The 121,896-nt window shown below is 46.5% G+C and overlaps 7 protein-coding genes across 11 annotated transcripts; 3 read left to right on the top strand and 4 right to left on the bottom strand.

Annotated features, from left to right (window-relative positions):
* The first annotated feature begins 302 nt into the window (after positions 1-302).
* On the top strand, positions 303-8,942 carry CPLX3 (complexin 3). The gene is made up of 3 exons (XM_003759191.2): positions 303-737; positions 6,380-6,467; positions 8,291-8,942. The coding sequence occupies exons 1-3, from the start codon at positions 574-576 to the stop codon at positions 8,513-8,515; spliced, it is 477 nt and encodes a 158-aa protein (XP_003759239.1). The 5' UTR covers positions 303-573; the 3' UTR covers positions 8,516-8,942.
* A 14,646-nt stretch (positions 8,943-23,588) lies between these two features.
* Positions 23,589-25,617, top strand: LOC116421953 (growth arrest-specific protein 1-like). Its single transcript, XM_031956608.1, has 2 exons — positions 23,589-24,455; positions 24,650-25,617. Exon 1 carries the CDS (start codon positions 23,601-23,603, stop codon positions 24,453-24,455), a length of 855 nt encoding a protein of 284 aa, XP_031812468.1. The 5' UTR covers positions 23,589-23,600; the 3' UTR covers positions 24,650-25,617.
* Positions 25,618-26,830: 1,213 nt separating this feature from the next.
* On the bottom strand, positions 26,831-39,274 carry ULK3 (unc-51 like kinase 3). 3 transcript variants are annotated; one of them, XM_031956605.1, is made up of 17 exons: positions 38,783-38,827; positions 37,388-37,682; positions 37,050-37,190; positions 36,329-36,449; positions 35,901-36,005; positions 33,493-33,636; positions 31,579-31,661; positions 31,187-31,342; positions 31,001-31,106; positions 30,619-30,659; positions 30,257-30,359; positions 29,485-29,549; positions 29,307-29,385; positions 29,184-29,224; positions 28,924-28,971; positions 28,667-28,733; positions 26,831-28,500 (listed from the first exon to the last, which is right to left on the bottom strand). In XM_031956605.1, exons 4-17 carry the CDS (start codon positions 36,420-36,422, stop codon positions 28,484-28,486), a joined length of 1,149 nt encoding a protein of 382 aa, XP_031812465.1. In that variant the 5' UTR covers positions 36,423-36,449; positions 37,050-37,190; positions 37,388-37,682; positions 38,783-38,827; the 3' UTR covers positions 26,831-28,483. The 3 variants fall into 3 exon arrangements, with proteins under 3 accessions (XP_031812465.1, XP_031812463.1, XP_031812464.1); XM_031956603.1 differs by lacking the exon at positions 37,388-37,682 and having other exon boundaries at positions 38,783-39,274; XM_031956604.1 differs by lacking the exons at positions 26,831-28,500; positions 28,667-28,733; positions 28,924-28,971; positions 29,184-29,224; positions 37,388-37,682 and having other exon boundaries at positions 29,321-29,406; positions 38,783-38,884.
* Positions 39,275-39,347: 73 nt separating this feature from the next.
* Positions 39,348-61,598, bottom strand: SCAMP2 (secretory carrier membrane protein 2). 2 transcript variants are annotated; one of them, XM_031956606.1, is made up of 9 exons: positions 61,291-61,598; positions 50,289-50,369; positions 49,628-49,717; positions 47,464-47,581; positions 46,460-46,588; positions 43,844-44,003; positions 43,573-43,674; positions 41,214-41,337; positions 39,348-40,854 (listed from the first exon to the last, which is right to left on the bottom strand). In XM_031956606.1, the coding sequence occupies exons 1-9, from the start codon at positions 61,345-61,347 to the stop codon at positions 40,720-40,722; spliced, it is 996 nt and encodes a 331-aa protein (XP_031812466.1). In that variant the 5' UTR covers positions 61,348-61,598; the 3' UTR covers positions 39,348-40,719. The 2 variants fall into 2 exon arrangements, with proteins under 2 accessions (XP_031812466.1, XP_031812467.1); XM_031956607.1 differs by lacking the exon at positions 39,348-40,854 and adding an exon at positions 42,231-42,300 and having other exon boundaries at positions 41,251-41,337.
* Positions 61,599-70,923: 9,325 nt separating this feature from the next.
* On the top strand, positions 70,924-81,996 carry MPI (mannose phosphate isomerase). Its single transcript, XM_003754988.4, has 8 exons — positions 70,924-71,024; positions 76,420-76,547; positions 77,957-78,154; positions 78,931-79,072; positions 79,484-79,666; positions 80,462-80,635; positions 81,216-81,424; positions 81,622-81,996. Exons 1-8 carry the CDS (start codon positions 71,009-71,011, stop codon positions 81,835-81,837), a joined length of 1,266 nt encoding a protein of 421 aa, XP_003755036.1. The 5' UTR covers positions 70,924-71,008; the 3' UTR covers positions 81,838-81,996.
* A 1,385-nt stretch (positions 81,997-83,381) lies between these two features.
* FAM219B (family with sequence similarity 219 member B) lies at positions 83,382-93,148 on the bottom strand. Of its 2 annotated transcripts, none has more exons than XM_031956615.1 (6): positions 92,941-93,148; positions 92,292-92,391; positions 91,392-91,479; positions 88,944-89,021; positions 88,499-88,547; positions 83,382-86,079 (listed from the first exon to the last, which is right to left on the bottom strand). In XM_031956615.1, exons 1-6 carry the CDS (start codon positions 93,040-93,042, stop codon positions 85,915-85,917), a joined length of 582 nt encoding a protein of 193 aa, XP_031812475.1. In that variant the 5' UTR covers positions 93,043-93,148; the 3' UTR covers positions 83,382-85,914. The 2 variants fall into 2 exon arrangements, with proteins under 2 accessions (XP_031812475.1, XP_031812474.1); XM_031956614.1 differs by having other exon boundaries at positions 83,382-86,082; positions 92,941-93,147.
* A 7,194-nt stretch (positions 93,149-100,342) lies between these two features.
* Positions 100,343-114,732, bottom strand: LOC100928744 (cytochrome c oxidase subunit 5A, mitochondrial). The gene is made up of 5 exons (XM_031956616.1): positions 114,392-114,732; positions 105,126-105,242; positions 103,800-103,921; positions 102,923-103,046; positions 100,343-100,508 (listed from the first exon to the last, which is right to left on the bottom strand). Exons 1-4 carry the CDS (start codon positions 114,498-114,500, stop codon positions 102,933-102,935), a joined length of 462 nt encoding a protein of 153 aa, XP_031812476.1. The 5' UTR covers positions 114,501-114,732; the 3' UTR covers positions 100,343-100,508; positions 102,923-102,932.
* Between the last annotated feature and the right edge of the window lie 7,164 nt (positions 114,733-121,896).

Raw genomic sequence — 121,896 nt, 5'->3', positions numbered from 1 at the left:
CTGAAAAATGAGCAAACAGCAAAGACAAATCAAAAAAGAATTTGCCCGAGCTTACATAGGTATCTGACCCCTGTCACATGACTCCGAATCTAAGATTCTTTCCACAGGTCAGAGACTCGTCTTCCACACATCTCTAGCCCATCGGATACCCCACAGGCAGCCCTTAATCCACTGTCATTTAACTCCCTTGATGAAGCTTGGGGAGGGGGGGAGTGTCGGGGGAACAGAACATGTGGTCTGGTCGCGTCAGTCCAGTGAACGCCCCCTCATCCCTCTTTAAAGAACTGGAGAAAGCTGAGAGAGAGGTTTGAGGACCGGAGGGAGGGGCTGACTCAGACACTGCTGGCCAAACTCGCTGGCAGCCCATGCCTAACTCCAGTTTAGGGGCTCGAGCCTAGCCCGGGGTGGGAGCTGTCCACAGGGGACCGAGTGCTGAAACTCTCCAGAGCCTGATAAGCAAGAACAGGAGAAAGGGTTGGAAGGGCTGGAGGGTTGAACGGAGCTCCCCTTTCTCCGGAGTCCTCTCTCCTCAGAGATCCCCTGCCGTCACCCACTCCTGGTTAGGGGAGAGACATGGCGTTCATGGTGAAAACCATGGTGGGAGGCCAGCTGAAGAACCTCGCTGGGGGCCTGGGGGGCGGCGAGGAGAAGGGTGAAGGGGACAAATCGGCGGCCGAAGCTCAAGGCATGACCCGGGAGGAGTATGAGGAATATCAGAAGCAACTGGTAGAGGAGAAGTGAGTAGGGGAATCTCCCTCTGGGTTTTGATCCCTCCTGTGTATCCATAGCATTTTCCCCTCCTTAGGGACTCCTGGCTTGTCTACTCTCAGGGCAACCCCCCACCCCCACCCCAACCACCAATGGAAGATTCTATTCCCCTTTCCCATTCTCTGGGACAGAATCAGATTTCAGAGAGATGATTGGGGAGTTCCTCCAAGATAAATCACCCCCAAGACTCCAGGAGCCAGTTCCAGCCTATCCCCAACCTCAGTCCCTCTTGGAAGAGCTAGAGAATCTGGGTTATTGAGAGTTAGTGAGTGAGGAAGAAAAAGTCTGGAGCCAGAGAAAGATGTGAGGGGAGGGGGGATCAGGAGGTCCCTAATGTATTTCTGATGAAACACATAATCCCTTAATCCGATTCCTACCCTCAGTGGGTTGGGTATCTCAATAGGCTCTCTGGGAACTGAGGGCTCAGGGGTGAGCATCAGGGACAAGGGAGTCAGAAAGAAACAGACTGATTTACACAGACATAGAAATAGAGATAGAGACACAGTGCCATTCAGCAGGAATGGAAAGACTAAACCAAACAGGCATGAAAAAGACCAGAACAGAAACAGGACTGAGTCATGCAGACACTCTTGTACCCAACTGTACTCTAGGGGAGCCATATGGAGACCCATAGCAAAAAGTTGATATAGGATTCTACTGAAGTGGGGAGTGAGAAGCAAAAAGCTTCTGGAAGCAACATCTTTCTTGCCTCTCCACTCCATCTCTCTCCCTCTCCCTTTCCCTCTCCTTTCCCCCTCTCCCTTTCTCTTTCTCTCCCTCTCCTTCTCCCTCTCTTTTTCCTTCTCCCTCCTCTCCTTCTCTCTCTCTCTCTCTCTCTCTCTCTCTCCACACACACACCTCTTCCCCTAAAGGGGGGTAATGATGACCACAAAGAAGCTGAGAAAGACATCCAAGGAAAAAAGATTTGCAATAGCAGAATGATGTCCTGTAAGCCTGCTCTTCTCATTAATTCTGCCCTGCTCCAGAAAACAAGCCTGTCCCCTTCTGTAGTAAATCAGCTTCCTGGCCACCTTCCCATAGGACCACAAGATTTAGTATTGGAAGGATCTCAAGAGACCCCTCTGGTCCAATTCTTCCGCTTAAAATTTGTGGAAACTGAGGTTTAGAGTCAGGAAGTGAATTTTTTGAGTTCAGAGAGGGAGGAAACTACTACTTACCAAGATACAACCCAGCTTTTCCGACTCCAAATTCTGTAATTTTCCTCTTATATCCATCTGCCATCGCAATGGAATTCAACAAACATTTATTAAGCACCTGTTATGTGAGGTCTGGTGTGCTACCCAGTGGGAATACTTTCACGTTTCTATAGATCTATGATGTAATCTGTGTGGGCACATACTGCACTGGTGCAGATCCGGAACTATTCAAGCCTTCTCATCCTGTGCTGTTCTTATTCATGTCCTTCCAAACACCCTCCACAGAGGATCTCCTCACTATGCTGGAGCCTTTCTCTAAATCCCTTCATGTTTTGTGGATGCTGGTGTATCATTCAGACGCCCATCTGTTGTCCCTCACTTTTTATACATGAGTGGCCACCCTCCTTCTCTGATCACATGCATCCTTGTCCATATCTTTTAGGCTACTTATAGAATCATAGAATTATAGACTGAAAGCTGGAAGGGATGTGTTCGTGTAATTTCAACATGCTCATTTTACAGAGGAGAAAGTAAACACCCAAAGAAATGAAATAACTTGCCAAGGATCACACAGATAGAAAGTTGTACAGTCAGGATTTGAATCTAAGTCTTCTGATTTTAAAGACAAGTGGTTTTTTTGTTTTGGTTTGGTTTTTTGTCCACTCTGCACGTAAGTAATCATTGGCAATATGCTAGAATGTACTTATGCCCATCATGTTTCTTCTCATTGTCCTTTGGTTCCCCTGCAATTTTGATTCTTCAGGGATCATGATGTTCCACTATCAATAATTATATGGCATGACAAGCAGAACATTGACTGGTGTTTTAAAAAAAATAGATGAGTTTTGTTGGGAGAAAGCAGCTTGGAATTATTGAAAGTACTATGTAATTTCCAAAATTCATTTTGAAATCAGTTCATCTTTCGTCTGCTGTCCTTCTCCCAGATAGATCAATAGATAGATAGACAGGCAAATAATAGACAAACATACTAACCCAATGTCACAAGTGCATGTCATTATCTGGGCAATATGTATTCTTCATCCATTTCATTTTTCCTGTGTGGATTGTTAGGTTGATCTTTTTTTTGAATGGCTGTGGATCTCCTTAAAGAGGTTGTCTTCAGAGGTTCAATGCATTAGCACAGTGTCATCCATGAGCATAAGCATCTGGAGATCTCATCATCTACAGGGAATTCCTTTTCCGTCCAATCTGCACAGAGCATCACATGACAGTGGCAAACACTTTTGACAAATACTCATCTCTCTAACATAGTCTTCACCTATATTAAAAATCAGGAAAACTCTCCAAATAAAGTTATTTCTATGGCTGCATCTATCAAGGACTATTACATAGCCTTAATATATATATATATATATACGTGGGAAACACATCATTAAGGAGAACCTTTAAAATTACATCTTATTTTGTCAAGTCAAATGCTTTTCTTGATAATCAAAAAGATAAATACAGTGGGTTCTAGTATTCTTTGTTTGGTCAATTGGGTGACTGAAAATGCATTCTGCCTTAGAAAATATTCTGAAAATCTGAAACTTCTCTTATCACACAATATAGCTGATATTTTCAACAATATCAATTTTCTTGATATGTGTAGATCTTTCTCATAAAGAATTCATAAGAATGAGAAAGAAGGCAGTCACCTTTTAGAGGAATAAGATTGACACAAGTGATTTTCTACATTCTTTTTGAATCTTCTCTTGTTGAAAACAGCTTTAAAAACTTCCTAAGGGTCTTCAAAAGTGTGTCTCCTCCAGCAAAGATTTCTTTTGGGTATATTTATTCAGGACTGACTGCTCTTCCCAACTGCCACTTCGACTTTGACTTCCTCACTTAGCACATACGACTTGGGGAGGTCAAATATGATCGTTCCACTATCATTAATGATGAGGATCGATTAGTGGAGAAACAGCAGATCTATTGTACTTTACACATGTTTGCTGTTTAGCTTCATCTATAAATACTCAGGATGATCCAGTGTAGTTGAGTCTCACACTGAATTTTCTGCACATTTGTTTTCTTCTCTATTATTTTTTGCTGTTCTGTGAAGATATATTATCCACTCTTACCCTTCTCCTTTTTTGTGATGTTTTACAAATGAGTTTGTAGTCCAAGCTTTGGTTGCCCTTTATTCCTATGTTTCTCTACTTGAAAGAGGACATATATTTTCTGGCTGGTGGAGTTTCTAGTTTCTTTTGTTCCTTCACACGACTGAAGTTACATTGGTTAAACTTTTCTAGGAAATAATACCTCTATTTTGAACTTATTTCCCAATTTTCAGTCAACTGCTTATTTAACTAGGTCTACTTGGAGCTATTATAATTATATATAGCATCTTCTTACTTTTAGCTTTTCTTCTGATTTGGGGTTGATGTTGACCTTTTCTGGTTCAGCTGAGATATGGCACATAGAGAATTGATTCTGAAATCACGCTTACATCAAAAGCCAATCCTTTTCACTCTGTTAAGAGAGAATTGTTTCATTTTGTGATGTTCTTTGGTTCCTGTTATACTCAAAACCTTTCAAGAAGCTCCTTGAAGAAATAATGTTCCAGGTGCAAGGTTTCTGAATAATCTACACCTATAGGTCTTTGAGCTCTTCCATTTCTTAATCTCAAAACATTTTTCAACATATTTTTATCATCCTTTCCTTTTTCCCCTTTTCCCATTGAAATGATGAAGTATCAAGTTATATGTTTAGTTTGAAGAATCTCATTAATTTCTCTCCTTTTTCATTATCATGAACAGATCTTGGTGTGTGAACTACAATCATCCTCATGGTGGTATTTGTTCTCATGTTCATTGTGTGCAGTGCAAAGAAAGATGGCTCAAATGGGGCTTCTTTCTGCTTTTTGGTGTCCAATGCAAACAACCTCAACCACCCTTTCCTTTGCCAGTCTTAGGAGAACCTCTGAGAGATTGTTCCATTTAAACTATAGCTTCTTCATCTTTACAAGGGCATGTTTCAGTTTCTACAACAGCACATCAACTTGTGGCTTTTTGAAGCAATAACTTGCATTAGGATAAGACTTCTTAATCTTCCTGTCATGGACCCCCTTTGCAATCTAATGAAGCCTTTTTTCATAATATTTTTAAATACATGCAACAAAATAAATAGGGTTACAAAAGAAACCAATTATATTGTGATAGTCATCATTTTTTAAAATTCACAGATCTTAAGAGTTTCTACATTTAAAGTATCAGCAATTAAAATTTATAGACAGTAGAAAAATTATAATTTTTATTCATAATAGTATTTTATTTTTCCAAAAACATACAAAGATAGTTTTCAAAATTCATCTTTACAAAACCTTATTCTGAATTTTTCTCCTTTTCTCTTCCCCAAGACATCAAGCAATCTGATATAGGTTAAACACGTGTAATTCTTCTAAACATATTTCCATATTTCTCATGCTATGCAAGAAGAATAATCTCAAAAGGGGAAAAAACATAAGAAAGAAAAAAAAAACAAACAACAATAATAAAAGGTCAAAATACTATGCTTTGATTCACATTGAGTCTCCACAGTTCTTTCTCTGGCACTTTCCATCTCAAATCTATTGGAATTGCCTTGAATCACCTCATTGTTGAAAAAAAGCAAGTCCATCACAGCTGATCATCACCAACTTGTTGGTCCTATATACAATGTTCTCTTGATTCTGCTCACTTCACTTAGCATTAGTTCATGTAAATCTTTCCTGGTGAAAAATTATAATTCTTTATTTTTTTAGTCTTTTTCCATTGGTGAGGTCACAAAGAGTCAGGCATGACTGAAAAGGACTGAATAACAACATAGTTACCAAGAATGTTCCTAAGATAAAAGACTCAGTGTTTTTGCCATGTTCATTTTCAAAAAAAGTTTCCTTTTGGTGTGAACTGTCAGAACTAACATAGGTTTATAAGACCCAAGGTCACCTCCTGGTTCCAACAAGGCATCAGAGGAAGATTTCTATTCTTACTTAACTTCCTGCCCTCAAGGAGCTTAAAATCTAGTAAGCAGTTCTTAATCTTTTTGGTGTCATGAAGCCCTTTAGCAGCCTGATGAAATCCATGGACTCCTTCTCTATGTTTTTAAAGACATAAAATAACATATATAAGAATACAAAGGAAACAATAATATTGAAATATAGTTATCATTTTTTAAATGTGCACTTGAACATGTTTAACCTATATTGGATTATTTGCTGTCTAGTAGAGGGGGAAGGAAGGAGGGAAGGCGAAAATGTGGAATACAAGGTTTTGCAAGGGTGAATATATTTTGAAAAATAAAAGCTATTTTAAAAAATGCTCACATACCCTAGATTAAGAACCCCATGTAGTAGAGGAAGAGGTTCAAAGCCCTTCATAGAAACCCTGGGCTCCTTCTCCTCTGATACTGCCCTTCACACAAGACTGACCTCTCAGCCCCATGTAGTCTGACTCCTGGTCTCTGATCTACAGGATGGAACGAGACGCACAGTTCACACAAAGGAAGGCAGAAAGGGCTACCCTTCGCAGCCACTTCAGAGACAAGTATCGACTGCCCAAGGTGAGCTGTCCACTTCCCACTCCACCCCTCCCCCACTAGTCTCCTTGTTTTTTAGCTTGGATGCTGAACCTTCCTTTCTGTATAGGTTCTGGGGCAATGGTGCAGGTGGGCTGGAAGGCCTTCTGGAATAGTGTCCCCTCAGAATCACTCTCCACACCAAATTTGCAGAGATGGAGTTGAAAACATTGAATTCTCTTAGGGCTATGAAGGACCTTTCTTCTCCTTCCTGTCTCTTTCTTAGCATTGCACACATCAGGTCATTAACATTTATTGAATGAATAAAGGATTACAGAGAAGATAAAATCTCTGATGGACAAGGATTGTTCTCCTTCTTAGCCTTTTTAATTATCCACCCCATCCCATCTCTCCCCAAAACTAGCCAACCTCCAGGACCTAATATTTGGGAGCTCAATTCCCTTCTGCCCTTCCCAAAATCTTACAGAATATTAGTGCTGAAAGAACCTTAAGTATCATCCAATCTAACCCCATCATTTTATTAAATGAAGAAATAAAAAGTAAAGAAATAAAAGAAATAAATAAGAAAAGCTTATCCAGGGAAAATGTTGTGTCTAAAGTCACATGGCTTAAAGTAGCAAGTCAGAGGCTCCAACCTAGGCATCTTTTCTCAAATCCAATCTTCTTTTCATCGAACCACTTCTAGAGACATACCCCATTGCCGTTTCCTGTATCAGAATATCCTAATATCTTTTAGCCTTCTATCCTCAGCATAATGAAGAAATAAAATGTTTTGAGATCATAGTGAACATTATGTGTTCTAATGGTCATGTTAACATACTAGGAAGCCGAGGGCTCAATATATATTTTCTTCCTCTCTTTTTCCAAATTTTATTTCTTTATTTTGGTGAGACAATTGGGCTACACAGCTAGCCCAAGGTCACACTGCTAGTGAGTGTCAATATTGAGGCTAAACTTGAACTCAGGTCCTCCTGACTCCAGGATTGGTGCTCTCCACCAGATCACTAGTTGCTCTTCAGTCCCTGAATCTGCATCTTCTCCATCCCGATCCTTGTAGTAAGAACAAGAATAGAAGCATCCAGTACTAAGCAAGCATGTCATCATGACATACCCATTGACAAAGGAAACCTGAAGCTCAATTAGCAAAACACTAACTTAGCAGCCATACATCCAGCTCTGCAGTGACTCCATTGAAAAGATTAGCTGACCCAGTCCCCGCCCTCAAGGAATTATGGATAATTTGGGAAATAAGATTCAAATATGGGGAATTAGGGAGCAGTCTGAATTTACAAGGCAGGATCTAGTCAAATACAAGGTACAGCTTATTATACCACAGGCAGCTATTGTGCAGGCAGTTAGGTAGTGAAATGGAGGGCCAGATGACTGTACCTGAAGTCAGAAAGCCCTAAATTTAAATCCTTCCTCAGATACTTACTAGTTGTGAGATCCTGGGTAAGTCATTTAATTTCTTATATACTTCAGTTTCCTGATCTGTAAAATTATAAAATCATCTCCCTCCCAGGATTATTGTGAAGATCATATGGGCTATGTGTAAACTGCTCCACAGACTTTAAAGCTTTTAAATGTGGTTATTATTCTTAAGCAGTCAGAAGTGGGAGAAGTCCCTGTGGGCTTAAGCAGCGAACTAAGTCTTGGAGAGTGGGATTTGAGTGCAGCTTTGAATAAGGGTAGGGTTTCTCTCTGTTTTTCAAGAAGCAGTATGAGGAAGGAGATCATGCTCAAGTGCACAGCAAGTCCACGGGAATATCCCTCTATCCAGAGTTCTATTGTCTGGATTTGAGTTGCTGCCCCCTCCATCAGTCCTTTGTCCCTTCTGTTCCCAACAGAACGAGACAGATGACAACCAGATCCAGATGGCTGGGGGTGACGTGGAGCTGCCCAAGGAGCTGGCCAAGATGATTGAAGAGGACAATGAGGAGGAAGAAGAGAAGGCTTCAGTTATTGGACAGTTGACCAACATCCCCAACCTGGACCTCGGCTCCATCAAGGACAAGGCACAGGCTACTTTGGGAGAATTAAAGCAATCAGCTGAAAAGTGCCACATCATGTGACCCCCTCATCCTGTCCTCAGCCCCCCAAGGCTGTCAGTCTGCCCAGCCCTGCCTCGGTGTGGTCTGTAGGGATGGGGTGGCTAGGACAGGGATGGCTGGAGGTTGGGAGACCCAGCTGGCAGGGAGGGTATCTGTAGAACAGTATCACTCCCCTAGGGCCCAGGCAGGCCTCCCCTCCTGGAGACCCACATTCTGTCTCTGAGTCCCTATTTCTCCAGGGTCCTCCTCCATCCTAGCTAGTCTGCCTTCTGGTCTCCACCGACCCCCACCCCCGATATCCTTAACTCTGGTCCCTTATCTAGAGGATGGTTATAATGGGGCTACTCTGGTAGCAAAGCCCCTCTTCCCCAGTCAAGTGTGGGGCTGACATTTAAGGACAAGGGAGAGCAGGAAGTTTTCCTAACCCATCCTTCCAATACACACACATACACACACACACACACCCCCTCCCCCCTGCAAATCCATACATATACCTAAAATACACAATCATAAACACAAAACCAAATGCACACACACACACACACACACACACACACACTAATACACATTAGCCAAGACATAGATTTCCATCTTCACACACAGATCTTAGTACCCAGAGGCCATTGTACATACCGGTATTACAAATGTTGACTTGTAGACTCTACCTTGGGACATGGGAGCAGAAAGAATGGTAGGAGAGAGGGAGGGGGGAGGGACTGACATGCAGGACTCCTGGCTTCTTTCCCTGTTATTGCTGCATATTTTTGATTCCATCGCTCCCTCCCCATTCTGTGCCTTGAAAGTAGGAAGGATTCTACCCACTTTTCAAAGTCCAAGTCAAGTCCCACTTCCTTCAGAAACGATCTGACTGCCCTAATCTGTATTGCTCCTTGTCTGAACAAGCCTCCCAAACATTCAAGGCACAAACCATTTGGTGTGCCTTCCCCCACCCCCAATTCCACATCCAAGTGAGTCAATGCCTTGAGGGTATCAATCCCAGAAGTCTCTCACTCTATTAGGAAGTTTGGTCTTCTAGAGTCTCACATTTTGATGGCTTTACCTTTGGAAAATCCTATACTGACACTTTTTTTTTTTTTTTTTTTTTTTTGCCTTGTACTCTGTTTTCCTAACTGAAGTTTGATTTTACTGGGGGATTGAAGGGATGGTAGGGTGAGCCCACGGCAGTCCCATAAGAGTGTTAGGACAGTGTCTACCTGGCCAGTTCACTTGATGTCCTCAGCCTTCTCTCAGTCACATGTGCATTTGCACATTGCCAAACGCTCTCCATTCTTACCAGGATCATTCCTTGTGGAGCTCTCAAACCAAACCCACACTTAGGACTTAATTCACCTTGCCTTTGCCCAACCCATTGGGTGAGATTGAGGAGTGTTTCCCCCTTTTCTCATTTTCCAGGTGAGGCTCTGGAGGAAGGGAAGAAAGGATTCTCCTCTCCAACCCAGCTTTGGGACCAGCCCTCAGCCCAGATGACCCTAGAAAACCTAAGTTTCTCGAGTCCCCAGTCAGAGTTTCAAAATCAAGTTTTTGTGTGGTTTCTTGAGTACAGGGAGCAAGGTCATGTTAGTCATATCTAACTGAGATAAGCTGGGCTCTGTTCTTTCTGGCCAAAGTCCCCGATCCTAATGTCTTCCCTTTTTCCATTAGAAAGCCATTTTGATTTTATAACTCAAAACTCAGCTGTCTTAGTTTAATGAAGAATAAAATCTCAGTCCACATCATGTGACTCTTTTCTTGTATTCTAACAGACGTCCCCACACCACCCACCTTGTCCAATCACGCTCCTCTCCTCAGTAGAATCAGTCCCAAAGTTCTGCCTTCACAAGCACTTTCCCAGACACACGTGAAAGTGATGGAGAAGTCTTCAAAGCCATATTTAAATAAAAACAAATAAAAGTGGTTTTGTAAAATAAAACAATTACAGGTACCAGGAGATATCTTAGAAATGTGAGTCTCCCACCAGAGGTTTCTCTCCTGATTCTGAGACATCCTTGAAGAGCATATCTGTTCAAATGAAATAATATCTCCACAGTACAACAGAAAGGTGAGTTAATGTTGTCATCCTCGTCCAGTTTATCACATATCCAGGCCTAAACCCATATTTAGCCCCCTTGCACAGAGAGGCTCCAGGGTCACACGGGGACAAGTGATCTCCTCCCCCGTGCACTCAATGTCGGACTTCAGGACAGAAGGCTTAGTTGTGGGGGAGCCAGGGATGCAGAGCTGAGCTCAATTCTGCCTTGGGCGCCAAAGGCCCTGACGTCTGCAGCTGCTCCCTGAGGTGGGAGTTCAGCCTTCGGATCCCTGCCTGTGAGGGGCTTCCACATGATGAAACGTGACAGATTTGTGTCTTTCACTTCAGTGGTTTTCTGTTTTCTTTTAATTAGAAATACAGGAATATAAGAAATACACACAAGCATACACAGATACTCGGATTTTTAAATCATAATATCTGTGTATATTTATGGGGGGCGGAAATGAAAGAGAGTTAAAGGAGAATTGTGGTGATACTTGGGTATATTATATACACATACACCCTATCAGCCATACAACTAATCCCAATGGGCTTCCTGGAGGAGGAAGCATTTTAGTAATTAATTTGGAATGGGAGCCTGCCCTGGTAAGAACAAGGGGATTTTATAGGGGCATAAAGAAGAATGGTTGAGGAGGCTATGGGAGAATAATAGTAGCTAGCATTTACATGGTGTTTTAAGGTTTGTGTAGCACTTTACATATTTATTCCTTTTAAAAAGAGAAAGAGTAAGGTAGATATAGGCTCTAGCAGTCTTTGGAAGGGGTCAGAGGAACCCCTTTGGAAGGGGTCACTCTCCTTCCCCTCTTCCCCAAACCTATCTCCATCAGCAAAAAGACATGCAGCCCCTCCTCCTTTCCATCTGCCTCACCAGGAGCCTGAGGGGCTAAATGACCTAAAAGCCAAGTACTGTAAAATCTCCTGGAAAGGAAGAGGTTTTTGAGATATTCTACTCCAACTCCTTCACTTTACAAAAAAGGAAACTGAGACCCAGAGTCAAGAAGGCATTTGTCCAAGTCCACCAAGCCAGTTGGTCAGTGCTAGGGCCCTGTTCTTAGGGTAGGATGCTCATGTCTCCTCTGACTACCAGGAGTCCCCTAGGGATCTTCTGCTGGTCTTTCAGGGAAGGAAGAAGGCGGGCACGGCTTCAAGGGCATGGCAGTGAGAGACAGAGACAGAGAGAGAGGGAGGGAGAGAAGGAAGGAAGGAGGGAGAGAGGAGGGAGGGGAAAGAGAAAGGAAGAAGCAACAGGGGAATTCCTAACAGAGATAGCAAGGTGAGAGGAAGGACCTGCAGGACAGAGGCAAGTGAAGAGAGTATTAGGTTGGCTATGGACTTCCCATTTTCTTTCCTTCTTTTCCATCTCTCCAGCACCATGCCTTCCATTTGTTCTTTCAATAGAATTCTCCATCTCTTTGTCAACCTTTCTCCAATAATTTCTTTTCCTCCCCTTACCCTGTCTTGAGTCCTTAGGTCTATCCTTCCTCACAGATCCATCACAGAAAAGGGGGTCTTTTGTTGTCAGCCAATCAAAAATATTAATTGGAATGAGACATAGTCCCCACTTGCATGAAGCTTACAATTTATAGACTCTAGGAGCTCAAGAAGAGGGATGGATCCTAGTAGAGAAGATGAAGTACGTGGAGTCAAAAAGAGAGTTCAATTTGTCAATTTGTCCCAGACTTAGTCATTGGGTGACTCTATGACTCTCTCTGAGTCTCAGTTCCCTCATCTGTAAAAAGCAGATGATAATGGCACCTATCTGCCAGAGCTGTTGTGAGACTCAAATAAGACAATGTATGTAAAGTGCTTTGACAATTTTAAAGTGCTATATATGTGTATATATATGTTATTATTATTATTATTTCACTAATATGGGAAATCATCAATACAAATTACCTCCTCAGAAGAAGCCTTTATAGAGAACTAAATGGTTAAATGATTTTGTCAAGATCACAGGGTCAGTACGTACCTCTCCCTTGGGCCTAAGCCTTTCTAGCCAGCTCTATCCACTATGTCATACTGCCTGGCACAGAACATACACAAGTAAATTATTATACAAAATGGTCTGAATACAGAAGAGAACCGCAAATAACAGTTTGCTCCGCTCTGTCTGTGTGTGTGTGTGTGTGTGAGAGAGAGAGAGACAGAGACAGAGACAGAGACAGAGACAGAGTGAGAGAGAGACACACAAAAAAACAGAGAGAGAGAGAGAGAGCAGGTTGGAGAGTCCTTGTTGACTTGGAAGCTTTCCAGAGAAGGTGCTATTTGCATTGGGCTTTAAAGGCTGGGTAGCCGCGCACCCTTCCTCACCCTCCCCTCTGCCTCCTCGCCTTCCGTTAAGACTCAGCAGCAGCTTCTTCCGAGAACCCTCTCCCGCTCCCCTCCGCTGAAAAGCTTTTATCCCTCTTCAAATATTCTCGTCGAACTTATACTGTCTTCTCTCCTGCCCTGTGTTCTGTTTATCAGTGAACGTGTTTATCCCTCCCTAAGGGGTGGCTAACTGGATGGAGAGCTAGACCTGGGGTGAGGAAAATCTGTGTCCAAATCCTGCCTCAGACATTTAGCAGCTGTGTGATCCTGGGCAAGTCCCAACCGCCCTGGGCCTCGGTTTCCCCATATTTAAATGAAGCAGTGAGACCCCGTATCCTTTTTTTTTCTTTTTTTTTTTTGGGGGGGTGGGGGGGGTCTGCGAATCTTTGCAAGCTTAGAGCCGCGTCTGGCGCAGAGCTCTCAGCACTTAAGCCTGGGTGACCTCCGCCAGGAAGCCCCCTCCCCCACCCCTCCGGTTCACGGAGCTTTCATCCATCCAGCTAGAGCAGAAACAATTTAGCCCAGGGAGGGCCAGCTCAGAGGCCCGGTGACATTCTCCCAAGGTCATGCAGCCGAGCGAAGGCAGGAAGAGAAGCCCGAGTCCGGGGCTCTCCCGTCCCGCCGAGACGGGGAGGCAAGAGCGGGGGCACTGAACCGGAGCGTTTCCTCGGGACTTTGCCGGCATCAGCCGTCCCAGCTCCGAGCTGCTCCGGGCATCTCCCCCCCACCCCCCGCTGCCAACTCCCAGCACCCCTCCAGCGGCCAGATGGTTCCCTCCCAGCCAGCTGACGGGCCAGCCGCCTCAGGGGCTGGTGACATTTGGAGAATGTGCTCACTGTCTGAGTTCTCGGGGCCTCCATCTGCACCCCCTGCTCCCCCAGGGCTGGCTGGACTCTCAAGGGGAAACCTTGGACTTCTTTGGGTCAAACGGAAAAGTCAAAACCCAGAGGGAGGGAGAGAATGGGCCATAACACCGGGGCGATAAAGCAAGGACGGGGCAGGCAAACTGGCGGATAATATGGGAGTTCAAGCTGACCTACATCCCTCTGGCAGTCCTTCCCTCAAGGATCCTTCAAGAGACAGGAGTTCAGCCTCCGTGAAGCCCAGATCCCAAGCACATTCAACAACTTTACCCCCCCCCCCCCCCCCCCCCCCCCCCCCCCCCCCCCCCCCCCGCATCATCTAGTACCGGACCCCAGGCAACCCGAGCAAAAATGCAGGGATTTCATCATTTAAATATATTGATCAAGACTGGGACTGGATCTGAGATTTCACTGGCAAAGGGAATTCCCAGGAGAGAGAAATCCCAAACAAGCTGGCACCTCCTCAGTAGCTTACAGTTTTAGACAACAGCCTGAGCCAGTTCCAGGGGTCTTGGGAGGAAGAGAGCCATCTACATCCAGAGGACTGTGGGAACTGAGGGAGGACCACAACATAGCATTCTCACTCTTTTCGTTGTCTGTTTGCATTTTGTTTTCTTTCTCTTTTTTCCCTTTTTGATCCAATTTTTCTTGTGCAACACGATAATTGTGGAAATATGTATAGAAGAATTGCAGGTGTTTAATATATATTGGATGACTTGCCATCTAGCAGAGGGAGTGGAGGGTAAGGAGGGAAAAAATTTGGAACACAAAGTTTTGCAAGGGTGAATGTTGAAAATTATCCATGCATATGTTTTGAAAATGAAAAGCTTTTTTAAAATAATATTTGTTTTTTTTTTAAGGTACATAGCAGAGTTTCTGGTCCATAGTAGTGCTATCTAAATTCTCTAAATAAAAAATTCTTTCTGAAATGGCAAAAAAGTTGAGAGAGAGAGAGAGAGAGAGAGACAGAGACAGAGAGACAGAGAGAGACAGGGAGAAAAGAAGGAGGAGGAGGAGGAGGAGAAAGGGAGGGAGGGAGGCAGGGAGAGAGAATAGTCTGAAAACAGACAGGTTTGATTAACTTCTCAGGTTCACCTAAACAATATTAGCAGCAAGACATGAAACTAGGTGATGGCTCAAACATTTTAAAATTGAAAATAAAAAATATATATAATTTATGAATTTTGAATGGAGGCGGAGGGTGGTAAGAAGGGGCTTATCCTTATCAAAACCTTATCAGACCTGGAGTATTTGACTAATGGCATTACTGTTATCATGGAGAAATTCTCAGCCAAAGCGACTTTCACCCAGATGACTCCTAAGGTCCCTCTAAGAACTCTAAATTTCTAGGACAAAATGTGCTTAAAAACAGAATTAATCACTTTCCCTACTTTGAAAACCACCCCATCCCAATGTCTATATTTTATTAGGCAGGGCTGTTCTCCCGGATTCCAGCAACATCACCTTGAAGTCAGCATTTCGTCTCTCCGTCACCATTCATCCAATGATTTGTCTTCCCTCTGTGGTATATTATTGCATCCTTCTCTCTATTCATACTGTTTTATTGACCTATTTTCTACCTTCTAGACAGGTCTTCCTAACTTCATCACTTCCCTCGACAATCTATCAACAGGTATTTATTAAGCCATTACTGTGTGTCAGCCACTGAAGCTACTAAAACAAAAATGGAAAAAATACTTGCTCTTAAGAAGCTTCTGTTCTACAAGGGTTAAGAATATTATACACCACTCACTGCCAAAGCAAAACAAAAACAAACCTTCCTACTACATCCTGCCTAATCCCTACTCAAAAACTATCAATGACTCCCCATTTCCTCCTGAACAATATATAAAGTCCCTCCTCAACTGGAGATCACATTACCTGCCCTGTCATTTCATACTACTCCATTTCTCCTATTTTGTGGTTGGTCCTTCATTTTTAAAGAGGAGCAATTAATCATGGGGTAATGTCTTGACTTGAGTGTGAAATAGATTTAAGTGAGGTAGAATTGCACAAAGTCAACAGCCTCACTCTGTCTTCCTGAGTCATCAAAGTCCAGTGGCAAGACAACAGTTAGGATAACTGACAATGATCAGATATGTAGTGAATGACCTTAGCATCTCTGATGTCTAACCAACCTCTGGGCACTTCACAAAACCTGCCATTGGAACCAATTATTCTCATTTGCTCATTCCTCCAGAAGAAGTCTTTGAATCGCTGATGGGTTTTAAAACTATTGGTTATCATTAGTCTGATTTAGTTCATCTGCCAAGATGATTTTTACCAGATTCTAGCATCACCTTTGGCTCCCCTGGGCTTGTTTGGGTCAAACTGTCCATTTTTCTCCCTGTTTCTGTTCCTTTGCCTATTTGGAATAGCTAAGAGCCAAGAGTGCTCTGCATAGAGTCAAAAAAACTCATTTTTGTGAATTCAAATTGCATCTCAGACACTAATTGTGTGATCCTACGCAGGTCTTTAGATGACCTGCTTCATCTTCATCTGTCTCAGTTTCCTCATTTGTAAAATGGGGATAATAATAGCATCTACCTTCCAGAGTTGTTATGAGGCTCAAATGAATTACTATATGTAAAGTTACTTTGCAAACCTTAAAGCACCATATAAATGCTAATTATCGTCATTGTTATTGTATGAATCAGATTGTAGGGTCATTGAACTCTCAAATTCTGGATTGTGGGATCACAGAATCAGTCTGTTATTCAGACATTTATTAAGCACCTACTATGTACCAGGTACCAGGCTAAGTTTTAGAAATGCAAAGAAATGCAAAAACAAAAACAAAAAACCAATCCCTGCTTTTGAGAAATTCACAGTCTAATGGGGAGCCATTAAATAAAGATAAATATGTACTACTTTATATAATAGAAGGAAAGTCATCTTGGTGGAGGAAGGCACCAGCAGCTGAGCCAGAGGAGGCAAGGAAGGACTGGGGAAGGGCCTGTGCAAAAAGGAGGATTTGAGTTGGGTCTTGAGGGAAGACAAGGACACTGAGGGGGAGGAGAGAGAACATTCCTAGAGGGTAATCAAAAGGAGACATGGAGAGTCTTGGGTGAAGCAATGCCCAGAGATCAATATCATGGAATTGTCCAGTGCTCAGAAGAGAAGGAAGTCCAAGAAGACTTGAAAAGTAAGAAGAGCCCAGTCTGTAAAAGATTTTGACAGTCAAACAGAGGATTTGATTGTTGATCAAAGAGTGGCAGAAGAGTGGGGGAAATGAACTAGAGTGGGGCAGGGTTCCAACGAGGAAAACCATTTAGAAGGCTGTTGCAATAATCTAAGCAAGAGATAATGTAGTGGTAACTGTGAAAGTGGAGAGAAGGGGACACTGATCAAGGATATTATTATAAAGGTAGAAATGACATTTGGCAACAGATTGGAGCTAGAAGGGACCTTAGGGGTCATCTCATCTAAAGCTCTCTTTTATTTTTTTCAAAAAAGTTTCTATTTTGAATTGGTTTTATACATATATATATATATTTTTTTTTTTTTACTTCATATCCAAATGTCCCCCTCTCCCTTCTCAGCAAACTGTTCTTAGTAAAGAGGCTCTAGAAGAGCCTTATCCCAATCCCACTCTAGCTGACAAATCAGGTCTCATCAGGATTAGCTATAGACTGCATTCTACTCATTTTCCAGTCAAAAGAACCATGTTCCAGAAGCGTGAAACAAAGTCTCCAGTCATATAATAGTGGCCAAGCTGGATTTCAAAAGGAGCTACCTTCCATTCTTGTCCCATGATGCTTTCTTAGAATGTCCATTTCTAGCACCATCAGCTCCATGATGTCCTCTCCACATGGCTCTTTTCCAAGACCTTTTATTTTCACTTATTTCACATTCTCTTGGATCATCACTACCTCGTTCTTCCAGATCTTTTGCTGCCAACCTGGGAGCTAGATCTGTGTTTTATATATATATATATGTGTGTGTGTGTGTGTGTGTAATATATATATATATATATCCCCAGCACTTAGCCCAGGCCTTGCCTATGATCTTGTTTATTTCCTGAATTAAATACTTCATGCCACACACTGAGCACAACACATCTCACACCATATATCTGCCTAGACTCTGGCTTCTCCCCAGCCTGAGGTCAGGTTTGTAGGCAGAGGGATCTGTCTAGCACAAAGAATACCACAAAGATGGCATCCTTAAAGCCCAAAGCTAACCCAGAGACACACTGACACAGACACAGACACAGACACACATACAGACACACACACACACACACACACACAAAATTTGTTTTGGAGCTGTCCTCTCTGTAGAGTTTCAATGCAGGAGAAAAAACACATACATGGATATGCACACATGGCTACTCTCAACTGGGCCCTCGCTGCAGCAAGGCAATGATTTTATACCTCCTTAATCTATTCACACTATTCTTCTCACTACAGCAGTTCTTCCAAATTTTTTATCCCTCTTCAAACTTCCTATGGCTCCCCCATCTCCACCCTCTCAGCTGAGAATCATGCCCCTTATTTTGATGAAAAAAATTGTGACCCTTCACCATGAATTCCCTTTTCTCTTCTTTTCTCATCTCATATCACTCACATGCCTTCTACCCTCTTCCTTCACCACTGTCAGTGACCTTTCTCCCATTCCATCCTATCTTCTCCAGCATAGTGCCCCCTTTGCATCCTCATTCTTTTGCTAATCTCTAGTTGTCTGTTGTCTACTGGATGCTTCCATGCTGCCTACAAAAAGCCTATGTCTCCTCTGTTTTTAAAAAACCCTCCCTTGATCATTCCATTTTCTATCCTTCTTCTCTTTCGCAGCTAAACTCCCTGAGAAGATAAGCTCAAATAGAAGTCTGCATTTCATTTCCTCTCACTCTCACTTTACCTTCTGATCCCATCATTCAAACTGTTCTCTGCAGTTATGAGTGATAGTTTAATTGCCAATGTCCTTTTCTCAGGCTTCCTCCTTTTTGACCTGTCTGGATCACCCTTTTCTCCTTGATATGATTTTCTCTCTAGATTTTTGCTGGATCTCCATTCAGGTCACACCCACTAGCTCTTGTCCTCCAAAAGTTCCCTCCTGTGCCTTTTTGTCTTCTTCCTCTAAATACTTTACCTTGAGTGTTTCATGAGTTTTCGTGAATTAAATTATCCTATCTATGCATATAATTTTTGTATCTATTTATCCAGCCCTAACCTCTCTCTTAAGAAGCAGCTAGATGGTTTAGTGAATAATGCACTGGGCCCAGAGTCAGAAAACCTGAGTTCAAAACTGGCCCCACAAGCTTACTAGTTGTGTGACCCCGGGCAATTCATAATCTTTATGTATCTTAAATCCACTGGAAATGACAAATCACTCCAGTCAAGAAAATAACTGTCAACAAAAGCCCATGGACGGCATTGGTATATTATGGTCCACAGGTCACAAAAAGGACACAACTGAACAACAAAAGCCTCTCTCCTAACCTCCAGCCTCACATCTTATTATCCCATAGACATCTAAGGTTCAACATATCTAAAATGAACTCATTATCGTCCCTCCCCCTGAAGACTTCCCTCTTCTCAATTTCTCCATTAGTGTTGAGGCTACCATTGAGAGTTCTCCATCCTCCCCTTCACCAAAGCTCACAACTTAGACATAATCCTCAACTCCTCAGGCTCACTCATTGTCCCCTAGCCAATCTGTTGCCAAACCCTGTTCGTTCTACCTTTAGGATCCCTCATTTATGCTCTTTTCTCTCCTTGGATACTGTCACCACCTGGAACAAGTTCTCATGACTTCGTACCAAGCATTCCAACTCTCTGCACATTATTCAAATGCCCAATGTTTGCGTGCCAAAAAATTTATTTTATGGAGAATTCATACAGGGCAAGCGCTCGCAAGGTGGTCAGAAAAAGCAATATAAGGAGACTCTCAAGTTCCCTCTTAAGAACTTTAGAATCGTTGTATGACATGGGAGACACTGGCGCAGGACCGCCCAGCATGGCGTGCCCTCATCAGAGGTGCTGTGCTCTCTGAGCAAAGGAGAATTAATTAGCCCCAACGATGCACAAAACTACCCCAAATGTTCAAAGGCATCTTCTGAGCTCATATTGGTCTGATCAGCCACAGTCAGACAGGTGTAACTCAAAAGCAACATAGTGATGCCATTTGGGTCACCAACCAATCAACCTGGACCATAGCAACAGCTACCTAATTGGTCTCCTGTTGAAGTGAGTTTCTTAAAGTACAATTCTCACCATGTTACTCTTTTTTTTTTTTTTTTTTTTAATAAATTTGAGGGATTCCTTATTGCCTCCAGGGTCAAATACAAAATTCTGTTTGGCTTTGAAAAATCTTTCATAATTTAACCCTTTCTTACACTTTCAAGATTTTTCTATTTTTTATTTTTCACATGGGACACTTCCTCTCTTGACTTTGGGCATTGACGATGGCATTTCCTTCCTCATCTCTTTCTCCCTGCTTCCCTGAAGTGCCAGTTAAAATCTCACCTTCTACAAGACCTTACTAAGGCCTTTCTTCTGAAAGGAAAAAAAAAATCTGTATTTAGCTTGTTGTTTGTATCCCTAGCATTTAGCAAAGTGCCTGGTACATACTCAATAAATTCTTGATTCGACAAACCACAAAATCTTTCAAAATTACATTTTTATTTATTTTATTACAAATTATATTGATATATTAAATGTTACACATATAAAATGCAATTGTGTTACAAATGTTAAAATATCATTCTTGAACAAAAATAAAAATTATATTTGAAATCATGAACTTGTTACATCATTTATTTTTAAAAGTGTGTTTATTAAATTGAACAAGGCAATGTGAACTCAACTTCTTCCCTATCAGGAAGAAGCCCAAATGGCTATTAGCAGATATAACCAATTCTCAGACTACCTTGTTTGTATAAAATGATTGTGAAGAAGGAACTCCAAATCAAACTCCATTGTCCATTCCCCAATCTCTTGAGTATCTTTTTTTTTTTTTTTGCTGAGGCAATTGGGGTTAAGTGACTTGCCCAGGGTCACATGGCTAGGAAGTGTTAAGTGTCTGAGGCTATATTTGAATTTAGGATCTCCTGACTTTCTGAGTATCTTTAAAAGATCTTTTGAAATATTGATTAGCAGACAAGTCTGGGATCTGGTCTTCCAGGTATTCCATATGGCTGCTCTTTGATCCCCTCTAAGTTCCACTTTACTTCCCCGAGAAACCCCCAAGGTTGTATTTCCTCTATAAAACATCTGCTTATGTTTGCTAAATCTTTTTCAGGATTAAGCCCACTATGAGGGCTTTCTCTCGGTGCCTTCCTTTTAATGGCACCTTTTTCTTTACTACAGCTAACTAGCTAGTTTGCCAAACTCCTCTGTGGATCTAACCTGCCAGGCAATGGTTTACTCCCACCTCATGGAGTATTTCCTTTCTCTTGGTTAATTGTGAGTTCCCCTCAGGAACTTGTCTTTCCCTTTCTAACTATATGCTCTCCCAACTCTTTCATATTTGCCACTTCTGATGCCTATTTTACCTCTTTTGTTCGTATCCTCTTGCCTAAATAAAACTCCCTTTTGCCAAAAAGCGTGGTCATTGTGAATTTGTCATGTTTATTTCGAACTATTGCTACCCTGACATCATCAAAGGTAATAAAATTATTCCTTTCTTGTGTATTAAAAAAACTGGTTTTCTTTTTCTGCATAAGTAATTCATCTGTATACCCCAGCCCAGAAGCCCTCCCTGTAACAAGTATAGTCCAGCCACAACCACCGAGATGTAGGGCATAAGCAGCTAATTTCAGCTGGGATTGACCCTCCCTGCGGACATCCGCCTTCTGGTAGTCAGGGTGCATTCAGATGTTTCAGGGGCTTTGAAATAAAGTGTGTGCAGGAGAAAAAAAAAAGATGATAGATGGGTAGGAAAAAGAAAAGAGGTTGAGGAAGAAAGAAAAGGTCTAGGAATTGAAGCAGGAGAGAAGGGTTTGGGGCCAAGGAGAGAATAAAGTCGGGAAGGGGGTAGGAGAGAAAAAGGAAAAGGCTTAGAATGAGTAGTGAAGAGCCGGGAAACACTAGAAGGCTGGGAAGGAAGCTTGTGATGGAGGGAGGACGACAGAAAGAGCTGGGGTTGGAGGGCAGAAAGCAGAAGAGGGGAGGGATAGCTGGGGATGAGTAAAGGGAGGGCTGAGGGCCAGGCCATGCCCACGATCGGAATCGGCGCCCAGCCGGTAAAGGCCTCGGGATGTCCCGGCTGGCTTCGGTCTGGCCGGCCGTCAGTCTGTCTGTGTCTGCGGGGGGAGGAGCAGGGCTGATTTCCAGCCAGATAAATCGTCCGAGAACCGAGTCAATGACAATGTAGGCGACCACTCGGCACCGGCGGTAGATGCTTCTGGAGTGTGTGTCAAGTGTGTGTGAATGTGGATATGTGTACAAACATGTGCATGGGGTCTGGCGGTGGGCTGGGGAGGGGGGGTGTCTCCGAGACTGGGTAGAATGGGGGTCTGTAAAGGATTCTGAGCTGTTCCCCTCCTCCTTCCCTTTCCCCCCTTCCCCTTCAGTTTTTTCCCCTCCGCATTGTGAAGCCTCTCGGGCCTCGCAGCCCGGGGCTGGCCCCCGCCCCACCCCCTCCCCCAGAAGGCCCAGACTAGCCCGGCGGGGTCCTTTCCATCTGAATGGTGGGGAGGGGGAGGGAACGCCATTCCGCCGCTGTTTCTCAAGTGCTCTTTGTGAAGGGGGGGCCCAGGGCAGAAAGGCGCTTTTGACCGGAGGCAAGGCATGAACAATCTCGGGCCTGGGCTCCCCGCGGACCCCCGCGGGGACAAAGGGAGTGAACCCGGCCAGAAAATGCGATTCTATTCTCCGCGGCCGCTTTCAGACTCTAAACCCTCCAACCGCCCGGCAGCCCTGCCCCGCCCCCTCGGCTATCCAGCCCCTGCCCCTCGGGGCCTCACTTAGAGGAGGAGGAAGTAGTCCCCCGGGGAAAGAAGCCTTTCAGGCTTCCCCACAAACTCTGCTCCGTGCCTCAGTTTCCTCCAGCTCACACGCATCTTCCCGGCCTTCTCCAGAGATGCTCAGTGGGCTGGGAAGGAACATGGAAGCGTCCTCCAGAAGGACAAGGAGGATCCAGGCTGGAAACCAGGACTCCGGGGTCCCTCGCTGTTTCCTGGCACAGTTTCGGCTCCCACTCCCTATGTCCTTTCTCGGGGTTCCCTCCCCCGCCTTTCGTGGAAGGGTTCCCGGGAGTTGCGGTGTCTCGGGCGTCTCACCAGTCTCTGGGGGCGGCTACGGGGACCACACTGGCTGTTCCCTCCTCCCGGCTGCAGTCTCGGAGAGGGCCAGGGGGGCGGGGCGGGGAGGTGGGGGCCGTCTGCGAGGCCAGTCCCCTTGGCAGCAGGAGGGGAGAGGACCCGAACAATAGGCCCGGGGGCTGCCGGGCCCTGAATGCAGCACTGTCCCCACCCCCGGTCCAGCCGCGGGAAGGTGGGAGGCGGCGGGCGGGAGCAGGAGGAGGAGAAGCGGGGGATCTCTTACTAGGCGGCCGGGAGCTGGAGGGAGCTGGGCCCAACGGAAGAGCCCGGGACCCGGGAGCTGAGAGCCACCAACCAGGACCAGAGCAACCCCCGGGGAGAGAGCCTGGACCAGGGACCAGGGAAGTACTGCACATCAGGCAGCAGAAGCAGAACGGAGCAGACTGGACGTAAGGGACAAGGAGATCCGGAGCTAAGCCCCGCGCGTCCCTCCTCGGGCCCCGGGTGGCCACAGCCTGAGGCGGAAGCTCGGTGCCGCTGACTGGAGGAGCCCGGGTCCAGCACTGCCTGCCGTGGGAACCGAGACCCTGGAGCGTGCGGCTCGCGGCGGCCCGTAAGCGTCCGGGGCTGGAGGCGGCCCCGGGAGCGCATGGCGGCGCCCGGGAGCCCACGGGGGCCATGAGGCCGCCGCCGGGCCGGAGGGACAGCGGCGGCTGGCCAGTGCTGCCGCTTCCGCTCCTGCTCCTGTTCCTGCTCTCGCCGTCGCTGCTGGCCGACGTGGCCGGTCCGGCGCCCGGGGAGCCGTGCTGGGAGGCGCTGCTGCGCTGCCAGGGGGAGCCGGCGTGCGGCTCGGCCTACAGCCAGAGCCAGGCGGCGTGCGAGCCGGTGCTGGGGGGCGCGGGCGGCTGCCCCAGCCACTGCGTGGGCGCGCTGCTGCAGCTCAACGGCACGGAGCGCGGGCCGGCCCTGGAGCGCTGCGAGTGCGGGGCCGACGCGCGCTGCCGCCGCCTCAAGGCGGCCCTGGAGCCGTGCCTGCCGCGGCCCGCGCGCGGTGGCCTGGGCTGCACGGCTGCCCGACGCCGCTGCCAGGCCGAGCCCGCCTGCCGGGACACGCTGGCCTCCTACCTGGCCCGCTGCGGGCAGCTGTTCAACGGGCGCCGCTGCACGGCCGCGTGCCGCGCGGCCATCGGGGCGCTGCTGGCCACGGCCGGGGGCCCGCTGCTGGAGCGCTGCGTGTGCGACGGCGCCGAGCGGCCCTTCTGCCAGGTGCTCAAGGAGAACATGGGCCGCCTGTGCTTCGGCCCCGCGGCCGCCGCCGCCGCCGCCGCCGAGGCCGAGGAGGACGACTACGAGGACGAGGAGGAGACATCGAGGCCGCCGCCGCCCCCGCCCCACGGCCCCAGCCAGACTCTGTGGGGGCGCTCCCGGGCCGAGCCGCTGCGGCCGGGGTTGGGGCAGGAGCCTGGGCTCTCCCAGGGCGCCCTGGCCCTGGGCCTCCTGGGGCTGGTGATCTGGCTCCTCTCCGGACCCTAGGTGTGCCCCCCACTTGGATCCCCAAAGCGCTCCCCTTAGTGCCTGAGGTCCAGACCTCATCTGTGCCCTCTCAGACCCCCAGGGACTGCAGAACTCCTGGAATCTGAGAAGCCAGAACCCGGAGGAAGGATCTATAAAGGGGGAGGGGCCGGAGGGACCTCCTTCCACCCCTAATCCCCCTTACCGCTCTCCAGGCCCCCTCTGTCCCCGGAGCAGAAATTCAGTGGGAATGGAGCGAAGTCACTGTCTGGTGGCACCCACACCTGAACCGGAGGGAGCAACATTTCTGACACTGCTCATCCCACCCGGATAGGGAGCTCACTGCCTGTCTTGGAAGCCCATTCTATCTGAAACAGCTCAGACTGTCGGGAAATTTTCTCTACAGGCCTTGGAAATCGGTCTCTACAGATTACCCCACAGAGAGAAAAAATGCAACAAGAATAATGCAGGTGGAAATGTGAAGACCAGATTCCCGCTAATGTTTCTGAATGCAGGGAGACACCCTGTTGGGAGCTAGGAAGGAGGAATGAATTTCTGCCCCTCTGTTCTCTTCCCCCACATAGGGGACCAAGGAATGGTGATTATTACCTGAGAGAGCCACGTGATCAGAGGAAGCCCCTGAGAGTGATAGGATTGAGGCTTGGGTAGGATTTTTCCACCACGGGCCATTCCCACCCTCCTTTTCCAATGCAGCCTCCTGCATCACTTCTCCCTCATCTGTTCAGTGGCTCTTCTCTCCCTTGCTATCATTTCCTGAAGGACTGAGCCCAGCTCACTCTTCTCACTCACTAATCTCTCCTCATGTCCACAAAGGCAGGGTTCCTTCACTGACTGCCTTCTTCGCCCCCTAGTCTTCCCGGACATCTCAAGGAATCCTGAGCGAGCTCATCGTTTGCAGCCTCCCATTCAGACTTTCCCCTAACGGCCACCAGCCAACCAGGGACCAGTCCAGCCCTCCTTTGGGCACGTCCCCATGTGAATATTGTACAGGGCTGCGAGGGGAGCTTCCCTCTCTGCAAAGACGTTGTATAGAAATAAACCTGTTGGAAGTTTATTTATGTTGTAAAAATGTCAACAGAGCCCCTAGCCCTGGACCCTTCTTCAAACTAAAATAAAATATGAGATTGTGCCATCCATTCTCAGCAGTATCAGACTTCAAGGTAGATTCTGGGGGCCTGGGAAGGGTGACGAGTCGGGAGACTTCCTAAGCCTTTTCATAGGTACATAGATTCAGAACTGGGACCTTAGAGAGCCACACAGACACACAACCCTTACAGAGGAGAATACTGAAGGTTATTCATCTAATAAGTATTAAGCACTCATTGTTCTAGGAAAAAAACACCTGTCCTCAAGGAGCTCACATTCTTGGAATGGGGGGAGAGGAAAAACCACCCATATACAAATAAAAAATGTGTGCAAAGCCACGGGGCCCTAAGGTCAACTTGGGCAGTTCAGGCTAGGTGACCCCCACATAGGAGGTGGGGAGGGAGCCAAATCTTGGAGGCTGTGGCAGAGGTGAGGAAGTGTATTGCAAGCATGGAGGGGGTGGGGTATGTGTGACATCCTTTGCCACGGATGACATGGAAGAGAGAAACAGAGTGGGCAAAGGCTGGTGGTCCAGTTTGGCTAGAACTCATGGAGTGAATGGAGAATAAGCCTGGACAGGTAAGCCGAAGCCGGATTGTGCAGGCTTTGAATGCCAAACCAGTCTGTATTTTATCCACCCACACCTGATCAAAAGTCCCAAGTAGAATGGAGCAGGGATCCTCTTGTTCCAAATTCTATGCTCTTTCGGCTGTGCTTACTCGGCTTGGTTTCTGGAGCCGAGATTCCTCCTGAGGACTAAGGACTGGGCTTGAGATCTGGGATGGCCTAAGTAAACCCCTGTGTGGACCCTACTCCTGATCGACCTGTCCACCTGTTACATCCGGGGCCCCACAAATCAGGAGGAATCCCACTTTCGGACATGGTTCCTTCCAGACCTGAAGCTGGCACAGGGAGCCACAAGCATCACCACCATGCGCCAGGGGTACCGGCTGCAATGAACTCCAGCCAGGGAAGTGGCAAGGATTGAGTGTATCTGCCTTGGGGCAGCTACATGGCGCAGTGGAGAGAGCACCAGCCCTGAAGTCAGGAGGACTTGAGTTCAAATCAGGTAATGACCTGATCCGATATGGAAACTGTGGAGATACTGTGGAAAATGTAGCGCCAGTGTCTTTCCTACCCCACTGCTGCCACCCCCAAAGTCACCAGACGACTCCCCTCCCTTCAGCCAGAAGTCACCCAGGCCCTTCCCTTTTCCCAAGGAAGCAAATGAATCCCCTACCCACCCCTTAGGCCAAGGGGGAAATCCCAGGAGGACAAGAGCACGGATGACTTTAGAAAATAATTTAATTGAGAAAACAATAAAGTATATTCTCTTAAACCAGACTGTGCATGGGAGGGCAATTCAGCCACAGGTACTTAACTAGCTATGTGACCCCAGATTAAGCTACTACCTCTCAGGACTCAGTTTCCTCATCTACAAAATGGGAGTAGAAATAGCACCTACCTCACTGGATTGTCGTGAGGATCAAACACAGTAATATATATAAAGCCCTTTGGAAACCTTCCAACACCATATAAACATTATTATTACAGAACTCTCTCCGGGGAATTGGTTGTTTTATTTTTATACCAACCCAGAGGAAATGTGATGCTGCCTCCCACTAGCAAAGCATTTTATATTTTCTGGGCATTTTTATCTTAATCAGTCCTTTTAACGGTCCTGGTAGGGGAGAAGGGTAGCACAGACCGAGTATCACTCCCATTTTACAGATGAGCAAACTGAAGTTCAAAGGGTCTTGTTGGAGATCCCGCAGCCAATCAAGGGTGGGTTTCTTGATTCCTGTGCCTGGGCTAGCTTACCTCCGTCTAAAACCAGCCCCACCAAAAGCCAGCTTCAATCACCGCAGCCCAAGCACCCCCAAGCCTACTTCCTTTATCCACATGGTGGATTTGGGGGGGGACATGATGTATTCCAGCCTCTCCCCCCCAGTCTCTTTCTTCCCAGGATGGGATTCAGTTTCTATAAATCAGCCTGCCACCTCCTGGCCGCTTTCTCCACCGCCACCACAGACAAGTGGCCCAACAGACTTCTCCCGGGGAGGATGGGGGAGTTTCAAGTTAAAGGATTGTTATTGTGTTAAAGCAGGATTGTCTCTGACGCAGCTGACACAAGGAGCCCTTTGGGAAGGATGCTCTGATTTCAGGGGACCCGGAGCGGGGGTCTCGGTGCACGCCGACTCTGGCCGTGAGCACCAGTCCAGAGGGGAGACTCCAAGGCTCAGGGCTCGGGAGAGTGGCCCCCAACCAGGCACTCGGTGGGGGCCCACGTCTTGTGCAGGACACGCCATCACCATCCCAAAACCAGGTCTGCCCTTTAACCTCTGAGAATTCCCGGGTCAGCAAGTGAGGTCAGTTGGCCAAGCCCACTAGGCCCCAAACAAGCCCCTAAGACCTAACGGTCAAAGGAGAAATGTTGAGGGGACAATCATAGTTGGGCATTTCTGCCCTTCTAGTGAGTTTGGGGATTAAAAGAGGAAAAGAAATGGGGGGGAGCAATAGAGAAGCCCCTGAGCCATGCTTAGAAATAACTGTCAGGGAACTCAGCCCACCAGCAAAGGAAGGTGTTACCCGGGGCGGTGGGAGAGGGTAAGGTCAGGGCTCCAGGACACAGGAGGGGCTCTTCTTCCAGGAAATCCCCTCCTGGCCCGGCTAGGGCCTGACCCTAAGAGTTTATAATGAGGGAACACGAGGATGCGATCGGGAACTCCAGCAGACAGGACCTTGTTGATCAGAAACGGGGTCCTCAATTCCCCTCTCTGGGTTAGGAAGCAGACTCCTAGAGTCCCTCCCTACAAGACGCTCGTCCCCAGGACGGTCTGCTGGCCCCTCTGATCTTGCTACCCTCCTCCAGGCTTGCTTCTGGCCAAGGGACTGCAGAGGGCCCACAGACACGAGGGGGAGGGCTGCCTCTCAGGCCCCGGTCACTGCAGGGTACAGGCTGTGTGAGAGAGAAGCAGCAGGAGTGAGCCAGCAGGCCCGGGGAGCAGGAGTCACCCCGAGGTTCCCCCCAAAGCCCCCCCCAGACAGCAGAGATGGGGAGCTCCCGGGGCCCCAAGCCGCCTCCCCTCACTAGGCCTCTGGGGGGACAAGCTTCCAGTACTCACAGCTCCGCACAGACTCAGACAGCCCATCTCTGTCCACAGACTCGGCTTCCCATCGAGTCTCCTTCATCTGGGGCGGTGAGAGAGAGAAAGGAGAGATGGGGCCCACAGAGGCAGACCCGGATAACGGGAAGGGAGAGGGACTGAACAGCGAGGGGGCCGGGGAGGACGACTAGGAGAAGGGGCACAGAGACAGCGAGAGACCTTGTGGAGACGGTCAGCGGGAGAAATGCGCCCCCAAACAGAGAAACACCCCATACCTTGATCTGCTCCTTCAGGTACTCTGCTCGCCCCATCAGGGTCTGGATCTGTCAGGGAGAGAGACCAGGGTCTCACTGTGGGCAGGGGCTGCCTTCTCAGACTCCCCCAGCCCCCAGATGCCAGTCCCCATCTCTGACCTCCTGCGGAAGTCTCTGTGGGCACCACACCGTCTGCCACCTGCCGGCTCCCAGTGTTTTTGTCTGAGCCCCGTGGGGAGCAGAGGTGGAGGGGGGAAGGGACCGCCAGTGCCCAGACCTACCTCGGCATGCAGCAGCTCCCGCCTCCTCCCCGTGGGCTCAGCTGCAAAGAGAAGGGGGCTTTGTGAGACGCAGGCCTGGGGCGGGGAGGGGCCGCCCACAGCCAGCGCTACCCTCTCACTCACCTGCCAAGAGCAGTAAGAGTTCCCCCAGGCTCTGCTGGTACAGGTCCAGGGCGTCTCCATCATCCTGGCCCTCCTCCTCCTACAAGAGACGTTAGGATCCCTAGGGAGGTCACGGTGGGCAGGGCGGGGGTCCCGGAGAAGCAGCCCCCCCACCAACCTCCATCCCCAGGGCACTCACCTTGGCCATAGCCATTGAAGCCACCTCCAGGGCAGCGACAAGGCGGGGCTTGTCTCTGGCCATTTCTGTAAGAGCAGGGGCAGAGTTTAGGGGGATGGAGGGGGAACCAGAGTGGCCACAGGGCTCTGTGCCCTCCCTCCCCCCAGGAAGCCGAGCCCCCTCAGCTCCAATCACAGTGGGGCTGCAAGTCAGCTCTCGGGGAGCACCCGGGCCTAAGCCTGGCTCACCAAAGCCATCAGTGGAGGCAGGGAGGCCCTTAAACACTGGCCTTCCCTGCGTGACACGGCCTCCAAGAGCTCTGTGTCCACACTCCCTTAATAAATCCATAAGCATGTCTAGGCTTTGGGTTCTTGGCGCCCTCAGTCAGGTGGCTGACCGTTCCCCCCCCCACCAGGCCAAGGGAATTCAAGCCATGAAGACTGAGCAAGCCACGGAGTCAGAAGGTCTGAGCGTCTCTGGTCTGACATCTGTGAGAGACAGAGGCAGGTCCACCCCCCCACCAAACGGGGGTTCCAGGACCCACTTTGTGGGAGGCTGGCGCTCGGCCCTGGCATCCCTCTCCTCGAGGAGCTTATGTCCTACTGAGCGGTTCCTGGGTCCCCAAGTAATAAACCCAAGGCTATTTCAGGAGGGGCCGTGGTAACAGGTGGCGGGAGAAGGAAAGCATGAGGACCCCAGGGGGCCAGTGAGCCGGACACCAGGGGGCCGCTGCCACAAATCAGTCACGGGGCGTGGTGAGGAAGGGCTTAGGAGGCCGTCAGGGCAGGGGTACCTTTGAGGAGGTCTCGGGCACACGTGCCCTGCTGCAGAAGGGCCCGGTTGGAGGAGTTGACCAGGGCTTTGAGCTCCTCGGCCCGAGACACGTACTGTCCAACCTACAAGAAGGGGAAGGATCAGACGGGGCTAGTGTGGGGATGGGGATGGGCGGTCTCCCCTCTCCCCACGCCCAGGCCGAGAAGCCCCAGCCCCAGCTCAGGAGGAGGAAGGTGTCCCAGCGTGGGAAGAGTCCCTCTCGCACGGCTAAGCCCCCGTTACAGAGCAGGAAGCCGAGGCAGAGAGTCCCACTCCCTAAGGGCTCTGTGGGATGGGGAGGATCTGAGGCTGGCACTCACTGCCCCCAGGGCTCTCACTGACCTTTGCCTTGATGGCCTCCTTGCGCCGGGCGTCCACTTCATCTGAGAGAGGAATGAGGGTGAGGCGGTCACCGGGGTGGGGCTCTAAGTGCCCCAGGAGGCACCAGAGACAAGTCCTAGAGCCATGGGGCAGGGCAAGCCATCTCCTCAGCCTCCCCCTGCCCACCCCGAAGGAGCTATAGGAACCTCCGGTGCCTCCTGGCTTTGGGTGGGCCTCCATGCTAGCCACTCCCTCCAGGGGCCAGCCCAGAATGGCCCCAATCTCTCACTATCCCTATGGCAGAAAGTTCTTCCTTCCACCTGCCCCAATCCCTTCTGTTTCAGTGTTAGTGCCCACAGACTTTTTGGGAGGGCGGTTGGGGCTGGGCCCGGGGCCTACTCACAGTGTAAGGCTGGAACAAAGTAGTCGAGAGCTTTGCAGTAGAGAGACAGGGCAGCCGAGAAATTCCCTTCTTGGTCTTTCTTCACGGCCTCCACCACCAGGGCAGTCTGGGAGGGCGGGGGAGAAGGTCAGGGGAGGCAGGGCCAGGGGCCCCTGGGGCCTGAGGTTCCTCACCTCCCCCACTCACCGCCTGCTCTAGGCTCCGGCCACACGGCATATGCTCAAGGTCTACAAAGGGGTGACCAAAGAAGTCCTTGAAAGAGATGCGCTTGTCAGGGTCTCGCTCCAGCAGCCGCTGCAGGAGGTCCCGGCAGTTTCGGGAGAGCTGGGGCCGGGTGGGAAGCTGGGGAGACGGGGATCTTGGTAAGCAGGGGGCAAGGGAGGAGCAGGATTGGGGCATCGGGAAAGGGACCCCCCAGGTGTGGATGTGGGTCTCTGTGTCTGCCCTAGCAGCCCTGAGCGGGGCCAGGTCCGCAGGACCTCGGGCCCGAGATCTCACAGCCCACGGACCACCCGCTGTCTGGCTGAGAAAGTCCCTCAGGACCCCACAGCACCCCCCTGCTTGGGCCCTGGACCTACCTCAATCACTCGGTTGCTACGGATTTTCTCCTCCAGCTCTGTGAATGACTTGGAGGCAAAAGGCGGCTGGCCAAAAAGAGCCTCTGGTTCACCGCAGAGGGCATGAGGGGGAGAGAGAGGGAAGATGGGGAGCAGTTGGAGAGGGATCCCAAAAGGGAATGCTAAGTCCCTTCTCCACATATTATTAGGAGATACTATATAGGAAAAAAGTGACAGACCCATCTCACAGGGGGGAAAACTGAGGATCTGGTCAACCCAACTTAGATGTCCCAGCTCTAGAACCAGGAGAATATTGTACACAGTAACAGCAACACTTGCAATGATCAGAGAGATTTAGCAATGACCCAAGACAATTCCAATGGACTTGTGATGGAAAATGCATCCATATCCAGAGAAAGAACTCTGCAGTCTGAATGCAGAGCGAAGCAGACTATTTTTACTTTTTTGTTGTTTTCTTTCTTTCTTGTGATTTCCCCCTTTTTTCTGATTCTTCTTTTATAAGATGACTAATGTAGAAATGTGCTTCATATGATTGCACATGTATAGTCTATACTGGATTGCTTCTTTCTTGGGGAAATAAAAGGAGAAAAATTTGGAACATAAGGTTTTGTGTTGAATGTTGAAAATTATTTTTATATGTAATTGAAAAAATAAAATACTACTAAGAAAAAAAAAACTACATGTAATTGGGAAAATAAATACTACTGAGATAAAAAGAAAACTATCTTTATATGTATTTGGAAAAATAAAATAGTACTAAAAAAAGAAAACAACAAAAAAAAAAATTACATGTAATTAAAAAAATAAAATACCACTGAGAAAAAAAAGGATAACTATCTTTACATGTAATTGGAAAAAATAAAATACTACTAAAAAAAGAAAACTATCTTTACATGTAATTGGGGAAAAAATAGTATTGAGTGCAAAAAAAGGAAAGAAAAAAAAAAAGAGAGAGAGAAATCCCAGCTCCAAGTTCCTGGGCCCTCCCTTCCTTGCTGGGACCAAAGGTGATAGGAAGTCCCCACAGTTCTCTCTCCGGGTGCAGATGGCTCTGTCCATTATGTCTACTGGAATTGGCCTGAGTCATCTCATGGTTGAGAAAAGCCACGACCATCAGAATACATACATACAGTATTGTTGTTGCCGTGTATAATGATCTCTTGGTTCTTCTCATTTCACTCAGCATCAGTTCATGTAATTCTCTCCAAGCCTCTCTGTATTCATCCTGCTGGTCATTTCTTACAGAACAATAATATTCCATAACATTCATATACCACAATTTATTCAGCCATTCCCCAACTAGGGGCATCCATTCAGTTTCCAGTTTCTAGCCACTACAAACAGGGCTGTCACAAACATTCGTGCACATACAGGTTCCTTTCCCTTCTTTATGATCTCTTTGGGATATAAGCCCAGGAGTAACACTGCTGGATCAAAGGGTATGCACAGTGTGGTAGCCCTTTGGGCATAATTCCAAATTGTTCTCCAGAATGGGTGGATCCATTCACAACTCTACCAATAACGCTTCAGTGTCCCAGTTTTCCCACATCCCCTCCAACATTCTGCATTATCTTTTCCTACAATCTTAGCCAATCTGACAGGTGCCCAGCATATTTTCTAAATTAGAAAACTGAGCAAAGGGTCTTTCCTCGAGTCATCCAACAAGGAAATCTAACCCGAAACTAGAATCTACACCTTCCTAAGCACCAGCTCAGGATGCCCTCCTCCCAACAATCCACACTGTGCCCCCTGCCCAGCCCCATCATTCCTTCCTTCTCTTTCTATGATCTGACTGCTTCTTTCTCCTCTCCCTGGACACACGGGACAGTGAGGAGGGGGAACGGGAGAAGGGGAGTGTGATTTCGGAAGGCTCTGCTGGGTCCCCCTGGCCCCACCGGGAGAAGGCCCCCTTACCATATAGGATGACGCCAACAGACCAGAGATCCACCCGGGCATCGTACTGCCGCCGACACACCATCTCGGGGGCCATGTAAAGGGGGGAGCCTCGGAGCACGTGCTTCTCATCCCATGGGGACATGTGCTGTGCGAAGCCAAAGTCTGGGGGGGAGGGGAGAGTCCCGGTCAGAGTATAAGGGCCAAGTCTTGGGGGATGACTGGCGGGGACACACTCCTCCCCCCCAAGCCGACAGTATTTGTGAGGCTGATGAGGCAAGGTTCTCTGTAATCTGGGCTTATCCATCCACTCCACCACCATGTCCTGTACCCCTCCACTGATCCACTGCTTCAGAGACTCTGCCCATATTGCTCCCATCCCTAAGGGCACCTTCTTTTCTCTATCTACCCCAACCCTGTCCCCTTCCAGGCTCAGCTCAAACATCACCTCCTCCAGGAAAGCTCCCCAGCTGCAGCCCACAGGGATCTCTCCCTTCCCACCCAGGACTGCATTCTATCCAGTTTCATCACTTCCTCTCATTATTCTTCCCAGCTACTGTCTTGACTACAAACTGGGAACCCTCAAAGGTTAAGGGTCAGTCTGTGGTTTAGATTAGGGCCAGTTTGTGGCCAGGATTAGGACCAATCTGTGTTTCAAATTAGAGCCAATCTGGGTCAAAGGATATAAACAGGTAGAATGAACGAAGCAATCAAAGCTATATTTAGTCATATGAAAAAATACATTGTTATTGATTACAAAAATGCTAATTAAAACAGCTTTTGCTATCATCTCACACCTGTCAGATTAGCTAACATGACAGAAGGGGAAGAAATGATAAATATTAGAGGGGATGTAGGAAAATTGGGACACTAAGACACTGACCCAAGCATTTGGGAGAGCAATTTGGAACTCTACTCAAAGTGTTATAAAATTGTATGCCCTTTGACCCAGCAATACCACGATTAGTTCTGTTTCCCACAATGATCAGGGGAAAGGGAAAAGAACCCAAATATTGTAAAATATTTATAACAGCTCTCCTTGTGGTGGCAAAGAACTAGAAACTGCAGGGATGTCCATCAAGTGGGGAATGGCTGAACAAGCTGTGGTGCCGGCTGTGATAGAATTCTAATGTGCCATAAAACATGCTGAGCAGGGTGGTCTTGGCAACCTATGGAAAGACCGGCATAATAGTGATTTTTATCATTTTTTTTTTAAGGCTATATTTCAAGCTAGAATGGAATTCATAGAAATGTTTCACTTTGAGGTTGCCAAAGAGTTAGGAATAATGAAGAGTTCGGAAATAAGAGGAAATTGTACATAGAAACAGCAACACTACTCAGGGAATAACTGTGAACGACTAAGTTATTCTGAGTATTAGAAATATTCAAGTCAATGCAATTCAAGTCAAGTAAATTACAAAGGATCTTTGACGGAAGATGCTATCGACCTCCAGAAAAAGAACTGATAAACAGATGTACAGTATGGTTTTACATATGTGTGTGTATGTGTATGTGTAGGTATGTATAGATACAGATATATATCTATAGTCATATATCCATACATGGATATAAATTTATATAGATGTCTCCGTGTGTGTGTGTGTGAGAAATGGTGGTCTTCTCTAGTGCAGGGGGGGGGAGAGAGGAAGCCAGTTTAGAATTTAAAATGTAACAAAATAAAATTAAATTAAAAAAATTTTTTTTTAAAAAGTCAATCTGTGGCCAGAGTCAGGGGTCAGCCTGAAGATCAGGGGTCCGTCTGTGGCCAGGGTTAGGGATCAGTTCCCAGATGTCGGAGTGTGACATCTTTTCACTTTCCCCACATCACTGACCATGAGTCCCCTTGGACGGGATGGGCCCAGACACAGTCCCAGCCTCAGCATGGGGCCCAGAGGCTCAGACACCCCGAAGCAGGCAGAAGGTTCTCTGCCAGGTCAAGGCTGAAATGAATAAGGCTTCGTAGGACCACAGACTGAGAACTGGAAGAGGGAGCAGAGGCCTCCACACCTGGCCCTTCCTTCTGCTGAGGGAGAGCAACTCCTCCAAGATCCCCATGGGGAGGAAGGGCCAGAGCGGGGATTCAAACCAGGCTTTCCTCTCCTCTGCATATACACCCCACATGGGCTGGCAGAGTCTTCCGACATCGGGATTCCCCGATGGGCCAGGGAACTGAGCATGGAAAAGAACTGTCACTTCCATGCCTGAGAATGACCCCAATCCTAGAGATGGAACTCTAATCCTGGCCTGCCCCCTAACTTGGACAATCAACTCCCTTAAAACTGTTCCCAAGGGATGCCAGGTGAGAGGGTTTTTGGCAGCCTCCTTGATGCTCTCCATCCCCACAGGTGTGGATGGAGGGGAAAGGAAGAGAGGGGATGGGAGAGGAGGAAAAGGGAGGGGCCGCCTCCCCTGCCCCCGCCCCCACTCACCGGCCAGTTTGAGGTGAGGCTTCTCCAGGGAGCTCAGCAGGATGTTCTGTGGCTTCAGATCCAGGTGAGAAATGTTACGGCCATTCAGAAACTGAAGAGCACTGGCTGAAGTGTGGAAAGTGGGGGGACGAGGGACTAAGTGCCAGAGGGTCTCCCTGTGCCCCTTCCCCCTCACGAGCTTCCTGTTGCCCCTAGTCCCGGAGAGGAAGCTACAATGGATCTAGAGAGCAGGGGCCAGAACACCAGCCGGACACCCCAGTCCCTATCTGGTCCCTCAAGGCCTTCTCAACTGCTCCCTCTGTGCCCCCCGCGCCATCGAAAGCCCCTGTTCTAGCTCCGGGTTCCTTGCTGCCTCCTGCCAGCCCAGGAGGACCATTCCAGGGGTCCCAGTCCCGGCCATCCCTGCCCGTGATCCCCAAAGTCTTTACCCAGTTGCTGCAGGAAGATGCGAGCCACCTTCTCGGGCAGGATGCGGCGGGTGCGGATGAAGCGGGACAGATCGCCCCCGGCACAGAATTCCATGATGAGGTAGATGTTGTCACTGTCCCACTGGGGAGCGCACAAGGAGGGCAACAGCGTCAGTCATCTTGCCGCGAGAGGCTGGCAAAGCGCTTTCGTGCATTATCTCACACGGCCCTCCCGGCATCCCTAGGGGGTGGGCACAGTCATTCTCCTTATTCACAAAACTCAGGGATTAATGGCAATAGCGTTTGAGGTGACGCTTGAATCCAGGTCTTCCTGCCTAGACCAGGGCTTTACCCCCAACCAGAAGCAGTGAGATAGCACAGTGTATACAGCGCTGGTCAGAAGATCCGAGTTCAAATCCAGCTTTAGTACGTATCCACTGTGTGACCCAAGCAATTTATATAATCTCTGTTTCAGCTTCCTTAGCTCAACCATGGAGATAGTAATAGTAACTCCTCGGAGAGCTGTTGTGGGGGCATAATAATAAAAAGTTGTTTTTAGTAGCACAGCCACCCTCCCTACGGTGCCTACTCTGTGCCGGGCACCGTGCTGGGGAGGCCCTTTACATTATGATCTCATTTTCAAGCCCTTATCATTGTAAGCCTAATAAACAGGGCTTTCTCTGCGCCACGTAGCAGTGGCAGGCGGGGCCGCCCTCGCCCTCCCGGGGCGTGATCCCCAGACCTGGAAGTCCTTCAGCTCCACGATGTGGGGGTGTCGGATAGCTTTGAGGATCTCAATTTCAGTCAGCAGGTTCTCCACGGACGCCTTGTTCAGGCTCTTCTTGCTCACACACTTGATGGCTACCACTTCCCGCGTGTCCTTCTGGAGAGATGGACCGGGAGGTGAATATAAACCTGGCCTGATTGGGGGGGCAGCCCCTGGGACAGAGAGATGCACGGTTTCCCTTCATCCCACGCTCTGGGTCGCGAGCCTGGGCAAGTCACTTAACCCCAATTGCCTCAGCAAAAAAAAAGCTTATGTTCTACTTACATAAACACGTAGGAAAAATAAAAACTTACAGAAAAAATAAGACGTTTCGTTTTACATAGGGGGGCACCAACAACTGGGAAAGTCAGGAAATGCTTTCAGGGGGAGGTGCCATTTGAAAGAAGCTGGAAATAAGAATGACCATCACTCATATGATGTTTATTAGGTGCCAGAAACGCTGCCAAGCACTTTACAGATAGCTGATCCTCACAACAAGGCGGAGAGCTCCGCGCTGTTAGTTATCCCCATTTTACAGATCGGGAAACCGAGGCAGACGGGCTAGGCGATTTGTTCAAGGTCACTCAGCTAGCGCCAGAGGCTGGTTTTCTAGGAGACAGAGACCAGGGAGGGAATCCCAATCCCAACCGGGACAAGGGCACACAGAGAGGGGGATGTCGTACATGGGAAACACAGGACGGAAAGCAGATGGTGGGAAGGACATAATGGGAGGCCGCTCAGGGCCCGGACGGTCGTAGCGGCCCAAAGGGGCCCAAAGGGACCCAGGGAGCCAGTCCAGGGCCGGCCCCACCGGCCTCTCCCGGAAATGCCCCACGGAGGAGGAGACCGCCCCGTCTACTCTGGACAGCTCCCGGAGGCAGAGCCTAGAACTTGGGGTCTCTTCCCAGTCTCGGGGAGGAGGAACTGGGTGGAATGCTCTATTGTTATTCGGGAGAGGAGGAAGCTCCCGGAGGACGGGGAGGGGGGTTCGCTGTGGGGATGGAAGCTCCCAGAGGGCGGGGAGGGGTTCGCTGTGGGGATGGAAGCTCCGGGAGGGCGGGGAGGGGGGTTTGCTGTGGGGATGGAAGCTCCTGGAGGGCGGGGAGGGGGTTCACTGTGGGGATGGAAACTCTGGGAGGGCGGGGCAGGGGGGTTCGCTGTGGGAATGGAAGCTCCGGGAGGGCGGGGCAGGGGGTTCGCTGTGGGGATGGAAGCTCCGGGAGGGCGGGGAGGGGGTTCACTGTGGGGATGGAAGCTCCCAGAGGGCGGGGAGGGGGGTTCGCTGTGGGGATGGAAGCCCCCGGAGGGCAGGGGGGGGATCTGCTGTGGCTTGTTTTTCTCTGCCTCGGTACCCCCGGTTCACGGGGCCTGGGGAAGGGAACTGAAAAGAAAATGGGGAGTAGAGCGGCCAAAGCATTTTCCCTGCCACCACAGGTGGGAGCCAGAAAGCGGCCAGGCCGGGAGGGCGGGCGAACCGGGGCGCTGGGGTCCGGGGCACGCGGGGCAGGCCCCGAGCCCCTCCTCCGGCGCGCCCCGCCTGGCTCTTCCCTCTCCCGGGCAGCTCCGGGCCCGCGGCATTGGGCTCGTTTCTCGGAATGGGCCAGGATTTCCCGGCCTGCTTCGGGGCGGGAGCGCGGCCTAAGCCGGCTCCGGGAAGCCGCAGAACCTCCCCCTTCTCCCGGGCTCCCTCCTGCGCGCGCGCCCCTCACCTTGCCGTAGGCCTTGTACACCGTGGCGTAAGTCCCGCTGCCCAGCCGCTCCGTGAGGATGAAGCCGTCGAGGCGCGGGGGCGCCCAGCCGGGCCCCGCCATGGTGGTCGCGGCCCCGGCCCCCGCCGTGCGCGGCGCTCGGCAGCGCAGGCCCGGCCGCCGCTTCCTGGTTGCGGGCCCGGCTCCGCGCTGCCCCCAGCGTCGGCCGTGAGCAGCGCAGGGCGGCCGCTCCTGGGGCGCGAGGAAACTGAGGCCCCCGGCCGGGCCCGGTTCTCCCCGTGGCGCTGCCTGCGGCCCCCCGGCCCCGGTGCCCCAGCTCCCGGCGCTGCCCGGGCCCCGGCCCTCGCGGCTCCTCTCCGGGAAGGCAACTCCAGGCCGGGCCGGCTTCGGGCACCGGTGCCTTTGGAGGTTCGCCGCCGTCCCGTTTGTCGGAGGAGAGAAGGCCCGCGCTGCTTAACGCGGCTGCGGCCGCTGGGGCCCGGGTTTGCCCTCGGGCATGCCCCCCCCCCCCGCCCCCCCCCCCGGGACTCCCGAGGAAAGATGCTTGCCCGCCAGCGCGGGTCCGTTTGTTGTCTGTGGTTTTTATTTAAAGCACAAGTTGAGGCGTCCGCACATCTGTACACAGAAAGGGAAAAGTCTCTCTCGGGAATAAAAGTAGGGAGTTGTCACAATCTCATTCATTGCCACTGCCGCTAGGAACGTTTGGGGCCACCCGGGGCCAGACAGGCAAGCGGCGCTGAGGCTGGGGGAGCGGTCACAAAGCCCAGCCCCGACTTGGCTGGATTAGAGCAGTGGGACAGGAGGGATCACGGGGGCCTGCTTCCTGCCCCAGCCCCTGCAGGACTGGCCTGTTTTGCTTCGGGGGCCAGGAGCCAGCGGTCGGGCAGTCCCCCAGCTAAACCCCGGAGGGCGGGACCCTGCTCTAGAGCCCTGCTAAGTTTTCCGGAGAACAGCCGGAAGCTCGGTCCTTGCAGTGCTCTATTGCAACGGGAAGGGGTGGTGGGGAGACAAGCAAGGGTAGAGAGCAAAGGGGCCACAGCAGAAGCGGGGTCTGGGCTCAATGGGCCAATCAGCTGCCCACGGGCCCAAAGCCTCAGGAGTGGGAAGAGAATGGAGGCCCCGACTCCCCTCTCCCCTCCACACCCCCCAGTCTGGAGCAAAGCCCCCTGAAGGGCCTTCAAGCATCTCGGTCCCCGAGGATAGGGGGAACCCCAAGCTCAGCAGCCTTGGGGGAGGGGGATGACTAGTAAGGCACTTGTTGCTCCAGGTGGGGATTCCAGTTCCCTTCCCAGGGCCGGGGTGGCCGTAGCCCGGCAGAGGCCGGAGATGGAGCTGCTCTCCAATCTGAGCAGTGAGTTAGTGTCCTGAACCCAGCCTCACCGCCCTTCTGTCATAGGTTCTCTGAAGTCACAAACACATTGATTTTTCAGCTGATGGGCAGTGGCAAAGGGGGACTCCCCCTTAGTCCCTTCCCCACTGTAAAAATTGGGGGCCACTGAGCGTCCTGATGGCCACTTGTACAAAGGGATATCGTGCTGAAGGTGCCAGCGCCCCCTCTGCCCTGCCCTGGATCCTCTCCCTGAGCCACAGAAATTTAAAAGCCCAGCCAGGGGCGACCTATCACAAACAAGGGGACTCCCACAACCAAACCCCACCGCTTGACGACAGGAACTCCACCAAATTACTAGCAACACAAAAGACAAGACAGACCTGGGCTAACTTTTGTGTTTCAGGGTATGTGTGGGTGTGTGTATGTGTGTATAAAAAACTGACCCTCCAAGAGGGAAAGCTGGCTGCTGAGAAACATGGGATGAGTGGCAGGAGAGACCCATCTCTGTCTCTTAGCTGGAACCGTTAAGTAAGCAAGGTACCCCAGAAAGTGCATCTCAGGAGGAGGCAGCGAGACGAGTGAAAGAAAAGGGCTGGCAAAGATGGGGCTAATTTCCCTGGAACGCTCCTCGAGCAGCACCGGCTGCTGTGTTTCGGAAGGTCCTGCTGGCGAAGATGCCCTGGGAGAACTCCTCCTGGGCCTGCTGGAAGCTGGCGCCCGTGCGTCGGTACAGGGAGTGCACCTGAGGGAAAGCAAGCCAGAGAACCAGAGCGGATGGTGAGGGTTCCGCCCCAGGGACCGCATTGGCATCTCTGCTCCTTTACCTCCTGAGGACCCTCTATCAGATGTGGATCTCCCTTTTAATTGGGGATGTGGGGAGGAGGGATAAACAAAGGCTTGTCTTGCCAGGCTCCTCCTCTCCATCCTTTTCTCCTCCTCCTCTTCCCTTTTTGCTCCTTCCCATCCTGCTGCTCCTCCTCTTCCCTTTTTGCTCCTCCTCTTCCCTTTTTGCTCCTCCCCATCCTTCTGTTCCTCCTTCTCACCCCCTTCCCTCCTCCTCCTCTGCATTTTCTTCCTCTCATCTGTGGACACAAGCCTTACCCGCTTCAGCAGGAAGAGGGAGAGGACAGCACAGAGGGTGAAGAAGCCAGCCACTACCATCATAATGACTGACACGGCGATGGGCGAGTCAGCCTTCACTGTGGACACAGCAGTGATCCAGCCACTGAAAAGGGAAGGGGGCAGTGAGCTGCTGGGAACTCAGGAGGGAGAAGCCCTGCAGGGCCAGCCTCATTCCAGGGCCCAAAGCTGCTTCAAAAAAGGGGGCGTCATCAGACTGGCCCGGACAGATCCGGAGCAAGGAGCCAGGTGTTTTGAGCATTGTTCAAGCAGAAGGGAACTGTTTCCCAGCTACCCGTCTTGTCCTCTCTCCCTCGGCAAGGGGTCTGTCCTTGCCCTGGGCCTTCCCATGATGGATTTGAGTCCTCAGAGCTTATCCATGCTACCAGAGGCAGGTGTATGCAATCTCACTTGGAGGTTCTTAACCTTGGGACATTGAGATTTCCGGGATTCCCTGAATGTTTTTTAAAACCCAATCTGATGGCTGCATTTCAATAGAAGTGTTCTCCTTTGTAATCACGTGTATTTTGCTACATTTAAGCATTCTGTTCTGAGCAGGGAAGGACAGGGTGGGTGATGCTGTGTGACCCAAGATTCTGCCTGGAAAGCCTCAGACTCCCCACCATCCTGAAAAGGCCCCTCTGGTGGGAAGCTATCCTCCTCAAGCCTGGGAAGAACAAGCTTCTTCATATGGCCCCCCTGCTGGAGACGCAGCCTGCAGTCTTCAAGGTCAGCCTGAAATCCTGCCTCACCACTCTGCCCTCCCTTGGCCACACATGCCCAAGCAGCCTCCTCCTGACTGTTCTTCTCCCTTCCAAATTCCAGCATTTGCCCTGACTGACCTCCCTGCCCCAGAACTCTCCCTCCCCATCTCAGCTTCCTGGCTTCCCGGGTTTCCTTTAAGCCTCAGCAAAAATCCCACCTTCTCCCTTAGCAGCTTGGCACCGTGCTGGGCACCTAGTGTTTGATAAATCTTAGTTAACTGAAAAAAAAAATCACCTTCTATCAGAATCCTCTGCCAGTCCCTCTAAAGCTAGGAGTGCCATCTGTCTGAGACTGCTTTCCATTTCTACAGCAAAGACGCAGAATGAAAGGACATTCACACAGGTTACATGTAACACATCTCTTAGGCAGGCAGAGTTGTTTGCATGAGGTCTCCCCTTCAGAGGATGAGCTCCCTGTGGGCAGGCACTATCTTTGCTTTTCTTTCTCTTTCCGGTGCATAACAAGCGCTCAATAAATGCTTGTCAGCTCAATCCAAATGAGCAAAGAAGCAACCCTGCCCGCCATGATCACTGCCAAGAAACTGCGGAGGTTAAGGATGGGCCTGCCATCACTCAGGAACCTTTCTCAGGGCTGCAGCTGCTGTGGCCCTAAATTAGAGAAGCCCTCCATTTGCCCTTCCCATGATCCTTGGGGCATGAGGAGCAAAAAGGTGACTGAGGTCTGAGAGGCTAGAAGATAACATCACAGAACCACTGAGCTGGGAAGAACCAGCCCTAGAGACAGGCCGGGAGAAGGGCGAGCAACACCAAAGGCAGTGTCAGCGAGTGACCGAGCTACCATCACTGTTCCCCCTCTGCCTCCTCCCAGGGATTCTACTAAGGTACTGAGGACCCATGGAGGCCTCTAATCAGAAAGAGAAAGAACTAGAATGAGAAGCAGCAAAGTGAGCCAGGAAAAGTACCACAGAGAGAGGAGGGGAAGGGAGGACAGAGAGAAGGGGGAGAGAGAGGAGGAGGAGAAAGAGGAAAGAAGCAGAGACAGGAAAAGAGAAGAGGGAGAAAGAGAAAAGAGGGAAGGGGAGAAGGAATGAGGGGGGCAGAGCATTCTCCTACTAGCTCAGAATTTGCTGCTGAAGGGAGAGGGCAGAACAGACTCATTCAGTCCAGGTCCTGAGTGAACAGAGTGGCAGACCTGACTTTTTCGTTGGAAATTTCTTGTGGGCACCGAGGGAGGAAGAAAGCATCAATTCTGATCTTTTCTCAGAGTCTGGTTTTGGCCACAGGCCACTGATATGTGGGAATATCAAAGACCAAACCTCTTTGAGTTTGGAGCCCCCAGAGTCCTCCATTCACAGGAACCAGGGGAAGGAGAAGGCAGCATCTAGGTTTGCCCAGCCCAAAGTCCCTGGTCCTGTGAGAAGGGATTGGGGCTTATGACCCAAAGCTCTCTCTCTCAGTCTGGCAGGGCAGCACTCTTGTATGAGCCTTTTAAAAACAAAAGGCAGCAGCCCAGTGACAGGAGGCAGGCTGCAATCTGGGGACAACAGAGCTAGCTTTGGGCAGGGGAGCCAGGAACCACAGCACAGAGAGAGGGGGTGGGAGCCGCCCAACCTCACCTGTTCCCCCAGCCCGGGAGGCCCACCAGCTGGATGACGTAGATGCCGATTTGGCAGAAGAACACAAAGAAGAACACGAAGAAGCTGAAGGAGTTGTCGGACCTGTGGAGAGGAGAGAGATGGTATCACGGCTTCCTCAGCACCAAAGTGAGCCGAGACAAGGCCAAGCCCGAGGGGACGCAGCCCCGCTCCATCAGCCCTGACTCAAAGCAGCCCACGGGGACTGCCAGGCCCCGACCCCCTCCCTGCCCCAGCCCCGGCCCCCACTTGCCTGAAGGCCTTGTAGATGGGTCGGTACCAACAGATGAAGGCACAGGGGGTGAACAGCACAAACCACAGGATGGAGAGGCCAAAGTCAACCCCCCTATAATCGTGAGCATAGAACGAGGCCAGGCAGGCAAGAAGATTCAGGAGCAAAGTCACTGAATGCACTGGGGAAGGAGGCAAGAAAGATTACACCAGGTCAGGGGTCAGACCGGCCCATTCACTCAGGGAAGGAACTGGGCTCCAGAACTGGGGAAATCAAGTTGGCAGACGGGCCAGCGTCCGACAGGACCCTTTTTAGTAACCAGGCAAAGACCACAATTCAGTGAGTCGATCACCGAGTCCTGACTAGGGGCCTAACAGGTGCAAGGCACAGTGCTGGCTCTGAGAACGGGGAGACCAAAGCAGGACGGTCCCTCCCCTCAAAGAGCTTGGAGCCCTGCCAGAAGAGACAAGGTATCCAGATGGAGGCCGAGGCAGAGACCCGGGATGATCCGGGAGGGAGAGCAGCCCTGGGGGGAATGAAGGGTCCTTCAAGACGGAGGTGAGGAGGGAAGGACTCGGGGTCTGGAGAAAAGCCTGTTCTGAAGGTGGGAGACGGACTGTCACGGGCCAGCAGCAGCTAGCGAGTCAGTGTGGCTGGACCAGGGCAAGAGAAATGAGGTAGCAAAGGGAGGCTTGGGGCCAGGCCATGAACTGCTCTCAATGCCGGGGGAAGCTGCATCTGATGCTGGGAGTAACAGGAAGTCCCGGAGTTTATTGAGCAGGGAAAGGGCACGGTCAGGCTGGCCCCCCAGGCAGCAGGGACTGGAGGGGAAGCAGGGAGAGCAGGGAAGAAGCAATGGCCGCAAGCCGGGTGAGAGGGGACAGAAGCCTGAGTGGGATTGGTGGGGCAAGGCAGGCGGAGAAGGCAAAGGAGAAACCCAGAGGTGAACACTGGCAAGCTGTGAAGCAGGGGAGGGGACAGAGTGTGGGAATCCTCAACCAAAACAGGGAGATGAAGAAGAGGGGAAAAGATTATGATTTAAAGTTGGAGATGTCCACAGGACATCCAGTCTGCAATGGCCGCAGGCAGCTAACAATACACAATTAGAGGGAGAGACAGAGGGAGAGGGAGGAGGGAAGGGGGGGACAGACGGACAGATACGAGGCACAGAGATAATGAAGTCACTTAGATCCAGGAGAAGCCTGGTGGGGCTGACCCAGTCAGAAGGCATGGCGTAGATGGTGACCCACGGAAGGAGACGGAGAAAGAAATAGGAGACGTAGAAAAGTGTCCCAGAAGCCCAGGGAGGACAGAGCATCCAGGGAAAGGAGTTCTCTCCACAGCTACCAAGGGCCACAGAGAAGTCAAGACCAACAAGGGCTGAGAAGAGGCCAAAATCCCAGCCTGCTGAGAGGCTGTCGGTGCTTTGGGAGAACTAGCGCCCACAGTCTACCAGGGAGAACAACAGTGTGGAGGAGAGATCCAGGAGATCCTGGGCAGTGGCAGCGAAGGCAGCAGCAGCAAAGGAGAGTGAGGGGAGACCCCAGAAGGGACAATGCCGAGGAGACGGGAGGAGAGGGGACCAAGATCACGGCTGGGGGCAGGGCTGTTCTGGCAAAGAAAACGGCCCCCTCTTCCCCAGCTCACTGTGCGCACTCAGGCCTCTGCCGTTTCCCCCAGCGCCGTGGGCCCTTCTGCCACGTCCCTGCCCCTCTCTACCTCCCACACCTGCACAATCTCTCCCTCTCTAGGTCTCACACGCTGCCCACAGCACCCTGACTCCATGGAACCCTAGGCCCTCGGGATACCCCGGTGAAAGCTGCAAGGAAGGCTGGCAGCCCCGTCCAACGCCAGCACAGAAGGGCTTTGCTCACCTCCTGACACATCCCATGAGTGGCTGCCAGTCTCTGCTTCCAGACCTCATCTGGAGCCCTGTCCTGTGCCCAGCAAGGGGAGCATTCTGTCATCAACCTGCACTGCTTCCTCAGCACTGTACTCTGCACACAGTAGGCACTTAGCAAAAGACTTACTAAATATCTGAGTAATGGGGAGAAGGCAGCACCTAGCTACATTTGGGCAAAAGGGTATCGGTGCTCTCCATCCTGATTCTTCATGAACTCCTGAGACTGGGGACCTAAAGGGAGTATCATCCCACAAGAGATAAGAGGCCAAGCCATTTGCAACTGCCAAAGCAAATTTCCAGGAGAGCTACAGACTCCCCAGAGGAAGGGAGGGCCGGATGCCATCTCTAGACCCTCGGCTGGAGGCACAAGGTCGGCCCGGGGAGCCTCTGCACTTAGGGCTGTGTCCTGAGTCACAGAAAGCCAGGTGCTCCCCGTGATGCTGTGTTAGGACTAGTGGGAGCTCTTAGCTGCCCTGAGTCACTTTCTACTCTAGTGACAGGGAAAAGAGGAAGAGGGGAAAAGCTGGAGGATGTCAGACACAAGGCACCTCCTCTCTGCTCCCCCAGAGAGAGCAAGTGCAAACATCAGCGGAACTCTTTTAGCCCGGCTCCAGGCTAAGCCCCCGGCGTCTTGATGCGGTTCAGGGGCTGCCATCTGTGACCACAGGGTGAGCAAGGAATCCCCTGGGAAGCCTCCCAAGCCCAGGCCCTCCTGGGCCTGCGCACATACTCACACATCCAGAGGTAATACAGCATTTTACACGTTCGCTGGTAATCAGCTGGGATCTCTGCAGAGAAATCCTGGTAGAAGCAGGGCTTGATGGGGCAGCCGGCGGGCAGTGGGGGCCAGTTGTTCGGCCTCACTGTTGAGAAAAGGAAGAAGGTGGGGAAGATGCTTAAGGGAGAACTGAGGCTCTGCTCTGCCTGGGCCTGGAAGAACAGGAGAACCCAGGGGCCCAGCATTCAGGACGCACTTAATAAATAGCGACCAAGTGGGTGGCCACAAGCACCCCCGATCTCAAAAGTGGTGTTAGGGAAGGGAAGGACTCAGAAATCACTTTTTAGAAACTCTCCAAATAATTTGTCAGACACGAAGGGCTCTGCAAAGCTTAACAGACCACGCAAGCGTGATTATTGTCACCCACCAGCCTCAAAGCCTCTTGTCCAGGACACAGAGTCATGACCGCAGGGAGGTGGTCCTGTCTCGGTCACCGTGAGGGAGCCAGAAGCACAGAGCAGGGGCGTTGGAGAGCATCCACCCCCTTTTGGAGCTGCCACGGGCCCCCTACACCGCCCCGTTCTTGGCCTTTTCCCCAGAGCGCACCCCAGGATGCTGCTGGGATGTTTAGTTTTTTAATCTAAACAATGGACAAAAGCCCTTCTTCCTGAACCCCTGAATAAAGACAGAGTTCCCCTTCTGACAGCCCTCCACTCCCCCCGCCCCTGCCCAAGGTCACACTGCTCAGGTCGGGTCTGTCTCTCAAGTTGCCCAGGAGACTTTAATTTTTTTTTTTTTGGCTGAGGCAACTGGGGTTAAGTGACTTGCCCAGGGTCACACAGCCAGGAAGTGTTCAATGTCTGAGGTCAGATTTGAATTCAGGACCTCCTGACTTCAGGGCTGGTGCTCTATCCACAGCACCCCCACCTAGCTGCCCCTTGCCCAGGAGACTTTTTAGGGAAGGAGGGCAGGCAGGAGCCCAGAGGGGGCTGCGGCGTCCCCCCAGGGCAGTAGCCTTACCGTTCAGGTTGGCTGCGGCATTTTGCAGCTCGCGCTCCTTCCTGTCCAGCTCGGCGGCCTTCCTCTCCAGCTCCTCCTGCTGCTGCAGCAGTCCAGCCTGGCCCACAGAGGCCAGCGCCTACAAGAAGCAGATGCCCAGTGGCTAGGTGGTCAGAGGGAGCCTCTGTGGCCGCCCAAAGACACCCTACTTTAGTATTAGCCCCGGGCTCAGGTCCCCAAGGACTCTCCAAGTCAGAGAGATTCTCCCAGGCCTGCTTCCTGCCTTCCACTATTCCACCCCCACCCCCAACCACTTACATCCACAACTGCAGGACACAGGTGACAAATTTTTGCCAGGTGACCAAAGATTAAAGCAATTCATTAAGGAACAGCAGAGTCCCAGGAGGATGGGTCCACACAGACCCCAACCAGACAACTTCAATGAGGAAGGCTGATTGTATGCAGATGAACACCAGGGCTTCCTAGGCTCCCCTGCCAAGCACCAGATCTGGGGGTCTGAGGACAGATACAATCCCTAGACTGCCTTTGGTTTATCTCAGTTCTGTTTAGCTGCAGGGACTGTGGGATTTAAAGCTCTGCCTCCTCTACACACTGGGCAGGAAGTCTGGGCTCCTGCGGTCAGCGTCTATTACCCAGGTCTGTAGGCAGGGATGGTGAAAGGGAAGAAGAGACAAGTCGACCTCCCAGCCTTTGAATCTCATGAATATACTCTGCTCAACACATGGTCAACTAGGGTATCCCCCAATGGCCAAAGGCAGAGAACCACACTGTCCTTTTCCTTTTTGGAAAGGGTTAGGGATTTGCCCTCCGTGTCCGGTGGTTATTTAAGCCAGGCCTTCCTAAAGAAGGAACCCGTGTTCCAGTCCATCCCCAGTCCCACAGGAGATCTTGAAAGAGAGGACACCACACGTGGTAGGTCCCCGGCTACTCTGGGAGTGCTGTGGTTATCACCCAGGAGTCCAGGACAGGGGGTCTGGGGGAGTCAGCAGAGCCAAGGCTGCTGTGATGCCAGCTTTTGAGCAGGCCCTTGCCCAGGGCTGCTGAGCAGTGAGGGCCCTGCCCCAAGGCCGAGGGATACACTTCTCACCAATGAGAGCTCTGCCTTTGTGCAGGACTCGGTTTCCAAGGATCTACTACATAGGGTCCTAGGAGCTGGCAGGGCCCTATACTTTCCAGACGAGGCATGCAGGCCAGAAGGGGTCAGAATTCAAATCAAAGACCTGAGATTTCACACCCAAAATTCTTCCTTCTCCACACACCCCCCCCCCCCCTTCCCCTGGGGTCTCCCACAGAGCTAAATAAAAGCAGTCACAGGGAGCCAGGGAGGGTTAACCAGGCCAACAGTCAGGAGCAGAAGGGGCTCAACTCCTTCACTGGGCACATGAAGAAATGTTCCCTGGAGAGGGAAGGGAGGGATCCAGAGCTCTTTCTACTGTACAATACTGAGAACCGGGTTCTGGGGAAAGTGGAACTGCTGAGGGACCTGGCTCGGCTCTGGCCCGATGGGAAAGTGGGGCCCCCAAGCATGCCCAGTTCACCCTGCCCTGGCTCGGGGCCTGGAAGAGAATGCCCGCTCTCTCCCATCTACACTTGTTGCCTACCTGATAAAGCTTTTGCTTGGGTTGCCCTTCAGAGCATTCTCTCTTCCTGGCAGTATCTGACTCTCCGTGAGCCCTGGCTGCCAGGGACTTGGTAATTGGGTACTTGTCGGCCTGTCTATGCAGGAGCTGCAACATACAACTACACTGTGTCTGACTCTAGCCCTCGGTGACTCTCTGTCACCTTGGAGAGCAAGAAGGATAGAGGAGAAACTGGGAGCTCAGGCGGGAGGCAGGCCCAAACCCTGATGATATTTCACTCTGCGTATTGTCCAGAGTCTTGCCCTCACTGGCCCTGGGATTCCCATTTGGGTGAGAAAGATAAACCCCTGACCAAAAGGACCAACTGACTTTCTCCAGAGAGGCCTCAGGATAATCTGGGGATCCCATGGAGGGGGGGGTCTTCCCCAATGGAACAGAATTAGGAAAACCTGAGGTCATGCCCCTCAGCCTGGCAGGGCAGGCCTACACCAGGCCCTGAGGGTGCTCCCCACCCCGCCCTGTCCTGTCCTGTCCCAGGCAGGGCTTCAGAGGGGAGAGGGGCAAGAGCCGCTTCAAAACGATACCTGGGGGGTTGGTTCCACTGAGGGCTGGAGGACTGCAGGCTGGGAGGGCCCCGTGGCCTGGGTGGCTGGGACTGTTGTGGCTGCATGAGTCTAGGGGAAGAGACAAGACAAAACTGATTCCAAGGAAGGGACAACCCCAGCACACAGGGAGTTTTCCTGCAGAGCAGAGACAGAAGCAGATGGGTGTCAGAACTTCTGGAAGGGACAAGCAGCAGCAGACGCATGTATGAGGCTCTGATGGAAAGAACCATGATTTGGAACAGACTAAGCCATCTCCTCTGGACAGGGGATCTCAGCTCTCAAGCTACAGGCTGTCCCCAGTTTCTTGTCCAGAACATATAAGGGCAATACTAGGCCAGATTTACCGTTCCTTTGATCCTTTATCCTTCTTACTTTGGAGAAGGCAATTTCAATGGCTTAAACCATCTTCTAATGGAAAAAGCCCCATCAGTCCTTACTGAGAGTCTACCAGAACTCCCAAGATGACTTTACACATTACTAAAAAATTGTTTCTTTGAGAGCACAGATGTCCTCAGAGCAGCCTCCTTCTCTTTATCCCACTACCCCAAAATAGGAGGTACAGAAGCTCCAGAGGGAACCATAAAGTAAGTGGAGAGGGGCACCAACCTGAAGGGGGAGAGGGAAGTCAGGGCACACTCACCAGCCGGGAATTCTCTGAGAAAGGGTTGAATTCAGACAGGCCACCCTGAGGAGGATTGGTCAGCTGGGTCACAGACGGATCCTAGGGAAAAGAAGCCCCATGAAGTCCAGTAGCAAGGGAAAAGAGCTGAAGTTTGAAGACCACTGTTAATGACAAAATGTCATTTCATTTGGAAGCCCTGAGCCCCCAAGAAGGCACATGTGACGCCCTAGCACAGGGGGCCCTAGCACAGGCACTGCTGCTGACCAGAGCCTGATGGTTCCATCTAATCCCACTCCTGACACCATGAAATAAAATGCTAGTTCTTGAGAGGACCCTCTGCCCACCACAGGGAGGGAGCCAGAGCCTCTCCCTCTGATACTGGTCCGGTTCTCTCTCCGGACACGTCTCACCGATGGCTCACTGGACATCTCCACTTGGATGTCCCACATCATAAACTCAACATGTCCAAAACAAACAAGATGCTCCTCCCAGCATAAGTTCATCACCTCTAAGCTCATGCCCTGGGCTAACTCTAGCCCTGACACCACCTCTCCAAGCCTGCTCTCTCCTCTGATTGGAAGGCTGAAGGATGGAGCACCAAATTCCTCTCAATGCTTTCTTCTATATACAAAACAAACTGTACCCTCAGCTCACTCTGCTTTGCACCTGACACCCAGTCTGGTTTCAGCTCCAAAGAAAAGGACAGCCCTGTGCCAGGCACCCACTCCTGACAGTTCCTATATCCTTTTGTGTTTTATATTGTAAGCTCCTTGAGGGCAGTACCATCTTTAGTACTTAAACAGTGCTGGCCATGTAGTAGACACCAAATGTTTATTGGACTACTGGATCCTTCCACATGAGTAACTTTTCTCTTTCCCTCAACTTCCATATCTAGTCATTTACAAAGTCTTGTTGATTATACCTTCAAAACCTCTCACAATAAGGCTACGTCCCACCCTACTCCTACTCCTTGTCCCCTCTTACTCCATTAGCTTCCTTTATATATTAGTGGTCTCCCCTTTCCATATCCTCCACACAACTGTCAAAATGTTGACCCTAAGAATCCAGATCTGACCACAGGGCCTGTTCCAGAAGCTCCTTATGACCTCTTGGATAAAATACTAATGCTCTGTTTGGTAGTAAAAGCTCTTCATAATCTGGACCCATCCGACCATTTTCTGGGCCCCAGCACATAATCTATGGCCTGGCAAACTGGCCTGTTCAATATATCCCACAAATGATTTTACCTCCAGACCTCATGCCTTTCTTTGAACAATTTGTCTTCTATATTTTGAATGTTTTCCCTCGCTACCTTTAGTCTCTCAGTCGAGGTTCTGCTCAGATGCTACCTCCTACATGAAACCTTTCTTGAACAACCCCCCCCAATCTTACTGTGGATATATTGTACATGTTTTACCTCAGTAAAATGTAAGCTTCTTGAAGGCAGGTATTGGCTTTATTCGGGTATCTACAGTGCCTGGTTCTGGGTCTAGCACACAATAAGTATTCACTATATGTTCTTTGAATTAAACTGAGCCTGAAAACCAGAGCTGAAGTCCCAGCTCTGACATTGAGGCAACTTAACTCTCTGAGTCTGTTTCTTTAGCAATAAAACAAAGATAATAAATAAACATTGTCTGACCTATTTTACAGGTCTGTTGTGAAGATCAAATAAGAGAAGGTCTGCTAAGGTGGTACCGGAATGGGATGCAGACCTATTCCTATTCCAGTAAAAACCTGAAATCTGAATGAGATTGGATAATGATCAAGAAATTCAATGCTACAATAGGTGCCTCCAAATCCTCAAGTGAACAGAAGTTTGGAGCCAGACCAAGAGATGCCAGGGTTCCAAGTCACGAGAAGGAGACAGGCAGGGAGCAAAGCAGTGAGGGAGAACTCTCCACAAGGAACAAGACCCCCCCCCCCCCGAGCATCCTCAGGGCTTCAAAGGGGTGTGTCTACTTGCCCCAGATCCTCCCCATCATTCAAATCCCATTCCAACCAACAGTGAAGCTTCATCCTATCTTTACCCCATCAAGTTCACACCACAAAGTTGGAAAGAGTGTGTTTCTTGACTTCAGAAGGTATTTGGTTCCGTCACCAGCCTGCCTTGGCAAAGACTGAGCTCCTGAAGAATAAAACTCTCTTGTTTGAAAGGCTCCTGGGAGCACCAGACTCCCCTTCCTTTTCCAGGCTTAACTTTGGAAGGGACATTTGCTCTCTCCTTTTTCTTATCTAGTTTCTCAGCTCCTGGGAATGAAGGGAACATTAAGGCAACTGGAAGAATCACAGCCTTAAAGCAAAACAGATCTTTCTGGGTGGAGTGCCAGAGCCCACACTCTGGGACTTCCTAGACTGTTGCTTCTCAATCACATGCTGCAACCCCATCATTTCTTTGGGCTTTAAAGGTGACAATCTTCTCATCCTATACAAAGACCTCTGAGAAGAAGAGCACCTCATGCCACGCCTCAATACGGGTCAGCAGCCAGCTGCCAGAGAGCCTGGCCCAGCCATTCAAGGTGGAGCGGGGAGGAGTGACCACTGTCAGCATCTACCCCGCAGGAACAAGCAAAAGCCCCGCACCTGCTGGGGCCCGGCTTCACTCTAACTGCTGGGAGCTAGGACATGAAAAGACTCCCCAGAGCCCCAGGCCTGGAAACCACCCTTTCTCAGAGGCCTCTTAGACATACAGGGGTGGGACTGGGGGCGTCTCCATTTCAGTTTGATCAAGGACCAGCTGACAACTTTAAAAACTATGGCCTCTTGGGAGAGAGTTGTGGGACCTGCTCCACTTTCAGAGCCAGGATGAGCAATCTTGTTAAGGCCAGAAATCGGACACTCCCTGGCCCAGAACGAGTTATCTGAGTCTGTGGGGGGGTGGGGAGGGGTGGAGAGGGGGCGGGGCTAAGGAGCAGGCTGGGTTAGCAGTCACAGGTGCTAAAGTGCACGGACTGGGTCGGGACCTTTGGGTAATGAGTGACTCTAACAGGCAGGCTTCCCTTTCTCTAGCTGACGCCATTCAGATGCTGAGATATGAGAAGGCTGCCACAGGACAGGCGTGGCAGGACCTTCTGGGGAGAGATCACCCCAGCACCAAGAGCCAACAATCTGGGCCCCGTGGGAAGACCTTTAGGGACAGCACGGGCAACTGGAATCTTAAGATCCCCTTCTGGAGCTGAAGGGATCCTGAGGTCATCTGGTCCAGCTTTATCATTTTTCAGACAAGGAAACAGACCCAAAGGGTGAAAACTCTTGCCCAAGTCACAGCACTAGGAAGTGGCAGGCCTGGCTGCTTCACGTTAAAGGACCTGTCACCTCTTCATCACTTGGAGACTGAAAAGCTTGTCCTTCCAAGGCTCTCGGATAAATTCTGGGGACTGAGGTCCAGACGGCTTGGTCTGTAATGGATCTCCCAGGACTCAACCTCCTTCTGGCCTAAACCAGAAGTTAAAATAAAGGACTAAACTTCCTATCCCCAAGTGAGTGATTAACTTTTACTCAAAGGGAGTATTCCACAATATGGAGTAATTCCTCATCAGTGACTCAGGCCTCAGATACTTCCTAGCTGGGTGACCCTGGCCAAATCACTTCATCTTTTCTGCCTCATCTGTAAAATGAACTGGAGGAGGAAATGGTGAAATATTCTTGTGTCTTTGCTGGGATCACAGAGTCAGACAAGACTGAAAAAAAGACCTAACACTCCTATTCAAACTATATAAAATGGTGTCTCCCATTTTCCCTTGAATTTCACCGAGGGCAGAGTTAACTCCAGAGACCCCGCTCGCTATCAGGGACTTGGTATAAAGCATGGATTCCTGGAAAAAAGCCCTAGTCTGGGAGTCCAAAGATCTTGAATTGAGAGTTAAAGGATCCCTGATGATCATTCAGTTTAACTCCCCAACTGCACAGGTTTAGAGATGCATGCCAGTACATGAAGGGATGTGTTAATGTCAGACAGGGTTGGAACTCTTCCTGACGATGTCCAGCATTCTGTTCATTCCTCTGTGCTGCGTCTGGGAGTCAGAAGACCTGAGTGAAAAGCTTAGCTTTGCCACCCACTATGTGAATACTTCGTGGCTCTGAACCCTGGAAAATGAGGGAAGTGAACCAAAGATCACCAAGGGCCCCTCTTCTGCGCCAAATCCAAGCCTGTTTAGGGTCAAGTCTGGGATGGGGGGGAGGGGAGGGGGAGGGAGAGGGCCTCAGGAATGGCATCCATGAGATGCTTTTGCACTTGTTGCTGACTTCTTTCCAATGTGCTGCCCACGTCCTTGTACAGCTCTTGTGTTCTAAGTTTTTCCTGGCCTTCTCCTCTATAACTTACATCCTAGCTGAGCACTAATATCAAGATTGTGAACACAGCTGGTGCTCTACAAAACTTGCTGAAGGAATTAAAAGCATGGTGGGATCAATTCTTTCCTGCAAGGTAAGGATTCTGATTGGTGGAAAGACATCATAATTTTGAAGCTTTGTGAAATTTCAGGCCTTCCTGAGACACCCCACATGTTAAATCATTGTGCAGCAAAATGAAAAGAAAGAAACAAAGGGAAATGACTTCAAACCTCAGCTCCAGAGGGTTGAGCTGGGCCAGAAGCCCGAGAGCCCCTGCAGGTTCATCAGAGGATCAAGGCCGCTTCTGTGGCCCCTTTCTCTGTGGGGAGCAGTACTACAGTACTATAACAGCCTACAAAGAAAGCCAGAGCCCTTCCCGATGTGGCCCCAAGCTCCCTTTCTGTCCCAACAGACTCCCCTTCCTGAATCCTGTAAGATCCTAGGCAAGTTACTTGACTTTGATATGCCTTCAATTTCCTCCTCTGTAAAATGGGGATGAGGATCCAGGCAGTAGTGAGATTCAAATACACTAAAATTGCTGAGGCGCTAAGTACAGAAGCAACAGCTTTCATGCTCACATCAGACTAGATGACATTATCTACACTTTCCTGCCTCTAGGCCCAGCACTGCTCCTCCTCGGCCTCCCCTCTCAGTCATCCTCAAACACCTAGTTCAAATGTTCTCTTGCTCCTAGAGACCTTCCTTCATTCCCTCATCTGAAAGCCATTCTCTCTCCAACCTGTGTACCTTTCTTGGGACATTTACTTATAACAGTCTTTATGGCGCTGCAGTTGTCCTTGTAAATGATCTCCCTAGTAGATGAGATGCCAGGATCTTATTCCCGCCCCCTCCCCCCCAAATGTCTAACACACACACACATCCATATTCAGTAAATGTTTCTTGAATTAGCAGAAAAAGTATTCAATGAACCATTGGCTCACCAAAATCTAAAACAACCCTTCTCTGGAAGGGTGACAATTCAACCTTGTTTATTCTAGCTAAATATTACCGTTTGCCTGGTACAGGATTAACCACCAAGACAAACCAGAGCCTGGTATCCATGGGCACTGCCATTTCCCAGCAAATGTTTTTTATGTCCTCATTCTCACTTCCCAAACCCAAGAGATGCTGGGCTTGGTCTTTCCCTCACCTTATGGAAGATAATTAAGGAAGCATTCTCATTCAAGGTCACCTGACAAGGCTAGGTGGGCTGAAAATTCCCAGGATCCTGCTGTTTGTGATAGAGGACAGGACAAACATTACAGGTGTCAAGCTCTCCCTGGGACTAAACTTTCTCCATTCACAACTCCTTTTTGCTCAAGAAATTTTTACACAACCTCAAGTATATAGGTTTGTGGAAAGACATCATAATTTTGAAGCTTGTGAAATTTCAGGCCTTCCTGAGACACCCAACATGTTAAGTCATTGTGCAGCAAAATGAAAAGAAACAAAGGAAAATGACTTCAAAATTCAGCCCCAGAGGGTTGAGCTGGGCCAGAAGCCCGAGAGTGCCTGCAGGTTCATCAGAGGATTACTGATAATAATAATTTCAAAGTCCTGCATTCAGTTATGAGACCTCATATAAGGTCGTGAACTATAGTTTAAGAAGCTGGGTTTGGGACAAGTTCTCTGCAAACTGGTCAAGCATACCAATTTCTCTGTATCACTTGCCCCTCCTAAAACTCAAACCACCAGCAGCATCACCAGCAACATCAGGCTTGGGACCATTCATCAAATTTTAGATCAAGGCTACCAAATGTGGCCTCTTAAGTTCCTCTGGGAAGATTAAGACACCAGGATGAAGGTATAAGGAATGTCAGCACCCTTGTTCACATGGCCAAATCTTATTTCTTCCCTTCTCTCCCACAGTGGAGACCTGTTTGAAATCTTCAGGAATAGCCACACTACAGAGATTATCTTTTAACTGCAAAGAGGCAATGTAAGCAAGTAATATTATGTTATTTGGCAGCAGGCTGGGGCTGAAAACTTTACTTGGTTTTTCAGACCTCCATGTTTTTCAGGATTGTTTAGCAGAAATTTCCCACTAGAATACCAGAATTTATCTGGATGATCTCATTTTTCTTGAACCTTAAATGAAATCAAAGTTCATCCTATCAGGAAGTGCTGACCTTTTTCTATATCATGGACTTCTGCAGTCTAGTGAAGCCTACATATATCTTCTTAGAATGCTCTGTATGTTTTATTTTTTTTTTTTGTCTTTAATTAGAAATAGAAGGAAAGTCTAAATTTAACTTGGAATTAGTGAAAATAAAGATGTAACTTTTTCCCACCCAAATTCCCCAAATCCCTAAAAACTCTTCATAGATCTCCAAATTTGGAAGCTCAGCCAGGTCAAATGGCGGCTTACCTGGGGAACAGGCCACACCCACTGCTCAATGCCCCACCGCCCAGTCCCTCATCCCCTGTCCCCCATCCTCCATCCTCCATCCCCCTGCCCCAGACTCTGAGCCAACAAGAGACTGAAGGATCACCTGGCAGGAGGTGTCCCAGAGACAGCCTGAGGCCAAGTCCTCTCCTCCCCAGAAAGTGCAGAGCAGACAAACTGTAATTAAAGGAGGGATCAGTGTGTGCCAGCAAAGTGAAACTCACTGCGGTGGTGAAAGTTACCACCTTACCTGCAGTTTCCTATTTTGTCCAAAGAAGGCAAGTCTTCTGAACATACCCTGGACCAAGACCTATGCTAACTGTTCCTCTCCCTGGATATTTCCAATCATCACAATCATTCCTGCATTCAAGTAGAGTCATGAAAGGCCATCTCCCTTTTTGGCTGAGAGAGTTTACAATCCCTCTTCTCTCTCTGGTTCCTTCCTTGAAGGATATGTCACCACCCTGAGTAAATGAACAAGTACTCACACCCAAGCTTCCTGGGCTCTACACCCTACCAGGCAGAAAGGGCACAGACCCTCCGCCCAGCCAGAGAGTGGCCTGAAGGAGACCAGCTCTGAGCAAATGCCTGCTCTGCAGAGCTTCCTCTCCAATCCCACCTCTGGAGCACCCCAGCACAGGTCTCCCTCTTCTCTGAACACAAGGTTACCAGGCAGATGCTGCTGCTGCTTATGGGACCAGCTGCTTCCTGTCCTGCCCATACCCTGGTGGGGCTGACACTGCTCCTTACACTTCTATGACAATGGACAGTGCCAGAGTTCACTTGAATGCAGAAGCAGCCTCCAGAGTGGTTAGCATCATTTCTGGGATTGGAGAGTACACACATCATTAGAGAGCATGGAATAATGCCTCCAAAGCACTGCTAAGAAAAAGGAGCAGGCTTCAGGCTCCTCATCTTGTCCAGCTCCAAGGCTGGAAACAATCTCTTGGCATCTTTGGACACTGGCTGTTCTGGCTGGTGAACATCCAGGAATCATTTGTTTCTAGACCCAATAGGACCAAACAAAGGTAAACTTTTGTCCTGCCCACCCTAGTCTCCCACAAATTCAGTAAAACCCAACCCAACTTTTATTCTTCTATTATAGTCTGATAATTACATTAAGAAGAGATAATGGGTGGAACATACATTTAAATCATCCATTTTACTGGCTCTTGGTTAAGGGACAAATTTCCTAGAAGATCAGAAAATAACCTTATGCTGCAAGGTACTGAATGTTTGTGTACTTTGCATTTCTTAGTATTTCTTGGCAAAGATATTGGTGTGGTTTGCCATTTCCTTCTCCAGCTCATTTTACAGATGAGGAAACTAAGGCAATCAGGGGTTAAGAGATTTGCCCAGAATAACAAAGCTACTGAGTATCTAGGACCAGATCTGAATTTGGATCTTCCTGACAGCAGGCCTGGTTCTATCAATTGCACCCTCTAGCTTCCAGGCTTCTCCCCCTTTTAATAAGCAATGAAAATGCAGTTTATTTGTGATTATCACTTGGAAAGATCTGGAAACAGATAATCTAGTCATGTCATGATATACACTTGAGTGTCCTCCCACTGGCTAGGTCTCCCGTGATCAGAAGCAGCAGCAAGGACTTTCATTCACATTCACACATTAGTGTATATTTGTATCACATAATTACTTTGATATTCTTAGAAAATGAAAAGAGGGAAGTACATAGGGTGTGCTGAGTTGCAGGAAGGATTCAGGACATCAGCAACAGTTCTTCCCTACTATTACCCCCTTAAATCAGGAGGCCACTTCATGTCCACTTAAAGGAGGAAAGTCCTGTGAACCAACACAATGAGTCCTGCAAAGTCTGCAGGAAACTTAAGATAAATGAACAATCAATCAACATAGGTCATATGGATGGATTAAGTCCTTAGCTACTGGTCCCAAAAGAAGCTTTGTCAACCCAGGTTCCAGCCTACAAAGATCCCTTTTGGACAAGTGGGCTATCCTAGAGCTATAAGCAATTATTTGGATACTGGTTCAAATCTTTCTTCCCATTCCATTCCAAATACACTTAATAAACACTTATTAAGTCCAAAGCACTGGGGTAGGCTTTGAGGCCACCAAGGTTTGCCCTTCTGTGTTCAGTCAGTTCAAAAGAAGGTTCTAAACAGCAAAGAAAAAGAAGGTTTTAGTTTGCTAATAATGAACAACTGTTATTCATACCTCAAATACCCTAGTTAAGAGAAAATTCCAGCTTATGAGGTTGTCCCCTTTGCCACCATTCTGATCAGGCTGCCTCCAGGTAAATTGTAGGCGTGAGTTTCAATCTGTCAAATTCCTACAGTTCTGTCTCCTTAATCCTGATTCTGGCCAAACTCCCCTCTAGCCAAGCAAATCTGCCTGGTGTGACCCTGCCCCCAGTTTAAATTGCCCAGGTCAAGCATTTTCAAAGAAGATGTTCCCCTTACTTAGGAACACTTTATGCCTTCTGTGAAGCAAGTATATCTTACTTCAGAATCCCAAAGCTACCAAGTTAGGGCTGAAAGGGGTTGCCCGATCATGTAGTCCACTGATGAGGAAACTAGGTCCAAGAGAGTGGAGGTGGGGGTGGGGGAAGGGTAACTTGCTTTAGGGCACATAGCTATTAAATAACAGGTTAAGATCAGAACAGAGGTCTTGGAATCCAGCTTGTACTTCAAGAATCTCCACAATGTCCCTGACAAGACCTCTCCAGACTCCAAAGGAAGACCTCCAATGATTGTTCCAACAGGTCAGCCTTCCTCTTCTCCCCTTTCCTTCCTAATTCCATACAACCATACAATATACAAATATACAAATACAACCATAGCCCCTTCCCACCTCTTAATTCCATAGGTACAAAATTCAGCAGAGACACTACAAATCTCTAAAGTTGGAAGCCTTGGATTTCATGTCTGTGTTTGAGCGTATTCTTACCACCTCTGCCCTTCAATTCCCAACATTTCTTCCTGTCCAGATGAGCCATAAGGCACTCTACTAAAGCACTATATAGATGCTAATGACCAGATATATTAAGATAAGGATGGGGTCAGGTGTGTATTTCCCCAATCAATCTGGGAAGAAGAGTCTTCTCTGAAGACAGAAGCCAAGCCTTTCTTTATCTAGTTCCCTTCACAAAGTCCGAGGAAGGGGGGGAGGAGGGGAGTCTCAGCTGTTTACCAAACTAAACACTACAAAGCCCTGATTAGTTAGTTACCTTCCCCTTCCCTCCCTTCCTTCCTCAACCAATATCTACTTTCCTTATCCATTCCCCTTCAGGGCCTCTTCCGCTTACAACCACTTTTCCTATCTGCCCATTTCCCTTGCAACCCTGCTCCCTCCTTTTACAACCACTTTACTCTCTTACACAATCTACTTTCCCTGCTCTCTCCAAGTCCTTTAGAATCACCTCCCCTGCCCTCATCCCTCTTTGACCCTGGCATATACAACTATTTTTCCTCTCGTCCTACCTTCCTTGCTCCCTTTCCATCAGAGCCTCCTTAAACTCTCTTCAACTCCAGCTTTCTCTCATACTTTCCCTGCCCCTCCCCCCATACGGACGCTTTTCCTGCCCCTCCGCATTGGGTATCTGTCTCCTCCCCAAATTTACAACCACTTTCTCGTCCCTTCCCCTTTATTTACAATGACTTTCCCTGCCCTTCCCCCTCCACCTGCAACCATTTTTCCTGCCCCTTCCCCTTATTTATAACTAACTGTCCTTTTCCTCTCATTTGCAACCACTTCCCAAGCCCCCTCCCCCTGGTTACAACCATTTTCCCTGTCCCTGCCCCTTAGTCACAACCCCTGCTCCTTCTCCTCCCCCTTAAGTACAGCTACTTAGCTGCCCCCTCCCCCCCTTTGCAAACACAGCCCCAGCTCCCTGCCCAGATTCCCTGCCTTTCCCCAGTTTACAACCACCGTTCCCGCTCCTCCTCCTTAAGTGCCGATACTCGGCTGCTTCTTCCCACTCCTTTGCAACCACTTTCCCTGCCCCTTCCCCACATTCACAGCTCCTTAGCGGCCCCGCCCCCTTGTTTACAAATACCACCACTGCCCCGCCCCACACTGGGAACCATTCTCGTCCCCCTCCCCAAACACTTTTGTTATTCCCCCTCCCTCTTCCCCTCCCCAACTCGTCTCTCCGCCGCCGTTCCACCTGTTGCTGGTCCCGCCCTCCACCCCCTGATTGGCCAAACCTCGGGCTCCCGGTTCGCTCATTGGATGCGGAGCCCGTCACTAGGGCGCCACGTCTCCCGGCGACGGGGAGGCCCGGGCCGCAGCCCCAGAGCTTCTAGGGTCGGCGGCAATGCCCCATACCTGGAAAGGGTTCACGTCCACCGGGTCCGCGAAGGGGTTGGTGTCGAAGGCAGACATGGTGGGCGGGGTGGGGGAAGGGGGGCGGGAGCCCACGAGCTCAGCAGGCGCTACGACCGCCCAGGCACTCGGACTCCGTCGCTCTCTCCGCGGAGACCCGCCACTTCCGGGAGGAAGTCACGCCTGCGCAAGCGCGAGCAGCGGCAAAGGGGGCGGGCTTTGTGGCATCACAGCGTTCGGCCGGGCCCTCCCTACCCTGGCGGGTGTTCCGCGTCTGCGCAATACCTCCTTCTTCTTTTCCCTCCCCCCCTTCCTCCCAGGTTTTGTGATTTCTGCTCCGTAGCTCCCGACTGCATCCGGATTCTAACTCCTTCCGTAGACATGTGACCTCCGAGCCTCGACTTTCCCATCTGTAAAATGGAGATGAGCGCGTTTCACGTGGGTCCGGGGAAGGATGGAACGCTTCTTCATTCCCTTGTTTTCAGCTCTCTTCCCAAAGGATAGAAACCATCCCCTCCTTCTCTGTAGGTGGCTCAGGGCGCTGCCACTGGATTCTGGACGCTCCGAGTTCAAATTCAGCTTCAGCCACGTGGTCGCCGTGTGACCCTGCACTTTCCTTTTCCCTGCTTTGGTTTCCTCCTCCCAGGTTATTGTGAACACTTTTGCGGCCCTGAAAGCTGTTATTATTATATCTTTAGGAGCATCTCCATCGCAGCTTTTTAAATGGTGCAAAAGTGGTGGGAGGTTGGAGGGATACTTTCCTTCCTGGGGAAATCTCTAACCCAGCCCAAGTTCCTCTTGCGGCTTTGGTGCGACTTCACAAGAGCTGAAGTTGCAGAAACAGCGGACTGATTATGCACGTTTCAGGGAGAAGGAAACGAGGGTGGGAAAAAACTGGGTGGTTTTTGAAATTGAGCAACGTTAATACTTGGGGTCTGTGTGTGGTTTGTGTTTTACAGTTTGACTCACTCGTCTATCAATTTCATTCACTCATGGCCGCCTCTACACCGAGGCAGATGGCAACACAGGTACCTCCTGCCTTTGGCAGGTGAGGAAACGGGTCCAGAGAAGGGGCTACACAAATTGTTGGCAGAGCCAGGAAAAAGTCAAGTCAGCAACGATTGATTAAATCATAAACATTACAAATTCATTTTTATTATAAATTTTTTAAAATGGTGTTTGGTATTGGGGATACAAAGAAAATATTCCCCGCCCCCAAAAAAGAGGGGAAAGTCCCACTCTCCGGGACTCCGGGAGCTCACAGCTTAATGGGGAAGACATCATAGATACAACCATGCTCAAACAAGATATTTACAGGAAAAAGTGGAGATAACAGAGGAAAGGTAATAGTATTGAAGGTCAAGAAAGGCTTTTACCCGAGTTTTGGAAGAATCCAGAAAGCAGAGATGAGGAGGAAGAAAATTCCAGGTGTGAGGGGTGAAAATGCTAAGCTGGAGTTAGAATATTTCATTTCTTTTCTTCTTTTTTTTTTTTTATAACTTTTTATTGACAGAACTCATGCCAGGGTTGTTTTTACAACATTATCCCTTGCACTCACTTCTGTTGCGATTTTTCCCTCTCCTAGATGGTAAGCAGTCCTATATATGTTGAATATGTTCTAGATACAATATATGTGTGCAGAACTCTAGTTGCTCAGGGAGAATTGGATTCAGAAAGTAAAAATAACCTGGGAAGAAAAACCAAAATGCAAACAGTTTACATTCATTTCCCAGTGTTTTTTTCCTTTGGGTGTAGCTGCTTCTCTCCATCACTGAGTTAGGTCTCTTTGTCAAAGAAATCCACTTCCATCAGATTACATCTTCATACAGTATTGTTGTTGCCGTATATAATGATCTCCTGGTTCTGCTCATTTCAGTTCATGTAAGTTTCTCTAGGCCTCTCTGTATTCATCCTGCTGGTCATTTCTTACAGAGAACAATAATATTCCATAACATTCATATACCACAATTTACCCAACCATTCTCAATTGATGGGCATCCATTCAGTTTCCAATTTCTAGCCACTACAAAGAGGGCTGCCACAAACATTCGTGCACATACAGGTCCCTTTCCCTTCTTTATGATCTCTTTGGGGTATGAGCCCAGTAGAAACACTGCTGGGTCAAAGGGTATGCACAGTATGATAACTTTTGGGGCATAATTCCAGATTGCTCTCCAGAATGGTTGGATTCGTTCACAACTCCACCAACAATGCATCAGTGTCCCAGTTTTCCCGCATCTGGAGTTAGAACATTTCGTGTCTTGTATGAGGAACAGCATAGACTGGTGTTACTGAGGAGTTTTAACAAATCTAGCATCTATCGTAGTGTAAAGGGCTGAATCTCTGAGCAGATGCACTTTGATAACCGAGCACTTAAGGCTCATTACCAATTGGACAATAGTCTATTATCATTTGCTTGGAAAATGGCCCACCCCACCATTCTGTCCTGGCTCAATCTGTTGGCCTATAGAGAGATCTGGAGGAGGGAAAAAAGGGTGGAGTAGGATGAGTGGTAGAAGAAGGAGGAGATTCCTGTGTCCATGAGCTCTCCTCGCTTGATAAAAATCAAGTTCTTTTGCTTATCCTTACTCCTGCTGATTTTAAAGTATCCAGGGTGCTAATGCCATCCTAGTAGTTTTATTATTCCAGATTCCAAGGTGTATGGGGAGGAGTAAAATGTAAAAATACTAGAAAAATATTAGAGGATCAGGGTATGATGTCAAATTGGATTTTCTTAGTTTTCTTTCTTTTATACCTATAAATGTTAAAGGAACAAAGTCACATCTCTCTTGGAGGGCAAGAGGAACTATGCCAATTTGGACGTCTCTCTGAATTTCAATGAACTTTAAACCAAAGTTGTTTCTGCAAGATTTGAGCCCCAAACAGTGTCAGAGGCAGATCCTTCATAACACTAGAGCCAATTATGTATACAACATCATCCTGCTTTTTAGTAATAGGAAGAAAAACAACGGCACATGTGGCTAGAAAGGTAGAAAGGCTTTAAATGCCAAGTGGTAGCATTTTAAAGTTCCCTTCCTTTCCTGAGAAGATGCATCCCATGAAAAATCCAGGGTCCCTGCCGATGACTTCTCTTCTGTCTTATGCAGCTACCACAGGAGATTATATCAGAGCTATCTTGCATGCAAGGTTGAGTTCAGAAACTGCTGCCCCAGCAAATTCAGGGCCTTGTTAGAGGTAGGATCTAAGGAGGAATGGGTGACAACCTGGAGTTTAGAGTCTTGCAAGATATTGAGTCCTCACTCATTTGTCCTCATGTACTGATTTACAGCTTGTCAATTATCAACAGCTCTATCAATTATCAAGCCAGCCCTAAATATTTATTCAATACCAACTGGCTTAAAAGACGTCATGTGGGGAATGGAGCTTCATGAGACTTGGGCTGGATGAGCAGAATGGAGTATAAAAGACTTCCATACCAGCTCCTTCAAGGGTCCCCTGTGGAGACAGAAAATGGGGATATCCATCCAACAGGTGAGCGGGAAATCCAAGAGCAGTCAGAATAGAGGCATGTGGAGGAATGAGCAAAATGGAGATGGCTGGGGGGGGTGGGTCCTAGAAAGAGGTAGGTGGTCATAGGCACAAGGCAGGGGGGAGAGGGCTATAGGGTGGGAGAATGTAGAAGGCTCAGAATTCTACAAGTGTTAAGCTTGACTAATACAGGGGATTGATGTCTCCAGGCTACTTGTGTAAGAGGAAATGGAGGAAGCCCGGTGGGTCACATTCTCCAGCCCTTAACTCGGGTGTTCTTAAACTTATTTGTGCCATGAACCCCTTTGGCAGACTGGGGAAGCCTATGGATCTCTTCTCAAAATCATGCTTTTAAATGCACAAAATAAAATTCATATAATTTAAAAGGGAAACCAGTTATATTGAGATAGTTATCAAAAAGATTTTTGTTTGTTTTTAAATATAAAATTTCACAGATCCCAGGTTAAGAATCCTTGCTTAGAGAATCCTCCTACATTTTAAAGTTTTTTTTTGTTTGTTTTTTTGTTAACGAGAAAAATCAGAACAAAAGGGAAAAAACATGAGAGAAAAAAACAGAAATAATGGACATATCATGTGTTGATTTACATTCAATCTCCATAGTTCTTTTTTTCTGGATGCAGGTGACATTTCTATCTAAAGTCTATTGGGATTGCCTTGGATCATTGAGTCACTGAGAAGAACCAAGCCTTTCATAGTTGATCGCATAATCTTGCTGTTACTGTGTACAATTCTGCTTGTTTGCTCAGCATCAGTTCATGAAAACTTTTCCAAACCTTTCTGTAATCAGCTTGTTCATCATTTTTTATAGAACAATAATATTCCATTACCTTCATATGCCACTTGTTCAGCCATTCCCCAACTGATGGCATCTATTCATTTTCTAATTCTTTGCTACCACAAAAAGAGCTGCTACATTTTTGTACAAGTGGGTCTTTTTCCCTCCTTTATGATTTCCTTGGGCTACAGACCCAATAATGGCACTGATGGGTCAAAAAATCCCCTTGTATTGAAGTAGAAAACACATACCAGACATTTGGAAGCCCCTAGTCAGAAGAGATTAAATTCTGTTCAACAACTGAATGCCTACCATGTGCCAAGTGCTGTGCTAGGTAGTGGGGGCAAAATGGATCTGGCTTTTTTAAGGAGCTTACATCTCTGCTGGAGAGAAACAATATGTATACATAGATACAAGATAAATGGTGACTAAATATAATTTGGGAAGTGACAAGAGCACGGATGATTGGGGAGATTGGGAAAGTCTTCCTGGAGGAGGAAGCATCTGCCCTGTGGTTAGAAGGAAGCAGGGGACTCTTCAAGGCAAAGGTGAGGAAGAGGGGTTTTCCAAACTCGGGAGATGAGCTGTGCAACTTCTGGTGTGAGTTAAGATTGACTGTAGAAATGCCTGGAAATCACCTCTGAAGGCTTCCCCTTCTCAATAAGCACACATGTGTTGTAGCTGGGTGTATTTCTGTTCACTGGCACTTAGGGGTAAGATGGGGAGGAGCTGGTGTTTAGGTTGCTGGATTCTGGAGGGATTAGTGAGATTTGATGAAAGAGGGGAGAAAACCTAAGATTTAAAGAACAGTGGATGGGTCATGAGGGACCATCTAATCCAACCCCGTCCTTTTATTAAAGATCTCTCTTGCTCTCATCATTTTATTAAAGACCTTTCTTTTCTCTCTCTTTCTTTCTGCTGAGGCAATTGGGGTTAAGTGACTTGCCCAGGGTCACACAGCTAGGGAGTATTAAGTGTCAGAGGCCAGATTTGAATTTAGGTCCTCCTGACTTCAAGTCAGTGCTCTATTGTACCATCTAGCTGCCCCAAACCCCGGTATTTTATAGGAAAATCTTGGGGAAACTGAGGTCCAAAGTCTTGTTTCCACCAAATGTGATCCCATTTGGAGTTTTCTTGGCAGTGATACTGGAGTGATTTGCCATTTCCTTCTCCAGCTCATTTTACAGATGAAGAAACTGAGGCAAACAGGATTTGCCAGGGTCACACAGCTAGGAAGTTTCTAACCTGGATTGGAACTCAGATCTTCCTGATGCCAGACCCAATGCTCTATGTACTTTAGCGCCCCAGCATCCCCTGGTGCCCACCTAACTGTCCTAGCTGTCTAAAGCCACACACTAAAAAGGTTGAAGTGAAATTAGAAAGAAACAAAGTATCTCTCATGGCTACAATGTATCAGGCACTGCACAAGCTCTTGGCAGGTCTCATCTCCTGGGAGGATGCTGGAGTACTTGTTACTTGTCTATACTATAGGGAAGATGCCCATTTCCAGGTTAATCTCAGCAGTCCCTCCAACCTTTCTGACTTCTGTCTCTGCTCTACCACTTATTAGCTGCCACTCACCACCTCAGGGTTGTGATGCTCTCCCTGCGAACTAAAAAAGCAGTACAGGCATGAGAAAAGATCACTCAGCAATACTGGGCAGGGTCAGTAAGTGCTGGAGGAATTATGAGGAGGGAGAGACTATCAGATGACTGATTTCCCAACATTCCCTCCCCCACCACCAAACTGCACTTTTGTAAATGATGTCACCGAGCCCCATAGCTCTGGGGATGGTCACGGGATGATGAGTAACAGCCGGGATTCAAGCCCTTTAACTCCAGATAAGGAGCAGGTTTTCTCTATACCATGCAGATTATAAGTGAGAATTGACTGTATATCCTAGGATGGATTGGCGGCTGAGAGATGTGTTGTTCATTTGTTTCAATCGTGTCCAACTCTTCTTGCATTCCTTTGGGGCTTTTGTGGCAGAAATGCCGCATGATTTGCCAGTGAGGTCAACAAGGTAAAGTGATTACCCAGGATTACACAGCTAGTAATTTTCTTTTCTTTTCTTTTTTTGGGGGGATGGAGGGCAATTGGGTTTAAGTGACTTGCCCAGGGTCACATAGCTGGGAAGTGTTACCTATCTTGAGGCTGGATTTGAACTCAAGTCCAACTGCAGGCGCTAGTAATTTTCTGTGGCTGAATTTGAATTCTGGAAGAGGAGGCTTCCCCAGGCAAGTCAAGGGCTTTGTCCACTCCGCCATCTAGTGGTCAGAGAGGGAATATGGAGAGAACCAATTTGGCAGTCCCTTCCACATCTAACTTGATCTAGAGGTGGACAGGGGTCCTGCCCATGACAAGGAAAGAAGGCTTCTGGGAGAAAATGGGCTTGAAATTGATCCTTACAAGAGGGGTCAGTTCCATTGAGAAGGCAGAGAGGAGCCTGTAAGACCATTTCAGAAAATTGCAAAGTAGGAAAGAGGGAAAGGGGGATGAGGTAGACTAGCTTGTTTTAAAATGGAAGGTTGGTCTAAGGGAACAGTGGGAGATAACCGGAAAAACCATAACCTCCTTGAGAGCAGGTATAAAGCTTTTTAAAATCTAAGTATCCCCGGTACCTAACACAATCCCTAGCTCATAGTAGGCACTTAATAAACACTTGTCTAATTTTTTTTTTAATTCTTAACACAGGGCTGGGCACATTACATGTGCTGAGTATATTATTAATTGAGATGGTTCAGTCCCTTTTCACAATAGCAAGACAACCGCAAAGAGAAGCAGGAGGCAGCTTGGGCCCCACAAGGTACCACCACCTCAAGGACCACCTCTTTTGGGACTTAGATGAAGACAGACCAACTCCTTGGACCCAAGAGCTATGGGAATAGCATTACTTTCCAGATCATCAGTCTTGCTTCCAGTTGCCGAAGCAACCTGGAAGTTTGCTTCCACCTGGGGAAGTTAACTGGTAGTTGAGGAGCCAGTTAACTCCATCTGCTGCTATCTACAATCAAGTAAGTCAATAAGTATATAATAATTATTTATGTAGTGCTTGCCATGTGCCCAGATCTGTGCTAAGAACTGGGGATACAAAGAAAGGTAAAAGACAGTTCCTGCTTCCCAGGACTTCACATTCTGGGGATTAGGGGTGGGGTGGCTGGGGGGACAATAACAACTTGCAAATAACTATGTAGGAAAAAGATAAAGATCCATTAAATTGGAGATTATCAATGGAAGGTACTAGAATTAAGAGGAGTTGGGAAACACCACAGGGTTGGCAAGCAGGCCTAGCTGAAGCAGCAGTACCCTACTGAGGACATAGGAGCAATGTCATCATATGGATCACCATCTCTTCTGGAGGAGAGAACTCCAGGCAGAACCCAGGAACCTTGAGAACAGCACTGCTTCCAGACAGCTGGGCTCCCATTCATCATTAAGGAGAGAAGGGCCCCACTTCTTCCACTACTCCCACAAATTACTGACCAACCACCAGGTGAGCCTCAGAGCCCTGGCAAAGGTGGTACCACCTAAACCAGCAGCGCGCATTTAGCCTTCAGCTTGGGGAACAAGCCCAATGGAGACATGTCCCGGCTTCTCTTCCAGCCATGGGCCTGAAGACCCATAAAAAAAGTTCTGGCCTTCAGAGACATTAGTATCTTCAAGTCCACATTAGAAATATATGATTGGATTGGTGGAAATGACATAGAAGATGAGGCAATACCATCTGCTATACTGCTGCATGCTCAAGGCCCTCAGGCCTTTCCATCCTGCTAGATGCATTGTTTTCCCATTAAAATAATACCAATAAATAGTCAATATTTGATGTGGCTGAGGTAGATACTAGATAAAGGTAGGCCCCAAATGTTAGGGTTTGGTCATGTGAAGAATTCACAATGGCCTTTCTCTTTGGCAAAAGGTAGGTTTAAGGGAAGAGGTTACAGATGGGATGATGGGATATAACACCTGGAATAATAAATATAAAAGACAAGCTCTTTAGACAAACTCACAATTATTCAGGAGAAAAGGAATACCCCGTGAGGTTGGGGCATGTCTTTTAGCAATTTACATGCTAAATCCTGAAAGGGACTTAGCACCCCAAAAGAGTGAGCTATAAAGAGAAGTGGGTTTGAGAAGTATAGTATATATAAGAGGGATACAACGTGACATGGGGAAGGCATTAGGGAAAGGACAATGTCTAGGCTGACTGACCCAAAGGAGGGCACTAGCAAAACCATGGCTCATCAACTGTTTAAGTCTCAGGGATTAGCCATTACTTGGATTTCTGATTGGATTACCTTTTGAGGATGGGATCACAGAACTAAACTGATCTTGATTATCATAATCTTCTTCCTGCCTGTTGTAGGGACTAATTTATATCAATGTTTTAGTTTCTCTCTGCCTACCACACCTGCTCAGGATCTCATCAGCATTTACATAGCAATTTAAAATGTGCAAAATGCTTTACAATTATGCTTTCATTTGGTCCTCACAAAAACTCTGGGACATATTGGCCCCAGATTACAGATGACTTGAAGTAGTTGTCCACGTGGACTTGTCTACGGTTACAAAGCTGATCATTATTTGGATGGGTTTTGAATCTAGGTCTTCCTGATTTCAAGTCCATCAAGTTTTCTAAGAAAAGGGATTCTATTTAATTTTTTTTAAAAATATTTTTCATTAAATATTCTCCAATTACATTTAAAAGTTAACATTCATTTTTAAAAATTCTGAGGTCGAAATTTTCTACCTCCCTTCCCTCCACCACCCTTGAGAAGGCAAACGATATTTTTATTTTTTTCAGTTTATACCCCCAAAGCTTAGCACACAGGGCTTTGAACATAGTCAACATTTCCTAAATGCTTCCCCCCCCCCCCCTTCAGCTAAGTTGCAAAGTGGAAAGAGCCTCTGATCTTGGCAGGAAGAGCAGAATTCAAATTCAGCTTCAGACACTAGATGCATGATCCAGGGCAATGCATTTCATCTGAGTGCCTCAGTTTCCCCATCTGTAAACTAGGGATGATACAGTAATAACATGATACTACTTACCTCCCCCGGTTGTGGTGAGACGCAAATGAAACACTACTTGCACTCTATAAATGCTAGCTAGGAGTCTTCATTTTTCATTACAGGGAATCGTCAGCAAAGAAAAATCCCAAGGTCAGGGCATAGGGTCCCCAAAGCTACGCCTGCACTGAAACAGTCCCATCCTCCTCCTCACTCGCTCCTCTTCCGTCTTTATTTCCTCCCTCCTCCTTCCTCCTTTTTCTTACTCTTCCTCGTCTTCCTCACTTTCTCTCCTCCTCCTACTTGTCGCCTCTTAAAAAGTCTCCTGGGCTGATTAGGTCCGGAATACATTTCCCATAGGGCCCTGCGCTCAGACTGGTGACGTAACACTCGGCTCTAGGGAAATCCAGACGTGCAGGAAGCCAGGCGACGATGGCCGACCAGCGAGGTGACCTAAGGCGCGAAGAGGAGGGGGTGGAGAGGGAGGGAGGGAGTGGGCACTTGGTGGGGAAAGCTTCTCGCTTGGCTCGAGAGTCCTCGGAGTGGGGGTGGGGCTAGGGATAGGGGAAGCGGGGGGAAGGGGGCGCGGGGCAAGGCTGGAGCCGATCTCCGGGGAAACAGGTGCAGGACGGGTGTCCCCGTCCCGGGCTCCGGGGGCGTTTGGGGTTTAGAGCTGGATGGACCCTAGAGAGCATCCGGCCGCCTCCATAGCATACGTGGGGAAACGGAAGGGAGGCGGGGCGTCTCTCTCGGTCCCACTCCGCCAGGGTAAAAACAGCATTTGATAGCATTTAATAAGGTTTGCGAAGTGCTTTGGCAACATTCGCTCGTCCTGACCTCCCAGCGGCCTTGGGAAGCAGGAGCCATCATCATTTCCCATTCACAGATAAGGAAACTGAGCGGGGCAGCTGGGAAGCTCTCTGCCTGAGCCTCTGCCTGGGTAGGATCTGGGTCTGGGCTGGAGCGGGATCACCCGCTAAGCTAAGGTTTGGGGAGTGAGCAAGATCTAAGTCTGGCTCCAGACTCTGCCAAGGGCGCCAGGCACTGCCAAGGCACTTCCCCGCTCCCTGCCTCAGTGTCTATCTGTAAAATGGGGATCATGCCTGGCAAGCTCCCAAGGTTGTCGTGAGGATCAGATATCCGTAAAACATTTTGCAAACCTAAATCACTGTTAATTAAGCGCTGACTGATGTGATATAGACACCAGATGACAGGCACCAAAAGGTGGGGTTCAGTCATGTGAAGAATTCACAATGGCCACTCTCTCTGGCAAAAGGTAGATTTAGGGGGAGGAGTTACAAAATGATGGCATCCAATAGTCACAGGGAAGGGTAAATATGAAATTGAATTGGGAAAGTATATGAAAGACAAGTTCCTCATGGAACTCACAATTACCCACTGGACAGGGAGTACCCCATGAGACATGGGACCTGTCCTTAGCTGGCAGGCTAAATCCTGAAAGGGACTTGGCCCCTTAAAAGATTAGCTAACTGTAAGGAGAAATGGGGTAGAAGTGAGGGGGGCTACCACATGGCATGGGGGAAAGGAGGAAGATACCAGGAGGCGGCCAGCCAGGACAGACTGCCAATTGAGGGCAGCAGCCATGGGATGCCCCATAAGTAGATTTGAGAGGGAAAATTTAATCTCAGGGACGTGACTGGGATTTCTGACAGGGCATGGCAAGGTGAGACTGCTGGAGGTCCCTACGGAGGGGGGTATCAGAAGTCTAACATACCTTGGATTTTTGATTGGATGACCTCCCTAGATGATGGGAACATGGAGATAAACGGATCTCCATCAATGCCTTTGTCTGCCTCAAGGGATCAGTTTTTATCCATTTCTCTACTAATCACACCCAACTTTGAAGAGCTCATCCCAGCTATATACGGGAGTTGGGCATGTTCACTGCTGTCCAATTTCCCCCTCGACTCCATTTGAGGTTCTCATAAGCAAGGATACTGAAGTGGTTGGTCATTCCCTTCTTAAGCTCATTTTATAACTTCTTGTTTGCTTTTCCTTTTTGAAAAGGGAACTGATGCCATGATGTGCAAGTGAAGTAGATTCAACTGAGGGGGGCTGGGCAAGGTCACCAGCCTCACTGTCCCCTCCAAGTTATGTGGGGCCAGTGACCAGATGGAGATCAGGACTGGAGATGGCCTGGATGCAGTGGGAGGCCTAGCCTTTTTAAAAGTCTTCTACAGGGCTCAGTTTGACTGTGGTCACACCCATTCTGTGCTTACAGCTAAGTAGCTATTGAGACAAAGAATTTCCTCTTTCACCTAGTCCAAAAAAACCTAAATAAATGGCAGGGGAAGATCCTCAGGGTATCTTCAATCTAAGACAATCAGGACCCAAACAAGGACTCTATGGGATTTGGCCTGGGACCTATGTATGGGTGGCTAATTCCTGAGAATCCGGTTTTGATTTAAGGTGTGGTCCTCTAGAGATTAATCTCCCTGTGATGCCCTAGGAAACTGAAGCAAATCAGATTTAGTGCTTCAGAGTCACACAATGAAGCCAGAATTTGAACCCAGATTGTAGAGGACCACAGATATTGGGGAACTATGAGAAAAGTATACTTAAAGCAAAGATACTTACATACTGAGCTAACAGTAAGATTAATGAGATGGTGGTTCTCTAGTTCACACATAGTATGCTATAATGATGTAATTATACTGAGGTATTTAAGGACTGAGAGGACAGGAAATAGAGACACTCTATCTTTGACCATCTTCCTGGTGGCTCTCTTGCCTCCTTCACTCCTGCACTAAGACCAATACTGGCCCTGAGATCCTCCAGAAAGCTAGTCTGGACATTATACCAGATGAATCTTCCTGATTCCAGCGCTGGCACTCTATCCTCTGCACCACTCAATGGTCCAAGTGCTGTAGATACAATTAATAAAAAGCCAGTCCCTGCCCTCAAGGAATTTACAACCTACAGGAAAGAAAGCACACACACATGGAGGAAGGAAAGACTGTGTTGGGGGAAGAGGAGAGAACTTGTTCTGTGGAGTTGAAACCCAGCACTGGGAAGTTCTTCATTAATATAGATATTAATACAGTAAACATTTCTTAAGTGCCTACTATGTGTCAGATGCTGAGATACAAAAGGAGGCAAAGGCAGTGCCCTCCAGGAGCTCACTAAGCCAGTGTTACAATCAGTCCTATGACTTTTGTTTCTTTGATTCTCTGTTCAGTCCTGGGGCTTGTTCCTTAGCAAGAGCACACTAACTGTTTTCAAAAGGAGGAAGCTGCAGCTCCTTCCTCTAAATGGAACTGAAGCTGGGCTTCCCCTACTCCACTCCAGAGCCTGCCTCCTTCAGTCAGACCTGAAATGTTTGAATCCTGAGGAAATCGGCCCTCGGTGCCACATTGTGATGTGAGGGTGACTCAGATACTGGAGCCCTGCCAGTCTCTTTCAGGTGGTGTCCACTCTGCTTCCTGAGGCTTCATGTGGATCTGTAGAGAGAGGCCATAGCCAGGATGCTGGCCCCCCTATCTATAGGGGTGAAGCCCCTGTGGGCCAACTTGAACTCAAAAGAGAATACAGATAAGAGTCATACTGAAGGGGCTTCTTTACCAAGGGGATGAGATCCCAGAAGCATCTGGGTCTCTGAGGGGGATGTTGAATTGGAAGAAATGCCCTCCACCAGGGCAAGTCAGTACCTTATAATTTGTAATCTTAAGAGCTGAAATGTTCAGTGAATTCCCTCAAGTTCTAACAGTATGCCTTAGAGGTGGGACTTGAACTCAAGTACTCCTGCCCTTTTTCCTATTGACAACACAGTCTCAAATTTTCAATAGTATCTTCAGAAAGTATTTGTTAAAGTACTTATTAATGGGAAAGATCCTGCACTGAGGGAAGAGATAAAAACCATAAGCTCTCAAAAACTGGAAAGGCCTTTTAAGGATCATCTGTTTAAAATTGGGTTCTGCTAGCATATGGCCTCTACAAACAAATTATAGTGTAATAGGGGCAAGATGACACTTGTAACTCTGTTAATACACAGTAAGTGTGAAATTCTGAGGGAAATGTGATTTATATACTGAAGGAAATCAAGATTGACTTCTTGGAAGAAACCCTTTGAATTAGGATTAAAAAGTCAGATTAGGATTTAAGATGGGGGAGGGACTACACAGTGAGGGAAGTTTTATGAAGAAGAGATCCCATCCTGTTATACAGGGATCATTCTTGGTCTTAAAAGCTCCATAGTGGTGGACAAAGTCTGGGCAACAGCCCATGCGTGAGAACCAAATGAACAAAGCCTTTGGCCTAAGCACGTGTATGTAAAGGGGGGGAGTGGGAGATAAGGTCAGAAGGAGTCTGAACAGACTAGTTGAGCTGTGGGACGAAGTCAGGTGATGAGAGCAGTCTACAAGGAAGATTTTTTTCAGCCCTAAAAATATGGAATATTCATAGTGCCCCTCAAAGGCAGTTAGCCAGCCTCTACTTAATTACTTCAGGAAACAAGGAGCTCCCTACCTCATGAGAGTGCCTGTTAATGGGGACAAGTCATTTGAAAGGACAGAGTTCTTTGTGATGAGATCTTTTAAAGTCTCATTAGGAGGACGAGGGGGCAGCTCTGTGGTACAGTTAGTAGAACTGCAGTCAGGGAGGCCTGAGTTCAAATCTGTCCTTGGACACTTACTATACTCTGGGCAAGTCATCTAATAATCCCTCTTTGCCTCAATTGCCTCATCTGTAAAATGAGCTGGATTAGGAAATGGCAGACTACTCCAGTATCTCTGCCAAAAAAGCCCCAAAATATGAAGAGTCATAAACAACTAAACCACAATAAGGGAGATTAGAAAAAGTGACATACAAACCAAAGATTGGGAGGCTGGACCTGTGATATCCAATGGCTTAGGGCATTAGAATGAGGAAATCCCTCTACCAATGCAGGAGGCAGCTTCTCTTCAACCTTAAAGAGTCTGTGCAGTTGTCCCAGGAGCCCAAAGTCAGGAGTTGTTGCCAGAAGCAGAACTTGAGTCCGGAGCTTCCTGGCTTGACTCTCACAAAGATAAAAGATAATTGATGTTAAAATTAAAAAAAAAAAAATCCTGGAAGGAAGCACACACACACATACACACTCTCCCCCGCCGCCCCCATCCTTCCCATCATGCTCAATATCAGAGTCATGAATTCTTTTCTTCATATCTGATTCCAGAATCAAGGATTTTGTCCATACTCTGCCTCCTGTGGGTGGGCAGGGTCTGCCTTTTGGAGCTGGTGGGACAACATACATGACCTTGGGAACAAGCCAGGTCATGAGCACCATGGAATATAGGGATTAGGGGAGTTCAAATCTGGTTGTCTGCAAGCACAGTTTTGTGACCCCTTCTGCTGTTGTTGATTGGACAGCTGCACACCTGTCCCATCCATGGGACATTGGGGAGACTGCCGAGGAAGACGGGAACAATCTCCTTCTCTGAGGGGACCTTATGCTCCAAAGAGCATCACTGATTCACTGGAGTTGAAGCCACAGGGCAGGGAAATAAGTCAGGGCTCCTTCATCTGAGCTCTGTGACCTTTTTGGAAAAAGGTCCTTTGATAACTGTTTCAACATGATTTGTTTCCTCTGTAATCCTGTGTTTCATGCCATTAAAAACATTCTGAGGAAGGGTCCTTGGGCTTCTGCAGATTGCCAAAGAGATCCAAGCCCCCCAAAGGATAAAAGCATGTTTAAACAATTCGAGTACCTTCTCCTCCCTCTGCTGAGAGCCAGTGAAAGCAGCTGTACATTGTGTCGAGCCTGATCCGTGAACGTCCAGCACCTTCCTAAACCACCTTCTTTTCATGAAGCTCCAAAGGCTGGGCTGACCCTCTGCTCCTTCCTGCAGTGTTCCTGCTGTCCTGCCCTATTCAGCAGTATGCTTGGGGGAAGTTGGGCTTTTCCAGCGAAGTGGCCCAGTTGTTGGCAAGCAGTGACCCGCTGGTCCAAATCCAAGATGACGAGCCATATGCAGAGGTGAGGAAGGCCCTATCTTACATATGAACCATGCCCAGAAGTACCAGCAGCCCTGCATCCATTAGCCCCTCTTGGTTACCCACTCCTCTTTGGCAGATGATAGAAGTCCATGATAGAAGTCCAGCCCACCTAGGGCTTACAGATTGACAGAAATAGATGTGGTCTTTTTTCTGCCAGCAGAAAGGAAATGAAACACAGAGAATAATCATTCTTTTTTCTCTTAAAACTCATAGTTGGGACAGCTAGGTGATGCAGTCCTAAAGTCAGGAAGAACCGAGTTCAAATCTGGTCTCAGTCACTTAACATTTCCTAACTGTGTGACTCTGGGTAAGTCACTTAATCCCAATTGCCTCAGTGAAAACAAACAAACCCTCATACTAGTTATTGATTCCCTTTATTTTGAGGCTTAACTTGGACAAGGAAAATAGGATGGAGCCACAGGAGGGAAAAGGAGAGTGGACCAGGACAGTCAAAGAGGCTCTTAATAAAAATCTGTCATATCTTTGCTATGGTTAACATTTGACACCAATCTAGCCACCTGTGATGTCAGCAGAAATGGTCAAGTGAGTCCCAGAGAAGTTAAATGATATGCTCAGGGTGATACCTCCAGGAGGGAGTGTCAAAGTCCCCAGACCCTTTAACCCCATGCTGTGGTTGCCTGCCTGACAGATCAAACTCTATTTTCCTGCCACAGTCCAGGATGACGCCAAGCTACAGACATTTGGGAGTTGATGAGCTTGGTTTGGGATGGGCATAGTCATGGTTTGTGATTGCAAGTAAGATAAACTAAAGCACACCATTCTGTTTATTGGTAAGGCTAGCAATTACCCATAAAAGGGCACTCAATGCCTCAGGCAATCTAAAGACTATGAATTGGGGCTTCATATGCCTTCATATGGTTTGGGGAAGAACAGGAAGGCTACTTAGTATCATAAATGATGGAATACAGAGCTAGCAACAACCACTCCTTCCATCTTTTTGCTAGGGAAAGCTCACTGGTATATTGTCTACCTGCATGACTAGTCACAGGGGTATCAGTCCTGGCTTGCTTGAAGGACAGCCAGCTTTATTGCAGAGATCATGGGTATTCTGGCACCTACCTGCTTCTTGCAATGCATGTTAGCAAGATTATAGATCTCCCTTAATTGTACATGGGCATAAAATGTGTAGACACAAGTCGTCTTTGAATTATGATTTATGGGACCACTGAATTTTAAACTGACTCAGAGAAGGAAAAGTGAACATCTGGACTCATGAACTTGCAAATTTAATTCGGGGACAAAGAAACGTGACTCAAGCAGTTAAAAAAAAAAAAATTGAATCAAAAGGGGTTGTGTTATTGACTTGATCCTCTCCACAGTAAATCACCATCACTTTCCCTGTTGTATTAATGATTATCTTCTGTTTAGCTATGGATGGGAACCCACCCCCATGGTAACGCTAAGATTCCTGACATTCATATCTTGGAGAAAGATCTGGGGGAGTGGATCAACAACCATTTGTTTTGTTTGGGGGACACCATCAAAGAAAGCTACAAAGATCTGCCTTTCCTCTTCAAAGTGTTGTCTGTCAATAAGGCTCTTTCCATCCAGGCACATCCCAATAAGGTAGGACCTAAGCACAAGCAACAATGGGGAAAGAGGAAGATTTTCTTCAGGTTGTCCCCTGACAGCAGCCTTATGGCCCTAATGACCTCACTTTCTTGGTTCAACCCAAGACTCAATCTAGTGTTACATGACAGCTCATGTTTGAACTCTCTGGGGCTTGGTTTTGGCTAGCAGGCTACCCAGGGGTATGTAGCTGCCCTGCTATTGCTCTTCTCCTTACATAGCCTAGAGCTGTTCCAAAAGACCTGAAAGAATGGAAGGGACCCTTTATGGAGAGATGCAGCTAGGGTTGAAAGACATGATTTGGGTGGGGGTGGGGGTGGGGGGGATAGAATCAGAACTCGGGTATCCTGATGAGATCGGAAGATCTCTGAGAGTCAAATCCTGGGTCCCCATGTCATCCTCAAGTCTCTCCACGTGTGGATGTAGCCACACATAGAAGCCTAGATCCCAGCTGGGGTGGGATGCAGAGAGAAACAGATGGCTTCTAGGCCAGGCCTGCCTCATGGCTTCTGGGCAAGGCCCCTGGCTAGGTCCCTGCTGAGCCAGACTTGTAACTAAAGCCAAACTTAATCCAAGAATGCTGAGCAGAGTAGATTGGGGCAAACTGTGCTGCCCCTGTTGTTCGGCACCAGTTGTTTGCATAAGGGTAGGCAGGTCACACGGGGGGAGCAGGGGTCCAGGAATGCCTCCAAGGGACAATTGAGGCCCTTTGGGCCAGGGAGTTGGCCAGAGGTCCTAAAGTTTACAGTTCTATCTCCCTGACTCCCTTATAGGAACTGGCAATGAAGCTTCATATCCAGGATCCTCAACACTACCCGGACATCAACCATAAGCCAGAGATGGCCATCGCCCTCACTTCTTTCCAGGCCTTATGTGGCTTCCGGCCTATCCCAGAGATCCTGGGATTTCTTCACAGTAAGGCTAGGCTAGGTCACCGACCAGGGTGGAGGGGAGGGGAAGGGGGCAGGCCTGGAGCTATGGAAGAAAAGGGGACGACTGGGAATCTGAGTAGCAGCCATCTTAAGGATTTCTAAAAAAGTTGGAAGACCCGTTCAGATGGGATGTACTAGATACAAATCTTGGGTTCTAAGGCTTCAGCATGTCTCTCAAACGCTACAAGGAGATGGCCAAGAGCCTCAAGGCTCAGGCCAAGAGATGGTCCTGAGGAGGGGGGCTAGGAAATAAAGTGCCCCAGCTGGCCAGCAGCGTGTCCTCTGCCTGGTTTGTGCCAGCAGTCCCAGGACCATGGGAATGTTGGGGGTCTTCTCCTTGCCCCTTCCAGGGAAGGTGGAAGGAGGCCTGACCCTCAGTCTCTTCTTCCTGCAGAAGTGCCAGAGTTCCGGTCGCTGATTAGCAATGAGGCAATAGAAGAGTTGGAGCTGAGCATGGGCCAGACCATGGATGACATCTCTTCTGCCCTTCAGAACTGCTTCACCCAAATGATGAACAGTGACAAGAAGCACTTTCAGCAACAGCTCAGCATCCTGGTGAAGCGCATCTCTCAGGAAGGTAAAACGGCTTTGCTAACATGACGGGCTCCGTCTGCGCCTTGGGCCAGCCAATTCCATGTCTGTGTTGTCCCGGGGGAGAACTGGGATGCTCCAATTTTCCTAATGGGGGGCACTGAGTGAAACCAGATTTGAGGTGGGCGCTGGCTCGTTATTTCATTTTCAACAAGAACTGCTGCTTAACTGTACTTAACAAGACAGAACTTTTAAGGTAGCATTTAATTCGTAGTGTTCTGCATGGACTAGGTGACTCCTAAGATATTCAGGACTGATTTGTCCCAGTCTCTGATCCACTTTTTCACCTCTTATGAGGAAGGGAACAGAGTCTGGTGCTCCATAGGAACCCATCAAGCCTTGGAGCCTCTTGTGCTCAGCTCTTTAAGAGGACTAAGGCGTTTCTTCCCTTAGGGAGCTCAGACATACTGAGAGACTAGCACCAGACAGGTGAGAACCACGTACATAGTCAGCATCCAGAGCTCACCTCTTGGGCCTGTCCTTGCCGGCACAACACATCTTCCTTATGCTATTCTCTTATCCCTTAGGTCTAGGGAAATCCTGTGTTTAAGCCTCCCCCACCAAGTCCTCCCTGACTCCCTCGCCCACAGGGATAGCTTATCCTTGTCCTGTCAGACAGACAGTTCATAAAACCTAGCACCTCATTTGGATTTCAGCTCTGTGAAGCTTGAGTAGTGCCAGTATTTCCATTTGACAGAGGAGGAAATTGGGGCTTAAACATCTTGCCCCAGACCACCCAGATTAAAGGGGCACCCTTGCTTCTGCACTTCTTCCCATCTAGTGGCAGAAGGGAAAGATGTGAGCGACAGTAACGGAGAGCTTCTCTTGAAGCTTCACGAGGACTATCCTGGTGACATCGGCTGCTTTGTCATCTACTTCCTGAACCTGGTGGTGCTACAGCCAGGGGAGGCCATCTTCCTGGGGGCCAATGAGCCCCATGCCTACCTAAGTGGAGGTGAGTGGGTGGGCCTCTGGGCCGGCTTCCCGTTCCATAGGGTCTCAGCAGGAGAGCCATATGCTTAAATATGATGCAGTGAGGAGGGCTGGAGAGAAATGTGCAGGTGCTTCTTAGAGGTCCTGCCTCATGGCTTTATAGTGCTGTCAAATTTCCTAGGGGCCATATGTTGACCTAAAAAACACATTTAACTATGAGGATTATATTTCATTTTGTCAATCTGGCACTGGCCTGTGGGCCCCAAGTTTGGTAATTCTTCCTAAAATAAAGCTGGGCAAAGGAGGGATAAAGGGCCTGTTAGTAAACACTTCCCTTGAGTAATTCTCACGTGGGGTAAGGGGCTGCCTTCTTCAAGGATAGGGGGCTTGGCTGTCTGAGGGATAGCTAGTGGTTTGAAGATGGGGTGCTGCCTGTCAATAAAAAGTTATAATTATTTAAAAAAAAAAGAAGAAGAAGAAGATGGGGTGCTGCGGCAAGAGCTCAGTGGTCAGGGAATCTCTTGTCTTCTAGCTCCTAGGGAGAAAATGCTAGGGGAGAGGGGGAAATGAGGCAGACTCACCAGTGTGTCCACCTTTCCTAGACTGTGTGGAGTGTATGGCATGCTCAGACAATACAGTGCGGGCCGGCCTGACATCCAAGTTCATTGATGTGAAAACCCTGTGTAACATGCTCAACTACACTCCAGCCCCAAGCAGTTCAAAACTCTTTCATCCTATGCCTGATGAAATCGACCCTTATGTCTCCATCTATAATCCACCTGTACCTGAATTCCTCGTTTTATACATCAAGGTAAGCTGGAGGACCCTGGACCCTCTGGTACCCCCAGGTCAGACACTGGCTGCCCTTGTGCATGAAGTTATATGAGCCATCTTATTAAAGCTTGTTATGGACCCTCAGGCGGTGCTCCTCTGATCTGGGTCAAGGCCAGACTTGAGGTCAGGGCACTGGTGGGCCCATCTTGGTTCCACATGCTTCTCTTCTGCTAGGTTCCTGCCTCCACCCATTTCTACATGGTTGCCAACATCGAGTCAGCCAGCATCCTCCTTGTGGTGAAGGGAAAAGCCCAGGGGAACACGGGGCCAGAAAACTCTCTCCATATGCAGCGTGGCACCGTGGTCTTCATCGCTGCCAAGGAGTCTCTCCATCTGGAACTCAGTCCGGAGGAAGACATGGTGATGTTCCGGGCCTGCTGTGCGATCTAGCGCGCCTCGCCATGGTAATCCCCGTGGTCTCCATCAGGCCTGTGATGTGTGTCTGAGCAGCTGCAAGAAAGTAGGCCCAAGCATCATGCCAGCGGTGTTCCTTACCTAGCTCCAGAAACCACCAGCACCTCTGCAGGAGTGGGGAAGGGACCTCTTCTACAGGGGCGGGGGTGGGGTGGGGGGACGGCCCTCTCTGGAGGGATGCAAGCACATGCTGACTGCCCCGCCAAGATGCTGGACTTGGGGGAGGGGGATGCTGTGCACCCGTATGGTAACAGCGACGACGTGATGTGGCCTGGGCCGCCGCTGTTGGAGACCCTGGGCCTGCTGGGGCTGATGCTCAGAAACTGCAGCAGGGCCTCTCACTCTGTAGGAGGCGAGTGGCGGCTGGTGGCCATGCGGGCTCGCTCCCTGGGGCAGACCCTGGGGCTTTCTGCAGCATGGGGGCTGCCCCACAACCAGTCCTGACTCACTGGCAGGCTTCCTCGTCCGACCCTTGGTAGAGCTCTCTGTTTCTAGCAGACTTCCAACAAGCATCTGTTGAGTTGACACACTAGTTCCCTCTGGTGTTCCTGATTGTGTTATCTTGATTTTGACCTTAAGCGTCCACAAGAGGAACTTCTGTCAGTGCAGGTCAGCATCTCACAGAGCTGCCGAGGGACCAAGCTAGGCCAGCCGGGATCTGATGGGGGGACTGGAATCTGGGTTTCCTGTAATGGGCTCCCTAGGGGCTTGTCTGAACTCTCAAAAGAAATGTCACTGGGACCAGGGAGGTGCCTGCCCCACGGTGACTAAAATAACAGCCAGGGGATGGCAGAATAGGGACATTAATTTCCAAGATTCCAGAACTGAGGCTTCAGTTTGACTTCAGACCTTTTGTGAGGTTCACAAGCACTGGAAATCATGCTGGGGAGCTGAGCCTATGTTCCCTAGTCCCAGGCAGCTCAGAGGAGTGGCGGGTGGATGTCAGGAGAATCCTGCAGCTGCCATTCATAGGGTCTAGACTGAATCCAGCCATCTGAGGTGACACAGGAGAACTGGACAGGAGCTAGGCCCTTGCTAGTTGGTAATGGTGGGGGGAATCAGGAATGGGTACAAGCAAAAAATCCCTAGCTTTGGGGGCCTGTGATGTCCATGGCCCGATGACCTCAGGGCCCAGCAGACTTGTGTTCAATTTTCTCTTCTCCTCTGACTGGCCGGGTGACCAGGGCAAGACGCCAACTCTCAGCACTTCAGACAATGACAGCTTGGAGAGAAGAGAAAATTTCCTGTACCAATGAAAGCACACAGACTGATTCCCTGCCAGCTGACCCCTTTACAAAAGGCTCTGGGTTAAGAGTGAATCAAAGTGCAGATGAGGTGCTATCACCCAGGGCCAGCACAGGCTGTCACTGCAGTGACAAGTGAGAAGCATGGCAGTGCCCCAAAGTTCTTGTTCCTTCAAGCAAGAACAGATCTCTAGGATGCAAAAGTCCAATTTTTTAATCTCTCACCTGGGGGGCTCATGCTAGTAGCCCCCACAACACTGACATACACAGAGATCCTGTAGCATGAAGAAATTTATTGATATTATAAACTTTGCTCATGATAGAAAACTCTAAGCCATACACATCTCTGAATATACATACTTATGTACACCACATAAATCCGCCCCAAGATTGAGTAGCCAAAACAAACCTGTCCATTTTCTCAAGTGTACTGATTGTCACTTGCAAAGCACCAGAAGGTGAGTGACCTAAAGCAGCCCTGTCACTAGTGGGCTTCAGTAGACTGGCTCCCAAGCAGCTTGGTGGCTCCAGACAGATGGCTTGTTGATCAGACTGTTCAGCAGCCAGCCACTCCCTTACAATTTCTACCCAGAGCCTTTACAGCATGTTATAATGGAATCCTCCAGTGATCTGTGAGGCAGGATGGACATTAGTGCCAGAAACTTCAGAAGCTCTTTTCATGACAATGAGACAATCAAAAATAGCTGGGGTGGAAAGCCAAAGTGGGAAAGCTAGAGTGGGTCAGAACAGTACCCTAGTTCTGGGCCTAGAAACAGGCTCGGACTCCAGGCTTTTCTGTCCTTTCATCCCACTGAGGGATTGTCTAAACCTCACTCAAGGCCTTCTGTTACCCCACAAAAAACTCCATAATGGAGAGAAAGTAACTGTGCTTTTAATGACCTCCCTGTCCTCCATCCTTCCAATGCTTTTTTCCTCCCTACTCATCTGTTGATCATTCTTTGCAAAAACACACACACACACAATAAGCCATAAAACAACTTGGGAATACAGATGCACACACATCCTGTAAGTAAACAACTACAGTGAACAACTGCCCCAAAGGGGTCTGAGATTGAAACCAAAAGTAGGACAAAAAAAATAGAACAAAGTTTCTGTTTGTGTTTGGTTGTCTCTGAAATCCCTCTGCCTTTTTCTTGTCTAGTCTGGATCTAGCAGGCCCCACAGATCTCCTCTAGATTGAGGTGGCCAGTGGGACACCAGATTAATGGAGTCCAGAGATCCTGAAGCACCTCTGCAGCTGTCCTGATTCCCTTAACATCCCTCTTTATTCAGAACTAGGGGACCAAGCACCAACCTGGTACATGGAGTCCCCCAAATTCGCCTAAGGGGAGGATATCAAGAAAAGGGTCTGTGAGGAAGATGACCCTAAGATGCCAGATAGCCAAGGGAGTCTTGGACTGGTACATTCACAATCCCACACCAGCTCCCAACATGGCCCACACGGCCCACACACCTCCTTCTTCCTAGAAACAGCTCTGCCTTAGGCAAAACAAACTAACCAAATAGAAAAATAAAAACCTAGGGGGAAGCTGAGCCCATCTGTTGAATCTAAACAGAATTCAAAGGTCAATCCCAAGGTCTTCTATCTAAATGTTATACCTGGGTCCTCCACTCCTGAGTGAAAATGAAAATCTAAGAACATCTGTGGCTTTGGGCTTGCCTTGAGGGCTTGCTAAGCTCCATCAAGAAGGGAGTAGCAGAAGGGCAGGAGAGTCCATCTTGGGGATAGTCAGCCTCTTTGGTCACGACTGCTTCCCTGGTTTGTCCAATTCCTACTTTCTATTCCTTGGGCTAAAACATACATCAGTCTTCTAACCCTTCAGGACAGCCCTCCTCAATCCAGGACTCCAGAGTTCTTAACAAAAATTACAAAAATTTCTGGTCTGTCTCCTCACCAAAGCTGGGGGCCAGCCCCCTCCTCCCCCCTCCCCCCCCAGGATCTGAATGCCATCCACCCAAGAAAGAGACTGGGGAGCTGGGCAAGAACAAGGCCAAAAGCAAAAGACCTGAAAACCCCAATAAATAAATAAATAAATGCAGGTTGGGAGAGAGAAAAGCTAGCTATGCAAAGCAACCACAGCACCTGACTATGGGGTCTTGGCCAATCACTGCAGCTTCACAACTCCCAGGATTTGGAAATTGGTCATTACAGCGGGCCACTGCCAAAGCAGTGGGCTCACCCAGGCTTAGGGGAAGGGGAAAGCCCACCAGCAGCAGCTACAGAGAAGGTACACATTTCACTTTGGCTTCCTTGGGCCTTGCCAAGGCCAGTGAAGCTTCCTTCTATCAGAATCCCAAGGGACCAAAATTCTCCTTAAAGACTCCTTAGCTAAGGTCAGCTGCCTCAAACTCCTTTTCCTCACCTTACCATATAAAATCCTGAATACACTACACTAGAAAGAAGACACCCCTATAGAGAATGTCAAATCAACATCCATTGCACTCAAATGATAAATAGGAGTTGATGACTTCTCTAAAACAAAACAAATTTTGTTACCCTTATTCTTAAGAAAAAAATCCTGCATTTCCTTCCCTGTCTCCCAAGGTGACTGCTGCATCAGACAGAAGCTGTAGGTAACCCTCCTACCCAGTCCCATGGACTCCCCACCTGAACTCTGCCCTACAGAGCCTTTGGTCTGAAACACCGTGGCAGTTTCCTGCAAGTCACTGACCTTCCTAAATGATGAATCTGGTGCTGATAGCTCTGCCTACCAGGGAAGTAGAGGACCATGCTCTAGAGGTCCCAGGCTACTGTCCCTCTTGTGTTGTCCCCCCAGGCAGGCACTGCCTACTGGACGGTACAGGAGAATGCTTCCCCGAGGCAACAGCAGCAGCAGGTGCAGGAGGAGGAGGCCATAGGCTTGGGAGGAATAAGATCCAGATCTTCATCATCCGGCATTTCATCCAGGTGATACCCATCTTGCAACAATTGCCTGTTCAGATCCTGATTCACCTGCTGAGGGAAGAGGAGGAGATGATTAGAAGCCTGGCTGGAACGTAAGATTAAGTGCTGTGCAAAAGTAATTATGTCACATGCACTCAGTGGTCAGCTGCTATTGGTAGATGGGCCTGCTACATCCTGGTTGACATCTCTGCCACACTGTTCTCCCCAGAGACCTGTGGTCTTGCCATACATCAGACTTGTTTGATTCCAAAGAGCAGAGAGCCTCCAAGAGCCACTGGGCAGGGGCGCTCCCTGGGCATGATGAAAGGAAAATGACAAAGCCAGAGCCCCAACCCAACTCCCCTTATAGAAAGTACCAGCTCCCTGGGCTCTCCTGGCTTCTCTACCTAGAGTCAATTCTATTCAATTCAAAAAACCTGTCCTGGAAACCAAAGACAAAGCCAGAAGGGGCACATGTACCCTGAGAAGTAGAGGCCAAAGTGAGTTCCTGTGGTTTCACTGATACAGGGAATTCCCCAGTGGGCTATCCAAAGTCACATGGGCAATAGACATCAGCCCGGAATCCAAGTCTTCCTGCTTCCTAGATCAGGTTTCTATCCACCATCCAAGGTTTCTATCCACCATCCAAGCTGCCCGCTGAATTTGAATATAAGAATTTACAGAATATCCAGAATAACAATGGAGGGAGGAGTACTTTCCTAATTGGCAGGAAGCTGGGGGTTCTGAGACAGTTGAGAATAAAGAGCATTCCAGACATGAGAGAGACAGACTGTGCATAAGTGGGGAGAAGGTGATGTTCCCCATGGGGAACAGGAAAGTGACCAGTTTGGCTACAATGTAGACTCTGTGAGGGAAAGTAATAGGTAGGCAGCCTGGAAATAGAGGCTGGAGCCAAGTGGAACTTTACAAGTTTGAGGAGCTCATATGTGCCCTCACACAGAAAGCCACAGAAACTTAAGCAGGTTGAGTGACCTGGCTGATCTCATGTTTCAGGAATACTGGTTTAGCAGGGAGGGAGCCTGAGGAGAAAATGAGCACAATAGTTAAAGCAAGAGGGGCAGAGAGGACATCGATGCTGTCCCTCGAGTCAGGGAGACCCATATTCAAGCCCAGCTTCCAAAACATCCCTGATCTTGGGCAAGTCACTGGCTAACAAGATAGAAGATGCCAATCTGCCTTCAGAGATGAGTGCTTCTACCGATGGAATCACCCCAATCAAACCCCAGCCTGAGACCAAGCTAAAGAAGGCCCAAACAAGGGCCCTGGGGTATGGCTAGAGAAATCAGAATGAAGGGCAGAGGTGTGTGGGAACTGAAGAGACAAGACCTGAACTGGTGGGGAAAGTCGATGTCTGGAGGATGAGGCTGAATTAGCACATCAGCATTTCCCTGAGGATATCGTGACCATAATCTTTCTGTTAATAACCAGCTAAGTGGCACAGTGAAAATGCTGGACTTGCAGGCAAAAAGACCCGAGTTCAAGTGCAGCTTCGGTGCTCAATTGTCTCCCAAAGTGGCTCCTTGTCATTAGGAGTCATGTGCTCTACTACAGAACTAGGTCACTCCACAACATGGAGCGGGCCTTACAAGGGAAGCAGCAGTGCGAGAGAAACCAAGTACTCAAGTTCCCAATGAAGATGCTGCTGCTCTGGGGCCATGTCCCTCCTAGCCTAAGGAGCCCTTTACAATGGGAGAGCCCCGAGGGCAGTGGCTGAGATCCTAGCACCTGGCACACAGAAGGCACTTATTACATGCCTGCTGAGTAGAATTACCTCATTTATTCCTTCCAGCAATCCTGTTAAGGAGGTATTACAGTGAGAAACTAGGAGCTGGGGGGAGGCTACATGGCCCAGAAGTAGTAAACAGCAGAGCTGGAAGCTGAACCAGCATCTCCTGGGTCCAAATTCAGTTTTCTTCCTGCTCAAACTCACTGAGGGCCCCCATCACCCATTCAAGGATGGGTGATGCAGGTCTCCTCATCCTTCAGTCCTTGCATAACAAGCATGTGCCAATTAACTGGCACTGTTTACTGTAGCAGAATCGCCAAGGCCCCCAGTCTCTCCCTTGAAGGCATGGGCAGTACTGGACAGAAAAACACATTATATAACAATAAGGCACTTGGATCCCTCCCTGAAAATCTGCTGCCAGCTGTCATAAGGCAGAAAGCTCACCACACTTCCAATATCGTTTCACAAGACATACAGCAGGGTTGTTCTTCTAGAAACCACATGCTAACAAACAAGAACTGCGAGGGAGTGACTCAACACCTCTTTTTCTATCAACCTTCTCCAAAGGCACCCCAGACACCTGGTGACATCTCGGGGAACAGAAGACTACATTCCAAAAAGGGATTCCAGATTAAGTTCTGAAAAAAACATGTCCTCTCTAGAGCCCCATCAACGAAGCTTGGGGTTTAGGGTCTGGGGGAAGGCGGATTACATACAGACAGATGAGGACTGCGTACTTGCCTCTGCAGAGGAATAGCCTGATGAGTATCTGGATTCCAATTCTCCATCACTAGGAAAAGAGAAAATAATAATAAAATATAAGGATGAAATCTAGCCCTCAATGCCAATTACAACCAGATGGAGAGGAAGGATAAAGAGATCCCAGGCACAGGCCAACTAATTACTGAAGGACCTCCCAGATCAGTAAAGTGGTGATCGTGATTGTGCCATCCTTGCACTTTATATTAACTCAAACAGCTGTGTTACAATCTTGGCCAAGGCCTACAGTTTAAACAAACAGAAGGATAGCTGAACTCCACAGAATGGCATGACCCATTAGTTCGGAAGCCAAGCCATTCTTGGCAGTTCCTATTCCCAGAAAAGAACCAAGAGGAATCTGGGTAAGTATTCACTGTCTCTTTTCCCAACTTCCTCCTGTTCTTTTCTAGAAAGAGGAAAAACTCACCTGTCTGAATCGAGAGACACCAGATTTTCATCTGCACTTTGGTTGAGGGCAGCATAACCCTTGTTAAACTTCACTGACCTGAGGGGACACAGGAATAAAGGGACAGAGGTAACAGCCTGGAATGAAGCAATGTCATCTTACATAAAAAGCCAAAGTCCATAACTGTGAAAGTGCAGAATTAATCCAATATCCTTGTTCTCCCCCCTCTGAGAAATGTACAACGTATGAATATATGTGCTTGGGCAGTGTGTGAATGTACTGGGGAATGTCCAAAAGATCAAAGATTCCTAGCTGCCTTAACTCTCTGGCTATTGGATTTATCCTCATTTTCGGGGTATAAACTCTTAAATCAGAGAATAAGTCAAAGGCACCTCAGAAAGCAGCATGTGGTCATCAAGCCTCTGTTTAAAGACGGATAGTAACAGAACCTTCTAACTGTTGGTGCAATCCATCCATTTTTGTAACAGCTCTAATTGCTAAAATGCTAAATGTCAATCATTTATTTAGCCAGTGAACAAGCATTGAAGTAGTATGCAACAATGCAAAGAGTAATAAAGGCTTGAGTTCTGGCGCCAGGTCTCACTGGATGACTCGGCAAGCTGGTTAACTTTTGCAGATCTTGGTTTCCTCCTTTGTAAAATAGTCTGGATTATAAATCCTATAGCAGCCCTTTGACCTGTTTGATTTATTATCTTTGCTTTATTTTTTTTTAACTACCTAACTTCTTGAAAGAGAAGTCAACCCTCACGGATTCCATTTTTCCACTACCCATGACTCACTCCTCAACTTGTAAACCAACTGCCTTCCATCCCTATCATTCACTAAATTGGCTTTTTTGTGAAAGTCAAAAAGGACCTCCCCAAAGCGAAATCCAATGGCTTATTTGCTCAAACTTTACCCTTCTGGCCCCTTTTTCAACATCTGACACTGGGAACCACCCTATCTTCTTGAATTCCTCCTCTGAGGTTCCTCTTCCACTTCTAGTTCCCAAGGCCGACCCGTTGGTTCTCTCTAGGCCCTCTCTCTTATAATCTCTCCTAGCTCCAAGTATTCATTCATCTTTCACTTTCACTTCCACATCTATAAATTCAGTCCTGACCTCTCTCCTAGGCACCACAGCTACATTTCTCCCTGCCATTCAAACTCATTCTTTGGTGTCAGGGATCTTGAGATGAAATCCATGCTCTCAGTACAACTTGTGTGATGTTAGGCAAGTCACCAACCTTCTCTCTAGGCTCCCATTCCCTCATCACTGCATCAGCTCAACTGCTCTTGCTGACTTTCCCCCTTTGGTTAGCAATACTGCCCTTCTCTCACAACCACAGGTTCTCCGCTGTCCCCCTCTAGGCTTCCTGTACCCAGGAACTATCTCCTGTCCACTCCATCTCAGCAGGATATCTTTAGTGGCTGTCCTCATCTCACAAGCCCCAATCTGACCAGGGCAGATACCACTAGTGCCTCGGTTTGACAAGTGCAGACCACTGCTCATGTTCACAAGGCTTTGGGGACTGCCCACTGTCTGTGCAATCACCCCTGCACCCTGAAGCCTGCTTCCACTCTCACCTGGCAGCCTCACCACCTCACTCTACTCCTCTCACTCACCTGACTTTAGCCCAAGCCTGCTCAATGAGACAGTCTCTGTCTAGGCCCTCACAGACATCATTTCCTAAACCTAGAATGGTCTTTCTTGCTCTTCTCATTCTTAACAGTTCACAACCACCATCTTTTCCACAAAAACTCTCCATTATTCTCCCAAAGAGAAGTCATGGAATTATATATTTAGATCTAGAAAGAAGCTGATCCCCCACCCACATTACAGATCAATGGTCTAACCTTCCTATGAATTATGATGACAACCTTGTTCATACTTCTCTTAAGTCCTAATTACACTTTATTTGCAAGTACTACTTTTTCATTTGATTTAGTGTAGAACTTTACCATTGTATCTCATTTAATTCTCACCACAGTATTTTATTGTGTACATTTTATTTTCCCACTAGATAAGAAGTTCTTTAATAACAAGGATAAAGTGATCTTTACCTTCAAATCTGCATTAGATCATGCCTCAGGGTCTCTTTTTCACAGGTTCATAGAATATCAAATATTTATTAAGTGCCTCTTACTGGAAACAATTTCTACTTTTCTTAACCTCCTTCCCAACAAATACCTCCACTGTAACCAAAGAGAAGGGGAGGATCCAGAATCCAATTCCTTCCCCTCATTAGCTGGCTTCTCTCTTACAGTAATATTACCTTATATTTAAACTAAAGCTTTTCTTCACCTATATTACATCATCTCCCAAAGTAGAAAGCTGGGCATTACTTGAAACTCAGTGTCCTCAATTCCCAGCCCTGTATCCTGAGGCCCAACTGCCTAAGGAGTGCTAATGTCAGTCCCTGGAAATACCCTTGCACAGAAAAAGTGAAAAAACAGTTAGTTGGAAGGAACCTTTTCCCTGAAGAGCTGGGATGATGTGAAGAGGCTCCCATCACGCCTTTTCTCCGCAGGACAGCCTTTGCCAGATCTCGGTGCTTCTCTGGAAAATTAAGAAGCCCAAGTTAATAGGCTCACTTATCATAAGATTCTTACAGCCAAAAAAAGTGATCACTCAAAGACAAACTGAATGGTATCTAATTATAATATAGTCAGATCTTTGAACTGAATAAAATACAATCAAATTACTGTCTTTGATATAGCGCCCCTCATGTAGTGGAGGAGAAAGCCCTAATATCCCAGCATCAAGGCAGCCTCATAAAGAGCCCCCAGAGGGCCAAGTATCCAGGCTTGTAGTGTCCGGCCTTCCTCCCCCCACTGCCAAAGAGGGAGGCCAATCGGCGCTCCTCTATACATTGGTCACTAAGGGGAGGACCCCATCTTCCTTCCCTTCCAGAGGATTCCTGATATTCACTGTGGTCTCTTGTGGCTTCCTATAGTTTGCTTCCTATAGTTTCCTCTGCAAAGCTGCCATTATTTATACAAGAGAAAACAAGATTCAAGTGCAATACCATAATGGGGTCTTATGCTAATCTGATAAAAGGGCAGGACTGCCAGAGGGTCTGGGCAGGCAGAGAGAGTTCTCCAGTAATCTGACTTTGGGCTGGGCCAGAACCGAGTCTGAGACTGCATCGGGCTCTGGCCCCAACAATCTACAGAGGGCTGGACTAAAACCCAGGCCCTGGGGTCCTGTCCCAGCTGTGGCTCCTACAAACAGGGCGACCTTCTGTGCTCACCTGAAAAATGAATGAGTGCAACTAGGAGACCCCTAAGCTGACTCCAAATCTGTGATTCCAGGAACTGCGATCCCCGTGGGCTCCTGCATAGGAACCAATCAAAACCCTGAATACTCACGCAACTTGGCCTGGATGGAAGGCATTCGGGTCATGATGTACGGTCCTCGTTTCTCTACTGCCTCTGGGGCCCAGTCTACCCGCTTGTAGCCACTCGCCACCTGCGGGGGCAAGCGGCAGCTTGAAGGGCAAAAAGCGGCCTCCTGCCAAGCGGGAGCCTCCTACAGCTGCGCCCCTAAAGCAATGACACCCCTTGGAGTTCTCCAGGCATCTTCCTGAGGTGGGAGGGAGGAGGGCAGGGGGAGAGACCCAGGGGTGCGGAGGTTGGGGAGTGAGGAAGGAGGAGGGACGGGGAGGAGGGCAGGGGGAGAGACCAGGGGTGCGGAGGTTGGGGAGTGAGGAAGGAGGAGGGACGGGGAGGAGGAGGGATGGGGAGGGTGGGGGAGAGAGGAGGGAGGGCAGGTGGGGAGGATGAGGAGAGAGAACTCGGGAAAGGGAGGAGGGAGAGAAGGCAAGGGGGGAAGCCGAGGGGCGCTGGACAGGCTAAGGCAGGGCGACAGGACTGCGCGTGAGGGGAGTGTCCGAGGCTCAGAGATCGGGACACGTGGGCGCGGCCCAAACCCTCAGGCCTCAGTTTCCCCCTCGGCCCTCCCCCCTCCCCGCAGCCTCCGGAGGGGTGGGGCCGGGCCCGCCCTCTCTCCCTCCCTCACCGCGCCGCCGGGAGCCCGGCCGGGCCGAGGTCGCGAGGCTTGGGCGGGGGTCCCGACTGTTGGCCCGTCGCGGGTCTCGCGCGGCGGCCCATGGGTCGCCATGGCCGGGCGGGCTCCCCACGGGGCGGCCGCTGGTCGGGCCGAGCGAGGCAGCCGCAGCCGCAGCGGAGCCGCCCTCCCACGTGACGGCGTCCTGGCCGGCGTCGCGGCGCCCCGCCCCCTTCCCCATCCAGCCCGGGCTCTCCTTTAGCGAGATGCCTGGGAGAAGTTGCCACCGCCAGCCTGCTCTCCATGGCTGGAGGACCAACGTCATCTCGGAGGTGCAAGTCCTATTGAAGAACATTAGGAAGCCAGCGCGGACCTGGATACAGCCCTCAGCTAGCCCGGCCCTGCCGGAAACTACCAGACACCTGTTAACAGGGCCTGCTGCTGCTCAGTTTGCACGTCTGTCAAACGGCGGCGAGACCGTTACGTTAGCTGTGGGATGTGAGAGCCGGCGGATGGTTGGCTCGGACCCGCGCCCCAGAGGCTTATGAGCACCATTGGTGGCCCCACCGCAGCTGTAGGCGAAAGGGGCCTTCTTTTCCATCCCGGAGCCCACGCTCGACCTTGTCTAATGCCCCCTTGTCAAGGCCCTACTTCGGGGCCAGCGCTGAAGCCCCCACACCATGTGGAAGGGTCCCGGGAGGGCTGGGGGTGGGCGTGATAGAGCCCTGTTATATGCTGGAGCCGACACGGAGGCAGCGCTCCAAAAAATAAGGGAGACAAGAATCCACTATTTTCTTTTTTAAAAAAATAAGCTTTTCTGACATCTTGTTCCTTATAGCATCGTAGTGTCAAATATTTTGTAGATACCCTATTAGTCAGAGCTAGGGCCCGGGCACCGTTTGTGTCTGTGTCCTAAGCATAACAACGATCCTCTGCATTCTGGGTCTTAACATTTGGAGGGATTCAGCTCCCCTCATTTCCAGGACCACCCATCACACATTCCCAGTCTCTGCTCCTTGTCACTGACTGGGGCACTCCTGTTCCATCAAAGAACTCTCTGGAAGTGGGTTTTGTTTGGACTGCAGGTATCCTTTTCCTCACTCTGAAATTAAATGTGTGTCTCCTGTTTCTAGCTTGCTTTGTGTGGCTCTGACCACCCAAAGGTTAGAAGCCAGTTCCGCATCCTTTCCTTTCCCTTTCCCAGAGAAACATCCTATATAACAATGTTTTTAGAAGGGAAAACTTCTGATCAAACACATTGTAGTGTGTGATACTTATAGGCTATTTCCACAAAGGTGGAGTCCCCTTATATCTCTTCATTAGAGTCCTCTTTGATCTTTATAATTTGTTACATTTACTTTTGACTTTATGGTAAGTAGTTGTGCGTTCCATTTACGTTACAGTTACTGTATTGTTGTCTTGGCTCCATAGCAGTTCATAGAAATGTTTACATGCTTGTCATTTCTGACAGCACAGTTATATTGTAACATTCACACATTGAATTTGTTACAGATGGCTAGTGTTGATCCTGGGCAAGTCACTTTTCTTAAAATCTTGGTAAGGTTGCTGTGGGACAGGACCTTTTTAATATTACCATCTTCAATTTGCTCTGCACCTAAGTAAATTATGAATACTATAACACTCACTGAGGTTTTCAATGGGAACATGCCCAATGCTCAATAAGTGAGCTTCTACTTTCTGAATTCTTAGCTATCCCTAAAAGTACTGCTGCAATTATTTTGTTGTATATTCTTATTAATTTGGTTGACACAAAAGTCCATAATGGAGTCTCTGGTTCAGTGTGGACATTTTAATTACTTTGTGTAATTACAGCTTACTTTTCAAAATGGTCGTACCGTTTTACTGACCCACCAACAGTGTTTTAGTGTGCCTCTTCCACAATCCTTCCATTTTCTATTGCTGTCTGTGGTCATTTTTGCCTATTTGTAGGGTGAGGTGAAACTTCAGGGTTATTTTGATTTGTATTTTTCTTATTAATGATTTGATGCCATGATCATCAAAGGCATCTGGTATTGGTTTAAAAAAATAAAAATAGATCAATGGAAAAGACTAGAAAATCAAAAATTAGAGACATTAATATAATTTGAGATCTGGAATGCTATTCCCTCTTAGTCTCTACTTCTGTTCATCATTTCCCTTGATGTTCTAGATCTTTTGTTTTTCCAAATGAATTTTGCTATTTTATGAAATTCTGCAAAGTACTTCCCTGGTAATTTTATAGTTTGCATTAAAAGTGTAAATTCATTTTGGTAGTATCATTTTTGTTACATTGGCAAGACTTAGTCATAAGCACTATTTCTCCAGTTATTTAAGTTGTTCTTGATTTCCTTTCAGGAACTTTTAATAATTGAATCTATACAAGTTTTTATTGCTTTGGTAGGTTGGTTACCCAGATATCTTATAGATATTTGGAGAGAATTCCCTTTCAATTATTGCATCTTATGTTTTGTCATTATATAGAAATGCTGAAAATAAATAAAAAATGCTGACTTTTGAAGACTTATTTTGTAGCTCACAATTTTGCTGAAGTTATTGATTTCAATTAGCATCTTTGCTGATTCCCTAAGATTTTGCAAATAAACCATGATCAGCAAATAGTTTTATCTTCTCTTGTCTATTTTTATCCCTTTAATTTCTTTCTTGTCTTATTGCTGTTGCTAACATTTCCAGAACTACCTCAAATAATAGTGGATAGGAGGTATCCTTGCTTCACTCCTTATTTGTTGCAAAAATTTATAGTGTATCTAAATTACATGATCTTTACTTTTGATTCTAGATGGAGGCTTTTTCTAGTTTATAAAAGATCTGTTTATACTTTGTAGAATTTTTAGTATACAAGAATGTTGCACTTTGGCAGACTTTGCATCTCTTGAGATGATCATATGGTTTTGGATGTTTTCTTTTTCCTATTATTGAACCATTTTTTGCATACCATGCATCACTTGCATAGTAAACTTTCATCCCCTCAGTTTTATTTCATGTATTCTTTGTTTTTAAAATGGTTTCTTTGTAAGCAATACATTGCAAGGTTTTGTTTTAGTATTCAACCTGTCACTTTTTTCATTTTATTGGATTATTCAATGCATTCACTTTTAAATTTGTAAGTTAGATTTATATTTTCCTCTATCTCTAATATGGGTGTTTTTTCCCCTCAAGTTACGATTCTTCCTCTGTTCTGCTGTAAACACAGTACTGTCACTATATTTTCCAATTGCACATTCAGCTCAATATTTCCAACTTAACCAATACTTACTGCATACCTTCTATATCCAGGAATAAAACTGATGTATTATTGAAGTAGAAACCATCAGGTTTATCTGGAAGGTACCTCAGAAGCCTTCTAGCTCAAGCTCTTCATTTTATTGAAGAAACTTAAGGCATAGGGGATTAAGTTACTGGGTGAAAGTCACATAATAGCATGCAAAGCTGAATTTGAACCCAAGCTCTCTCACTTCAGAACTATTACACTTCCCATTGCATAATACTGCTTCAACTCTTCTATTTTGCAGCGGTCATTAGGGATCACAAGTTCACACAAAACCAAAGTAGTAAAACTTTCCCTGGCAGTTTTTTCTCCCACAGCTGAAGGAATTAAATGAGCACCAATTCCTGAAAGAACAGACCGATGAGGCAATCTGATAGAGGAAATTATGGTGTCCCAAAAATCTTAATGTTCTTTAACATTATTAAAAGTTAAAGATAGCACTAAGACTTTTGGGACATACCATATAGCTTAAGACTCAGTTCAAATCCTACCTTCTGCAAGAAGCCTTTCCTGATTGGCCTTCCTTCTCTTCTCTCTGAGGTGACCTGAATTACACTGGATCTAGCTTGTGTATATAAAGATGTCTTTTTGCCTCACTCGTGCGTATGTAAGCTCCTTGAGTGCAGGAACTAATTTCCCCCTTTCTTTAAATTCCCAGAGCTTAATTCTATGCCTGGCACTTAGAAGCTCCTTAAATGTCTATTGGTTATTGACAAAGTATCTCTTCCCACCCACCCAATAACCCTTTGGACTGGCATAAGAGTTAGTATTCCCATGTTACAGATGAATGACAAGATCAGTCTTGTCCAAAGTCATACAGCTAATAAGTTTTGGAAACCAAGGATTGATGCTAAATCCTACACTATTCTACTGAAATGCTATTTCTTGATATTTGAGAGACAGTAGCAGATCTTTCCTCTAAATAGTTCTAAACACAATTCTATCATTATAGACATTACTTTTACTAAAGCAATTAACTCCTTCACTTCCTTCATCCCATCCCCTTTCACTGTTAGGAATCATGTATTTTTTTTTTTTTTTTTTAATTAAAAAACTTTTTTCTCTCGGGCTCTACTGGGGGAAAAATCTCTTGTAACAAGCATGTACAGTCAAGTAAAATTCTCATATTGGCCACATCCAAAAATGTATCTCATTTTACATCAAATTCATTGCTTTTGTCAGATCCTAAGAGGTAATCATCATTGGCTAGTCACTGAATGGATCAGAATAATTTAGTCTTTTAAAGTTGTTTGCCTTTACAATAATATTATTGCATAGATTGTTCTCCTGGCTCTGCAGACTTCATATTGAATCAACTTGTACAAGTCTTCTCAGGTTACTCTGTAAACATATCCTTCATCTTCTCTTACTATTTTATCAGATTTATAAACAGTAACTTGTTCAACTATTCCAATTGAGAGACATCTTAGTGTCCAGTTCTTTTCTCTCTATACACACACATCCATTACATTTACGTGTATATTTGCCTGATATGTGCGCGCACACACACACATACATTATATATTTCTCCATTTCTTTGATCTCTTCAGAGTTTGGGACAGCCAGCCATTACAGATGGCTAGTGTTGATCCTGGGCAAGTCACTTTTCTTAAAATCTTGGTAAGGTTGCTGTGGGACAGGACCTTCTTAATATTACCATCTTCAATTTGCTCTGCACCTAAGTAAATTATGAATACTATAACACTCACTGAGGTTTTCAATGGGAACATGCCTCCCTGGCCCTTCTCATATTAGCTGAAATATTTCCCTTCCAACTCCCACTCAAGCATCATCCTTCTCTGACAAAGCCTTCTATGTTTGCCCAACATCCAGCACCCTGGACTCTTCCTATATTTCCATATAACTTATAGGTACTTATCTCCTTTCTATATATCATTAAGGACAGGAACACAAAGCCGTTTTATCCCGATTTGAAACAGCAGTACAAAAGTCTGGCAATAATCACAAAAGGCTGTGCTTCTGGCATGCGACAATATCTTTGTGCCATTGTAGAACAAACTTTCCACCTTCTTAGTCATCTGATATGTACCTAATTATTTAGGGTCTTCCCTCTTAGAATGTGAGCTTCTTGCAGGCAGGGATTGTGTTGTTGTCTTTCTCTGGATCACCAGAATTTAGCATAATACTGGTGGTGCATGGTAAATGCTGAGGCAACTGCCCTGGCTGCATCAAGATCATGAAGATGTATTATCTACCATCATCCTCCTCCTAGTCATCAGTAGTAGTCAGCAATACTAATGCCAAGGAACTGAATGAGGTCAGACAGACCTTGTCTCTGTAGAGTGGGTATAACAGTAACAGCTTGTCTTTTCAGTCATTCAATCAGCAACTTTAAAATTTTGTTCCTAGAGTTGTTAAGTCAAATTCTATCAATTTAACCCAGTTATTTCTTTTAAGCAGAGCATCCTAAAAATCAAGAAGGGACGTTATGGTCAAAAACTTAGTATAGACAAGGAAATTGAAGAGCAAAGGAAACATGATTTATTTTATCCAACGTAATAAAATTAGTTAGTGGCCCCATACTATTTGAACCCTGTCCCTTGATTGTTAATATTCTTTTAAAATGTCTTTTATAATTTATTTACATGCTAGCAGCCCTGGCTTAAAATTGGTCTGTAGGGGATGCTAAAATACGTATCGACTTTGCACAGGGAGACACCTTCAATGCCAGAACAAATGCCTACTTGTTCCATGGGATACCCTTTTTAGTGCAACATCAGTGTCAGAGCGAAGTCTTCCTTGGAGGTGGTCAATCCTTGGGCAAAACTTACTATCTTCCTCCTTTGGAATCACCCTACCAGGGTGCTTCTAAGGTTTTTGAGGGACTGTGGGAAGTCCCATAGTCTCAACCAATTTAATGTAGCAACTACTTAAGCAATTTTCCAGAAACTTTTCCCAATATCCCAAAGCACCCCAAATTATGTTTCCCACAGTGCCTTTGTCACAATACACTGCCATTCTCATAAGTGAGTTTCTTATGAATACATATCATCTGATTGATCTTGGTACTTATACTCACTTAAACACATTTTAGGTGTTTAGGTGCTCTTCCAAGTTCATGCTTGCCTTGGTACCTATAAGGGCCTTATCTATACTCAGCCACTGATAGCCAACCTAATAAAGGGGATGAGTCAGGATTCAAACTGGACTGAATCCAATATGCTTAATTTAACAGATACTTATAAAAAACCCAGAATTCAGCATACAAGTGCTTAATAACACTTGAGACAAAACAACAAACCAAAATGAAGAATAGTAGAAAATGGGAAAAGCACAGCTAGACAAGTTCATTTTTAAAAGATATGAAGGGAGGTCTTAGTGGATTGAAAATTCCCAGTCAGAATAGTTTGATATGGCAGCTAAGAAATTAAACATCTTAGGTGACATAGAGGCAAAAGATACAAGAGGAGGAGTTATTAGCCCCACTTTATTCAGGCCTGATCAGATTCTACCCAGCACGTTATGTTTGGTTTTGAGTGTTACATTTTGGAAGGATAATGACAAACTGGACAGCATTCACAAGTGGGGATGAACACATCAAAGGTAGCTGAATTTACTCAGAAATGATTGAGAATGTGATGAAAAGGGACAATAACAACTGTTATTTGATGGGCACTCAGGTGTTAGAGGGATTAGACATGTTTTGCTTGGATGAGTCCTGGAGACAGGCCATGAAGCAACGGGAAATTGCAGTGAAGCAACAATTAGGTTGTAAGTAAAGAAAACTTTCCTTAGAATTACCCCCAAAATAAAATGATCTGTCTTGGGAAATATGATCGACTATTACCTATCTTCATCCCGGAAGCAGCACATTTTAATCCATTAGTCCAATCATTTCATTCATTAATTTTTTAATGGAGGTGGCCAGATGGTGCCATAGGGTTAGAACACTGGTTTTGGAATCGGGAAGCCTTAGTTAGACATTACTAGCAGTATGACCTTGGATACGTCACTGGATCCCATTTGCTTCAGTTTTCTCACCTACAAAATGAGCTGGAGAAGGAAACCCATCCAGTATCTCTGCCAAGAAAGCCCTAACTGGGGTCATGACAAGTTGGACACAACAACATTTTTTTTTTTTTTAATGTAAACTCAGGTAACAACTTCTTAAATTAAGTTCAAACTGTTTCCCTTTTATTAAGGTCCAAGTAAATATTATACAGACTGGGACTCAATAAAGAAAAACATGTTCAAATATTTTATCATCAGCATCTCCAGGTAAATGTGTATGTATAATCAAGTAGCATTACCAATCAATCCTTAGGAAGCTCATCTGAAAGAGAAAAAGGAAAGAATGAGTGAATGACATTTATGCTTTTGAGCTCTTGGCTCATCTTTTTAAATCATTTAATGTCATCTTACAATTGCAACTGTTCTAAGGGGAAAAAATGCTATTCACACACCATAGGATCATTAAGTTTTAAAACTGGAAGAGACATTAGAACATATAGTTCAAGCCCCTCATTTTAGAGATGACTAAATTGAGGTAAAGTAATAAACGACTTATCCAAGATTACGGAGCTAAGTGAATAGCAGAGACAGGATTTAAATCCAGGTCCTTTGACTCTCTCTACCCTAGGATTTCCATGGTACCATTCTGCTGCCAATTCTAACCTTTGCTAGTTACCTTCATTTACAAAGCTGTGCCAAGGTTTTAGTTTTTGTTTGCTAAGAAAAGACAGTTGACTTTGGCTTATCCATGCATAACAGAATCCTTTTGAAGGGAAGAACATGAACCAGAAAAAAATCTAGTCATGAGCTTATGGCCCCATGGGACAGTGGAAAGAATACTGGGTTGTTAGTCAGCTGGACTGGATCTGAAAACTAGTTTGATACTTTCTAGAGAACTTGTCTGCCGATTTCTTTATCTGAGAAATGAACATATTAGATGACTCTAAGGACTCTTTTAGGGCTACAGTTAAATCCATTTGACAAATAATACAGAACATCTCTGCATAGTGAAAATCTCCCAAAAGAAAATACTTTTAGTAACTTGAGTTGCCAATGGACACATATTTGTCAACAATATTAAGTAGCACTATGTCAAAAGCATTTTATAAGGCAAAGTGAATCAAGAAGAATTAGGCTTTGCAGATGGTGCATGCTTGATGACTGCCAAATTAAAATGGCATTCTTCAAATGCTCAAATGTTAAGACAATTCAACATTTTGTACATACAACACCAGCTAGTTGTACTCATTTATACCTGCACCACACATGTTCATGTTTATAAACTTCAAAGCACTATATAAATTGAATTATTAATCATTAATGACAACCTAAGGAGATTTACAAGTTAGACTATTGCTTATTTACCCACTTGAATAGTGCCTATCCACTGTTAATTGGCCCATTTCTATTAAACTTACACAGCACAACCTAATTTTGATCCCTCAGCTCAGTGTAAAGCACTTGCCTAGAATCAAGAAAAGTGGAGTTCAAATTTGACCTCAAACATTTAGCTGGTATGACCCTGGCCAAGTCACTTAACCTTTGTTTGCCTCAATTTTCTCAACTGAAAAATGGGAATAATAATAGTATCCACACCTCCCAGGATTGTTGTGAAAATCAAATGAGGTATTTATGAAGTGCTTAGTACAATGACCAGCACATAGTAGGTAATAATGCTGGCTCCCTTCCCTCAACTCCTTTTACCTATTAGTATTATAAAACAAACATTTTTAAGTCTTGCTATTTTAATTTGGGAAATAAGAATCAAGTATTGGTGAACACAAATATCTCGATGTCTAACAGTTATAGATAAGAAGATGTGTCACAAAGCATATTCTAATGTATCTTTTTACAGAAGAGCATCAGAGTCTGTAAATTCCCTCAAATAGCCACCCAGGGCAGATTTGCAGATGGCAGTATCCAACTGAGAGTTCTTTAGGGAAACATTAGTGAAACAGCATTTCACTATGTATAAGTAAGATAGATAACTCTTACTCCATAAACTTGTATAAACACTCTTCAATTGTTTTTAAGCCAGCGAGAAGTTAATAATCAATGATTTGGGGAGATTCAATTTCTCCCCTTTCTTTTCATTTTCATTTTCAGATCTCATGCTCTTTCTCCTCAATCCACAACCAACTCAGGTGGGGAAGACCCTGTGTTCTACTCAGGTTCGGGTGGGAATAACGTTTTTTGTCATTGCTGAAATTAACTTAAATGATGTAATCTCAGTTCAGGCCAAGCCTTTATTATAATATTCATTCTCTAATTAATTGGTAGCCAATCAGAGTTGTAACCAACAGTGGGAACACCCCTTACAAAAGGATATATAAGCCTGAGCTGCTGCCATGATTGCCTTTTATCTAAGAGAAATAATCCTTTTGTTAAAATTATTCCAATTATAAATTATTAGTTATTAAAATTCTGGCATTAATAAAATTATTAAATTATCGAGAAATGTCTTTCAAACCTTTTAAAATGTCACAACTATGACCACAAAGTTTAAGTGTTGGATGACTGTTGTTGGGTTTCCTGAGGGGGGTATAGGGAGAGGGTTGAGATGAGAAAACAGTATCTCAACCCAGTTGTTAAAGCATACTTAATATTCTGTCCTCCAGTGGCCCTCCTACTCAATGCTCATCTCCTCTTGCTTACTGGGGTGTAGAACTGTCTAAGTCATTTTTAGAATACATAATGGTGGTAGAAAAACCACTTATTTTCACTGCTGCTCCTTACCCACAAGAGTTTATGCTTTGTCTAGGCCCAATTCCTCTGGAGTAGAGATTCCCAATTCATCTAAAGTTGGTCTAAGTTCCTGGATAATATATGGGTAGATTTCCTTATGAGGTCCTGCTTTGTCCTAGAAGCAAAAAAAAAAAAAAAAAAAAAAATTCCCATTTAATTTAATAGACATCGAACAGATAACAAAACCAGCCTAACGTTACATACAATATATCTAGAAAAGAGGTTCCTCTACTACTTAGGATCAATTTGGTCAGTGAGAAGTCAGTTTCAATAAGGAAGACAAACAACTACTGCAGAATTTAAAGTAAAGTAAACCTTATTATAGTCTAAGAATAATTTTACCAATTGGAATATGCTAATTAGATGCCAGGAAGGAAGGTAGTGATGACAGAAAACTGTGAAGGCAGTCAAATGTGCCCAGCAGGCAACATTTATAATTGAATCAACAGAGGGAAAAATATTTTAATTTCCCTCTAATTCGAGTCCATAATTCAATTAGTTCTAGTGTTGAATGGACTGATAGCCAACAGAAGCCATAATTATCCCTTTCATTTAAGATAAAGCAATTTAATTTTCTTTCCTTGTGTAGACTGTGATTTTTTTTTTCCCCTCCTGGTTATAATAGCCCAATGGAGACTTTTCTGGGAAAATTTGTGTTTTGAGGTCACTTGTTTCTCGGATCAGAGTTTTGGCAGAGTTCTACTTTGCAATGAAACTCATTTTCCGCATACAGCTTTCTCAAGTTAAATAAACTCAGAAAATTTTAACCTGCTATTCTTTGGTCATTAGCAAATTCCAAATTATCTTTATAAAGCTTTAAATACAATACAAATCAACAGAATTCTCAGTCCATTTCTATTTCACTGACCTTTACAGCCTCTAGAATGCGAACTGCACTAGCAAAATCATCTAACCGTCTGCATGCCCTCAAAGCAGCATCAATGATTTTGGGTTCTGGAACCAAGTCATAGCCAACCAATGTATTCATTCCTATTAGATTAAAAGAAAGCGGAGAAGCAATGTAACACCAGGCATGTTTGTGTAATAGCCACACTTTCAAAGAATCATGGAACTAAAAAGAACCTCAGAAATTACCGAGTTCATCCTTCTTATACAGATGAAAATTGAGACTCTAAATTGACTTACCCAAAGTCAAAGAGTTAGGACAAAGATTCATCTCTCAATTAAGGTTTTAGTTTTGATTTGAATTACTATATTAAGGAATCTCATAAACTAGTTCAGCTAATTTATGGGATCATATGATTTATAGCTGTAACATAAGGATATAAATGTAAAGATTGGTCTAACAGCCCAAGTACTGTTTCACAGACAAAAATCTAAAAATAGAATGCTATATACTAATTTCACTTCTATATAATATGGCAAAGACAACTTCTTAAGTCTTTTAATGGAAAAACCAAACTCACTATTCTTTTGTCACTCAAAAATAATTCCTTTCTGTATGAAGAAGGATGATGTCATTATCCTTTTTTTTTAAAATATTAAGGGCTTAAAAAAAACCAAAACCCCAAAACATAGTCTCTATAATAACACAGAATACTAGAATTCACCCGAGATGTCTTACTCTGAAGGAAATCACATGCACAGATGACACATGAAGCAGTAAACTATTACTCTACTTAACTAATGTTAAAATTATGAAGAATCAAGGTACTGATTAATTTACTATGATATTTATATTACGGGGCAAACAATTACAAAAAAAAAAAAAAAAAAAATCTAATAGACAAAAATTTAAAAAACTGCCCCAGGAGCTTTTGAGTTGTTTCAAAAGTCCAAATCTCTCCAAAAAAGAGGTATGGGATATTTTATAACAGTAGAAGCAAACTCAAAACAGAAACGGGAGTCACTAAACCATTCATGGATACCAACAGATGCACATTGACTTAGAACACCAAATGTTAACATTACGTTGTATTATTTTTAAATTTACTTTGTTAAATATTTCCCAATTGCTTTTTAATCTGGTTCTGGCTGTACTTGGGAGTAGAGTGAGCTTCATGTTCAACATATCTGTTTTATGGGATAAAGTTTAAGAGTTATGCTTAACTACTAATCATTTCTTTCTAGCTGTGCTGATGTCACAAGGACTAAATGGATTCTAGACGAGCAAATATGAGACAGTTTAATTTCTGTCAGCAAAATCAATTTATAGACATATCACATTTTATACCTTTTCGTAATTCCCAGGCATCAAGATCTGGTTTGTTGAAGTATGTCACCCAGCGAGCATCGAACTCTTCATCTGTCTCATGAGACCCATGGGAATAGCAGCGAACTGAATGGATAGCTACACAGAGAAAGAATATACATACATTTTAATGATAAAACATTTAATGAAAACATCTATGTCATCTGAAAAAAGAAAATAAATCTCTAACCATATTTTTAGTATTTGAATATAATACTGGCTAAAAATCTCAGGAATTATTTCATGCGTACTATAAAGTTTCTAAATGGATTCAAGTAATAAGCACATCAATTAGGAAATACGAATATAGCATTTTTTCCTTATTCTTTAAAAATATTTGGTCTCAATAAACAATCCCTAAACACAAAGAATAAAAATATTTTCCCCCTTTCAATTATTTCAACACCTGAAAGACCATGAAGACAACAAACTAAACAGACATGAAAAGGAAGTATGATTTAATGGAAAGAATGCTAAATTGAAGCCCAGGAAATCCATAATAAATTGCATTTCCTATTTTTAAGAAGCCCAAATTCAATAGTAAATGTCAGTTCCCTTGACTTGTGAAATGGAGCTGGATGTATTATAGTTATTTAAAATATTTTAAAACAGTGACTAGTCATAAAATTATTTCAAACTATTTCATAAAATAGGCATTAATCAGTCACTAAGAGCCAAACTAAAAAACAAGTAATAAGTCTAAAGAAAAGATAATGAAACACACCTTTCTCCTACACCAGTGTATTCTAAGTGTTTCTGATTAGCAGTTTTTTCCTTAGTTACACAGAATTTCATCTTAAGAGGGTTTAGAGGAATAGGATATTCCCCCAAAACAACTTATATAAAAACAAAAGGCCATCAAAAAAATTTTAAATATGTATAATCTAACTCTTAAGAAATGGTGAAGAAAACAAAGTACATCAGAAAAGACAAGTAATGGAAACTGGCTGTATAAGAGGCTAGATAATAGAACAACACTTTTAGATCAGCAATTCAGCTACTGAACAATCTCTCTACTTGATAATGGACAATTTCATTCAGTGTTATTCACAATGAATTTCAATCGACCCAATAATGGAAATTTATTTTTGTTGCTTCTTCCAAGAGGAAAAAAACATTTTAATTCTTGAACTGAGTTATATTAATGGTTGAGAATGACATAGGTTTTTAATATTAAAAGTTCAAGAAGAATGTGTCACCAGGGCTGCTGCAACAATACAAAACGTTCAACCCAAACTTTAAGAACTATAATTTTATTATTATACCTATTGACTATTTGGATTATCTTAACTAGTTTACTTAAATATCAACCCCATTCTCCAAATTAGGAAACTGAAGATCAAAGAGGATATATGATTTGCCTATGGTCTAATAGCTGGGACAGACATAGCTGAGTTTTAACCTAGATTTCCCAACTAAATTCAGTGATCTTTCTATTATACCAATGCAAAGAATTCAGTTCCTTATAAACTAAGCACTCACAATGAACTTGAAATTTTAAGTGACATATACCCTTAACAGGTCCAATATTTGTTATCTTATGACTGAGAAAATAAATCACAGTAATTCTGAATCCTTCACTATCTGTTTTGAGGGGGTAAGAGCAATCAACAACAAAGTGCCTACTATGTACCAAGCAACGTGCTAAGGTCCGGGAATACAAAGAGGCAAAAAAAACCCTTGAGGAACTTACAACAGAACTGGAGAGACAATGGTAAAAATTTCAGTAACAAATTTATTAATTTTATCAATCAGAATTAAGAGATAAGGGAAGGCTTCCTGTAGAAGATGCTATTTTAGTTAGGATTTAAAGGAAGTCAGGCTGGTCAGGAGTCAGAGTAGAAGAGGAAGAGTATTTTAGGCACAGTGAGAAAAAATGCCTCAAAGAGAGATAGGAATATCTTGTTTGTAGAATAGCCAGGAGGTTAGTTTCACCAAACTAAAGAACATGTGAAGGAGAATAAGGTGTAAAAAAAAAAAAAAAAAAACAACAACACAAAAAACTGGAAAGGTAGAAAGGGGTTAGTTTATGAAGGGTTCTGGATTTCAAAACAGTATGTTTTGTATTTGTTCTTGGAGGCAACAAGGAACCACTGCAATTTATTGAGTGGAGGGGTTATGCTTATTTGAGAGATGTTACAAAGGTGAAATTAACAGGCCCTGGGATGGCCGAGATAGTGGAGAATCCAGAATGCCAGTCAAGAGGACTGGGAAAATGGTGTTGCCTTTTTAGTAATAGGGAAGATAGAATCTGAAGTAGAGTGTGGCATGCAAGATAACGTGTTCTGTTTGGGAAGTATCAAGGTTGAAGAGCAGGTAGATTTGAGAATCATCAGCATAGAGATGGCCGTTAAATGTCCTGGGCAGCGGATGAGCTCACCAAGAGAAGTGCTAAGAATAGAGAAATGGGCCAGGACAAAGGTTAGAGGGTGTGCTCTGGAGCAAGATCCAGCAAAGGAGACAAAGAAGGTACAGCCAGATAGATACATAATTCATGATTTCAAATATTCTCAAGACAAGAGTTATTTATAACTCATCTGCTATAAAAGCTGATTTCAATACTTCAAAGAAAAGATGATGTCAACTATATCTTCTTGGGCAGATTGCACTCCATCTTCCTTCTTTATCGCCCTTTAGCTCCAAGAATCATATGGGGAAATGGATTTTTCTATTAGAAAACAATTTGGAATCGCTGAGAGTGCTGCCTCATTTCCCAAATGTGATTGCAGCCTTCTTTCTTACTCAATCCCAGGTCCAGTTCATCACCCATTCATAGAACATGTCTAAGATCTATGTACTGATGGACTAAATCAATGGACTGTCCATTAAAGTGCATGTTACAATCTTAACAATAAGCATTTTTTTAATCCATTAAAAAACGTGGGTTATTAGGCCAATCTTCTTTGAGTATCTGTAGCACTCAGTGTGAAGCCTGTATAATATTTGGGGTCTTAATGCAATCAGCAAATCATCTAAAACCATCTGTGAACAGAAACACCAGAAACACTTTACCTCTTCTACCTGCAATTTGTGCAGACCATCCTTGACACACGGTGAACATTTTTACAAACTTTCTGCCTACTTTAAAAATTGTCTTGAGACCGACAAACAAACTCAACAAAAAAGTTATCTCTATAGTTTCATCCATATATATATATAACTGCTTTGAAAGCAGGACTGGGTTCTTGGGCTTACTAAAAGTAGGCAGCTGGGCAGTTGGTGTTGACAAGGAAAGTTGGACCCTTCTCCACAGTGGTCTTTCCCCCAATCATGGCTATAGAGCATAAATTAGAAAGAGGTATGGTTATTGCCAAAAGCTTTAGGTTCAAAGCCACTCCCATCAGCTTATAGGAAAATGGTGACAGTGGTTTGCCTTACTTTGCACATTCTACCTCTTGTCTCTTCTTCAAGGCACCTTGTTGCTAGAGCTATGCTGGAAATATACTGTCTTTCAAGGATGAATTTGCTACACCCAAACACACTTTCTTAAAGCAGGGGAAAAAAGGTACAATAGGAGTGTCTTTATGCTATTCTTAACTGTGTAAATATAAAAAGATGTGTTCTACAACAGAAAATAGTATGAAAACCAGATTATTGCCTTTTTGTATTTTTATCAGTCTCCTGGATCTTCTATCATGGTTGGTAATGTTATTTTGTTTTTTTTCTAATCATTTGGCATTGTCCTTACTTTGAAATAGCGTAAAAATGGGTTCCACACAATGCTTTCAAAGTTGCAATTACAAAGGTGTTTGAATGAACAATTGGAGAATGTCCATAGTCCAGGTAAGATAGATTACCATGTGTTGCATTTTCTTTGTGGTTCTATCTTACTAAAAGCATTAAAAACCCCAAAACTTCAGTGTTTTGCAGTTATAGCAAATCAATTTGCTAAGATAAATCCTGACACAACATGCCTTTCCTCACAAAATAGTTATCTACATTATAACCTATAAAAATATTGCCTTAAATAGTCCCAATTTGTTTTACAAACTATACTTCCAAAAAAATCTTTCTAACTAAAACAATGAACCAAATATAAATATTTTATCATTTTTTGGTGAAATTTTTCTTTTACTAACCTAAATTTACCAAGTGAAAATGTAGGCAGCATGATATATTAAAAAAGCACTCAACACAAATAGACTTGGATTTAAGTCCCAACTCTCTCATGTATTAATTCTGTGATATTAGGGAAATGCCATCTTATTGGGTCTCAGGTTCCTCATCTATAAATAGATATATTAGTATCACTAGCCACACCATATAGGGTTGGGATGAAGCCCAGAAGGAGTGTGTGTAAATATACATATGCATATTCAAAATACATGCTATATTACACATATTATCTCACTTTGTAAACTGGAAAGGACTATGGGAAAGGGGATTCATGACCTTTTATGAACTTTTTCCCCCAATAAGTTTACCAATAATTTATATTCTTGTCTAATTTCATTTCACTATGTTACAGAGCTGAGACTTGAACCTAGAGGTCCAGAAGGAAAAGTTATCTGCCTGTCATCATAGTTAATAAGTTGCAAAACTGAAATTCAAAATCAGATCCTTTGATTCCAAATCCAAGCTCTTTTCATGACTACACCTACAATTTTTCACTAGTCTAGGGTACTTCCTGAGAGAAAATTTCCTACCTTTTCCAAAATGAATCCACCACCCCAGGCCCCAGATGTGAGGAGTTGTTCTGCTAAAAGAACTAAAAGTGGCTTAGGGAAAAGGGAAATTGAAAAGCAAAGAGTTACAAAAACAATGTCAATACATACAACAGAAGCAGCACACAGAGAAGTTTATAATATACTTAGCAGGTCACCTTGAGAACTCCCAACACTTTTTCTAAGGTAATAGAAGCAATACAAGTAGATACCTGTGCTTTTCTCCCAGGGAGTTTCATCTTTACAATGCAACTTTCCATATTGTTCTACTGTTTATTACACTGACTGGGATGAACTGACAAGATGCAAAAGACTTCTTTATAATCATGATTTTTAAAGTGTTTAAAGACCATCCTTGGATACTACCACACAGCTACTCACATCAGCTTTTTAAAGCAAGTTCCATTATATTCATTTTAATATATACCTAGAATGTATCTCAGACTGTCTAAAAGTTAAATATAATTATATATAGGAAAAGATACCAAAGCTATTCAAATATAATGTAACACAGAGATCTAATTGTTATGGGATAGAATTTAGTGCTTATACCATATGGTATCTGTCCTGTACTAAAACAGTCAATAAATTTGTGTTTGAAAAAAATATATATTCTTTAGGTATCAATTAAATTAACTGACCTTCAAGGTCCCTTTTGGTACTGAAACTGATCTGTTGTTAGTTGAACAAGGCAATTTATAGCTATTTCCTACTTGTAGACAGAAGAGAGAAACTGCCTGTAGAAATGAACATATATTTAAAAATCTACATCTTAAATTAATGAAATCGTTTTGTTATGAACAAAATGGATCTTTCATTACCTTTTTCCTTTAAAAAGTATATGTATATTCCCAATATTGGAGCCAAACTAGATAAAATACTGTTACATGAACCCAGTTATAGTATATAGCATGTACTCTCGCATAGAACATTTGTATATTTCAGTAGTTTTGTTCAATAAAAAATGGTTCCCCACAAATGTAGTAAAGGCTTTATAAAATGCAAAATTTCTGAGTTGTAAGTTACTCAAATTCTTAAATTTCCTTTATAATACTCTGACTGGTGGCTTGTAATTATTTTAGTTGTCCTTCCTAGTACTCTTATAGTTATTAAAATTAGAGAAATCATTAAGAAAACCGGGGCTCAGTTCTGAGTGTAAAGTGACCTGCCTAAGGTCACTTTATGGCAGATCCTCAGCTTGATCCAAATCTAAGGCTCTTACCATGTCACTCATATTAAGGCAAAAGCTAACATAGCATAGAACTTTAATATACTGTCAGAAGGTCCTATTCTTCGATTTTCAATGCAATAATGCCATCATGTCTCCACACCCACTTCCTTTCTCTCACTGTGCTCTTCTACCTAGAAAAATAAATGTACACAACTATTTATTTCCTTCAATGCTAACTATGAAAAATTACTCGTTTCACATAATGCTTTAAAGTCTATAACCCCTTTCCTCTTAGTAGTATCCCAAAGCCTATGGGATAGGCAGTGGAAGCATTGTTATTTCCATGTTATAGGTTTAGAAATAAAGTGACCTGCTCCAGGTCAGTCAATTAAATAGTAAAGCCAGGACAAAAATTCTGGGATTCCCTTTATTCCTCCCTCTTTCCATTTTAATAGTGAATTCCTTTTAGGATACCTTCATTTTACAAATAGAATGAAGTTCACATGGTACACCCAGATATGACCCCCCCCCCCCCATCTCAGCAAATACTCAAAGCTATGTTAGATATAAACATTATTAAGCCACCTTCAGATCTCATAGGACAGGATATAAGGTCTTAACACCTTTGACTGGAAGAATTTAACATATTATCAGAAGTTGTTACTTTTTATTTCCCCTAACACCCCCAATACCAACCTCTCCTCATCCCCAACAAAAAGTAGAAGACTGAGGTCCCTTAAATTCTTTTCTGAGTTCTAATATGGATGTATGAGTTTTACATTATCATTCCAGTTTTAGATTCTATGATCAAGTTATCATTTCCTACATCTTCGAAGTAATTTAAGTAAGCAACTTTGAGACCTCACTATGTTTCAGCATTCTTGCTGTCACACTATTCAGGGTTTTCAAGCCATATTTTTGCTTGGGATTTTCTTCTTCTTCTTTTTTTTTTTTTAGAAACCCATATCTAGCTTTTTGGGTAGATAGTATAAACTTCTTCATGAAAATTATCAGCAGTACCTGTCTAAAATGAAGATCTGTAAAACCCTGATATTAAGCAAATTATAATTCTTATTACAATCATTGTTTGTTTATAAATGCTTTAAAACCCTATAAACATGAATCTTCAGAGCTTACTCATTTGACTAGATGTGCTGAAAGTACAGAAAGGGATCTTATAATCTAGCTGGTTAAAGTCTCTTGCCAGATTTAGAAATTATTTTAACATTCTTAATTTTCAGTGGCCCTCTGCCCAGTTTAAGACATAGAACTGTTTAAATTGCACATTTCTATTTTAAAGGTAAATTTCCAATGCGAAAATCCTTTTTTCGTTCAATGTAAAATGTAAATGTTTTCAAAGAGGGTGTTCAGGAGGAGAATTTCCCCATAACTCGGAATACAATATGTATTTAGTAAATGACTCTGGCCTGAGGAATTGATAGAAAGGCCCCAAACTGAAATGGATTAGAGGAATGATGAAATGATATAGACACACAATTAAATTTCATAATAAAAATTAGTATAACTTCAAGACTTTCCAAATCCTCTTTTCTGACACGATTCTAAGATAATCCTTTCAAAACTTTCCTCAAAATTTAAATTTATTCTAATAAGAGTGCTCTCTAAATATATCAACATGGAGCTTGCATAGAGGATCACAAAGCTGGACAAATAAGATAGAGAAAAACTCTAAAGTGACTGGAAAATCACCGAGTATATTATACCAATTTATACACAACAGGAAACAAGAGAATTTAGTTTCCAGAGACTGACAATACAAACCTTAGTCCCTTTTGGGTCCCCCCCCACAAAAAAAAGTTGTTACAGATGGAAGCATTTAAACTCACAACCTTAAGTGCCTGATTTCATAATGTAACATTACCAAAGGGATTCCAGGATTAAAGTGCCACTGCCACAAAACCTTCCCAGGATGATACAAGAGTAACATTACTGAAGATAATAAAATAGGAATTAGCAAAGCAATTATTCCTTGGTCGGGTTTCTCCACATAAACTGAAATTGTCCCAGGCACTGCAGAGCACAACACTCTCAACTGCAGGTTTCTTAGGATCACCCTAAGCGGCCTTTTCTTGGTTCCTCAAGACTCTTCGGGCCTGGTGCACTTCCTCTCCACTGGTCAGGTACCAACTGCTTTCTTACCTCGGTCTCAGAGTCGCTTTCTTTTAGCTGCAGCTCAAGCATCATCCGTAAACCTCCTTTCCTGATCCCAAGGCTAGTGCCCTTCCCAGGGAGCTGACATTTAACCACTGTGTTCGGATGAGAGTTCAAATCGGACCCTGGTCACTGTTAGCTGGGTGAACGCGGACTTCACTGCTTTGCCCTCATCTCCCGAAGAAGGGACAGGCAACCCCCTGCAGCGTCTTTGCCTAGAAACAGCCTCTGCCCCCTCCCCCAGCCCGGACACTCAGCACGGTCCCTGGGTTCGGGAAGCCAGTGGTGACTCGACAAAACTCACTAGGTGTTGTGTGCGCTTTCCACATACAGGTACACACACACCATGTGCCCGTTTCCCCATTACAACGACAGTCCTTTGCAAGAAAGCGTTGTGTGGCACCACATTCGCAACCCTTCTCACAGAACCTGATATATCAAATAGTAATTCATCAGCGCTGAGCGATTAACCAGCCGCTTAGCACGGATGCCCGGGCGGAGAACGCGGCTTCCTTGCCAGAGGTCACACAGCCCTCCGGAGTCCGCTCATCCACGCCGCGTCCTCCCGTGAGTTCTCGTGGCAAAGGAACCGTGACCATTGGGGGCTTTAAGACCTCGGGGCATCTGCGGAGCTGGCTCTCGGGGTCTCCGGCCACTTAACGCACGCCTCCGCTGCTTCCCGAATCGCGGCGCTCTTGCTAACCTTTGCAATCCCCAGGTTCCGGGGGTCGTTTCGGACATCCCCTCCCGCAGCCCGGGACTCCCTCCCCCAAATGCTTTACAACAGGAGAACCACAATGGGAAGCAGCCCCGCATGTCACGGCTACGAGTTAGGGACAACAGCGACATCTTGCCCGAGTTCTCGGACCCCCCGAGGACGAGCTCCGACACCTCAGAACCAGCCCGGGGATCCCCTAGGTGGGGAAGCCCGGGGCTCCGGCCCGAGGTCGCCGGGGTCAAGCCAAGGTGCCCCCGCGGACGCGCGATCCTGGGCCCTCCCGCCCCGCCCTGCCGGCGCCGAGACGCTCAATGTCACCTTCGGCGCCGCGGAGCGCCTCCGGGCCGGACCGGGCGGCCGGGCCGCCCGGGCCCGCGCCCCTCGCGGGGGGCCCCCGCCCCAGGAAGAGCGGGCGGCGAGCGTGGGCCCAGGGCCCGGAGCCGTTCTGGGGTGGGCCTGGCCGCCGCTAGGCCGCGGCTCGGGTCACCGCAAGGACGCGGGGCCGCGCGGGCCGGCTCCTTACCGGCAGCGGCGGGAGAGGGGGACGGCAGGGAAGAAGGGGCTGCAGCTCCCGGCTTCGGCAGCAGGACCCGCACCGAAGCGGAACAGCGGCGGAGAACGGCGGCCAGCATGGTGACAGCGGACGAAGGCGACGGACCGACCGAGCCACTGACTGCCGACTGCTCAGGACCTAGGCTGAGGAGCGCGAGAGGGCGCGCGGCGCATGCGCGCGGGGGAGGCTGGCACCGAGCGCGCCCAAGGGGAACCGACGGGGCGGGCGGGCGGGCGGGCGTGGGCGCGAGCCAGCCCCAGCGACGCGCGTGCGCGCGCGCTCTAGAGGCAGGTGTCTGCGGACGCCACGAGGCCGCCAGGAAGGGGGGGGGAGGGAGGAGGCGGGGCTACGGCGGCGCCTGGAGGACAAACCACATTCTGTTTCGTCCGACCTCGTGACTGGCCGCGGCCATCTTGCAACGAGGGCGGCCAGAGGGCGAGCGGGAGGAGGGGCGGAAAGAGGAGACGGAAGGCGTTTCCCCCAAAGGGACAAAAAGGCCGCGAGGCCACCAGGAGGCGCCCTCGCTCCAACCTCGGGAGCTAATGTCTGTATGCAGGCCACCGGGAGCTGTCTCCAGGTTCTCTCTAGCATGGCATACTCTATGGCAGTTTCTTCACTCGCTCCATCTGTGCTAAGAACTCTCTCTACTCCTCCCTCCCCCCAGCCGAGTGGATTGAGCATGAAGCCACGCCCCCTGACTTAGTTCCGTCCAGGCAGCGCCCCACGTGGTTGAGTCCTGATACACTCTCGGATGCCAATTGGTCTATGGGTCTCCCCTGAAGTCTCCCTGGGGATGCGGGCGGTGTCTCCCTTGAGAGACGACTGCGTGACCTTGATCAGATCCCCTCCCTTCTCTGGTCCTCGGCTCCCTCATCTGCGAAAGGAAAGCCAGTGAGATCTAATCCAGCGGTAAAAGCCCGCCGCGTGCAAGCACAACTGCCAGGATGCGCAGGGGGAGGGCAGCCCCGGTGCTCGTGGGGACCACTTGTGTCCCGTCTGGGGCGGCATCTCCCGCTCCTCGTGGGCTGGCCCGCCCCGGGCACGGTGCACTGGGAGTGAAGGCGCTTTGCTGAGGCTCCGCGCGGGGCGGGAGGGGGTGGGGTGGGAGCCCCTCCTGCTCCGCGCGGGTCCTCCGTAAAGGAATTCTCACACCCGGCAAGTCAGACTGGCAAAAAGAAGTTTGTTCTTAGAACTGAGAATCCTGCGGGCCCGCTGACTTAGGGGCGGGGCAGCGGGGAGGCTTCCACCGAGGGGGAACGAGGGTCTCGCTAGGGAAATGGTGAGAGAGAGGGAGGGAGTCATGCTGAAAGGGAATGTTTCTCAGTCAGCGCGGGCTCGCAGCTGTGCCAGGGAGAGAAAGGCTCCTGAAATGTTTAGGTCCTCTTCTTATAGTTAAAACTCCGGCCAGAGGCTGGGGGCAGTTGCAATCAAACAGAGATTTTCACAACTGAATGAGAGACAGAGACAGAGACACAGAGAGAGACAGAGACAAAAGCAAACTTCCTAATTGAAGGATGAAATTGATCCGTAGATCAAAGTACAGGAAGTGAAATTTAGGCTACCCACGGGTGTTGTTACATTATATTCCTTAACCCATCTGCAACCATCTCTGCCAGTGGGGATACAAAGCTAGCAATGACAAAGTCTCTCATCTCTTCCTCCCACTCCCCGCAATAAACACTCTCCTGCCTTCCTCTGTCTAGACTCTCTTCTTTCTGACCCCTAAATGTACATGTGGGCGTTTTTAGATTCTATTCTGAACCCTTCTCTAGGCTTCTCTCCTTATTTTGTCAATTCCTTTGTCAGTTTTTCTATTCCCATGGTCTCAGCTGATGTGAGGTTGTTACAGGGCAGTGGATGAGAGTTCAGAAAATCTAGGTTCAAATATTGACACTGCCAGATAGGTGTTACCTCTTTAGTCCTCAGTTTTCCGGAAATAGCCATTGTACCTACTTCACAGAATTATTGTAAGACTTAAGTGAGATATTGTATGCTGTAAAATTACCCATGCATATAACTTGTAAATAAAAAGCTATAATAATAATAATAATAAATCTTATACTTTAACATATTTAACATGTATTGGTCAATCTCCATATGGGGGAAGGGGTGGGGGAAAGGAAGGAAAAAGTTGGAACAGATTAGCAACTGTCAATTAAAAAAGCTATTAAAGAGAGAGAGAGAGAGATTGTAGGTAAAGTGCTTTGTAGCCCTTAAGAGAACTGCTATAAATGTCAGCCATTATTATCTATGCAACTGAGTAGCAAATCTAAACTCCCAAATGCATGTCTCCCAAGCTCCCATAGTGGGTTTTTTTTAAGTTTTCTGATGCTTTTGTTATCAGTTACAAACCCAATATGCCAGTCAATTATATTTCTCAACCTCAAATAATATTTATTAAACATCTACTATGTGTAAAATTTGCTGTATTAGTGAGGGGGATTTCAAAGATAGTGCCTAGTCCTTTGCCTTCAAAGAACTTGCAGTCTAGTAAGGAAATATGATAAATACAGATAATTAGAATACAATTGGTTATATTCTAATGATTGGTAAGTTACTAGAAAAGGTCCAAAGAGAGAGGCATGAGAGATTCAGATGGAGAAAAAGCAATTATAATGGGGTGACTCAAGGAAAGCTTCATGAAGAAAAAGGTGCCCAAAGCACCTTTTGTTACTGTTGTTCAGATATGTGATTACATCGGTGTGGGGAAGTCCCGAGCCTGAAATTCCTTTCCTTGACGCAGATCAACAATCTCTTTGTAATTTATAATCTTAGAGAGTTGGCAGGGGTACTGAGGTTGTTATGCCAAAGTTCCCTTTTAATGGGGTGACCAGTTCCTCCAATTGTCCTATTTCCTAATTCTGCCTTAGGTTATGACCGTCCCCTCTTAATGGTTGAGATAAAGGTGTTATAGACATTTCTTAATGTCATTAGAATATCAGTAACCTTTCTCTATTAGGTTATCTCCAGCTAGGTCCCTCCATTATGTCATTGTTCTTGTTATTCCATAAAAGGCTCGCTGCCCCGATACTCAGGGCTAGACTCTTTGAGATGATAGTTTCATCTAGCCCTGGGATCAACATGGATGCATTGGTCTCAGTATTTCTCTCCATTTAATAAATTATTGAATTGGTCTCTAATCTCTGTCTTGCTCAGTTTCTTTGGCATTACAAGGTGAAATGATTTGCTTTGGTCAAATAGCCTGTATGTATCAGAGGCTGGATCTGAATCCCAAGTCTTTCTGATTTTAAATATATACTTCAAGTAGCATCTACTGCCCTAGGCTGCAGATCCCTTTATTCTGGTAGCAGCAGATTAGTTGGTTGTTGTCCTTTATTTCATGTTATAGTCAAGTTAGCATTTCTGACTGTGGCTGATTAAACCGATATAAGTTTGCAATGCTCTGCCACAGATCGGACACAAATAGTCCAAATGAACATTTGGGATGGATTGTCTAACTTTGGCATCTTGAATGTTTTGTCTTTATTTTTAAATTCATAAGATTGTTTTAAGTTAGTGCTGTCTTTATAAGTGTCTTCTTGCATTATTATTTTGGAAAATATATATGTGCTGCTAATATTCAAGAATGATAAAAGAATGTGAGACATTTATAACATTAGGAGATTAAATCCTCTTTGTTTAGAATGTTGTGATTGAATGAGAGCAATCATATAGTAGAAACATTTGTCTGGAAAGCATAAGTAGTACTCGTCCTCTGATTAATAGTCTTCTTAAATATTCAAATGTGTGTTCTCCAGTTTGTCAAAGATTTCATTTGGGTTTGGTAAACAAGACAGCAGATAGTGAAAAGCTAGAAATGCTATTAGAAAGCATAATTTGAAAACAATAAGATTCACTAGGACTATTTGGAATGTAATCAAAATGTGAAATAGACTGTCTATACTGCATTTAAATGATAAGTGTGGTGATTGTTCTTTAGAAGAAGATATTTGAAAAAGTCTGTAACCTAGTCAAATGATTTTCATTTTATCTTCAACATTGTTAAAATTTTGTCAATTTGTGGCTCTTTTCAACAGCTAGGTGATCTCTTCTAATCTCCTCTTCCCTCTGCCTCCAATTTATTTCATTGCTAGTCCACAAGCAACACCTGTGTCAGTAAAGGCTGCTTTGCAACTCCTTCAGATATTATGATCCACAGCTGTAGAGGCTTTTGGAGAAATGACCTGCCCTTTTACTTAGGCATGGTCTTTAACAGAAGAGGTATGGAGAGGAGAAGGGAGAAAAAAAAATTTTGGAGCACAAGGTTTTGTTAAAATGAATGTTGAAAACTATCTATGCAGGTGTTTTGAAAATGAAAAGCTTGTATTAAAAAAAGTGTCAATTGATATTTACAAAAGGGGCTAATCTAGCCTAAAGATCTCTTATTCATATGGAAAAGGAGCTTAATCAGTCCATTGTCAGAACTTTAATCCACTCATCCTGCTTCCATTGTTACAGAGTTAGGCTAACTCCTGAGTCTGTCTTGATTAGTATATCTTAAGACTCATTTAACCTTGTACCTGGGCAAGGTTGTGTCTATGCCCAAGTGAGTTTGTTCTCCACCAGGCCCAGCCTGACCCCTCCCTACCTCCTTCCCAACTCCTCCCTAACTCCCTAACTCCTCCATAATTCCCTAGACCTTGTCCTTTTCTCCCTCTCTTCCCTCAGACTTTAAAACTCCACAATATTAGAAACATCTTGTTTAATCATATAAGATTCAGTCTTATCTAGTTATTTGATTGCCATTATGTGCCATGGTTCATGGCTCACATGATATGGTTCATGATATGGGGTTCAGCACCAAATGATGTGGTTCAAGAACCATAGGTGATGTAGACACCAGATGATGGTAGAAACCAAAAGCTGGGGTTTGCTCATGTGAAAAAATTCATAGTAGCCATTCTCTTTGGCAAAATGTAGATTTATTTAGGAAAAAGGTTATAGACAAAATGAAGAGATACAATAGATACGAAATAGCAAATATAAAATAAAGTAGGAGAGCATATGAAAAATTCCTCAGTGAACTCACAATTACCCAGTAGAAAGGGAGCATCCCAGTGTAACGCCAGAGAAATTGAGGCAAGATAGAGATTAGAGAGTTTCTAATATCTTATTTGAATTTCTGAGAGGGAGAGATTTACTGGGGGCAGATCAGAATCCATTTGACCCCCCCAAGGCTGAATTGTCTCAAAGAATTCAGCCTCGAATGTGAGATTCTAATGATTTTTATATGGCTCTATAGATTAGGGAAGACAAAGGGTGGAGTGTGAATATTGGTGAGTGAGAGAATTTCCAGCAAGGGATCATCAATTCGGTTCTGACAGGCTGGGGTAGGACCATAAATTCTTGATAACTTAGAAGGATTTAGGAGTCAGTATGTCTGAAATAGAAGATCTTCCCTTATCAGAGATTAAACATATATAGTTTATGACCCTAGAGTAGCCAGCCCTAAGTTATATCAATCCTAATAATCGGGAAGGGAGGGTTTGCAACCAGGGGGATTGAGACAGAACAATTCAAGGAACTGAGGCAGAACAATTTAGGGAAACTGAGGCACGACAATAAAAGGAAACTGTGGCACAATATCAGTAGAAAGGGAGGAGGGGGCATATCTTTGCTGGCAGGCTAAATCCTGAAAGGAAGTTAACACCCCAAAAGAGATAGCTGTAAGGAAAAGTGGGGTTGAGAGGCATAGTGGAGTTAGGAAAAAAACACATGCATGGGGGAAAGGGGAAAGGGAAAGACACTTTAAGCATAATGCCATGAGGGACTGATCTAAAGGAAAGTAGCAGCCATGGGATGGCCCATAAATAGATTTTATTGGGAAAATTTAACCTCAGGGACATGACTAGGATTTCTGATAGGACATATCAAGGTAAGACTGCTTCAGACTTCTACCAAGAATGGGTTTCAGGGGTCTGACATAAGTTGAATTTGAGACTGGATGATTCCCCAGAGGTGGGACCACAAAACTAAACTGATCTTCAGAAGGCACTTAATCCTCAGGGATTAATTTTTATCATTTCCTTTGCTAACCACACCTAACATTGAAGACCTCATCACCAATTCACAAAATAAATGGCATCCTTTGTAGCTGTGATAAATATCTCATGTGAGTTCCTCACATTGTGAATCACTTTCCTACCACTTGGTATGTGGATACTTCATTTTCTGATTCTTTATTGTCACTGATGTTGTAATGCCCGAGAAACTGAGGCAAGATAGAAATTAGAGAGTTTTTAATATTTTATTTGAGAGGGAGAGATTGTCTAGGGCCAAAACAGGATTCATGTTGACCTCTGAAGACTGAATGGGACTCTAGTCTCAAATTATTCAGCAACAAGTGAAAATTCCAGGGATTTTTATAGAACTCCAGTGATCAGGAAAGACAAAGGCAGGGGATGAGGGAAGTAGAGCACTGGTGAGTGGAAATTTTCAGGAATGAACCATAAATTTGATACTGACAGGTTGAGGATAAGGACGATAAATTCTTGATAACTTCCTAGGAGCCAGAATGTCTGAATATAGAAGATATGCTTATCTATCTCTAAATAACCTATCAACAATTTATGACTCTGTAGAATGGTGATGATCAGGGCTAATTATTTTTGTCCTAATTTATATCAGTTCTAATGGTCAGGAAAGGGGGTTGCAACTAGGGGGATTGAGTCAGAATAATTCAAGGAAACTGAAGTAGAACAGTTAAGGAAAACTGAGGCAGAACAATTTAGGGAAACTGAGGTAGAACAATTTAGGGAAACTGAGGCAGGACAATTAAAGGACATAACAATGTGAAATGTATCATATCCTCACATCATATTCTACCAAAAAAAAACTTGCTGGCTATTTTTGATGAGCTTCCTTATCTCCTTTCTCTCAGATACTTTCTGCTATAATCTTCACTCTTGATTCATAAGATGGTAGCTTTACTTTTTTACTAAGTGTTAGAAATAACACTCTTGACACTGAAAATCAGATATCAAGGAAAATTTGTTAAAGAATTTTAAGGAATCATCTTAATATTTCTGGCCAGAAGTGGGCCCTACTCCTCGTTGGAAAGAGGGAACCCTGAGTACAGAAATGCAGGAACCTTTATACTTGCTAGTGTGGTGCAGCCCCTCCCTTAAAAGAGTAAGAGTAGATTGGTCCATTTTATCTGGATTACAGTCTTTCTGATATACACACTACATGTTTGCCCTTAATATGTATAAAACATGTCCCCCCTAAACTCCCACCTCATCATAATCCCATGTTCAAAAATGATGGAAAATTCCTCCTCTGGGGTATGTTGTTTAATATTCAATTAGTCTATTAAGCGGTTGCAGTAGTGATTTGGTCAAGTCTTGTCAATGACCCCAACTAGTTTGGGTTGAATGGACTATTACCTTAAGTTTATAGTTTTCTCAAAACCACAAAAGTCTTTCTGATTGGCTGAATCTACCTGAGCCTTCCTAACCCCCCCAATTCCTTGTTTG

The sequence above is a fragment of the Sarcophilus harrisii genome, chromosome 2, assembly GCF_902635505.1.
Source record: "Sarcophilus harrisii chromosome 2, mSarHar1.11, whole genome shotgun sequence".
Classification (NCBI taxonomy): Eukaryota; Metazoa; Chordata; class Mammalia; order Dasyuromorphia; family Dasyuridae; genus Sarcophilus; species Sarcophilus harrisii.
This window is presented reverse-complemented; position numbering and strand designations above follow the sequence as displayed.

What these genes read in the sequence shown, in the direction of transcription:
- CPLX3 (XM_003759191.2), top strand. Translation starts at nt 574, where the DNA reads ATGGCGTTCATGGTGAAAACCATGGTGGGAGGCCAGCTGAAGAACCTC. An exon ending in AAGCAACTGGTAGAGGAGAA is followed by an intron (nt 738 to 6,379) that starts GTGAGTAGGGGA and finishes TCTGATCTACAG; the next exon opens with GATGGAACGAGACGCACAGT. An exon ending in ACAAGTATCGACTGCCCAAG is followed by an intron (nt 6,468 to 8,290) that starts GTGAGCTGTCCA and finishes TGTTCCCAACAG; the next exon opens with AACGAGACAGATGACAACCA.
- LOC116421953 (XM_031956608.1), top strand. Translation starts at nt 23,601, where the DNA reads ATGAGGCCGCCGCCGGGCCGGAGGGACAGCGGCGGCTGGCCAGTGCTG.
- ULK3 (XM_031956603.1), bottom strand. Translation starts at nt 38,884, where the DNA reads ATGGCGGGGCCCGGCTGGGCGCCCCCGCGCCTCGACGGCTTCATCCTC. An exon ending in CTTTGTTCCAGCCTTACACT is followed by an intron (nt 30,660 to 31,000) that starts GTGAGTAGGCCC and finishes TTCCTCTCTCAG; the next exon opens with ATGAAGTGGACGCCCGGCGC. An exon ending in GGGAGCTGCTGCATGCCGAG is followed by an intron (nt 28,972 to 29,183) that starts GTAGGTCTGGGC and finishes TCTCCCTGACAG; the next exon opens with ATCCAGACCCTGATGGGGCG.
- SCAMP2 (XM_031956606.1), bottom strand. Translation starts at nt 61,347, where the DNA reads ATGTCTGCCTTCGACACCAACCCCTTCGCGGACCCGGTGGACGTGAAC. An exon ending in GCTGTATTACCTCTGGATGT is followed by an intron (nt 44,004 to 46,459) that starts GTGAGTATGTGC and finishes CTCCTTCCCCAG; the next exon opens with TGCATTCAGTGACTTTGCTC. An exon ending in CCCTCTTCCTGCTGAAGCGG is followed by an intron (nt 40,855 to 41,213) that starts GTAAGGCTTGTG and finishes GCTTTCCCTCAG; the next exon opens with GTGCACTCCCTGTACCGACG.
- MPI (XM_003754988.4), top strand. An exon ending in TCCAGGCACATCCCAATAAG is followed by an intron (nt 78,155 to 78,930) that starts GTAGGACCTAAG and finishes ACTCCCTTATAG; the next exon opens with GAACTGGCAATGAAGCTTCA. An exon ending in TCCTCGTTTTATACATCAAG is followed by an intron (nt 81,425 to 81,621) that starts GTAAGCTGGAGG and finishes CTCTTCTGCTAG; the next exon opens with GTTCCTGCCTCCACCCATTT.
- FAM219B (XM_031956614.1), bottom strand. Translation starts at nt 93,042, where the DNA reads ATGGCGACCCATGGGCCGCCGCGCGAGACCCGCGACGGGCCAACAGTC. An exon ending in TTCCATCCAGGCCAAGTTGC is followed by an intron (nt 91,480 to 92,291) that starts GTGAGTATTCAG and finishes TTAATTTTCCAG; the next exon opens with AGAAGCACCGAGATCTGGCA. An exon ending in CCCAGCTCTTCAGGGAAAAG is followed by an intron (nt 89,022 to 91,391) that starts GTTCCTTCCAAC and finishes GTGTCCCCTCAG; the next exon opens with GTCAGTGAAGTTTAACAAGG.
- LOC100928744 (XM_031956616.1), bottom strand. Translation starts at nt 114,500, where the DNA reads ATGCTGGCCGCCGTTCTCCGCCGCTGTTCCGCTTCGGTGCGGGTCCTG. An exon ending in CCCCTCTCCCGCCGCTGCCG is followed by an intron (nt 105,243 to 114,391) that starts GTAAGGAGCCGG and finishes TTCTCTGTGTAG; the next exon opens with CTATCCATTCAGTTCGCTGC. An exon ending in GCATTCTAGAGGCTGTAAAG is followed by an intron (nt 103,047 to 103,799) that starts GTCAGTGAAATA and finishes TTTTGCTTCTAG; the next exon opens with GACAAAGCAGGACCTCATAA.